Here is a 140161-nt window from a genome sequence, read left to right on the forward strand (position 1 = left end):
CAAGGGCTTAAAGAGTGGTCAAGCACATTTGAGTGTGATATTTCACCACAAATCCTGGACCCAATTGGCCTACAGCCTGTAATAGATAGTTTCCTACACTTATAGTTTCATTGATTCTCTATAACTCCAAACACTGTTCATTGCTTCATAAAAAAAGGAAAAAGGAAGAGGTGAAACTAAAGGACTGGACACCCTCGGCACATCTCAGTTTAATGCATTATTTTGGCTATGCCTCTTTGGGACGACCCCTTTTTAAAATCATAGCACTAATTCATTCTTAGGTTGAGTGAAAGGCTAACAATATTGGCATATCATTAGTAAATTAAATCATTCAAATCACTGACAAAAAGACTGCTCCATAAAGTCTCTCAGTATTATTGTGCTCAGATCCTCTGCTGAAGGATCCCATCTGCAGAGAAAATGACAAATGAATATCCTTTGTCACTCTTTCATTCTTTGTCATTGGAGTTTGAAAGCACGTTCTTGCCATTAAGAATGAAATTTCTGCAATGAATCCTTATTCACTGATTCCCATTCCACTCGTCCTTGGACACTACCACTCATTTTCTTTAATGTCATTTTATGTTCTTAGACACTTACAGCCTACCATTACAGATATTATGTGTCGTGGCCATAAAGTTATGTGCAGGCTATCAGATTTAAGATTTGTGACACTGGGACATCTTAATGAAACCACTTAACCTATGGGCCACGACTACTTGTGCTATTGTACAGAAGTTAGTGAACATGGTGGACCCAAGGGATATCAGTACTGGTTAGAACATAGCATTAGCATAGCATAAGTGTTACAGTGATCTCAGTTTTATACAAAAAGAAAATTATGTATATACATATATTGACATGGGTTGTTTCTTTTATATAGAAGGTATATGGTAAACTCAAGGATATTTTATGTACATTGTAACATGAATAATTTTTGGGGGAAATGATTGACAGCACATGCAAAATGAGTGTCTAGCACCCAATGACACACTAAAGATCTTAGGTTAGTGTGTGTACCTATGTTCAGTGCTTGTAATGATAAAGTTTGGAGTGCTAATGATCATTCATGTGTAGTCAACTACATAGAAAGCTGCAGGGAAAGTGGGAGACATTATCTAAGTGTAAGTCAATGATCTAAGTATATGTAAAGATGTATTTCGATGTGAAAACATAGCCGTCACATATTTTATCTGATATAGAGATCCATTGAACAGTTTAGCATCTAAATGCCTTTGATAACATTTCACAGCAAAGACATTAGAGTTCCATTTCAATTTCTTTGATAACATACAGTGGTCATGTGACACACACAAACCACTAGAGGGATCCAGGTTCACTGAAGGTTTACCACCATTTTGTGAGTGGTGTTCAGAATGTTTCCGATAATTGCATGCCTCCATACATGTTCCCTGACCTTGCAATAGAGGTCTGATCTTCAGTTGGTAACAGAGGAAGTATATTTTAATCTTTTCAGATTCTGCATTCTTGGACTGTAACTTGCATGGTATTAATTCATACCTGAATTTCTTAAACACAACTAACCTCCAGGTAGATCACTAAAAAAATCTATCATAGAGATGCCTTTATTTTGTATTTTCACTGTATCAGACTGTACTGTATTTGCTTATCTTGTGTATCCTGGGCTCTGTCAGTGAAAATGACTTTCTAGATTATACACCATGATGAATGTAATATCGAGAGTATCAGAGTTGTTGTACATATTCAGTGTTATATTAAGACACTTATTTTAGAGGCTGCTGCATTCAATACTGTACTTTTAATGGCTGCCCAAGTGTCTGCGTAAACTGAGCCTTTTCTGGACAGCCTCCTGAAACTGGTAATGTGCCCATTGAACGATCTCTATTAACGCCTCTGCTACTGTTTTTAAGTTCTTTTGCACTTCAGTGTGACCGGTTTATAGTTCATTGCATTTGTCCAACAATCAAAACCAACTGCAGTTTTGTATCTGACATTCGAAAAAAGCACAGTTGAAATGCACACAGTTAAGTGTTCTTTCTCTTTTTCAAGGCAGATTATCTTTTTCATCAGTGCTGTATTACATTGTTTAATCGGAAGGCCTGGCATCTAGACTACTGGACCATCTAGACTACTGGAAGTGTAAATGTCTTTGTATATACATGAGTTGAAAATGCATCGTCTTTTGCTTTATTTGCACTGATCAAGAAAACAGCCAACAAAAAAAATACTATATGTAACAGCAAGTTACAGTATGTAGGCATTTTTACTTCGGTAATCACATTTTTATGGCGTTGCAGTATTTTCTACTTGCTACTGGGTTTGATTCTGAAACTCATTTGTATGTTTTGTGCAATTGAAATGAACGGTGGGCAGATGCTGAATTGGGACTTACTGTTCAGGTAAATAAAGTAAAAGAAACTGCCTGTTACGAAATAAGGACTGGTCATTTGAATCCACACACTTGTGATCCACACACTGTTCGTTCCTGTTTATGAGGACATTTAAATCCATCTCTTCTCTGTACTATCCAGGGTCCTGACAGGACAAATTCCTGCAAATGATTGTTATTTCTCGCCTCACAGCCAGAAGGTCATAGGTTCGATTCCCGCATGGGGTGCTGTTGGCTCTGGGGGGCAGGTCCTCCCAGACCTTCAGTGCTCAGGTGGGCTATCTCCCGGGCCTTTCTGTGTAGAGTTTGCATGTTCTCCCCGTGTTCACAAGAGGTTTCCTCCTCTAAGAACCCCAGCAGAAAAAACATGCAAAATAACAGAACACATGTCCATCCCTGACCAAAGATGGACAGTTCACTTCACCTGGTCCCCGGGCGCTACAAGCTGCCCACTGCTCCTTGGGGGTTCTTGAGGAAGATCTGTCTAGGATGGGAAAAAGCAGAAAATAAATTCACCGCGACTTCAGGACTGACTACGTGTGTGGGTGTGTCCTGTGTCGCCTCCATATATGCACGTGTGTGTTCCGGGGTGTCGTGTGCACCATTAAAAACCTGACAATGGTCTTAATTAATGAATTAATTAATTCATTCATTAATTCATTAATATTTCTGTGGGCCATTGAACCCACATCATTTTTGTGCTCTCCGATTACATCCAGTAGAGGGCAGCACCTAATACTAAAATAATAGCGGTTCAGGGCATTGATGCAGACACTCTTACATTGTCTCGCTCTTCCTCTCTCTCTCAGATTCTCTATGTAATTCAATTCTATTTTGTCTGATTAATATAGGTGAAGTGAAACAGAGTGGCCACCTTGATTGCATAATACAGACTGATGAAATATTTTATGAGCAAAGCTAATAAAGAACATGTTTCATAATGGTTTAAAATGGGTCATCAGGGAACATAGGATTTAAAGTCATTATCCAGTGATTGTGGAAGGAGTTCCTGAAATCTAATATTTAACTCCATTGTATGAAAGGACCACATTATTCCTCTGGTATCTTAGTTCTTTATATCTGTCTTTCTTTTGCTAAATAACCCCTTGATAAGATTGGACTGAGGGCTTGTAATATGATATATCAGAGATACGATAATTAGTATTATCAAAGACTTCCAGCCAACTGCCGTACTGAGTTGAGCAAAGTAGCACATGGTATGAATAATTGAAAAGCAAAAAAAAAAAAAAGCACAAAACATTTTGGCCTATTTCTTTTCATCCACTAAAATATTAATGACCACGAGATAAGAAGAATAGTGAGTGCCTGGGCTGCCTGCGGTAGCCAGCCAGAAAAACACAACCTGTTCCAACAGAGGCCTCTGCCCAGGTCCCCTGGATCCAACTCTCCAGGCACCACACCGAGGAGCGTGCCTTCTTCCAGGTCAGTGATGATTGGGTGAAGAGGGGAACATATGACATGGAGAGACAATAACCTGGAAGACTGAGGGAAAGTTAGAGGGGCTGATACACAAAGAAGATTATTGATGCAGTGGTTTGCTGAGGACGTCAATCACATGGAGGTCAGGAATGGACATTTAAATGTTTACATCCTAGTGACCTTAAAAGGGGAAAGCCTTTATGGGCGTATAAGGTTTTAAACAGATTATTCTGTACATATGTCAGTGAATTTAACCAAATTGCATCTTAAGTCTCAAACACTGACTTTCAAGAAGGTGCCAAAAAAGCTGAGGCCTGATAGAAAGAGGGAGAAATTGGGCCGGACTAGTTGCAACACTCCCAGGAGTTTTATTGACCCAATATTGGGAAACACCAGAAATGATTGCAGAGAGACAAAGGGAACAAAGATGTGTGTGTGTGTGTGTGTGTGTGTGTGTGTGTGTGTGTGTGTGTGTGTGTGTGTGTGTGTGTGTGTGTGTGTGTGTGTGTGTGTGTGTGTGTGTGTGTGTGTGTGTGTGTGTTTGTGTGTGTGTTCCTTCACCTAAAGGAACTACTTGGTCCTCTCTTACATCATGCTGTCAGAACAGCCTTAAAAAATTAGTAACAGTCCAAGTGCAAATGCCCATATTTATTCTGTATTCGAAAGACAAGGGATATAATTAAACCAGACCTTACCTTCCTAAAGTAGATTGAGCAAAACTTAACTGAATCAAAAAGTTGTATTAGTCAGATGGTGAATGTCAGAAACAGAGAACAATAGTAAAAGATGAATTCAGTGAACATCACAACTTCAGACAACATCACGTCCTTGTACAGCTGACAGTGACAGTAAAACTGAATACCATGTCCCCTCATACAAAACACTTGACACATTCAGCATATCAGACTATGTGAACTAAACTGTGGATACTGTTGCATTGCATTGAAAGAAAATGCATTCAATGACCTCTTCCACTGACCACTGACCACCAGCAAATTTTGCAGACATTTAGATACTTTGTTCAAAACAGTTCACTAAGATTTAAATAACTATAAATAGAAGTAATGCCATATTTTGATAGACAAATTAAACTATACACTAGAAATAAGGCAGATTATTCAGATTTTGGTAGAAAATGTATTTCGTTTTTTGTTTAGTTTTGTTTGTTTGACTTCCTTATGACCAACTATACAAAAGTGCTAATACAGTATTTGCATTGAAATGTGCATGGATGTAAACTAAAATATAGATGCAGTTGTCGCTGATTTTTGAAGAGTTTTTTCCACTATTACTGCTGTATATGTAACTCATGGGCTATCAATGAGACAAAGTAACCCAAAATTGCAATTGTAAATGTACTTTTACCCAAAGTGACTTCCAATTGCATCTTTTATTGCCCAGGAATTAAACCCGAATCAGCTGCTTGTTAGGCAGGAACACTAACTGATGCTATTTACCATACTCAATAGTGGTGTCTACAGCAATGGAAAAGGCAAACCAACAAAGTTTGTTCTTGGCATTATGGTGGCTGTTTATTTTTGATTAGTGGGGCGTTGGGCATTGTAGAGGTGGATTAGATATGCTGAGAAAATGTTTTCCAAAAGACTTACTGTTAAGTCAAGCGAGAATATTGTAGTAAACGTGAAGATCATACAAATTTGGAAGACACCATGCATCAGCATTAGGGCTACTGGAGACATCTAACGGTAGCATGTTGTGTTGTTTCACTTACTGAACTGAAAAGCATCTACACACTTTGTCCTACTATACCACAGAAATTGCAGCATGAAACATACAGCAGCATTTCAGATTTAAATTGTCTGGTATTACAGCATATACTATTTTTTTCTTTTTCTTTTTGCAATGAAACACTAAATTAGGCAAAAATACAGGATACTGCAACACATATATGCATTTTTTAGTGCTTCAAAGTTTTGGATTCTTTTTAGTTAATTGTATTTTGAGTGCCACAGTAGTCTTGCTGGGTGACACTAGTGTGCTATAGTTCTGGCTGCATGAGTCACTTTTGGGTGAAGCATGAAGTGCATTTTGCATGAAATCAAAAATATCTGATGTGCGCCGCTTGCACGTTTGTCAAGCACATTGTGTGAAGAGTTAGGAGTTGACATTGTGTTGAGACAAGTGTGGAAATTATTGTAAAAACCTGTAACACAATTAGGCACATCTATAAACTAAGACATAATCCACAAATGGGAAACAGCCAACCTGAGAAAACGAGCAAATTAAACAAAAACACACACGAGGGATTGACTGTGGGTGTATCACAATTCATGCATTGAAACTCTGAAACAATGATATCCATTTACTATTCCTCTAACAATAGTATTCTGCACAAGTGGAAAATTGTTATTGACCCTAGACTTCAACCAATTAGAGTTGTCAAAATAAGTGGTAACTATACTGTAATGTCATCGGTGAAATCCAAAAAGGGTGACTGACAGGGATGTGCGGTCATAGGAGGCAGGGGAGGCAGAGCCAAAATTGGCTGAGGTTTGTAAAAGACCATAAGGATTGAACCAAAGCGGACTGGAGGGTCTCCTAGTTCGTTTTCTCTGATGAGTCCAATTTCACAGTAGGTGCAAGACTCTGTGGCTTGTAGGCCTCTCCAGGTCTCCGTCTAACCATCAGACGACCATGTGTTGGGCAAAGCTGAAAATTGGACTCATCAGAGAAGACGAACTAGGAGACCCTCCAGTCCGCTTTGGTTCAATCCTTATGGTCTTTTACAAACCTCAGCCAGGCAAAGTACAACGTTGTCCCGGAAGAAAAACATGCTTCCTTTTGCTCTGACAATGTTCCCCAACTCTGAGAAGTGTTTTCTCCAGCAGGGCAATGCTCCATGCCACACAGCCAGGCCAGTAAAGGTGTGGATGGAGTATCACCAGATCAGGACCCTGTCATGGCCAGCCCAATTTCGAGACCTGAATCCCATAAAAAAAACTCTGAAATGTGATCAAGAGGAAGATGGATGGTCACAAGCCATGAAAAGAAGCCGAGCTGCTTGAATTCTTGCGCCAGGAGTAGCATAAAGTCACCCAACGGCAATGTGAAAGACTGGTGGAGAGCATGCCAAGACACATGAAAGTTGTGATTATAAATCAAGGTTATTCCACCAAATATTGATTTCTGAACTCTTCCTAAGTTAAAGCATTAGTATTGTGTAGTTTAAAAATGAATATGAGCTTGTTTTCTTTGCATTATTCGAGATCTGAAGACACTGCATCTTTTTTGCTATTTTGACCAATTGTCATTTTTCTGCAAATAAATGATCTAAATGACAATATTTTTATTTGAAATTTGGTAGGAATGTTGCCAGTAGGTTATAGAATAAAACTAAAATGTACATTTTACTTTAACACATACCAATAAATAGTAAAACCAGAGAAACTGATAATTTTGAAGTGGTCTCTTAATTTTTTCCGCAGCTGTATATATATGTATGTATGTATACATATATATTTATTATAAAATAAATATTCATATTTCTCTACTAATCTGTGGTATGGGTGTAATTTCTGCATGATTCCGATCATTTTGAGCATTATTATTATCAAAATCGCTGAATTTGCGCATTTCCGGTTCTTGAAAACAGGGACGTGCCGTGGACTGAGGCATATGATTTGGTGTCTATGGGCAGCTGAGGCAGTGCCTCAGTAAGGATTGCGCAATCACTCCAAACTGGGGTTTACGCATGCGTGCGAAAGCGTAGAACCTTTGAGTTGAGCTCAAAACGCATTGAAAAATATTGTTACTGAGGCAGGCAGTACCACTGCCTCAGGAAGGGAGGCGAGCGAGAGCGCAATTGTCGGGTATATGTTGGTTTTAAAGTTGGTTTTCTTCTAGGCTTCTACTTGACGGCGAAAATGGAAGGTTGTATTGCTAAGCTGAAGCAGTTCTCAAAATTGGACTTGCAGTCCAAACATGAAATGATATATAATGGGAGATCAATGGCGGAGCTAAAATGTTTGCTTCAAACGAAGGGATCGAAGGTATTGACATTTGCATTGGAGTGTGTCACGTTTCCCAACGGGCCATATTCATGCATAACACAAACCTCGCTAAAGGCTGCTAGGTGCAGGAGAGCCGTGAATGGATTACGAGCTCCAACAAAAGTGCACCAACTTTAAATTATACCGGTCAGTAGAACATTTTGGTATTGTGTGCTATGTCTTTAGTGTTTAACTGTTTGCTCGTTAATACGTTGTGTAAATATATGTAAGTGTTTTTTTTCTCAACTGCAAATTCAACTGTCCGGGTTGCAGTGTTGGGCAAGCTACTTGATATTTGTAGTAAGCTAAGCTATCAGCTACTCTACAATAAATTCAGCTTCACTAAACAGAAGCTACCACTCAAAAAAAAGTAGCAAGCTAAGTTACATAAACCTGTCAAAAGTAGTTTGATACATTAGAAGCTACTTTCAGTTAAACAAACTGCATGCCAAGTCAATGCAATTTTTGTGATCACACAACTGTCAGTCAGATAAAAACAGTTGAATGGATGAAATTCGTGTGTTCGTATGTTTGTGTTGGATGTCATTGACGTTGACAGGAACTTTTTCTTTGGATCACAAAGAAGGCATCTGAAAACATATATAGTTTCACTCGTCTCGTATGAAGTGACATACTTTTGAAGGTATGTCTGTTGAGTCAGGTATTCAGATGAAAACAAATGAGTGCAGAAGACCTTGCCTACCTTCATCTTTCGTCTATTTCTTGCATTTTCGCAATTCGACTCCCTGAGCAGACAGCACGGACTCAGCTGTATCTAAATATCAACAGCATTCTAGTTATCGAGTTGTCTAGAATCTGCATGCAAACTACCCATTTAAAATTAGGGGAGAATTCATTTTAAATGTATGAGCAGCGTCTGGTGTACTTGAAATGACGATATCTATCTATCTATTTTCACTCGTCTCGACTAAAGTGGCGTACTGCTTAATTTTTGTGTTTGATGGCTGCAAGGAAGCCTGTTATGAATGAACATCAGAAAGGTCCAGGATAAATTAGCTTTCGAGGACGCTACTGCGGTACTTGATCAATAAAAGAGCTTAGCTACTGAAAAGTTACTTGGTTTTGTAAATAGCGACGTTACTGCCAAGCTACTGCCAAATGTAGTTAAGCTAGTAGCATCGCTACAAGTAGTGACGCAACTGCCCATCACTGCCGAGTTGTGTAAAAGGTAATTTAAATTAGCATCCCACCACCGTAGTTATATTTTCCCTAGACAAAATGAAATGAGCCATATCATTGGTGGGAGGGCTACATACGCTACCTTGTAACTATTAATATCTTATTTGACACGGTGTAAAAGTTCAATTACCACACCCAGAGGAGGTTAAACTAAAAGTTAAAGAGGTTAAACTAAAGGCCCAATTAGTCATACCATCCTTGGAAACATATACGGTAGGGTGGGAATCTCTTGGCACCTCACAATTCGATTCGATTCCGATTCAGAGTTCAACGATTCGATTTTAAATCGATTATCGATTATCGATTTTGAATCGATTTTGTAATTTAAAAAAATATATATGTTTTTTACACATCCATTTTATGTTGAAATGCAAGCTGCATCGATTATTGGATTGTTTATAGAAAGTCAAAATTGTGACAAGAAAAAGCTTTTTCTCTAATAAAGCAAATAGAGAAGGTAATTCATCTGTTGATTTTCTTTAATTATCAAACACAAAGTAGGAAGTGATTTTAGACTCTGAGTTGCAAACTCAAATGATTTAATAGTCGAAATGCATCGATAATCGTTTTATCGGTTTCGAATTGATAATCGATAATCAATCGATAATTGCATTTCAACATAAAATGGATGTGTAAAAAAAACGATTATCAATTATCAATTCTAAACCGATAAAACGATTATCAATCCATTTCGACTTTTAAAACATTCGAGTTTGCTACTCAGAGTAATCCGTGTATCATTCGTTCATTTGTTTTTCCGATTTAGACGAGAATTGAAAAAATGAAAACAACGTTTGATTTCTTGTTTTTCCCTTTTTAAAACCAAAACCAGAAATCGGATTACGGTTCGTTTTCTCGTTTTTTCCATTCTGCACCCCCAAACGGAAAATGGAAAATGAAACATTCGAATAACAAATCCTGGCCGTATTGGTTGTCATATTTCAAAATATTTCTAAGTCCAAACTGGTTAACCCTGGGAACAGGTGTCCGAGAATAGTACACCATCAGCGGACTGGCCCTGAGCAGCTACACCCCTGGTTCCATCCTCCAGAGGGACCAGGATGAGAGCAACAGGTGTCCGAGAATAGTACACCATCAGCGGACTGGCCCTGAGCAGCTACACCCCTGGTTCCATCCTCCACAGGCACCAGGATGTGAATATAATGTGTCCGAGGACAGTGCACCTTTAGCGGACTCGCTACGAGGTGTGTGACCCTTGTTATCATCATCCAGAGGCACCAGGATGTGAACATAATGTGTCCGAGGACAGTGCACCATCAACGGACTCGCTACGAGGTGTGTGGCCCTTGTTATCATCATCCAGAGGCACCAGGATGTGAACATAATGTGTCCGAGGACAGTGCACCATCAACGGACTCTCTACGAGCTTCTAGGCCCTTGTTTTCAACCTCCACAGGCACCGGGATGTCAAAAATATGTGTCCGAGAAAGATGCACCATCAACGGACTCTCTACGAGCTTCTAGGCCCACCCAGGTCGGACGACCGATTCACCGGGGCGCGGGGATCCCACAAAAAAGCAGCGTGGATTTGTTATTCGAATGTTTCATTTTCCATTTTCCGTTTGGGGGTGCAGAATGGAAAAAACGAGAAAACGAACCGTAATCCGATTTCTGGTTTTGGTTTTGAAAAGGGAAAAACGAGAAATCAAACGTTGTTTTCATTTTTTCAATTCTCGTCTAAATCGGAAAAACAAATGAACGAATGATACACGGATTCAGAGTCTTTGCTACACTTCCTACTTTGTGTTTGATAATTAAAGAAAATCAACAGATGAATTACCTTCTCTATTTTGAATTAGAGAAAAAGCTTTTCCTTGTCACAATTTTGACTTTCTATGAACAATACAATAATCGATGCAGCTTGCATTTCAACATAAAATGGATGTGTAAAAAAACAAATTTAATTACAAAATCGATTATGAACTTTTCTGAATCGAGAGAGAATCGTTTTTAGAGAGAATCGAGAAAAATCGAATAATCGATTTTTTCCCCCACCCCTAATACACGGGTTGAAACACACCACGCAAGAGTTGTGAATCCCAGAATCATCTGTTTATTAGAGAAAAACCTACACACTAAAAAGAAAATGATCAAGTATGTTTGCCAAGGAAGAGGCAGGAACATTTTTATTACCATAAGTTTCTTGAAAATCAGGGTCCAAACAGACAGCACTGATACCACTACTGGAAAACACTATATGGATGAGAATGAGAATGAGAATGTATTATGCAATCTATTTAGCTCATGGTCAGTGTTAAAGACAGGCCAGAGGGTCTCATAGTTGCGACAAGTCGGTAGTAATGGTTACCTCACCTACATTAACAGTAGTCAATTGAGAGTTGGACGTTGGATATGTAGCTAATATGAAAATCCCTACAGGATTCTGGCTCTGGGGGTGTTATTATAACACCCACACACCACCTTCAGGGCCTTTCTTTTATCTTCCGTGACAGGACAACCACAATTTTCATAATGGTATAATTGCTGTGGTGAGGAACTCAACATTAAGGTGGTCATTAAATTAAATGGTGTGCCTTTATGATTAACACATGCTGTTTATGAGGTAACACCATACTGTTGAGGAGTTGTCTGTGAGAATATTGAATATTACTACATTTGTTGTGTATTGCTGTCAGGTAAACAGCTGTGGACAAATAGCACCATATTTGGGGCCTGATTTACTAACAGGATTGCGCCCATTTCTGGCGTAAAATAGCGGTCGTAAACATTAACGGTATTTACTAAGGGGGCGCATTTGAGTAGAGTCGCATATTAACGCTTTGAGGGTGTGTACCTGCAAACAGGTGGGATGGTTCCGAAACGTGGGTGGTAACGCGCTATTTAATGGGAGGACTGCGCCTAATGATGTATTGCGTCGTATATACTAAACTGCCTGGTGAGCGCACATCTCTGATTTGCAGGCTAATTCTCCGCCTGGTCTTAACCAGGAAGCGCATTTCCACTGAGGGCCTGATTTACTAATATGCGAGCGCTGCTTAATCTGCGTTCGCGAATTAACGCACGGTGTTTTTGCGCATTTTCCGTGGTATTTATCAAACCAGATCGCGCTGGGCAAACTGTGTTTACTCCGCCCTGTAAAGGGCCTGATTTACTAACATTGCGACCGCTGCTTAAACTGCGTTCGCACATTAACGCAGGTGTTTTTGCGCATTTTCCGTGGTATTTATTTAGGAAGAGAAAATGAAGCTTCAAGTGGAGATAGATATATTGGTTCACGTTCGCTCAATCACTGAACCTGATTCAATGTGTGCGCTGCTATATTGTTGTTCTGCCCGCCATCACCTACAGCGAGATGTTTAAAAGAACACGATTATAAAGAATATGCTATTGGTGGCATTAATGCATACACTGTCTATTATAACAATATAGATGTGTACATGGCGAGATTAATCATTTCTACAGGGGACATGGGTTCACTACAATATATATGGACGTGCAATCAATGGTTCATATTACGTTCGGAAAGTTTGCGATTTCAAATAAAGTCCTGTTTGATGTCTCTAATTTCAGCTGTGGCATTGGGGAAATGTATTGACCAGTGCCCGTAGCAATGCGTCGAGCACCTGTGAGAATATTTGGCTGAGTGAAGGCTGAGACCTTCTTAACCAGTTATTGAAGTATTGCGTGGCTTTTAACCTGTACCGTCTAATGATTTGTGGTTCATTTAACTGAAAATGTGTTATACGAGTTGAAAAAAATATTTCTGTGCGCTGTCTCTGTCTTCTTTCTTCGCCTTGCTGTTATCACTGCTGCTGTATCAACGTTTTCAGACACAATTGAAATGCGCTTCCTGTTTAACGACGTGCTTTTATGAGGCGGAGAATTAGCGCGCAAATCGGAGACTTGCGCTTGCCAGGCAGTTTAGTAAATTCCACGCAATACATCATTAGGCGCACTCCTCCCATTAAATAGCGTTTTACGGCCACGTTTCGTGCCATCCTACTTTTTGGCAGGTACACACCCCCAAAGCGTTAATATGCGACTCTACTCAAATGCGCCCCCTTAGTAAATACCGTTTTATGTTTACGACCGCTATTTTACTAGCCTGACGATGTCATACTCATAATTCTAGTCAGAATATGAGTCTGAGACCGGACCACTGGGCTGTGATTATGGGGCGTGTTTCAACGAACCAGGAAAGAAAATTCCTCTTCGCTGAATTGGATACCTAGAACCAATCAGAGCAACGTAGTATTATTACCATCTGATAGATTAAACTTTTACCTGATCCCGTAGGAAGGACGGCAAAAACATCTTTTCAATCGACAAATGCCTTGATCGCGTTTCTCTGTTCCTCTTTCAAAATGAATGCGCTGTCAATATCTGTTGAGACGTTACTTAATTAGCACTCAAGGCTAGAAGCTACCATTAGTTCTAATGTTCTTTTTGTCTACGCTGTTAGCATAACCTTTCAATAATGGTCTAGAGTGCATAAGTTAAGACCTACAATCCTAGGCAACATTGGTGTTGCGTATACACAACTAACCGAGTCAATGTAGACATAAAAAAAGTCGTGTAGATACCTTAAATCAGGGGTCTTCAACAGGGGGTCCGCGACCCCCAGGGGGTCCGCGGAGGTACTGCAGGGGGGTCGCGAAATCTTTGGTTGATAAGACAAATTATTTTTAATATTTAAAAAAAAAAAAAAAAAAAAAAAAAAAAAAAAAAAATTCAACCATTTTTTTACCCCACAAATTTAAATGTCTTCCGAATCAGAATTGTATTTATGCCCTTTAAGTTTACATTAACATGAATCCAACATATTGTAGTGAACGTATAAATTGATCGAGAAGACGTTATCTTTCAGTCAAATCGACACATTCAGCTACCCACAGGAGCTCTCTCAAGCTGGGCACCGGTTCACTCACAGCACCTTTCATGCAAATACGACAGCACAGGCACTAGCCAATCAGATCGCGTTTCTGCCCAAGTCTAAAGAGCTTGAAGATCAAAAATAAAAGATGGCGGACCAAACGCCATAGCTGGTCTTGTTTGTACCTATAAATTGTTAGTTTGACATTTTTTTGCTTAGATTTTTTAAAAATAAATAAAGAGAAATAGACACTGTACAAGGTCAAAAAACGTTAATTGTAACTGAAAAATAAGTCTGAGAGGATTTGCGAGGTGTATGAGCCCCCTACCTAATGTTAGGATGCTACTACCTACAATCTTAACAACTTGCTAGCGGTGTGATTGACAGGTCAACAAACCAATCTCACTATAACATCTATGTTGTCAACACAACTCCATGCGCCAGACTCCTCCTCGTTCATCCGTTGGATCGTGTCAGTCAGGAGTTATTGAAAAGAAGATACATCTCACTAATGTGGGAGGATGTGTACCATTGACAGATGCTTGAGGATTCACTGTCCCTTTTTTATGTATGATGAAATAAAAACATATATCTGTGAATTATTTTAATAAGTTGTTATTAATTGATAGCTCAGAGTTGTTTGCAAGATGTATGTTTATAAATGGCAGTGGCATGGCCACCCTGTACCTTTCATGTGGTTAAATGTTAAATTAAATTAAACGTTAAAAAATGTTAAATTAAATTCAATGTTAAAAAATGTTAGGTTAAATTCAATGTTAAAAAATAAAAATGTTAATGAATATGTTAACCTTTGTATTATTTGAATAGCTTAGTATTGAATAAACAATAACAGGGTAGCCATGTTTATTTGGCACTAGGCCCAGTATTACAAACAAAATGTTATGCAATTTATATAGTAGGGGGTCCCTGCTCATCTCGCCATCAGTTTGGGGGTCCCTGGCCTGAAAAACGTTGAAGACCCCTGCCTTAAATCATATCAAATATGTCCCACTAAGCTCCCGAGACGGCGCCATCTTTGTTCGATGTATACCGGTAATCTATCTATGTCTGTCCATCAACGTATAAAGCCCGCCCTTACAATTTGAATGGTCAGATCCCTTTTCGGGGCCGTTTAAACCCTCCCAACTAGCTCGACTCCAGACTGAATCTCCCGGACCAAAAATTTTGTGGGCGGAGTTCAGGCTGGTATCCAGGCTACTATTTTACGCCAGAAATGGGCGCAATCCTGTTAGTAAATCAGGCCCTGAGTCTGAAAACGTTGATATGGCAGCAGCAAGGCGACGACAGAGACAGAGACAGCGAACAGAAATATTTTTTTCAACTCGTATAATTCATATTCATATATATGAAATTAAACTTCCGAACGTAATTGGAGAAATTGATCGCACCCACATGCAAACAGTCCCACCTTCAATCCACGAACACGTTTACCAAAACAGAAAGCACACATATTCAATGAATGTCCAGGTCATATGTGATGCCAACATGACCATTACTTACGTGGTAGTGGTCTGTCCATGACAGTTTTATCTTCCGGAATAGTGCCATCTATCCATGATTGAGCAACGGTGATTTTGGCTACTTGGTAAATGTATTTGTTTCAGTGGGGATATATTGTAGTGAACCCATGTCCCTTGTAGAACGTATTAATCTCGCCATGTACGCATCTATATTGTTATAATAGACAGTTTATGCATTAATGCCACCAATAGCATATTATTTATAATCGTGTTCTTTTAAACATCTCGCTGTAGGTGATGGCGGGCAAAACAACAATATAACCCATTGAATCAGGTTCAGTGATTGAGCGAACGTGAACCAATATATCTATCTCGTATATCTATTCGCTGAACCTTAGTTTTTTCTTCCTCGAATCTCCATGGTGGCAGTAACTTGCTGGCAAGTTCTCCATTCTTTTTACGGTGCGCTAAATAATGATTGCCCAGCGCGTATCTGACTTGATAAATATCACGGAAAATGAGGGGAAACACCGTGCGTTAATGTGCGCCTGGCAAAGGCGCAGATTAAGATGCGTTCGCAAATCAATGTTAGTAAATCAGGGTCTTTAAAGGGTGGAGTAAGCACAGTTTGCCCAGCGCAGATCTGGCTTGATAAATACCACGGAAAATGCGCAAAAACACCGTGCGTTAATTTGCGAACGCAGATTAAGCAGCGCTCGCATATTAGTAAATCAGGCCCTTGGTGTCCACTTCCATGACATTTAATGTATTTATTTTTCTGAAACATTTTGTTCATCAGTTTCATTTGTGTGTCCATTTCATCAGCACTCAAAAAACACCCTTAACACAAAATGGAGAAAGGAAAATGTTTCCAACAATTCCACCATGACAATGGTACATTTAGTTACAGAGAAAGGTATAGATAAATATCCCTAGGGGTAGGATGCCCCTGGACTTCCTACAGATGATATCTGGGCCAAGGCCCTGATGTCTTCACATCCTTGCAATGCCCTGGTTGCAAGAAATCAAATGGAAAGCGTATCCTTTATCTAAAGTTTAGACGAAGAAGAATAACGAGGAGTGAGACCAGTTTAATCAGAAAGCAGTCATTACTGTGAGTGAATGTTTCACAAAAGCGGCATATGATAAGCTGTCTATACACAAAATGTGGAACTCAAGTCAATGCCATAAATGGATACCACTGACACAGACAAGAAGGAGTGTGGCAATAGAACATGAAACCCTGGCTTGAGATCCACCAGAATTAATTGTGGACCTCAGAATGTAAACAATGTATCAATACTTTTATCAAGGCTTTTGGCTTCAGATGTAATCATCTATGTCACACCACTACTATGTTTCTTATTGTATATTAAAACAGCACATTTGCACTCAGATGAAAAACAGTGAGCTGCCCCTCCCCCCTTCTCTTATTGGATCTTTCTCTCTCTTTCTGTGCTTCTCTGTCTTTCTCCCCATCTCTCTGTCAGCCTGTTCTAACTCAGGAAGGAGGCAGAGCCCTTTCTACTATCAGTACACACCCATGAGGTCATTAGCACTATCGAGACATTCTTTAAGAGAGCCCAGGCCGACGACCAGCTTGAGTCTTTTTTTTCCAGAGAGCACAACAATGAGGTCTGCTCCATTTCTACTCAGGGAGAAGGGTGTGTATTCAAGTTCTCGCAAACAAAACAGGTGCTATCAATGGCATGCACTCTCTGGGGACAGTTCAAACAATACAGCTGACTTCTGAGGTTTCACTTGTCCTTAAAGCCGTACTCTGTGGAGTTCCAAAAGAGGGAATTTAGACATTGGTCATGACAATCAGTTTAAGGTGTAAATGATATGCACATGGTAAAGAAATTTCCTTATATCATACTAATGTGAACACATTTATATATAATTTCTAATGGCATATTAGTGTATATGTTTCTTCCCAAGGTGTCAAATATTTGTTTGCAATTTAAATATGCTGGTTAGCAATATGTGTATTGGCTTATACACATTCAGTATATGTCTAACGTAGTTTAAATTGACTGTATTATTCCTACAGGTATATACAGTACATACAGTATATAATATCATATTCCACTTACTGGCATCTTACTGGAAATACTGAAAAGAGTATAGAAAAGAAAATGGCAATGAAATACACACCAGTAAAACACATAACACCTTTGTGATTGCAGTTTACCATCAACACAAATCTTAAAAATGGTTTTAACATGTTTTCAAACATGTTTCCTGCTTGTACACCAGTTTGAGGACAAGATTATTTTAATGACATTCTTATGCACTGCATCATCTCTCTCAGATGTGCCCCTAAGAATTGTTCTAGCTGTTGGACACTGTTTCCATGATGAGGAAGATGGATACAGTAGATTACATGAGATGTAAACATTTACTAAATACTCACAGACTGTTGTTAGGAATTCCCCTGTCAGAGTTAGGTAACATGCATGAAATATCACGGACTAACAAGACAAACTATCATGGGAGCCTTAACTAACCAACAGATGTCTGAGGATGTTTCAAGCCTGTCTTCTAACAAAGAAAATCAAAGAAAAGTGATGTTATGCTGTTGAGTCCATGCCTAAAGTACATTTGTTAGTCAGTTAGCCCTCAGTTGTTTTACATTTTTTTTTGTCCGTATAATCTTTTATAGAGACAGATGGATATCTGGGTCCCTTTAAAATATGAGAACATTTTGTGGCCTTGTTTCAGAAGATTATATGTTTAGTGTTGGATAGTGCTTCTGAGTGATCTTACACAGAAGTTATTTTCTTCCCTAAAGGTAATCATTTTATTTGCATACTTCATACTTCACTGACATACTTCATATTGTCAATACCTCCCTGCTATCTGGAACATTCCCTGGTTGCCTCAAACATGCCATTGTTACACCATTACTAAAAAAAACTACGCTCGACCCCTTGGCTTTTGAGAGTTATAGGCCTATCTCTAACTTGCCTTTCTTAGGCAAAATTCTAGAGAGGGTTGTTTATAGGCAACTTTGCACCTTTCTGTCTCAAAATTCCATATTTGATGCCTTTCAATCTGGGTTTAGGGTAAAACATAGCACAGAGACTGCTCTAGTCAGAGTTGTAAATGACCTTCGAATTGCGACTGACAATCAAAAAATATCGATTCTCATTCTCCTCGATTTAAGTGCTGCATTTGATACAATTGATCATGCTATTCTTCTTCAACGTCTTCAGCACAGAGTTGGCCTCCAGGGTACAGCTATTGATTGGATCTCATCCTATTTAAATGGGAGATCCTTTTCTGTTTCTATAAATAGCCTGTCTTCTGATGTAAGGCCCATCTTATATGGGGTTCCTCAGGGGTCAATTCTTGGTCCTTTGCTTTTTAATTTGTATATGTTACCACTTGGATCTATCATTCGGCAACACAACATCTCCTACCATTCATATGCTGATGATACCCAACTTTACTTATCCATCTCCTCTGATGACCCCAGTCCGGTAAATTACCTCACTCGTTGTATCTCCGACATTAAAAATTGGATGGCCCAAAATGTTCTACGGCTAAATGATGCCAAGACAGAGATTCTGGTTGTAGGCCCTAAGGCCCTGAGAAATCAATTTTAACCTCCCTCTGGGCAAAACCATGTGAGAATGTAAAAAATTTAGGAGTGACTCTTGATGCAGATCTTAATTTTCAAAAGCATATATCTAACATTACTAAGACAGCCTTTTACCACCTTAGAAATATTTCTAAAGTCCGTGGCTTCCTGTCTTTACAGGATTCTGAAAAATTAACTCATGCATTCATCTCAAGTCGGTTAGATTACTGAAACGCACTCTATGCTGGTCTAACAAAACAGATGTTAAATAAACTTCAACTTATCCAAAATGCAGCTGCTAGAATAGTCACTAGAACTTCAAAATTCAATCATATCACCCCTGTTCTTAAATCACTTCACTGGCTCCCTGTACAACAAAGAATTGAGTTTAAAATACTCCTTCTTGTGTATAAATCACTAAACGGTCTTGCCCCACCCTATATTTCCGATCTGATTTCTCTTTATGATCCATCGCGTTGCCTAAGATCCTCCGATAAATGTCTTCTCACGACCCCAAGAATTAACACCAATGCTGCACACAGTGCCTTTAGCTACTGTGCCCCAACCCTCTGGAATAGCCTACCTTTGGAGTTAAGGTCATCTCACTCAGTCCTCTCTTTCAAAAACTTTTCTACAGCCTATTCATGACTATAGGTTTTTTTTTTTTTTTTTTTAGTTTTTAACACTTCTTTTATTGTTTTTTTTATCTTATTGTTTTTTTATATTTTTTATTTTCTTTTATTTCATGTATATACATACATATATATATTTTGCTAAGTGTATTTGTTTGTGTGTTTATTTTAGATAATTGAATGTTTTCTCTGCACAAAGCACATTGTGTCTATGTATACCATATGAAATGTGCTATATAAATAAACTTGAACTTGAACTTGAACTTGCAGGAACTAGGGCACAGAATCATACAGCAAACAACTGATATTGTTTATCATAAAATAGACAATTGGAAATCCCCAATGGGATACACTGCGATCTACAATAGTTAAACATTTTCCAATCCTCACCACTGTATCCCTTCATTAGTATCTTGTGCTAAGAATTCACAAAATGTTAGACCTATTAACTAGTTTGTAAAGTTTCAGTTTAACCAATGACCGGGTGTCATGGGTTGAGATGGCATTAACTACATTTCAGCTTAGCACTTAAAAAGTAAAATTTAACGTCATAATAATGTTTTGTTAAAATATAGGCAAATGCAACTGTTAATTGCTGCCAAGTATATCCAAAAACCAATAAGACATTGCGGTATAAATCCAGGACATACTATGACTAAGGCCCTTCAGCAGCCTCCTTGAATTCTACAGGAAGTATTTGACATTGATTGGGCCCTGGTTTGACAGGGAAGATGCTGGATACATGTGACATTAAAGCATGAACTTTTCTGCCATACTTAGTTCATTTTCAGTGAAACAACAAATGTGTTTGTTGAGACTCAAATGACTTTGAGCAATGAAGCAAAGAGTTAACTGGTATGTCAGTGGAATCTCCAAATTTAGATTGAATGTTTTGCTGAAAGAGGTCAAAGGAACTCTTCTGAACCGAACATGTTAATGATTTGACAATGATGTGACATGGTTCAGTATCTGTCATGTTCACTTAACTAGTTAAGAAACATTTACTGACAAATCAGAGACCAGTGCTTTAGTGCATATCTGTACCTCCCAGTCCTTTGTATGTGAAATCTACAATAGCTATCACACACACACACATCGGAGGGACTGGACCTCACCTGAAGTGACCCACTTTAACCAAGAAAGAACAATGAGACTGTGGAGACCCAGAAGAGGCTTGGAAAACAGAGAGGCAGTGTGTTGCACATGGCAGTCGTACGCCGGCTGAAAGATGAGTTTTGTTCCTTTTTTGGGTGTTGTTGCTCTTTCCTCCCTCTCTCAGTTCCTGTCATTACTCACTAGGATGTTTGCCCTGGCACCAGAGGGACGACAGCCCCTGGGCAATGCCCATGAAGACGTCTCGTCACTCTTCCCCAAGGGCTGGTACCACTGCCCATCGTCCACTGCCCCGATCCAGGAGACACACATGATGCATGACTCTGAAAACACAGTAGCCCGATGAGCCCAGCTTCTGCAAATGACTCCACAACATCTGAATTTCACCCACAGACCGTCCATTTCATGGTTTGTTTTAAAGAATCTCAATACAAGACTGGCAGAAGCAGGGTGAGGCAGAATTTCAATTCTTTCCACGCGTCATGACGCAATGATAATAGCTGTGTATTTATGGCTACAAAGGTGACTCATTTGGTCATTTTTACACAACACTGATAACAAGATAAGGGCATTTCAGGGCAAAGACAATAAAAGATGGCAGGGACTACATCTCATGTTCAAAGGAACAAGGTATGGAAAAACTGCTCGTTGGAAAAAAAGATAAAAGGAATGGAGGATTGAAAGTGTTGCAAGAGAGGAAAGTGTAAGACATCTGCTCTGAAAAAGAATTTCACAACAAAAGTCAGAGAGGAAGGAAAATGTGCCCCCAAACTAACCCACTGAGTTCAAATGGTTAAGCAGAAGGGAACACACCACAGAAAAAGCAGAAAGGGGGAAGAGACAAAAAAAAGACAGAAGAGCCACCCACATGGTAAAAGATGAGAGCCGTGACCAAGAAAGAAAAGAGCTTGAGAAGAACAAGTAATGGAGTCCTGTAACACATGCCAAACTCTGGACACATCCTAGAGGGAATTGCTTTCGAATATTCACCTGTTTCTAAAATTAGCAACACAGACTTTCATGCTGTTTCCCTGTTCTTATAGTAGAGAGGTGGGACAGAGTGTGAGTAATAGACATGTGACTGGGCTCCCGGGCTCTGGCAGGCGGGCTGAAGGTCTGCGTCAGTGGGTGGGTGTTTCCTGGAGATTGCTGAACCATGCCTTTTCGAAACAAGGAAGGTGGAACAGCTATTAGGTCACCACAGGATTCCCCCTAAGCTTTGGTTTCAGTTAAGTGATAAATTAATGGGTTTAGGTTCCCACTGATAGCCGGTTTGCATAGGACTGTCTGTGTGTGTGTGTGTGTGTGTGTGTGAGAGAGAGCGAGAGAGAGAGAGAGAGAGAGAGAGTGTGTGTGTGTGTGTGTGTGTGTGTGTGTGTGGGGGGGGGGGGGTTCTACAGTTTATTTTTTGTAGGACTGGAAAGAAGAAATCATAAATAAAAACAGACAAATACACATGCACACAACACACACTTAATTGGCCTGTCATGAAATGTCTTTACCAGCTTTTAACAAGCTCTCCAGTTGGTAATTCTACAAAATAATAACGTCCTTTTAAATTAGGTTATTTTGACCTTCACTCACGGAAAATTTAAATCGGGTTCTATCTCTCGCTTTCTCTCTATCCAAGTGTGTAGCCTATACCTGGCCGACGTCACCAGCCTATTGCATTGACAACCCTGGCAGCGCGTTGAGTTGACTAGCCTACTTCCTCAAATACGCTGCACATTCCCGAGTACAACAGACGTAACTAGGCACTGGAAAGCAAGAGGTAGAGATACACGAACCGAACCACTGGTGTGAACGGAGGTGAGTTCATAGTTGAGTTACTTTTATGTGTCTAGCATGGTCTTAAACCCGCTCGAATACGACCAGACAAACTTCGTGAACAGAAGTGATACTGGAATTTCAATTCAACTTTCAACCGAACCGAACAGCTTACCTGAAGAGAGAACCGTCAGGTTTCAATTATCTCTTGGCTCATTTAACTACTAGGAGTCTTTTGAAGGTTATCATCTCTTAGTTGCAGCTACTGTATTTTTGTTAGACTGCAAGTTCCTCTAAATACCTTAGCATAGCAGTTCCCTCGACTTTTGTATTAATATAATTACTGTGCGCTTTGTCGGTAGCAGTAGGGGTAGCGTTCCGTCAAGTTTTGATGATCCAAGTTGCAAGGGTAAAGGAAGGTTTAAGCAACGTATTGCTTGTCTGGGCGGAAGACTTAAACTACGGAGAACACGAATGTTTCTATCTTCTCATTTTCTAAGCAGGGGATACAGTCTTTGTGACGTTACGTAAGCCATGTTTTGTGGAACATGGCAATACAAGGATGCTAGTTAGTCAACAGTTTTGTGAAGTTTTCAGACCTATGAGGACTTATATTGAAGGCTTTCGAACAATTCGATTTCGGTGTAGCGAAAGGGAACCGTAGACAGTGCTTACAAATTCAACTAAGAGCCCGTCTCCCGCGGGTTTTCTTTTGGACAGAAAGTGCTTAAATGTGTCACATGATGAAGGCTACAACGTTCTTGTACAGAACAATTGCCATTCCTTACTCGTGTGCATACGCTCTTCACTAACCTACCCAACGATGGGTTCACTTTTGGGGGCATTTTGTGAGACAATTGATCTGACATTTCGCCTACACTAGGCTACACCATTGTCCACAGCCTACATTTAATCATTGTAGTGAAACTCATTTGAAGATGAAAGAACACATTTCGTGCGAACTGTGTTGACAAAATAGTTACATGCATTAAGGCCATTCACTGATGCTGCCAGTTTATTAGCGTGGTACGACAGAACATATTGATTTATCTAATTACTTTCATTTGAATTGCCATGTACAAGCATTTTAGCAAACAATTGCCTAAAGCCTGACTGTTTTAAGACCTTGCCAAACACGTTTTTCTGCTGTCATACTGAAATTGGAACTCGATAACGTCAATAGGTAGGCCTAAGCATGCATAATAAGAACTATGAACAAGACAGGTGCTTTTGAATAACTTTAAACACCAACCTTGTGTTTACTTTAGCCTATAGCCTACGTTGACGTTTTGGGGAAGTGGAATTTATCTGCCATGTTCTAAAGATGCCTTACTACATATTTTTGATGGATGAAAACTAATATTTATTTTTGCTCAGACTAATGCCATATAGGCTACCATATTCACAGGCATTATCTCAAATATATTTAAATGTTACCATGTTCCCCAGGGCATTTTAAACTAGTGTTTATTTTGTGATAATGCCACAATGTTCTTACTGAACATTGGGTTGTATAAAATTGTGGCGTGTCCTTTTCGCTGATGAAAGAGTCTATCCTCATTTGGGTAGTATAAAAATTATCCTAGCCTTGTTCTCTTGTCCATTGAAGAGCAAAGACAACAATTTGCCAACTTTTTGAAAAAGTCTTTTACCATTTGCCATTGTTTACCACTTGCATTTAAATATCACAAAGTTCAAACTGTGAGGTCACCTATCTTTTCTTAATGTTCATAGTTGGGAATTGGTCTTCAACCAATATTTGTCTAGGCTCACAGTTCAAGGCTTTGCAGTCAGGGGCAAGCAGTCAAGTGTGAAATCATGTCACATTGAGGAGCCATGCTTTTGACACTGTAAGAACAACAAACAGGTGTGTGTGTGTGTGTGTGTGTGTGTGTGTGTGTTTTGTTATTGAAGTGCTTGCCTGCATCTTCATGAAGCATGGATTAATGATTTTAATATTTGTAAGCTGTTGAATGGTTTGTAAATCATAATATGTTTACACCCTCGGTCTGCTGTAAAAAGTTGTGTAAACTGATCACTGAACATGACATGTCACTCCTTCACTCTGATGACTTCATGTCTTAGAGCCTGACTCTCCATTCTCTATATTTGGAAAAGATCAGAATAGTGTGAGTCATGGTCTGGCTTGGCCAACCACATAACTACTTCTTAACTTTGTGTGTGCATACAACCTCTCTCTTTCTCTCTGTTTCTTCCTCTTGTTGGCGTGCTCTTGCTCTCCGTCCTTCTCTCTCTGTGTCTTACACTCTCTATCTTTCTGCTGCCTTTCCTCTCCATCTCTCCTTCCATCCAATCTATGTCTGCTGTCTGCCATGTCCCTCTTTTTGTTTCCCTTCCCTGAAACACACAGACATCCACAAATACACCAACATCTCTCGGAACATCCCATACCCCTCTCGCTGTTATGGTGTACATTGCAGTTGGGTATAATTAATGAGTCTGCCTCTCTCTCGCTGACAGTACTAGCTGTTTAGGCATTCACACTCAACATGTTAAAGTATGTTCCCCCTGAAAGGCGCGCTGAGGTAAATGTTCTCGGCCCACAACAAGTTCGCCCATTCAATTATTCATGTCCCCAGTGACAGGGCAGCAAGATGGGTGGCATGGGAGCCTTTCACAGAGCCCGTCTCTCTCTCTGTCCTCACATTTCTTAAGTGTGCAAGTGACACATGGACACCAGGAGCTATGGACAGGGTTTTTCAGCAAGCTAATCTTATTGGTCACACGCAAGCACACACATAATTATACGCTAGGACACCTGCAGTTCCCAGGCCAGGCCAGACATTGCGCTGTGTGTGGGAGGGCAACAGCAGCTTCGGACAGCTCCTGTTGATAAAGCCCTTTGTGAACTGTGAGTGAAGCAGAAATGGACACCAGCCTTAATGCACTGTCCACAGGGGCATGCTCAGTTTCACCTCCAGGGATGCATGCCAGCAAATGCAAACACATTCAGATTGTCACACACACACACACACACACACACACAGGCAGTGTGACACACTAAGCAATAAGCAGATACAAGGACAATTTCTGCTCCTGCCCAAAGCAGAGAAACAGGATTGGGAGGTTTTAGCATCTGCAGCAGCAGCATCTTTGAATGCTTAACAGGTCATGCCCTTCTATGCTATGAGAAAACCTTTTAAAGAGGAATGAAGATTTCCATGATGATTTGACTGTATGTGTGTGTGTGTGTGTGTGTCTTTGAAAAGAGAGAGATGACTGGAGGGGTGGAGGTTGAGTGAAGAGGGAAAAGGGTGTCAATGAGTGGGCCCCAGCTCTGTGCCCAGGGCAGGGTAAAGTCAGATCAATGGCAGGCTGGAATGAACGTCACATGGAAACCACTCTCTCCTGACCTTGGAAACAGTGGTGTCTGCTTTTTAGTCTCCACCACTCTCTCTCTCTCTCTCTCTCTCTCTCAAACATATATTCTCCCTCTGTCCTGTCTTTTATTTTTCTCCCCATCCATGTTTCCCTTTCTTTCTTCCACAACTTTTCACCTATAGTCCTTGGGAAATGGAGTGTTGAAAGGAGTCGACTGCGTGAGCTCTTCGGTTTGTGTACAGTCTCTGTGTCCCTTCATGTGTGGACTGAGTTTTGGCAGTTTCCCTCCTCTGCTACTACTTGTAGTGTGTGTGAGTGGTTGTGTGTGTGTGTGTGTGTGTGTGCTGTGTAAGTGTGGTCGCTGGCTGGCTGGTTGTTAAAAGGTGAGGCATTAACCTCAGTTGGTGGTGAGGAATGAAAGCTTTCAGTAGTGCGGTGCAATCCCCTCAGAGGCTCATTAAACAGACCTCTGCTCAGCCAGTGGAGACTCCCTCCCTCACCCTCAAGGTTATTACTGTTTAATTAACACGCCTTTCCACTGTGTGTGTGTGTGTGTGTATGTGTGTGTGTGAGTGAGAGACCACATTCAGGGGCGTCTTGACTTCATTAGCCAAGACGATCTTTTCTCCAAAGACACACATACACACTTTCAGTTTGACAACACAACGGCAGAGTTGACCAACAACAGACTACCAAACTTGCTGTAACTGAGTGACAGACCCTAACCTTATTTTCTCTACTGGTCATTTTTTATTTTCTTTATGGTCTCTCCTTTGCGTGGTATGCTCTGCCTGAGTTCAATGAGTAATGACACGTTGACCCTTAACTCATACCCGTTGGTCAGCGACTGTCATGATGCAACAGGAGAAGTTTCCGTGGCTTGTAGCACTTACATGTAAATATCATGGCTCAGACAGTCGGTGCGGTTAATTGCACCCTATCACGCCCTGTATCTTTGGGTGCAGACACCTCTGCAGTCAAACCCCTTGCTGAAACCGACTAAGGAGAAATGGCCGCCCATCAGTGGTGTGTGTGTGATTTAGCATGAGGTAGAAGGGTACGCACACAGAGACACATGCTCACGCACACACAAACACACACATGCTCACACACACAAACAGCGCTTGTTCCTCTCGTTATTGTGCTGCGGAGTGTGTTTACATAGCTGTAATTGCTGTGACTGAGGGACAGGCTGTGAGCTGTAGAAGCCTCCGTTGTTCTCCAGGAGCTGTGGAGGGTGGCTGCCCCACTCTCTCTCTGGCCCTGCTCGGGTTACATACACACACACACACACACACACACACACACACGCACACACATACACATACACACACATACATATACACACACATACACACACAGTTTCTCATGCTCACACACTGGCCCTTTGAATGAACACCTAACCTTCTCTCATGACAAAGCTCACATAGGGAAACGTATTCCCAGGCCTTCTGACTGAAAAACGAAATTTCATGCATTTCAGTGATTGCTAAACGCTGCATTCAGGAATTACAGTTCCAAACAATTATTGCTTATATGGAAAAGTAGGACATTCTTGGTCTTATGGCCAACTGAATGTGTACTGTATTGTAGCTTCATCCATACAAGCGAGAAGTATGCAGTAGTACACCTTCACACACACACACACATACTGTATATATAAACACACAAACTGAAAGAGAAGCAATAACAGTCTTGGTTCACTGACAGGCCCTGCAAAACCATTGCTCATTTCACAGAGCAGCTTATTAAAGTTTAGCCCTGGCAGCATGTTATATATGTTTGCTTGTGAGGGTACGTGCGTGTGTGTGTGTGTGTGTGTTTGTCTTAGTGCGTGTCTTTGTGCGTGTGTTGGCCTTGTATGTGGGCACACAAGCCACAAATCTGTCTATTTACCCATACCCTGTTAAGCTCTGAATTATGAAACGCCTAAACATAGTGCACATTATAGCTGACCAGACCTGTGCAACACCTGAAAGACTTGTTAGACGTGTGTCGGCAGAAACACACTTACCAAAAACACTCTGGATGTTAAGTGCCATCTTGAAACAGCTTGCTTGCTTCTGTAAAACAACACTTTACAGATTGACCTCTTAACCTCCGATGACTGTTGCTTTGGAGGAACCCTCTTAGTTCTCATCTGTAAAGGACCCTTTGGTGGGTCAAAGAATCAACCAAACACTTTCTGTAAGACTGAGCACTTCCCGTTCCTTGATTGGTAAAGGGACAACTGTGATGTAACCCTGCATTGGTAAGGAACAGTAAAGCATAGGTCCCCCTACTCTGCCTGCAGCAGGTTTTGAACTTTGGTGTGCTTATCTGTGTGTTGTCTTTGACCCTCCTGTCATTGTCACCTTAATGAGGAGTGCCTACAGGGGCTGACCAACTGGCTGGGCCTGTTGGGGCAGGCCGGGGTGCTTCTCAGAAGTGACGTGTAACTGCAGGCTGCTAAATTGGTGTACTATAGTGTCATAACAAAAGACTTAACAAGGGAGCAGGTTTCCAGAACACTGCCTCGCTGGCTGCATGCTTCGCATTCTTGGTGTCCGTGGTGACAGCTCACAGGAGCCTTCTTTTCAGATATTACATTAGCATTGATCTTTTCTTCCCAGAACTTTTGTTTTCTTTTGCCTCAGAATGGGAAAAAAATATTAAAAAAATGCTGAGTAACAGGTTTTCATGATGAATTCATGCTCTTTTGACTTCATGGAAGTTTTTCAGCTAAAATAGTAAGTAAGGACAAGTTGTTCGAACTGGCTGTCTTCTTTCCATTGTCACAGCATTATCCACACTGGTCTGAGATTTGTCACAGTCATATGGCTCCATGTAATTAATTGTCTTATTTTGTGGCACTTTAATGGAGACACAGAGTTCATCCAGACATATAAATTTGCCCACTGTATTCCTGAACCCACCTCCCTCTTTCCCATTCCCTTTTTTCTTATTTTCTTTCTCTCCATCCCCTCCCTAGTCGCATGTGCTCATTTTTTCCACTCTCTCAAGGGAAACAATTTTTTTTCTATAATAATATACCCCTCTCTCTCTTTCTCTCTCTTTCTGTGTGTGAGTGAGTGTGTGGTTCTGTGTTAGCCCTTCTGGCCATGCAGAAATCTGTCTGCATGTGCTTTCATTTGTGTATGAAAGTGTCGACTTATATATTTTGATTGCTTGTTCAGTAGTCTCATTCTGCCGTTCATCTGGTTTTTGAAAGTTGCTGCAAGGTTTAGCATCCCCCCCTCGCTACTGAAAGACTCAAAGTGGATCTTTTACTTCCAACGCTCATAATCTCTCCTATCAGACCACACTCCTGCCCTCAGACCTCCTGGGGAAGCCTGAGCCAGCAGACTCTGCCCCGCGTCGCCCCCCCAGCCTTTCCTGAGCAGCCAGTCACCCACCGAGAGCTCCACTCTGTCCCAGGCTGCATGGCCCACATTTCAGCACGTCTAATCGGTAGTGTTCTGTCACATAGCGAGATAAAGCATTGCAGATGAATTAGAGATGAAACCGTTAACCCCGCCAGTGATAGAATGTTCTGTCACTTATGCAGCAAACAGTGGGCTTACACAATTATGTGTGTGTGTGTGTGGTGTGTGTGTGTGTGTGTGTGGTGTGTGTGTGTGTGTGTGTGTGTGTGTGTGTGTGTGGTGACGAGAAACAAGGGGATTAGGTTGCTCAGCACTTATGAGGCACATTGTATTAAATGAATAGTCTCACACACACACACACACACACACACACACACACACACACACACACACTAAAGTTTTTTTGTGATGTAAAATCCGCAAGTCACGAGATATGAAATGTGCAGCTTATCCCACTGCTTATTACGACATGCAGTCCATGTTGAAGGTAATTATGACACAATGCCCTTCTTGCAGTCACAGGTTTCTGTGTGTGTGTGTGCGTGTGCGTGTGCGTGTGTGTGTGCGACCTATAGTGACTCGGCTAGAACCTAAACTCAAGACTAAACTGGTACCGTGGGTGACGCTAAAACTGTGACATGGCAGTCCCCCCCCCCCCCACAGGTTTTATTTCTCCTTCTTGCTGTATTGGGATTATGTTTAGCACCTCTGTCGCTACCTGGGCTGTAGCTGAAGCAATGTGAAGTGCGTAAGATGTTGGTCTGAGTATTGAGTAGAAGAGTAGAGAGGCGCGGCAAGGTTCTGCTTTCCTCAAAAGGAAGTCACAACCACAGGAAAAGGCTATGCTTGACATTGTAATGCCTGCAGATAAAGGAAATTGTATGTCTTGTGTTTATCTGTGTGTGTGTGTGTGTGTGTGTGTGTGTGTGTGTGTGTGGGTCATGTAGGTCACTTTTAGTGGAGACGGCACTGTGGGTATCGGCTCAAACTCCTTGACCTGCGTGGTTTCTTACATTTTTTTTTCTCTTCATTGTTTCTGTTTTCTTTTTTTCTTGCTCTTTTTCTTCATTCCTTGGCCCTTGGCCTCCCTGAGTTGCAAAGGCTGACTTTGTCCCTGGCCAGAGTGCTGGTGGTGGGGCCTGGTGCGTAGCAGATGTGTCCATGTGAAAATCACCCTGAGAGAGCCAGAGTCAGGCCCCTTCTGGCAGGGGCCACGGTGTCAGCTGCAGCACGGCCCAGCCACAGCCATCACTGCTGCAGTGAAGTCATTCCATCTGTCTCGTGTCTCTCTCACTGGCCCTCTGCATTAGTCTGGCTCTAACTAGTCTGGTTTAGACTCTCTGGATCTCTCATTCAAAAAGTGCTACATTGGCATGGTAATCAGGGAACGTCTTTTGCTTAAGCAGTCATACTAATAAGAAACGAAAATGTCTAAAAAACAACAATATACATTGTGTGAGTGGACACACATACTCAATATGTGTGTTTTTGTGTACACCTCTAATTCTCTCTCGCTCTCTTTCTTTGTTTTTTCTCTCCCTCTCTCTCTGAATCTCTTGTTTCTGGCTCCCTATGTGAATGTGAGCCCATTGATTTTTGTCTGCTGTGTACCCTGACATATGTGCACAGGTTCTCAGACCCCTCGTCGCAAAGGCATGTATTGTGATAACGCTAGTTTCTTCTGTGAGTCTGGAACCATTTTGTGTCCAACAGTGGGTTGCAAATTACTTTCTTCCTCTTTCTAACTTCCTGTATCTCGCCCCCCTTTCCTGTAGGTGACAGCTCACGATGGCGCCGTTCTTGCGGATTGCCTTCAATGCGTTTGACCTGGGTGCCTTGCCCCAGATGACCGAGGCTCCTTTCTGTGCCATCAAGATGAAAGAGTCTCTCACAACAGGTTTGTGTGTGTGTGTGTGTGTGTGTGTGTGTGTGTGTGTGTGTGTGTGTGTGTGTGTGTGTGTGTGTGTGTGTGTGTGTGTGTGTGTGTGTGTGTGTGTGTGTGTGTGTGTGTGTGTGTGTGTGTGTGTGTGTGTGTGTGTGTGTGAAGAGGGAGAGAACAGTGGAAGAAGTGTGTGTGTGTCAAGGTCTATGTGGGGAAGAGAGAGAGAGCACAAGAGAGGAAACGTGTGTGTGTGTGTGTGTGTGTGTGTGATCACCCTGATTTTAATCATGTGCCGTTTTAGAGGTAAATTTGAAGAACAAAAACCCACACTGGAAAAAAATCCCATGACTGTGTGTGTTGTAGCTGCTTTGTAAAATGGAATAATTCACTACTGTCCTCACTGTTGTGTCACTGTGTGTGTGTGTGTGTGTGTGTGTGTGTGTGTGTGTGTGTGTGTGTGTGTCTCTGTGTGTGTGTGTTTTTTGAGCTATCCATTAAACCAAATCAATCAGTCGCTCTCACATTTCCATGCGTGTGCTGTTCTCGATCCTCTCTGTCTGCCCCTCTGTCCTCCTCTCTGCGCCACCATCACTCCATCTCTCTATCTCTTTCTATCACTCCATCTCTATCTTTCACTCCATCTCTCTATCTTGCTTTTCTCTGCCACAGTTCTCTCTCTGTCAACTTATATATTCTGCCAATGTAAACACTCTTTTTGATCATTTAATGTGTCCTGACAACAGTGCTGCCAAAATCTCACTCACTCTCTCTCTTTTTCTTTCTTGCAACTTCTTTGTCCAGAGAGGGGCATTACTCTGGTGCAGAGGAAGCCCACTATGTACCCTGCATGGAAGGCCAGTTTTGACGCCCACATCTATGAGGGGCGCGTGCTGCAAGTGGTCCTGATGAAGACGGCCGAGGAGGCCCTGTCCGAGGCCACGGTGGGGGTGTCCGTCCTGGCCGAGCGCTGCAAGAAGGGCAACGGACGATCTGAGTTCTGGGTGGACATGCAGCCATCGGGCAAGGTCCTGATGGCTGTACAGTTCTTCGTGGAGGACCAAGATTCTAAATGCCAAGACATAGGTGAGTGGAACACACTTTCGTGCACATGAACCTTCCAAAGCAGTTTTGTGTAAGCTCAGGTTTAGCCTTGCCAAAACCCTGGTTTCTGTTTCAGTATGAGCACTGCTTGTGAAATACAGGGATGGCTTGATCTAACCACTCCGTTTAGTACAGACCTTGTTATGTCAAGTCCAGTACATAGATAATTAGTATGATATCGGTGTAGTAAAATCCTAATTGCGCCATTGCATAACAGAAAAAAAACTGAGTTGTGAGAGCAGTTGGAGAACTGGGTGCCTGCTTAGCAGAGGGCATGTGGTGACCTCTACTGGTAGGAGCATGCAATTGATATGCATAATACAAAGGAACCGCAGTTAACACAACTAAAGCATTCTCATTTGGCAAACGTGTACATTTAGGAAGCACAATTTGCATTTACAAAATCAACATGTTCTCTGTATGTGTTGTGAAAAGGACAGAAAAGCTTAACCGAAGAGTACATCTGCAGGAAGCAGGGCGGGAGCAGTGTTTGAGCAGTGAGCTGTTGTTCTGAGAGGCCTGGCTAGCATTTAGAATGTATGTGGCTCTGGGGGTGAGGTTGTACCCCCTGTGAGTGCCAGGCTGGCAGGCAGGCCAGCGGGTGGAATGGTGGCCTGGGCAGCAGACGTGGCGTACAGGCAGTGGCAGTGGCAGCGCCCCCAGTCTGGGTTGGCACAGGAAGGGAGAGGGCCAGTCTGCCACACCCCACTCTCATAGATTTCCTGAAAAGCGTCCCAGGCTGGGTTATTTATAGCACGCCTCAATCGCTCTTTCCTCCCTCCCCCCCCTCTCTCTCTCTGTCCCTCTCTCTCTCTCTGTCCCTCTCTCTCTCTCTCTGTCCCTCTCTCTCTCTCTCTGTCCCTCTCTCTCTCTCTCTGTCCCTCTCTCTCGCTCTGTCCCTCTCTCTCTCTGTCCCTCTCTCTCTGTCACTTGGCTACAGAACCACAGGGTCAGAGGGTTCCTGCTGAAAATGCACAGTGCTATCCAGGCCGGAAGCTTTACATACATAGGAAGGTCTGTGTATAATATCAAGCAATTCTCTAGCTTTAACATTGAGATGCCTTCAAAGATGCTGCAACAGAGCGTAGAGTAAAATCTTCAAGCTAATTCAAGCACCCCGAATACTATGATATACCCAAGCCACATCCTTGGAAGTCCATATTCTTCAAGTAATGGTATCAGATTTTAAGCCTAGTAAATTTGAAGGACATCTTTTGGTGACAAAACTTTTGGGAGTAGACAGCTTATATTTTGGACTATACCTATTAAGAAGTGTATGTACAACCTTGACCTGAGACGGTCGAGTGGGAGCCATTGGTACACTTCACATGGAATTACTCTATTGCATTATTACCAGGCGTGTCATTTTTGCTGTATGTTGCTCTGAAATGTTACTGTGGGTGTGTTATTAAAGTTGCAGACCACAATGATCTTATACTGCTTGATAACTCCTGCACCATGTTACGTTAATGTGTGTATCTGTGATTTCAGATGTATATAAGTGTATTTGTGTTTGGATTCATTGAGCAAGCAGGTTTGTGTGTAGTTTCACTGACAAGTCGACTGCTGCCCATACATAGTTCATTTAAGCCCACAAAGAGCCACAGCGGGCAAGAAAAAGAACTGGATAAACATTTAGACACAGAAATATTAATATCATGTTCAAACACCATTTACAACTGAATACAAACACCATTTACAACATCACAACTAAATACAAACACAATTTACAACTTCACAACTAAATACAAGGCATACAAATGTAAGGATAAAGATATTAAAATGTGTTTGTAGTTAATTTAACTTTTAATGAGATAACAGTAATAGATTCAGCTATGTGGCGAATGTCTAATACCAAGCTAACTTCACCTCGGTGGTCAATCAATCACACACCTGATACTAAAGGAGTGGGAGATTAAGCAGTGGCAGTGGTTGAAACAGACTGCGCCTAATCTTGCACCACCATCTGGAAGCCAGAAGTGAAAATAAGTTGCAATTTAACATCAAGGCTTATTTTCTGCAATTTTATGTGCAGTCTATGCAGTAAATAAGAAAATATGGAGCGCTGCGTAAAAATTGAGTAAATTACTGATTTTGCATTGAAGTCGCAAATCGCAGAAAAACAAATAACTTGAGTGACTGTCTAGGAGGCTCATTGCAATGTATTTGTGGAGTGGCACCAAATTGTGAATAATGCCACCTGTTGGAGCAGTCAATTCAGTCAGCTTCTCATTACTTACAAAAATGTTTGCTCATCCTGCTTGCGACTGTGTGCCGGAAATGTAATCATTCAAGATAACACACGGAAAATATCTTATTTCACTTCATTATTGTTTATTCTCTCACCAATGCGTGGTCATGTTACGCACAGCTATGTGTTACGTCTAGTTTCTGTTCTTTTATCTCATGTCTAGTTTCTGACCTCTCACCCAGTCGTCGCCCCCCCCCTCCCCGCCACAATGTGTAGTTGGCGAACCCAGTGGACCCCTGTTCTTTTGTGTTTGTGCTGGGTGGTCAATAAGAATGAGACAAACCCCCCAGCCCTGAACTAAGACTTGTGCAGTGTGGATCCTCAGTGCCCTCATGCTATACTGATCACCTGTGGCTAGCCACCACCACAAATACACACACACACTCAAACACTCAATCACACACAAACACACACACACTCAAACACACACAGACAAACACACACACACACACACACACACACACACACACACACACACACACACACTCTCTCTCTCTCACACACGCACACACGCACACACACACACACACAGACACACACACATTCATACTCACTGACAAGCATACAGTAGCTTGTTGCCTTAGACATGCTGTACAGTTCCACGGAGCATGCCTTATGGATTGTGTTGATGCCTTGGATGTTATCACCGAATTACTAAGTCTCACCCTCTAGAAATATCCTCATTCCTTCTTAATGTTCATTTAATTGCAATATTCTCCGGTTGACGTGTAACTAGATTTAATGCCAGAGATTTTATATTAGCCTTGCCAGTCATGAACATAACTAAGTAGAAGAATTTAACAAAAGCACAACAGTTTGACTGAAATGTTTCCATGATCCATCACCATGTCAGCTTCCAAACCGCTCTGTCCCATTTGTGTGTGTGTCCCCCACCCCAGACTCCAAGCTGCCAGTGACGGAAAGGGAGGATGAGGTGGATGGGGCGATGACCCTGAACAGACGGCGTGGAGCCATTAAGCAGGCCAAGGTCCACTTCATCAAGAACCATGAGTTCACGGCCACCTTCTTCAAACAGCCCACCTTCTGCTCTGTGTGTCGGGAGTTTGTCTGGTGAGCCCCCTGTCTCCTGCCACCTCTGGCCTTTCTCTTGGACAGCAGTAGCTAGATTTGGGGGGTTGAGATTGCTCTCTTTGGAGACCACTATCAATGTAATTGTGACTCCCACTGGTGTATGCGCCTATGGAAATATTCAATTTAATTCAATTTAATTTGATTTATATAGCGCCAATAAACATCGAAATTGTCTCTAAGCGCTTTACAGAAATACAATCAGTATTAACGATTATAAAGATATTGTTTGTAGGAAAGGTTAGTCTGTTCAAGGGCTACAAGAGCCTTAGTCAGTAGTCTCTGTCAATATATAGAGGGGTGTAAACCCCTAAATATTTTTTCAGGTTCTGGTTCATTTAATGTATACTTGTGCAACAGAGAGAGAATAAGACTGTTCTCTTATGGATGTGTGAAGATTGATTTAGATTTTCCACTGCCCTTCCTTGTCATCTCAGTCCATGTTTTGCTTCTGTCTTTATTGACGGTTGTAGTCTGTTATAACCAAGAACCTCTCTAATATTTTGTCTTTTTTTTTTTTTTACAGGGGACTCAATAAACAAGGATACAAGTGCAGACGTAAGTGCCAGTCTCAGTAAACAGACCCCTTGAATCCATTCTAAGCAACACTTGGAAATGCTGGCGGTGATTATCCTGTAATTCAAAAAATTGCTCTCATCTGTCCTGACTGTCTCGAGTGCTTTAATTTTTCAGAATGCAATGCAGCCATCCACAAGAAATGCATCGATAAAATCATCGGCCGATGCACGGGAACGGCAGCCAACAGCCGTGACACAATGGTAAGCGTAACCTCACAATCTCAGCTATTAGCTTTGCATGTGTTTTTTAGCATCACATTGGACACGTATCAGAAACCCCCCATTGGTTAAACACAGTTAAGCCCACAAGCATGTATGTGAATGCCCAATTGCCTGTCCCTCTCTTGATCAATGTAGAAACTGGTCTTTCTGTTATGGAAAACTCCCAGAGTGAAGGTGATTGCGTCAGAGCCACAGAGATCACGCCCTTTAAAAGGAGGATTAAAAGATATCCCCACTCTGCCTTGAAAGGATGAGATCATTTCAGCACTTTAAGCACCACAAACAGTGTGAAGTTCCAAGGGGCAAGTAGTGCAGGCAGACAGCAAAACTCACCAGTCAGTCAGTCAGTTCAGTAGGTCCTATATCGCAGTATTGTTTCAACAGAGCAAGATGGCAGCAACAGAAAAAAACCTCACTCTCTAGTGATTGTTCTGTGTTGTAGTCAGAGCTGGGAAAGGAGCATTGTGTCCTCATCCCTCTCTCTTTGCTGGATGGGGTCAATCTGCTCGTGTGTATCAAAGACCAACTTCTTCACAGTTGTCTCTGAGGTGCTGATCCAGACGTCTGTGAGGGTCAGGGTGCAGTGCTAGGGGGGAGAGAGAGAGAGAGGGAGAGGGAGAGGAGACATACTTCACACTCACAGTTCTCCAGGAGGAGCCCCACACCCCAGGCTCCCAGGTTTGCAGGCCCACATGAGGAAGCTCAGGGCAGGGGTGCGCTGCTGGCAAAGGCCAGCCCTGAAGCTGGAGCCCATGGTTATGGTGAGCAATGATGTTTGCTGTGTGTGTCCGCAGTTCCAGAAGGAGCGCTTCAAGATTGACATGCCACACCGCTTCAAGATGCATAACTACATGAGCCCCACGTTTTGTGACCACTGTGGCAGCCTGCTCTGGGGGATGGTCAGGCAAGGCCTTAAATGTGAAGGTAGGGTTGTTCAACAGTCTCGCCTTTTTGTAGTTTTCGTTCTTTTTTATTCTTCCTTCCACTGTGTGTATTCTTTACTATTTATTATTTTGTTGTGTGTGTTCTTCATTCTAAGATTGTGGGATGAACGTCCATCGCAAGTGCCAGGGCAAAGTAGCCAACCTCTGTGGCATCAACCAAAAACTGCTGGCTGAGGCACTCACACAAGTTAGCCTGGTGAGCAACAAAAACACACTAACAAAGTAGCATTAAAAACGGTGCACACATCATTAAACACTCTTTTGGGAGATGTAATACTGCTTGTTATGGCATACATGAAATTATTTATTTTCTAGAAATCATCCACAAGGCGGTCTGACCCGTCTGTGGTAGATATAGGAATCTACCAGGACATTCCCAAAGGCCCTGCAGCAGACCCTAGTGGTGAGAATACTGTCTTTGGTCTGTCATTTACCTACATGTTCACAAACGGATATCGTCTGGTGGAAAATAGGCCATCACAAACAGTTATGAAGAACATATTTGAGATTGTTATATGGGCCAAAAAAATATGTTCTTTGACATTGTTTTTATTTTCTCAGCTGCTTCGTTTGGCACCACTCCTGCCGCCACACCGGGATCAGCCATCATCCACCAGAACCGTATCACCATAAACAACTTTGTGTTCCACAAAGTGCTGGGAAAAGGTAGCTTTGGCAAGGTGAGTCAATAGGCTGTGGTAAGCAACACATCCCACCTGAAGGCCAGGATTCCCTTTCTGCAGCCACTAAATGCCTCATTGTCCGATGTGCCCATGTAGGTGATGTTGGCTGAACTGAAAGGCCACGGCGAGTACTTCGCAGTCAAAGCCCTAAAGAAGGATGTGGTCTTGATGGATGATGATGTTGAATGCACTATGGTGGAGAAGAGGGTTCTTGCACTCGCCTGGGATAACCCCTTCCTCACACATCTCTACTCCACCTTCCATACCAAGGTGAGAACATTTACCACGTTACCACGGCGACTTCACGCAAAGAAGATGGTGCCTCTTTTGGAACAGTATGACTGAGTTGTGATGAGCCAACACCCCCAGGATTGACTAATGGCAACATCCATTTAAGGGACCAAAAACCATAAACTATACACTACAGGCCAGAGTAGAGTCCACAAAATGTATCCTAGCAAATCCTTGCATCATATATTTACTATTGTGAGCAAAGAGGGTTAATGAGTCAATCTTTTTGTCTGTTAATTCTTGCCTACTTGCCTTTTGTCTACTGATTCTTGTTTTCTGAATGATTTCTGATCCTCTTAGGATGCCATAAGCTTTATTAAAGTAATCAAGACAGGCAAGTCATGCAGCACATCACTGCAGTTGGACCTATAGTTAAATTAGGCTATTGTTTTTCATACATCCTAGTGTTCTGATTCATAGTTGAAATGTTTTGTAGCCACACAAATCTCACAAATTAACATCTTTGTTTTTCTAGTTTTACACAGCGTATCTTCAGTGCACTTCATTACACAGCAGCCAATAGAGAGTAGATGTATGATTAGGCATAATGACTGAGTAATAAGAATTTTGGTAGATGAAATATGGTCAGAGTATAAGAGGTATTAATGAGAAGTATATTCAAAAAGAGTGTGTGTGTGTCTGCTTGCCAACAGGAACACTTATTCTTTGTAATGGAGTACCTGAATGGTGGAGACCTCATGTTTCACATACAGGATAAAGGGCGCTTTGACCTGTACAGAGCTACGTGAGTACTCTCATATATACTGTCATCACACACACCCTTAAGCAATTTCCCTCTGCTGCTGCCATCTCTAGCCTGGAAATGTATTTTCCTCACATTACTCTTCCCTTTCACCTTACTGCATGCCTTACTCCAACAGACACCTGCCACTTCTGGCCATCTCTAAGCAGCATTCTGCAAAAAAAGGCTTTCAGAAGGAGGAGTTTTGTGAAGGGCTCTAAAGCTCTATGCCTCCATCTCAAAATAGATTCCCTAGCTGTTCGAAATGTAGTTATTCCAGAATCACTGAAAGCCTGCAGTATTTGTCTGGTGATCTGTAATTCTATTTTTAAATGCAGCCTTCCTTCCCTCACACACATACAGGTTCTATTCTGCAGAGATCATCTGTGGACTGCAGTTCCTCCACTCCAGAGGAATAATTTACAGGTTGGCCATCTTATTCCCACTTGCTGACATACCCATGTAGAAGGAGCGTGGCAGACTTTTATGTTGAAAATCAAAGATGGAACACAGTGCTGATTAAAAAGCAGATCTGTGAGCTGTCAGAAGCCCGCCTTTGTATGTGTGACACACAGGAAGCGTGCACCACCATCTATAAACCCACAGAAGTGCAAAATGCAGCTTCCTGCATTGGATACCACATAAGAGGGGAAAAGCCTGGTCACAGGCTGCTAGCTAGTCAGAGGTTTTGCTAAACACTGCTGTTTGTGTAGAGCAGTCTGAATGTTCAGTGGCTCATACTGTATGGCTGTCAATCCACATAGCTACTTCAGGGGCTGGACATGCAGTGCCATTGTTGAAAAGAAACAAAGAGTGACTTTATTATTGCTGTGATGAAAACAACTTTTCATTTTTACCATCCCTTCATTTTTTACCACCAGAGATCTGAAGTTAGATAATGTAATGTTGGACAAAGAGGGGCATGTCAAAATTGCAGACTTTGGCATGTGCAAGGAGAACATGATCGGAGATAACCGTGCCACTACATTCTGTGGCACACCAGACTACATTGCGCCTGAGGTACATAAAGCATGCCATCAATTGTTGTGTGAGAAAGCAGCAGTTTGCCTGTCTGGTTTCCATGTTTGTTTTTTCATTTTCACACAAATTTCACTAAATGAATGTTTAAAGTACTATAACAAAAACACCCTTACAGGAGGTCCCTTTGTCAAATGAGTTACTTTGATTACCTCCTATGAATAATGTAGCTGAAGCAATTAAAAGGCTGTCATCACTGTTGCGTAATAAGATCACATGTCTGTCATTAATGGCCTGCACCTCTGCTGCCTGACAGATCCTGCTGGGCCAGAGGTACTCCTTCTCAGTGGACTGGTGGTCATTCGGCGTGCTACTGTATGAGATGCTGATTGGTCAGTCGCCCTTCCAAGGTGATGACGAGGATGAGCTCTTTGAATCAATCCGCATGGATGTGCCACACTATCCTCGGTGGATCACTAAAGAAGCTAAAGACTTACTGGAAAAGGTAAACTTTATTTGCTTAAATGAATGAATGTTTGGTAAACAAAATGTTTATGAAAATAGTCTTCCACTTCTTTCGGAAGGCTTTCTTTTCAAGAAAAAGGGTTGTAATTGTGGCAAATCTTATTATTGTTTGTTAACAAATGGTGTTTGAGGTGTTTAAGTATAAACTGTGAATGGAACATTTTACTTATCTGCTTCTTGGTACAAAGCTTTATCTTATCTATGTGGTCATTTTAGAACAACCAGCTTCTCAGTGTGTCCTTCTCTGTCAGAGAGGCATTTTAAGTATGTGACTTAATGATGTATAGCAGACCATATAGCCATGCTTGAAGGAATAATAAGAAGGTGATGCAGTATTTAGTGTACTGTGTATATATACACATTTGTCTTTACTCCTAGTCCCTCTGCAGAATGTGGTAGTTATTGATTGATCGTCTAGATAGCGGGGTAGTACAACAGTTCCCAATCTACTAGTGCATTGACTGGCTAATGGGTGAAATCAGCAATATTCTTTGATTCCCAAGCTTCCATTGAGCAAAGTGCAACTTTTTAAATGAATACTGTGAGGGTTTAAGAAGATGTATATTTGGAGACAGAGAAAATTGTTGTACTCTAAATATGGTTTCTTTCACTAAGTAAATCACCCACAAGAGTTCTTGTGACATTTCAAGTCAGTGCCTTATCTGACCCTCTTGACTTGTCTCCCAGCTGTTTGAGCGTGATCCAACCCGTCGGCTCGGCATTGTGGGAAACATTCGGGGTCATTCCTTTTTCAAGACCATCAACTGGCCGGCCCTTGAGAAGAGAGAAGTGTCCCCACCATTCAAGCCTAAAGTGGTATGAGCATTTTACTTTTCATTTCAACGTGTGGCTCGTTTTATTTTGCATTTTCAGAAATCCCCAGAGAGTTTGCCACTGAATAATAATAAGTGGAAGTGCATATTCTGGTTTATTTGTTAAAGCAGTTTTATTTTACACATGATGGACCTAATCATTCAACATTTTGTGAATGTTGTCATCCAATTTAATAAAACATTTTGCTAGGCTAATATGATTTTCACTCAGAGTGATTCTTAATAGTTCACTTACTGTTTAGAGGCTTTTTTCATGTCTGAGTCACTGCTTTGTCAGCTGTGTCTTATCATTGACACCATTATTCTGGGACTGATCCACCCATTCCCACACCATTTTGTGTGCAGCAGACCAGTCACCTCTCCATGTTAAGGTCTATCTTACCGTATCTCTTCCCCCTAACTGACACCTCTCCTCCTGCCATCACCAGAAATCCCCCAGCGACTGCAGCAACTTCGACCGGGAGTTCCTGAGTGAGAAGCCCAAACTGTCCCACTGCGACAAAAACCTCATTGACTCCATGGATCAGACAGCCTTCGCAGGCTTCTCCTTTATCAACCCCAAGTTGGAGCACATTCTGGATAAGTGAGGAGGACATGTGGACTTTGACCGCTCCCATCCCAGTCAATCGCTGTGCAATAGAAGAAGGGGGAGGGGTGCGTGATTTTTTAGCAAAGGGTTGGGATAAAGGCAGTGTTACATTTGAAGTACTCCAAAGGATTGAATCAGCAAATGGTATGTTCCTCTTGTGATCAAAACTTTAATTTGTGGGAATATCTGAAGTACGGTGTTATGGTAATATTCAGTGCATTCAGCACATTCAGTGACATGCTCATTTGATATAACACACACACACACACACACACACACACACACACACACACACACACACACACACACACACATTCATACACCCACAAAACACTCTTACACATACAAACAATTCCTTCATTGACTGAGAAGCACTGACATAAGACTTTAGAAAAGGGACCGTCTCTCATATTTATCTTTTAACTCCAAATTGGTGTTTAGTTTCTCATCCTTGGATGTCTGAGGATACACTTCGGCCTTACCTCTTTTAAATTACCTTTGTATACCTCCTGAATCTACGAGAAATGTTCTAGAGAACAAATTAACACAAATGAGCTTTTAAAACTCTGAACTGTGCAACGTTTTATGGAGTAATTGAAGTTCACACCAGTCCTATTGTGGTACCCCATACAAATTGGGACTAGGTGTTGCACTAATGCTTTCGCAATAAGGTCCCCTTTGTGTGGCCATACCAGCACATATCTTTGAGTGCTACATGTAGTCAGACTCCACATAACTGAATGGTATTACTGAAATGGTACCTATGGGTGTAATGGGATGTTCTCCTCTGGATAAAATAGTAAACATATATGTATGTAATTTTACTTGAATGTTGGCATTTTAACAAAAAAGATTTTGTATATAAAAATATATGTATATTGCTCAATCCTCATTATTGGGAGGCTATAAGGATCTTCTTTTTTACTGTCATCAAATCTCATGTCCCAGGACAAATAAAGGCATTTAACTCTCGAAACCATCGTGGCTGTGTTGAATACACCCAATTCATGCCACATTTCTATCTGATTCACTATAGGAAATTAGCCATGAGCTTGCCATCTAGCGACCAGTGAGAACATTGCATGTATAGAATAATTTGTTCGGATATCCTCTGCTCGCTGCTCCTTGGCCAAGCGCGCGGTGGGTGAAGGTACAAGTTTTTCCCTAACGAAGGCGTGCTGAAGCGTGGTCAACACCGAGTCCGCCTGTATGAGGCACTTCAACCTTATACAGAACTCTTCAAATGTCAAAAATAGTACACTTTAATGCTTAGGCCTTTGTTAAATATTTTTTCCAAAATCTGCATTGACCGAAACACATGTCACTAGCTTATGTGTTTGTTTTTAGCCATTGTGTGTGGTTAAGGACTACAATTATTTGGTTTAATTGACTGGAAACATGCTTACATACACTGAAAATGTGAACAACAACAACAACAACAAAAAATCCCAGTGGTTGCCGTCGATTAACATTCAGCACACAAAGTAATGACAAACGCAGTGGTAAAGCCTACCACCTCCCTTAAAAGAAACGAGTCAAAAATATGAGGCTCTAATTTAAGACGCGGGCTAGGCTATTGTATAGAATATTCCAGACACCACATTTGTCTTTGTTGCAATAGCTTCGTCGTTTAAGTAAATGGCTTAAAACAACTCCGCCTTTCAGTTGATGCAAAATGGGTCTAGGTGTAGCCTGTGAAAATCCTCGGCGTGTCAAACTCTCAGGTCTACAACACGACCTTTTTTAATGTATGATGGTTAAGGCTACGATTGCGTCCGTTGGTCACGATCTCGAGGAGTTCACAATAAACTCCTAACTGACGGGGGTAGCCTATTCCATTGGTGGTCATTGTTTAAAAAACATACACATTAAGTGCATATTCTATGGCACATAGAACGCAACCTAGCTATGCCTGAAATTAAATACATGTGACCCAGTTGAACTGAGTCGAAGGTAATAAGGAATGCGTTGAAAAATTATGCCGCCACAACATCCAGGACTACAGCCTGTACATTCAAGTAACCCACATTTCTTTCGTCTAGTTTCACTGACATACATGAATGATTTCGTCGACTGTTATAGGCAACGGAAAGATGCTCTCTACGTTTGATGTTTCAGGGAAACATAAGGGTAAAATAACTGATCAGACTTGGCGAGGCTTCCCTCACTGCGGCGCAATTCTGCCCAGACTAGTAGTTGTAGCGTAATAGATAAAGCATTTATGGCAGTCATAGGCTAATAATGGCATCGGACAAAGGGAGAAAGGAAACATAGTTTGATGTCCCAGCCGATTAACTGAATTTTTTTTTCTCTCGTTTTGCAAGTCCAGCATCTAACTTATTTATACTGCGTTAAAAAAGAGAAGTATATGACTAAGCAGGTTCGTTCAGACAGGTTCGTTCAACGATTAGAGTTGGATTTAATTGGCAGCCTTAAAATATCTAAAAATAGACGACAACCTAATCAGTTTCAATGTTATATGAACAGTTTGTTTGGCCGTTTTGATCATTTTGCAAATTCTTTCTGTTGTAAGACAATTGTTTTACATATAGAATTCCTTATTTTCCATTGACGTGACAAGTCCTTTTTTTATTCGCTGAAAGCCGACAATATCTGCTACCCGGGTTTAGAACGTGGATGTGAAGCTAGGCGGCAGAACATGCGCAGTGGCAGTTTGTGCCATATTGGAATGAGGTCGTGGACGGCTAGGCGGAAAAAGACACTGCATCAAAAACCGACTTGAAAAACTCCTTAGTGGTAAGACACGCATTTTGTTACCAAATATTTACATGTTACATTATATGTACTTACGGTATAAGACATTAGCAAACCATTTAGTGCTGTCTGCATCTTTTTTCCCGTCTCCAAAAAAGATGACTTGGGCTCGGTTGAGTGCAAGCGCCCTTATTGCTTGCTAGCTATATTGCTCAAGCTATGACGTTTCCGTAACTTGACTTGGTTACAGGCGTTTTTAGCATGTGCCGATTCAGCCGCACTTGAGTCAGGCTGTCCAGCTATGTTGCATTTTAATAAACAATGTAAATTACTAAATTGTTTTTGAATAATCGATATGTTCCTCTCTCCTGTATGTTCCGGCATGAAAGTTGGATAATCGGCGCGAATGTCTGAAATGCATTGGCTTAATCTTGCTAGCGTGTAGCCGAACATACATTGCGTTTTTACCGGATTGAATCCACCTACAACCTTGTCTTTATAAAATACTCATAACTGCCTTACCAGCATCCTCGACATGTGCATCTCCACATTTTGTCATTGCAGTGATGTTAGGATGTAACGTTATTGTATAACGCCAAGTCCTTCAGACGAGTCCGAAGTTGTTTTTATTTCAGTTTCAGTGAAGGGTCTGATCAAAGTTCTAATAAACGTTAACTTACTGTCTTTATTTCGACTATCATTGTCAAAGGATCACGATAATACACACTATGTGCCAACTCCCTAAGTTACATAACTTGTATTGGGCTATCTTGGTGTTAGTCAGCAATGTTTCTTCCATTGTACACGAGCAATAAATAAATGGCAGCTAGTCTCTTGACATTGCAGTGGTTCATTTTAAATGGATTGGGCACGCAAAAATAGTATAAAGAGTATCTACCACACTTGAAATAGTTCAAATGTGTTGGCATATTGGAGACAGGAGCTTAAAAAAAGAGTGTGTGTCAAGAGTGGAAAGCAGAGAAACCTTGATAGTTTAAAAGAGTGGTCCTGTATGCTTACTTTATCCAATCCGTTTGTGTAACCTACAATTTAAAAAAAGAAAATGCTTTTTTGTAGTTATCAGTTTGCAAGCATAATGACATGCTGAAACTTTATAGCGGTTCAGTTTTAGTAATTGTTCTGCGCATATTAGTGTTGATGTAGGCAACTCCGAAGTCCCCAAACTTGCTTGCGTGTAAACTCTACGGTAGCATTCCCATTTCAGATCGGGAACCACGTTTGACGGTAGTGTAATGTTTTGACACTTCACTTTCAGAGGGCTAATACAGTATGTCTAAAGTAATATGATAGCGTGAGGTCACACACACTGCATCTTGTCTAAATGTGTAGGTCCGCATGGAGGTCTAAAGAAAATGGATGATATTAACTCTCCGGGAACTTAATGTCAGTGGTAGAACATCAGGCATGCTTTTGGTGTATGGCTCAGTGGCTCTCAGAGTGAGGGTCGGGCCCCCCAGGGGTCGTACTTACAGCAAGGGGGACGCGGGTGGAGGGAACAATTTTTTTTGTTGTGGAAAAAAAAACAACGAAAAACAAGCAACTATAGGTTACATTTTGTATGTCAGTGTTCTGCCAGTATAGTATCCTATAGCTAATCTATTTGGTGATGTGTTTATAGCCAATACATATTTATATATATGATATGTGTTTATAGCTATAGGCTATAAACACATCACCAAATAGATTAGCTATATTGGATGTATATATATGTGTGCGTGTGTGTGTGTGTATATATATATGTATAATATGGCCAGGGCCCATATGTAAGAAGGGATAGCTAGCCTAATTGTTAATACAACGAACATGCACCTGTGAGAAGTTAAAAATGCATACATGTTTTTAACAAGAGCTATGATCAAATAAAGTAATGTGATTTGATTAAATTAAATTCAAATGTAGAATCAGTGTTTAAGAAAAGTTATGCAACAGTTGATGGGCATCTGTTTTGTAGTCCAAGCTAAATTGTGGGTAATATGTGAGTGTCTCAGTCTTTGCATGATGGTGGTGCTGGGGGAGGGGGGGTGGGTACAGGGGTACATTTGTCAAAAGGGGACTGCCATGAGAAGTTTGGGAGTCACTGGTTGAGCTGGCGCTTTGAATGAAAGAGCAGACGAAAGATTTATGGTGGTTTGCATAAGTGGACAGGTGTTTGTGTGGGTAGTTGTCTGTGTTGGTGGTGGTGGTGGGGGGGGGTGGTGGTGTGTTGTATCTGTTAAGTGAAGATGATTACCTGTTTTGTTCATTGTAACCACGTTTCTGCCCAGTAAATGGAACTGGAATCTCTTTATGACTTGAGAAATTAATTCCATCAATGATATCAATGCCATTTTTGCCATATATATTCAGACCTAAGATATATGAATGAAAACTTGTGATGTTGCCCTGATGTGGCCAAGTATGTTTATTTAAAATTAACAGCGAAATAGCAATGTGATGGACAGGTCCCTATTTAACTGGCCATACTGATCTTTTCATTGTCTTTCCTATTGGAAACAAGATTGACCTCCAGCACAATGTGCCTCTCGATGCTGGCTGTCCCTCCTGATCCCAACATAGCTGTAGGGTTTTTTTGGGAGGGGGGAGTTGGGGGCTGTGGGCTCCAAAGGGATTGAATGAGCTGATCCCAGCCCAGCTCCAGGGTCGCGGACACCAAGGGGCTGTCACAGACCAGCCATCCCACTCCGGTCTCTGTTGTAATAGAGACGTCAAAGCTCAACAAAGACTGTTTGACAGCCCAACTGTCTGAATAGATCATCATTGAAGCTAGCACATCTCTGCTAAGAATTCTTTAAAAAAAAAAAAAAAAAACATGACAGATCGCACATCTGTAGATGACTCACATTGTCCTTTGCCACACATAGACACACACGGAACAAGCATTTTCTCGAATAGAAGCTCACATGTAGAATTTGACTGGATGCTTTTTTTTTAACCTCTTGTGAAAAATATGTAGGATGAAGTGGATGGTGCTCAAGGCAATCCAGCTAATTGTTTGTTAATGTGAAATCAGATCATCTGAATTTATCCCGGCTAATATCATTGTGGTAGTTGAGGTGTAGGCTATGCTGATTTTATTTTTTTTATTTTTTTTTTATTCAAGGGTTATAGGGACCCTTTTAGAGTTGTCAAATCAGATATCTTGCATATAGAGTAGGCAGGAGTTGCATGTGGAATTCATATGTACGGTTTCAAGATGGCATCAAGCAGATTCATTCTTTTATTTATTTATTTTTTAACCAGCAAACCCTCTGTTGTCACAATTACATTTGTAAACTGGCAAAGCCTTGTTTAAAGAACCTCCCCTCTTCTCTATGCTCCCTCCAACACACACACACACACACACACACACACACACACACACACACACACATTCAAATAAGGCAAGGGCCCACCCCTTTCTCAGAACAACGCTGAATATCCCCCTCTGTACACAGCCTTTTTGTTCTTTTTAGTCTGCTAATACGTGCAGTGTTTGACATTAAGTTGTAGGGCTTGGATATTTCTTAACAGGCATATTTGTGTAAGGATATTCATTGTTCTTGTTTTTTAACCTGATGCATCACCAAGGCTATTCAATGTGTCTGTGTTTTTAGAAATCTTCAACATTGACTTTACTTCTTAGAAAGTCTCTGTTCAAATTACATTTTTTACCACACTAATCTGTTTTCTTTTGTTTCGCTCTCTCTTTTCCCCCCTCTCTGTACAGCAGCTGTTAGACGGTCTATAGGGGGAGCCAACATGAGCCATGAACCACTGGAGTCAGGTGAGTTTAGCACTGCAACATCTTTCATTGTGCTGTCAGAATACGTGTGCAAAAGCACTGCTGATGGAGCAGGACATTATTGGGGGTCTGAGCTTTGTAATCACTCTGAAGTAGGTGTAAGTGTTGCGCTGTGATGGAGCGTCAGGAGATCCCTCATGATTTCTGCAAAGAATTAAAAAAAACATAATTTCCTGTGCTCTCTCACAGATGGTGACTCTGGTCAGGATCTGTCTGACTTCAACTGGGACGAATACTTGGAGGAGAATGGCACCCTGTCAGTCCCTCATCATGCTTTCAAGCATGTGAGTAAATCAGTAGCACTGTATAAAATGAATGGGCTGTATGTGAACAAGAAATCCCATTTTTTATTATCGTGAGCTTTAAAGAATAGAAATAGAAAATATAAGTATTTTGTTTATTTGTAGATTGTAGTTGAGGTTGTTTTGATATTTCCTTTGTTTGACGTTTTTCTAAGAATTTAATCTAAGCTCAAGATTTGAGGGAAAGAAGTCCTGCAAGCTGTCTTTGATTTACTTGAAAGGACATTCTTTTCATTTTGTCCAGAACCTTTTAATAATCAGAGCAAAACCTTTTACCTGCATGCATCTTTGTGTGGGTCTCCTAAGCTATTCTCAGAAATTGCGTCTATTCATAGATAATTATGCCCATTGTCGTACATGCTCTTGTGAGCTCCTCCATCTCTACTACATGCACCCCCACCCTCGACATTTCCCTCCACTCTAGTGATGTGTTGGGAGAAACAACTTTTCTAAGCTGTTGCTGAGGCAGTAGAACATGTCTATAACAAGCGTACTGCCACTGCAGTGATGCTGCCCTCAATACAGGGTTTTGCTCTAAGCTGTTTTATATCTCCTGACTAACCATAGCCTTCTTTCACTATTGCAAAATAAGAGTGAGAAGTAATTTTTTTTACATGGATTTTTAGTATACCATTGAATAATGACTGAATACATAAGCTTAAGCAACACAAATATTTTTTATTTTTGATCAAGTCCAACAGACCAGTGCAATTTTTGCCATTAAGTGTAGCAATACCATATTTAGAAATGTAGTACATTTCAGAAATTCAGGTAGCCTATAGATAGGTAGACCTTCTGTAAACTATAATACTTTGGGTTTTTTAAGTAAAACACAATACTTTCAAGTACATTCAGAACATTGGAAACCCTGACTGTTAGAAAACATCTCTGGTGGAGTGTGGGTTGTGTGTGGGTTGTACCCGGAGTCAGGCTTGACGTCCACTCTAGCTGCTATCTGTTTTACATTGCGGTGTTACTCGATGTTTGTTTGTAGTTTATTTAGCAGGGACAAAGCAGTGCACATTATTACAAACATGACATGGCAAGGCCATGACACAACTTGCAGATGTGAATACATAAAAGGTTTGTAGCTAGATAGCTAATTTGCAACCTCAGTCCCTGATCAGGCTACCTATTCTAATACAATATATAAGTCACCTAAAATATACAATTACACAATTAAACAATATATAGGCCTACAGTATACAATTATACAAATATATGCTCTCTCAAAACATACTTTCTATAACATTAAAACCTTGTGCAGAAAGAAGAAACAATATGATGAGTGTGATCTATATATGCTGTGTGTGCATGTATGTGTGTTATCTATTGTGTGTTGTCATGATTACATTTTTGGTGTTTCAGTTGTCTGTTAAATGTTTTAAACTCAGTTTGTGTTTTTATTATAGTTGGTAAATTGTTCCACATTTGAGTTCCAATAACTGAGAAACTCGACTGGCCAAAAGAAGTTTTGCGCACCTCTGCTATGCAGTTGCCGTTCACTGCTCCTCTGGTGGCCACCCTTCTGGTACTTATTTTTGTTACAAAAGGACATAATACAGCAGGAACAAGATTATTTGCACATTTAAAAATTAGTTTAAGAGAAGAGAACTTCATAAAATTCTCAAAGCTCAAGAGATTATATTTCTTTACTATGAGGCAGTGGTGCCACCTTATTGGTTTCTGATCAAGTATCTTGAGTGCCTGTTTGTATAATGATAAAATAGGTTTAATTGATGTCTGGGAGGCTTGGCTCCATACAGCGATGCAGTAAGACAAGTGAGACAGTATCAAGGCATGTTAAAACAGTAAGGCTGCCTTAACAGGTATATGGTGCCTTGTCATTCTAAAACAGTTCAAATTTGTTCGGAGCGTTGTAGTGAGTTTCTTAATGTGTTTATTAAACTTAAGCTGTGACTCTATGATGATTCCTAAGAATTTAAATTCATTGACTTGGTCAAATATGTCCTGGTCAATTTTGATAGAACAGGAGGCCTTTCCTCTTATAGAAAAACACATAGATACTGTCTTTTTAATGTTAAGAGTGAGATGGTTGTCTTTGAGCCAACGGGATACATCTTCCATCTCCTTAGTTAATATGTCCGCTGCTGCACTTGATGTTCTGGCTGACGCATAAATCACTGTATCATCGGCGTACATTTGGCAGTTGGATGACCGACAGCAGGTAGGCAGGTCATTTATGTAGAGACTGCTGCGGTGATATGCGAATTCCTTGTTGCATAGCTTTCACTGAACCATGTTCTTATCGACGCCTCCATCCGTTCGTTTTTTGTAACAAAATGTCCCATCCACTGGGCCAACCAACGCGGTCTCATCAGCTTCTTTGTTCATGTTCACTGTGCCACTGTGGTTTGTTGTTCAACTTGTTTGAACCGAATTTATGCGCGGTAGTTGGTGCGCCAGTATAATCGGTCCGTCTGAAACTCCTCCAGTGAGAAACGTTCCGCGGTGCAAAAATAGATACGATTAAAATAAATCCATTTTTTTAACGCGGTCATTTTTGTGTAATTAATTAATCTTAATTAACGCGTTAAAGTCTCGGCCCTAGTTATTTTGTTAATCAAGGGCCATGTAATCATCTGATGAACTCAATCATGAAAATATAATGCTGCAAGGCAGGAGAAGTATTCAACATTTTTCTGTGCTAAACTTCCGCCTCACTGGGTTACACAATGACAATCATTGCTATAGTTACCATTCAGTGTGCTTTTCTTTTTACTGAACTTAAGTATATTTCAAACATGAAAAGCATGATTTTTACCCTCATGCTACATTCCATGTACGACATGGGTACATTGCTGCTTGGAATGGGAATGTCTGCATCTCAAGTCTTTTTCTATTCTTTGTCTATGAGCTCAGTTATTTCTAACAAAAGTAGTAATATACCAAAAACATTTAGGGTTCCCCGGGGTCGGACTGTTAACTAGTACTCTTAACAAAACATCTGACCCTCTTCCTGTCCCCCTGTCCCGCAGGTGGACCAGGGTCTTCAGACAGGCCTTGCCCCAGGCATGAAGCTGGAGGTAAGTGTGCGCGGAGAGGCAGACGGGGTGTACTGGGTGGCCACCATCATCACCACCTGCGGACAGCTGCTGCTCCTGCGCTACGAGGGTTACCAGGAGGACCGACGCGCCGACTTCTGGTGCGACATCATGACGGCCAACCTCCACCCACTAGGATGGAGTCGACAGCAGGAGCACCCAATGAAACCCCCAGAGGGTAAGTGCAGAACGGGCAATTGTTTTTCCAATGAATACCCAGAGAGTGTGGGCATTTTGGCCTTCTTTGTTCTCTTTTATACATCTCAGGCTCACTGAAATGATGCACATATTTTATGACTAATATATGTCTTTGAGGCATACTTGCATAACAACTCTATTTATTAACTATGGAAATACATGGTTTTGTTGGCATTTACATAAACAAATTAATCTGACTTGCCTACAATGTCCTGGAAAAGCACAAAAAAAAATATTCAGTTCCTGTGTTATGTCCTCACATCGATGTGACTTCACTGTAGTGTATATGTGTTTTTTTTCTCTACCAAGAACTTGTTTGAAAAAAAGAATGCGTTAAAGGTAGTAAATCATGAGTGCCCTATTTTTACAAATTGGCAGGTTCAAATTCTTCTTCAACCATTGGGTATCTGAGAAGTATCTGCCCTTTGGGGTTTCTGTTTTGAATGCTAATTGTTTCTGCTTTGCATAAACTGTAAAATATCAAAATATGTTCAAGTCATTGCTGCAGAAGTATTCTTCTGTATGATTATGTGTTGTTCATGAACATGCATTCAGATATTTTAACCTCTGAAACATTTTAGAGTGTTATCACAAGTTATTTTAGATTGGAATAACTCATTTGAAACACTTATTGAAACTTTCAGATTAATCACACATTTTCAACACAAGTGTTTTTGTTCTAATATATATTTTAAAAGGAATGTGTCCAAAAACTGAGCTTGCTAGGGGGTCTCGGTGGCACCACCCCCTTGAAAACAAAATGTATTTCCCTGATTGACATGTATGTAATAGGTTAAGTGCATGAAACCTCCTGTGATATGACCCTACATGTTTAGTGAATGTAGTTTCATCAATGTACAACATTAGACATTCTGTTTATACACGAGCATCCAAACAGTATACCCACTGCAACATGTTAACATAGATGTAAAAGTGAGGACAAAAAAGTAATTTATCTTTGGCATTTTTGTGTAAGAAGTGTGGCACTGGGCAATGGTGCTTAGGGCTGAACGATTTGGGAAAATAATCTAATTGCGATTTTTCCCCAAAATATTGCGATTCCATATGCGATTTTTAAAAATGTTATCCTCTTTTTTTCTCCAACAAAACGTACTGAATGATTTAAATGACACAATATTAGATACATTTAGTGTGAAATATTCTTTTCCCACATTTTACATTTGTATTTAACTGCTCATAACTGCCACTGTGCATTTAACTGTGCATGTTATTTAAACAAAGTCAAGTATAAACACAAGGCATGTACTTTTTAAATTGGCCTTATGCAGTAATTGTATTTCAGGGTTAGGGTTAGGATAAGCAGTTTTACCTTAAAATAACAGCTTTGAAAATTGGGGCGCTACAATGACTTTTAATATGGAGAATCGCCTCTGTGCCATTGCCATACCAGAGTCCGTAGGCAAATGACTGCGTTATGTAGGTGTGCCTGAAGCCGCCTGTTTTTTACTGTCTGCCGAACTAGTAAGTAGCTTATTTGCCGTCTTGTGTTGCACTTGCTTGATGTTTGACTGTGTTAGGACAGTTGTTGACTAACTAGTTGGTCATAGTGTCAAAGTAAGCACATTTCAAGAGATGTCGCTAGTTTGAGCCGCTAGCATCTCGTTAGTGATTAGCAAGTGATCCGTTATGCTGCTTTAATCACTGTGTGCAAAATTTTCCATCTTAAAAATAAAAAATTGCGTCTCATCATATTGCAATTAAACCACAAATGCAATTAATCGTTCAGCCCTAATGGTGCTGTAGTGGAAGTGTCAAAAAGATTTGATTTATTGAAAAAATAGCAAGCGGTGCCTCACCTTGTAAACCGTCCATGTCCTTCTGAGATGTTTTCTGTTCTTCCTTACTGAACAATTGCCCGTTTAAATATCAAAATATAGTGTCACACATGTGATCACCATTTCTGGGACAAAATCTTTTTGATCAGGGCTGACTCAAAATATTATGTCTGGACTCACAAATAGTCATCTGTGTTATTGTTCTGTACTGATCTGGGGAAAGTTGCATTTCATTTTCTTAATTTTGTTCAAGTTTAGACTTCAGTCACACCATATGAGCTTTTTCTTGTTTGGTTAAAAATTGTGTAAAAGTGAGTGATTTACATGGATGTTCAGTGTGTTCACATAAAGCAGCAGATTCTGACCAATATATTTTTAAAACGTTTTTTGAGTAATAATTACATTTAGCCTACTCATAAAACATTTTGATGCTCTGGACCATAAAGGCATGTCCTGTCAGCCACCCATATGTGGCTTTTAAAAACGTTTGAAGTGCAGAAATGGGCTAACAGTAGTTTTAAAACCATGTCGGTCCACAGTTGCATAAATCTGTCAAGTCAGTGAGGAACGTAAACACGGGGTCAATTGCAAATGTTACCTGCCTTCTCTAGGATAATCCTGCAATAAAAATTAAAATATATCGGGGTACCTCATTTTAGCTTGCATTTCAACCATATTACACAAACCCGAGTTGAAAGTTTGATTCACAGGCACCATAATGGACGACCTATGATGACTGGGGATGAATGTCATTGAGCTACAAGCAGTCTGCTAATAGATTCTGTAGTTACCTTATCACACTTTGGTGGATTAAGCTCCCTCCCTGGTTTGTTGAGTAAAGATGTAAAGAACTAATTCATTCAAACTAAAAAGTTATCTCATGGTCATTGTTGCTTAAGATTTCCCTTTACTCAACCAATTGAAGCCTACATTGTTTTGTGTATTTCTTTGATTAATCTCATCAGATGGTCCTCTTAAACCTTTCAGTTTGATTGTACTATTTTGGTTGGATATCGCAGGCGTGGTTGATCTGATCTTTGAACCTTTGTTGTTGGTAGGTGTGCGGGAGAAGCACCCTGACTGGGAGGCCCTGCTGGAGAAAGCCCTCTCCGACAGCTGCACTGCTGCCCCGGCCCACCTGCTCGAAGGGGTAAGTCATCCACACACTTCCTTTTCACGCTGGTCTTTAAATACTTGTTGGACAGTTGTTCAGTGGAACCTGACTGGTTCAGGCTCACAGTTTAGAATGTGTGAATATGTCTTTACTATTTGGATTAACATCTTGGTTGCGTGTTGATATATTGGACTGAGACTGGGCTATTGGACTGTGCCTGGGCTATTGGACTGTGCCTGGGCTATTGGACTGTGACTGGGCTATTGGACTGAGACTGGGCTATTGGACTGAGACTGGGCTATTGGACTGTGACTGGGCTATTGGACTGTGACTGGGCTATTGGACTGTGACTGGGCTATTGGACTGGACTGCCAGTATAGTTCACTAGTGAGAATTTTGAAGTTGTAATACGAAGTAGATAAAGTAAAAAATGATTAAAGATAAACATTTCAATAAAAGCTTTAAATTCAGCACCACTCTGAGTAGTCTTTCCGCAATATCACACTTAATATGTTACCCATGCGCCTCTCATCTCTCATCTATGTCTGTCCTTCGGTCCTCTATCCTCGTTGCATTCCATCCTCGTTCCCTGTTGTTATCAAAGGAAGGGGCTAGGAAGGAAAAAGACCACATTCACATAACCTTTATTGCAGTATATTGTTATTATTTTTTAAGTGTATTATTAGTTATTGTTATTAGTGCGTTATTGTGTGTAATTTATCAATTTAACCTAATCGTTGATTATGTGTACATGGAAAAACAAGTTATATATAGTGTTCACTACTATCTACGATTTCGGCTGTATGGGTTGGTTTTGGCATATCTCCGCCAACCACGGATAGGGGCACGCTATTGTTCCTTGTCAGTTATTTAACATGTGGATTGACACTATGAGTTTACACATTCTTCAGCATTAGGGCACAGTAGAGCAAGACCTGAGCCCACATTGACGGTAGTCTGTCACCACTAACATATTAATTAGCCTCTCTGTAATAAAGCTCCAAGATGTAAAAAGGTGTATATGGCAAATTACAATGTATACACAAAAATCACTGTAAGTGAGTTAGGTCTGTGGTTTGGTCAGAATCTGGTAATACAATATTGATCATGATACAGGGGTTACAATTCAATATATAGTGATATATTGCAGTACTGTAAGCAAGGTGATATATATTTTTACTACATTTAGGAAAATTGTCATAGTATAAAACACACACAGCTGAGTTTAAAAAATATAACTTTTTTTATGCAATCTGCATTTGCATTTATCACAGTGTCTGTAACATCCAACATCAAGGCACTAGATGTTGTGCAAATCTGAGTAAAGTGTCAACACTTTGTCTGAGAATTGATGCAGTATCACAAAACATAATATCGCAATATCATCTTACACCCCTAAAGTGAGTTGGGCTGATTTTTTGCAAGCCTGGTTCTAATGTAATTATAAGTTTGTTTCTTTTCATTTTCCATCAACGTAGGCCCAGCACGTGCTGAACCCCCTGGACCTCCTGGCCAGCGGCACCAGCCTGGAGCTGCAGGACAGCAGGGACTCCGCAGTGGCCTGGGCCGTCCTCATCGAGGACAACGTCGGGGGCCGGCTGCGCCTGCGCTACCACGGCACCGAGGCTCTCCCCGATTCGGACGCCACCCTCTGGCTCTTCTACATGAACCCCCTGCTCCATCTGCCCGGCTGGGCCAGGGAGAACGGCTGCACGCTCAGACCCCCGGCTGGTGAGTGCTCACACCACATTGGACTATGGACCCTGGCCCTTTCCCAAGATGGTATGATTAACTGGGTCAATATTGAGTGGGTTAAACTGGGTTAAACTTTGTGTGTGTGTGTTTGTGTTTTCAGCACTGCTCCCTCTGCGTACTGAGGAGGAGTGGAATGAGGTCAGACAAACAATCAACTCTCTGCCCCAAGACTCCACTATCATGGAGGAGTTCCATAAGGTTAGCATAGGCTAACATCTTGCCTTTCTTAAAGCTTCTCGAATGCTCCCAGTCCCCCTGATGGGTTTTTTATTGTCTGTGCACCTCATGGATGAGATTGTCTTTTTGACTGTCCTATGTGATTGTTTATAATATACTGTGCAGTTGTGTAGATTACCTCCTTCAGTTGTGTTAATAACAGGGCCTAGTAGTACTTCAAAGAAGCACAGATGTTTGTAGAACATTACAGCTGTAGTATTACCTCCTTGTGAGTGTTCTGATCATGTTTGGCTTTAGTTCCTTTTGCCACTGCTCAGTCACAGATGTTCAACAGATGTTTTGCCATCGTCTTAAGTGGCTTCCATTTGTTTTGCTACCAGCCAAAGCTATGAAACCTTACCTATTTTAACCTCATCATCAGATAAAGTTAGTCTACAGCAGTCCTTGCCGAACTTTATATGGCAGGCCCCCCTTTGATAACGAAAGAATATGCCCCTCCCCACCCACCACAGTGCAAAGGCTGAGACGCACATATTGGGCTACCTGTAATTGAACTTTGAATTGAAGGAAAAAAAACAGATGCCATTTCGTTAATCAGTTAAATTATTTTGTCAGTTAAAAATTTGTATTTTATTTGATCAAATATAATAATTGTTTAAATCATTTAAACACTTCTCACTGGGTGATCAATGTGTACTATGTTCATTTAGGCAAATGTCTGTTGTATTAATAATCAGAAATCCCTTCCTCTAACATAAAGGCTAAATGGTAGGCTCTGACAATATTATAAAGGTACAAAGTGGGCTATAACCTCATCGTCAAATAGGTTATTTATGGGCTACTATGCTTTGAAAAACAATGTGGAATTTGATTGTTCAGGTTTCTCATGCGTTTTGTTTCAAACATCTCTACCCCCCAATCCACCCCTGGTGGTGCGCTCCACACTTAAGGAACTGGTGTACAGCCAACCTATAAATGTATATGAATGAATTAGCACAGCATTGAATGTAGAGTAGCCTACAAATGCTGATTGCTCGACAGTATTTTATATTGTCTGGGAATGAAAAATACAGTGCTATTTTAGTTTGAGGTGAAGCCTTTTTGTCTTTGTACAAGATGTGTACAGCAAATAATGATACTAAGGTCAGAATGGTCTCTGTAACCATCAGGAATTTGAAATTTGTGTAACAGTAGCAGTGATCTCAAGCAAAACTAGAACAATGAAAAGTAGTGTGGTGGCTAACTGAGGCTGTTGGTTGTACCTGAAAATTGTCAATCTTTTCTGGTGTTTTAATTTTTTTACCTTTTTTTCTTCTCCTCCTTAATTTATCTTTGTTTTTCCGTGACCAAGGCCATAATGTTATTGTGTGTGTGTTTGTGTGTGTGTGTGTGTGTGTGCGCCTGCGTGCTTGTTTTGTCTCTGTATGAAGGACCGACCGGCTATCAACACTCACGGTTTCACTGAGGGAATTAAACTTGAGGCTGTAGACCCAGCGGCTCCATTCACCATCAGCCCAGCTACAGTCTCCAAGGTAACCTCACTTTCCCACCGCCACCACCACCATATGACCATTGAGCTCATCTTCTCCTTTCCTTACTGACACCGCTATATAATTCATGTAGCACTGTAAGCTCTGCCCCTATACCACCACCCAAACTAGACTAGAGCAAAGCCATGTCTGCCACTCTATAGCAGGTCAGCTTGTACCTTTTTAAGGTTTTATTTTCAATTCTGCACATCTGTGCAAATGTAAACTTAACCTGGTAGGTCAGGTGATTTCAGGAAGGCCCCCCTCCCCAAAACAAACACTGGAAACGTCTTCAAACTTATACACCTTCTTGTCAGAACACAACTTTAGTAGTGCAGATTGGGAACCATGTGAAGTTACTCATTGCCTGTGCCCTGTCCATCCCCAGGTGTTCGGTGAGCAGTACTTCCTAGTAGAGATGGATGACCTGCGGGAGGACGCCAAGAGTCGTGTGTTCCTTTGCCACCGGGACAGCCCGGGCATCTTCCCCACCCAGTGGAGTCTGAAGAACGGTGTGAGGCTGAGCCCCCCTCCTGGTGTGTGGCCTCGCATCACTCTCAGCCTCCATCACACTGCTCTCATATAAACTCTACACACATGTAAACTTCTCACACACACACACACACACACACACACACACACACATGGTAGCTCCAAGGTCTTCTTTCCCAGAGAGACTATTTGCTGATTAAATGTTATGTAGTCTGGATTGCACTTTGAATGGCACTTTAATAAATGTGGATTCAGTAATATTTTAGTCTTTTGTTAGCGTGTTTTCAAAAACATCTTAACTGGACAATGATGTAGTAACAGTGATGAAGTGTATAATATGGCTCATGAATTAAGCCATCTGGAGATTGCCTATTTAGACCTCTGTGTGGGCCATGCAGATGGAGTCATGATGTTTTATTTGCTCGGCCTCCAGGTTTTCAGGGGCAGGACTTTGACTGGGCGGATTATCTGAAGCAGCATGAGGCAGAGGCTGCTCCTCAACAGTGTTTCCCACCTGTGAGTCACTCACCCACACACACACACACACATGCACACCAGAGGTTCCGCTAGAGAAAAATGTTGCCGGCAGAGTTTTCATTTGCCGGACATTTTAATGATAAGCCGGCCAAATATCTATTTATCTAGCTTCTAAATTAGCCTATTGAAGAAAAACTGAAACGCTGATGCACACATGCAGATCAGAATCAGAATCAGAATCAGAATCATGTTTATTGGCCAAGTACATTTTCATATACAAGGAATTTGTTGTGGTGTTTAGTTGCTCTCAATGTACTTTAACTGAAAATGTGCAATATATCACAACAGTTTAGGATCAAATAAATAAATATAATGTAATATAAATATAATAATAAATATAATACATTGTCAAGTGTTCATTAAGGTGACGGCAAGGGGTTCATTAAGGTGTCTGGTGGTTTTGGTGTGCAGGGATCTGTAGCACCTGCCAGAGGGGAGGAGCTGAAACAGATTATGTCCAGAGTGTGAGGGGTCTGCAATAATTTTCCCTGCCCGTTTCCTGGCTCTGGTGGTGTACAGGTCCTGGATGGTGGGCAGGTCGGCACCAATGATCATTTCTGCTGATCTGACTGTCCGTTGTAGTCTGTTCCTGTCCAGTTAAGTGGCCGATCCAAACCAGACAGTGATAGATGAGCAGAGAACAGACTCAATGACTGCAGTGTAAAACTGGATCAGCAGCTCCTGAGGCAGGTTGTACTTCCTGAGCTGGCGCAGGAAGAACATCCGCTGCTGGGCCTTTTTGGTGACTGATCTAATGTTTGGCTCCCAATTCAGGTTCTGGGAGATTGTGGAACCCAGAAACCTGAAGGATTCCACGACAGACACAGTGCAGTTCAGTATGGTGAGGGGGGGCAGTGATGGGGGGCTCCTCCTGAAGTCCACTATCATCTCAACAGTTTTTAGCGCGTTCAACTCCAGGTTGTAGCGACTGCACCACAGGGCGAGCTGTTCAACTTCCCTCCGGTATGCAGACTCATCTCCATCTCGGATGAGGCCGATGATTGTAGTGTCGTCTGCAAATTTCAGGAGCTGAACAGACGGGTCTCCTGAGGTGCAGTCATTTGTGTACAGGGAAAAGAGCAGCGGGGAGAGCACACATCCCTGGGGAGCACCAGTGCTGACTGACCTGGTGCTGGATGTTATTTCTCCCAGCCTTACCTGCTGCTTCCTGTCTGTCAGGAAGTTCGTTATCCACTGACAGGTGGAGGCGGGCACAGTGAGCTGGGTGAGTTTGGTGAGGAGGGCTTCCGGCATGATGGTGTTGAACGCCGAGCTGAAGTCCACAAACAGCATCCTAGCATACGTCCCTGGGGAGTCGAGGTGTTGTAGGATGTAGTGCAGTCCCATGTTTACTGCATCTACAACTGACCTATTAGCCCGGTAGGCGAACTGGAGAGGGTCCAGCAGGGGGCCTGTGATGACCTTCAGGTGGGACAACACCAGTCTCTCAAAGGACTTCATGACCACAGACGTCAGAGCGACCGGCCTGTAGTCATTCAGGCCAGTGATGGAGGGATTCTTGGGAACCGGAATGATGGTGGAGCGTTTGAAGCAGGATGGGACTACACTCAGCTCCAGAGATCTGTTGAAGATCCGTGTGAAGATGGGGGCCAGCTGATCAGCGCAGTCTTTCAGACAGGAGGGTGACACACCGTCTGGGCCTGGAGCCTTCCTGATCTTCTGTTTCTGAAAGAGCTGACACACATCTTCTTCACTGACCGTCAGTGCCAGGGTGGAGTTAGGAGGGAGGGGGGAGGTGATGGCAGGGGGTGCAGTTAGTTGTATAAAGTCTGAGTTAGAGCGGGGTGTGGATGTAGGGTGATCAAACCTGCAGTAAAACTCATTCAGATCGTCAGTCAAAGCAGGCCTGTAGCTCCAGTTTTGACTCGTTGGTCCATTTTCTCACTGTCTTGACTACAGGCTTTGCAGATTTTAATTTCTGCCTGTAGGTTGGGAGCAGATGGACCAGGCAGTGATCAGAGAGTCCCAAAGCTGCACGGTGAACAGAGTGATATGTGTCCTTTAAAACTGTGTAGCAGTGGTCCAGTGTGTTTTTGTCTCTGGTCGGGCACTTAATCTGCTGCCTATATTTTGGCAGTTCGTTGCTGAGGTTTGCTTTGTTAAAATCCCAAAGGATAATGACAAGGGAGTCTGGATATTTTCTCTCCATGGTGATTATCTGGTCAGCCAGGTGCTGTAGCGCCTCGCTAACGCAGGCCTGAGGTGGAATGTAGACACCGACCAAAATGAAGGAGGAAAACTCACGCGGTGAATAAAACGGTCTGCAGTTGATGGAAATAGTCTCTAGGTGTGGAGTGCATATTATCCTTAATACTGTGACATCTGTACACCAACCTTCGTTAATGTAGAAGCAGATTCCGCCTCCCCTAATTTTCCCCGTTAATTGTTTTACACGGTCTGCACGGTGGAGTTGGAAGCCCGGCAGGTGTAGAATGCTGTCAGGGGTGGACTCACCAAGCCAGGTTTCAGTAAAACACAGGGCAGCAGAACGTGAAAAATCCTTATTAATCCTATTTAAGAGCAGCAGTTCATCCATTTTGTTGGGCAGAGAGCGGACATTCGCCAGATGTAACGATGGAAGCGGTGTACGGAACCCCCGCTCTCGCAGTTTAACCAGCGCTCCAGCGCGCTTCCCTTGCCTGCGTCTCATCCAAACTCCACAGGGTGCTGCTGCTCCTCCGACCAGAATCTCTGGAAAGGATTCCGGATGTATAAAGACAGGTGAAAAAGTTCGTGGACTGGACCGTCGGATATTCAATCGGTCTTCCCTGGTGAAAGTGATAGAAGACGGAGTAATGAAAACCGCATTTGTTGTCATCTCCATGGCAACACCCGAAACCGGCACCACTGCAGCCATTGACAGTGCTCCTCCGACCAAAACAATCTTTTAAAACAAAGTTTGTAAGTGTGTGAACACCGGAAAAATGTTTGTAAAGTGGACTAGCGAGCATACAGTAGTTCTTCCCTGGTTAAAGTGTCAGGAACGGGAAAACTGAAGACACAATTTAAACAAAGCAGAAAAATTACAAGAGAGCGATACACCGAGGCTGTCATCCGAGGCGCCGTCTATGACGTAATAATAATAACCGATGGTTATTCATACACCTTTTACATCATCAGAGTTCCCATGAAAGACCTTTGTGTATTTGTTTTGTGATGTTTATTCCTGACTTCTGCTATCTGTCCCCTCAGGAGCAATCTGATCAGTGTTTCAAGGAGTCAATGATGCTGGAGGCAGTCAATCCCCTCTGTCCTGAAAATATCCATGTGGCAACTGTCACCAGGGTCAAAGGTCAACATATATGGATCCGACTGGAAGGTGAGAGTGAATTTTGCATCCTTTTTCCCCCATCATTTTGCAACCATCTTTCTCCTCCCCCATCTTCCAGACACCACAGTGTGATCACACAAATATGACTCTCTGATGGTGAACCATTGTTTGTGTGCTTGTCGTGTCTTTGCTGGTCCAGGGCTCAAGCAGCCAGTCCCAGAGGTGATCGCCCACGTTGACTCCATGGACCTTTTCCCAGTCAGCTGGTGTGAAACGAATGGTTCCCCACTGCAGTTCCCACGCAAGCCTCGGGGTTAGTGCGCTCACACACCTGCACATGCATGCATATATACATACACTACTGTTCAAACGTTTGGGGTCACTTAGAAATGTCCTTATTTTTCAAAGAAAAGCACTGTTTTTGTCAATGAAGATAACATTAAATTAATCAGAAATACACTCTATACATTGTAAATGTGGTAAATGACTATTCTAGCTGTAAACGTCTGGCTTTTAATGAAATATCTACATAGGTGTATAGAGGCCCATTTCCAGCAACTATCACTCCAGTTTTCTAATGGTACATTGTGTTTGCTAATCGCCTTAGAAAACTAATGGATTATTAGAAAACCCTTAAAAAACCCTTATGCAATTATGTTAGCACAGCTGAAAACAGTTTTGCTGTTGAGAGACGCTATAAGACTGGCCTTCCTGTGAGCTAGATGAGTATATGGAGCATCACATTTGTGGGTTTCGATTATACTCTCAAAATGGCCAGAAAAAGTGAAATAGAAATGAAGGCCAAACCATGTGAGAAATTGCAAAGAAACTGAACATTTCCTACAACGGTGTGTATAAATCCCTTCTTCAGAGAACAGCACAAAAGGAGTAACCAGCACTAACCAGAGTAGAAAGAGAAGTGGGAGGCCCCGGTGCACAACTAAGCAAGAAGACAAGTATATTAGAGTCTCTAGTTTGAGAAATAGACACCTCACAGGTCCTCAACTGGCAGCTTCTTTAAATGGTACCCACAAAACGCCTGTGTCAAAGTATGAAGTGAAGAGGCGACTCTGAGATGCTGGCCCTCTAGGCAAGGTGGCAAAGAAAAATCCATATCTGAGACTGGACAATACAAATAATAGATTGATATGGGCAAGAGAACACAGACATTGGACAGAGGAAGATTGGGGGAAAAGTGTCAGACAAATCAAAGTTTGAGGGGTTTGGATCACACAGAAGAACATTTGTGAGCCGCAGAACAGGTGAAAAGATGCTGGAATAGTGCCTGTCAAGCATGGTGGAGGTAATGTGATGGTCTGGGGCTGCTTTGGTGGTGAAAAAGTGTGAGATTTGTACAAAGTAAAAGGGATTTTAAATAAGGAAGGCTATCACACCATTTTGCAACACCATGCCATACCCCAGGGGTGGCGAACCCGCAGCTCGCGAGCCGCATGCGGCTCTTTGCCGGCTGACGTGCGGCTCGGCTCCAGCTCGAGTGCTCACTCACTTTTCTCTTGGTATACAGAATTTTCATATTGTAAAACAAATATCTAAAATGCATATTTTGCACGCAATATATTTAGAAATACAGACAAAAAGCTGCCCGATTTGAATGGGGTTTTTATTCATGTATATTTTGTCATCACGCGATCTTGAGAGATGTCTTCCAAGTAACGTTAATGTTCCAAACATGAAACATTCTAATGTGTGCACCCAGTCTCAGAGAGTTACTAGCCAGACTAGCAGTAGCTACTGATAGAATGCCATGGATCCAGCAAAGCGTAAAGCTAAACGAAAATATGAAGATACGTTCTTGCCTGAATGGGAGGAATTATTTGCGGAGCGAAATGGAAAACCCCTCTGCTTAATATGCCAGACGTCACTGTCGCATTTTAAAGCCTCAAACTTGGAGCGCCGTGTCTCCACACACAATGCTAACATAGCCCAGGAGTTCCTAAAGGCACAGAGATGGGCAGGCACAAGGTACATACTTTGAAACGTCAGTCAGAGAAACAGACTCGGTTTTTTTGGAAATTTACTCTGAAGTAGGCCTACTCTGAAACGGTCACGTTGGCATCGTATCAGGTGTCATGGAATATTGCTCGAGCAAAAAAGTAATATAGTGAGGGAGAGTTTGAAAATTGAACAGTGGATATCTGACATTAACTATAATTAGCACCTATCTCAACAGATGTCTTCAATATGTTGAGTGCCCATCAAGCCAAACCAACTTGTGGGAGGTGCTTCAGGAAGAATGGGGTGACATTTCTACAGATTACCTCAACAAATTAACAGCTAGAATGCCAGAGGTCTGCAATGCTGCAATTGCTGGAAATGGAGCATTCTTTGACAAAAGCAAAATTTATATTTTAAATAAAAATCATTATTTCTAACCTTGTCAATGTCTTGACTATATTTTCTATTCATTTTGCAACTCATTTGATAACTAAAAGTGCGAGTTTTCATGGAAAAAATGAAATTGTCTGGCTGACCCCAAACTTTTGAACAGTAGTGTACATACATTAACACACACATTCATACACACACAAAGTTTTAATATACCTCTTGCATACCCAGGGGAATGAGTCAGTCACTCTTATGGTGGATATTATTCACCGTAAGTCTATACATTAAGAATTATAAGCAGGCTTCAGAGAGGACATTCTATAAACTAAAATGTCAATGATGAAGGTTTTATCAATACAATCCTTATCTTTTTTTTCAGTGGCGAAGCAGAAGAAAATTGCTGTGGTGCAGCCTGAGAAACAGTATGTTGTTACATGAGGAATTTGTGTGTGTTTGTGGGTGTATGTGTGTGTGCACTGCATCTTAGTATTTTAGAAATGTTACTTAAGTGTTTTCTCACATCTTCGGTTTTCTTTTTTAATGAGCGCATGCTCTCAGGACTGTATGAATTTGGATGTTGGACTGTAGGATCAGGAATAATTCAGTAGGACAGTGTATATGAGGTTATCAGTGCGTGTGCGCGAGCGTATGTGACTGTGTGTGCTTTGTATTTATGATGTATGGAAATCCTCATGTCTGATTCTGAGTCTGCTCTCCTCCTAGAGTCCCACCCAAAGACTGTCCTCCTGACGCCCTCAAGCAGCAGGTGAACATCCAGGCAGACACTGGTGAGTGGCATCCAATTTTCAGAAGTAAATGGTAAGTAGTGCCACAACATTCAGCTCTTGTTCAGGCTTGATGTTTTGAGGTATGGGTTAACTGTGTCTGTGTGCTTTCTTCTGTGTGCCTAGTTGGACAAGCCAATGGGAAGTACATTTGTCCAAAGATCTACTTCAACCACCGCTGCTTCTCTGGGCCGTACCTCAACAAGGGTCGCATCGCTGAGCTGCCCCAGTGTGTGGGGCCAGGGAACTGCGTTCTGGTGCTGAAGGAGGTGAGTGCTCCAAGCCTGCCAGGGGCATTGACTGATGGAGCTGAGTTTGACTGATGGAATTGATGAAACGTCTAATTGGTTAATAGTAAGGGTTTAAATACTTTTTTTTTTTTTCTTTTATGCGTCTGCTTTAATTTTTGCTCCCAACCTGCCCCTGTTTTCTTCCCCACCCCCCACAATCCCTCCACAGGTGTTGACTCTCCTGATAAACTCAGGCTACAAGCCGAGCCGTGTGCTGAGAGAGCTGCAGCTGGACCAGGAGGGCCGCTGGAACGGCCACGGCGAGACGCTAAAGGCCAAGTAAGATCCGTCTCAATTGTTTAAGAGTCCGAGACCTCCTCTTCTGTGCTCGTCAGCCATTCTCCTCTGTGCAAGTGTCAGCACATCCTGATAATGCAGTTCTTCCACTGTCTGCACTGACTATTAATTCTTCTCCCTGAAAAGAGCTACAATAACCAAACTGGACAAACAAAATGAAATATCTAAACAACAACAAAAAGTTTGTCAGTCAGTCTTTGCAGAGTTTCATGGACAGGAGTGTGGATGCTCTTCATGCAGCGTTGACTCTGGCTTGCAGGTATAAGGGCAAGACTTACAGAGCCACAGTGGAGATCGTCCGCACCGCTGAACGGGTGGCAGAGTTCTGCAGGAAGACCTGCATCAAGCTGGAGTGCTGCCCCAACCTGTTCGGCCCACGGATGGTTCTGGAACGCTGCTCTGAGAACTGCTCTGTGCTCACCAAGACCAAATACAGTATGTTGCTATTTTTGGGGGAGACGGGGTCAGGTTTATGGTTATTTTAATTATTTAACCGTTCTTTCTTGTCCTTCTATGAATTGCATACTTACAAACTTCAGCAGCTTTATCTGTCACTCTTTTTGTAGCTATGGTAATTTAAAACTATGTCAAGGTCATTTGTTTGTTAGCCAGGGAGCATACATACTGCTAAAATGTATGGTTGCACTGTACTGTGGGTCATTTGTGGTAAGACTGGTAAATGAAGAAATGTAATTTTAACATTTAAAACTGTTTTAACAAACAGTGCTTGAAATACCCCATGTCTATTTCAGCATATTACTATGGTAAGAAGAAGAGCAGGCGTGTAGGGAGACCCCCGGGAGGACACTCCAACCTAGAGGGAGGTGGGAAGAAGCTGGGCAGGAGGAGGAAGAGGAGGAAACAGCTGTTTGTTCACAAGAAGAGGCGGACGGCCTCCGTCGACAACACCCCTGCTGGTTCACCACAGGTACTGCTGCCCATGGTAGCTGAACTGCCAGTCATTGCACAGGTCGCTTGTACCTAGAAGTTTTTACGAAACAAAAATCCTGCAACCTCCTTATTCACTGGAAACATAGTATACTGAGCACCCTGGGTGCATTAACATAGGTACATATGGTAATGTATTTATGCTGTTTTAACTGTGTCTGTTTAGTTTTGACACTGTTTCTATTTGCTGTCACTACACAGGGCAGTGGTGATGAAGAGGATCTGGACGAGGATGATTCCCTGAGCGAGGACTCCGGGTCGGAAAATCAGTATGATCTGCAAGATGACTCAGAGTATTCCGAGAAGAAGTCCCAGCCGCCGACACCCTCTCCTTCCCCTCCCGAGACGCCGCGTCCCACTCGCAGGCGGCGAAAAGCCCGCTCTCCCTCCTACTCCGACGACGAGAACCGCCCTCCCTCGCCAAAGGTAAGTCACCTCCTGTCGTGTGAGCCGTGTGTAGGGGGAAGCCGTCAACTTTCTGGGTGTAGAGACTGGATTTGATCAGTAACGAGCACCATTTTTGGGGTTCTCTGATGTTATGGACATCATATAAAACTGACTAAATATTTATGTGAATAATATTGGATTTACAGTTTAAAAAAAGAGAAAAGTGTCCATATAAAGTGACTTAAGTTGCTGCCTTGCTGAGCGATGGACCTAAAGTGTCATTCTCTTTGTTTGGTTTGATTGCAGTGGTAATTTTTATATTCACACCTGCCAATGAAAAAAAATAAAAACAGAAGTTCAGTTTACACAGGAATTTCAGTGGCAGTGTGGAAACGGGGTTAAAGTTCGAGCATCTGGGCTGCTTCACTGAAAGTGTCTGATGACTCTCAACAGAGCCCCCGCAGCGAGCCACCCCAGAAGTTGTGCTTGGACAGCAGCCCTCTGGAGTGGAGCGTGACCGACGTGGCGCGCTTCATCAGGACGACGGACTGCGCTCCACTGGCACGCATCTTCCTGGACCAGGTACTTCAGTCAACCATAGCCATCTTCATGAGGTTTTATGGGTAAAGTTTAAACAGTACTCCGGTAGCAGCCCATAGGTTGAGTATGAAGTATGAGCGGCATGACATTAACGGTTTCTGGCTAATTTGACCATGAAGAACAAAACTAGGGTGCTGTCATTTACTGCAGGGGTTCCCAACCTTTTCGACTCCCCAGGCCCAACTTTTCGTATTAGTAACAGGTCGGGGCCCAACTGACACTCGCTTATTTTAGCAAATCTATATTCCATTAGGCTAATTGAATTTATAATCCATTAATTTGAATTAATAAGCGATTGTTATTTGTCACAAAAAGCTACATCAGCACCTGCTACAGGTGGAAGCCTAGAATTTAATAAAACTAACTAACTCTAGATATTGCATACAAATTGTATTGTGCACCAGAAAACAACATAAAACAACACAGAGAACTTAGTTGCAGTAGGCCTAGGCCTATTTGTGCACAGCAAACGAGCAAGGAAATAAAACCAGAATAGACCCAAAAGATGCACTCAAAACAAGTGAAGAAACATGCAAACAAGACCACTCAGCTAGGCCTAATTAAAATAGGTGATGCTTCAGACATGCTTGTTTGCATCCTTTAATGGACCTGGTTCTGTACGTGAGTGCTGGATGTCGCATTTCCAAATGTCGATTCAGATTTGAAGGTTTGAGCGCCTCATTAGACAGCTTTAAAACGCACTCGACACACTGTGCCCTGGGCTTAACCGCCATTCACAAAACCAAATCGAATCAGGGTTGTATTTACGCTAAATTTTAGTAGTTTTCGGTAGTATGACATGCTGTCATTCTTATAAAATAATCACTAATCACCTCAGACACTGTGTATTTTAGACACTGTTGTTTAATGGTATTTTGTTCGTGCTCTCTCGCTGTCATACAAGGAATGTATGTGAGACACAATGGTGTACCTCGACGGTAAATCGTAAGAATTGTCCTGTGAAACAATTTAGGGACAACTCAGTCAGCCGACCATCTTCAACTATGTTGCTGGGCCGACAGTCACCAGCAACCCAAACTGCTACAGCGTTGGTAACCCTTTCACGAACTGGTCTAGTTATTTTCCTTGAGAAGTCATGGAGTGTGGGTTGGCGACCATCTAACCTGGGACTGCTTTTTGTCGGGTGCTTTGCATTAAGGTGATAACTTAAAGACTAGCTGCTTCTGTGATGGCTTAATTAAGCTTGATAAAATGCTACATACAGTCATGGACAAAAATATTGGCACCGTCATGCTTAAAAGTGACCAGGTGCGAAAAAGAGCCCGGGGTAATGTTGACTTTCGAACGACTCTTGAGTGACAGTTGCTATGCCAACGCTAGCACTACGTCACCCGGGCTCTTTTTGGAAGCCACAGCCTGGCGCTGCATTAAATTCCTCATAACGCGATTTACTTCAGGGCATCTCACATTGTACTTCGCTACCTGAGACCAGCTTGCTTGTATTTGACCTGCAATTAAACAACCATGTGCTTGATGTTTGACTGTGGTAGGAAAGTTGTTGACTCGCTAGTTTGTTATAGTATCAAAGGGAGCACATTTCATCAGCTAGCATTTTGTTAACTATAAGCTATACATCTGTTGTTGTGCTTAAATTAAGAAAGTCCTTAATGTGTTGTGATTTTTAGACATATGATATCTGACAGCACCCACAATTACATTTTAACAAAACAGGGCATTGTTTGCACAACATTTTACTTAAGAACAACGGGGGATTGCTAACAGCTTACGACATGCTAGCTGCTTACTTACAGGATACCAGCAGGCAGGTGTAGCTAAAACGTTTTAGTTGCTTAATATTGTGCCTAAACGGACACTGTATTCCATGGGCCAGACAACATATTGGTACCATCTGAGGGGGCAAAACTTTACCTATGCTAAGTTGTTTGTAGGACTGATACAAGTCTATTTATATATGATAACCCTTGCACAAAAGCAGCTTTTCATATTTTTGAGCTATATAACCGTTTTCACTGATCAGCGCTTTAGCTAAATTTCCCCAAATCACACATGTGCTTATATCATCTTAACAGTAATATCATTTTGGTCATTATCTCAATTATCAAATATCAAAACATAAAATGAACTGCATATTACAATAACAGATAGATATAGCTAACATCTGACCGGTTAACACCCACAGACATTTACTAGGAACACCCGTGGGCGTTAACCGGTCAGTTGCTAGCTAGAATCTAGAAGTTTGTTTGTAGAAGTCTCTGAATAATGTAAGCAACAGCTGGAAATGTTCTCAGACATCTGAAAAAAGCCACGCAACCTAGGACAAGCCAAGAAATCAGTTCTAAAGGCTGATAGAAATTTGTTTGGCCACATCATCCTAGTAGCTGAGAGCTGACAGATTCACATGAGTGATGTCTTGGCTCTTCCCCTGGGCCCTTTGCCATGGGCCCTCACCAATGGGGATGGATCTTTGCGCAAGACCAATCGAGGTGCTCTGGCGAGAGAGCTGGAGAAAAGCATTGCCCCTGTAGTCGTTATCCCAGAACCATCAACAACCATCATCGATGGGATGAGCTTAGTGTAGCAGATGAAACGGGATGACAAGACTTTCACACAGCTGGCAGAATCAGCCCTAGCCAAGGTCCTCCATGATTGAGCCAAGAGCCAACGCATTGATGTTGTAAATGATGTCTATAAGGACACATCCATAAAGATGTGGAAAGAGCCAACAGAGGTACAGACCTAGGCATTCAGTTCAAGAACATAACACCGGGTCACAACATCCAACAATGGAGGAAACTGCTCTGTAGTTCCTCCAACAGAGCAAGTCTAATCAAATTCTTGGTCGATGAATGGAAGGGACCCAAACACAGAGAAAAACTCCAGAGCAAGTCATGTGTCACATGTGATGAACTATTGGAGGAGGTAACAGAGCTCAGATCTTCCCAGGAAGAAGCTGACACTCGCATGCTGTTACTTGCTCTCCATGCAGCAGAGTCTGGCTGCAAAGCAGTTGTCATCACTGCTGATGACACAGATGTGTTGGTCCTATGCTTAGGATTCAACAAGAACATTCCCTGTCCTATCTATCAGAAATGTGGAACCCAAAATAGAACCAGGTTCTTGGACATAACGAAGCTAGTTCAATCGCTAGGAAGTGGTGTCTCTGATGCCTTGCTTGGCATGCATGCCTTCACTAGTTATGACACCGTCAGTGCCTTTGCAGGCCGTGGCAAGATAGGTGCCTTGAAGCTTCTGAAGTCTGACAAGGCCTAGCAAGAGGCCTATAGTGAGCTTGGACGTTCTTAGGATGTGTGTGTTTTTTTTTTTACTTTTTTGAAGAGATCACATGCCGTGTATATGTGCATTCTACCCGCACAACAGATGTGAACACTCTTCCTCACCAACTCTTCTGTGATAGACGTGGCGAAGCAGAGTCCAATGACTCCCACCGTGGATTGCCTCTTCATGCATGCAATAAGTGCCAACTATCAGGCTGCAATATGGAGGCGGTCTCTAACACCCAACCCTCCGTGCCAGATCCCAAGGAAAGTGGGTGGACCACAGACGATGATGGGAAGTTGGTGATTGAGTGGACATGTCTCACCAATGGCCAGATATGTGCTAACTGCAAACCTGTTGAGATCAACCCAGTGAGAAAGAACCCACTGTCCAGTTAACAGACTCAGATAATGGTAATGGTGACTGAGTCCTAGGTTGAGGGTGTGGACCTCATATTTCACAATATTTACAGTTCTAATTCTAGTTTCCCTAACAGACAATGGGCCTCATTCTCGACAGCAGTTGGAAAGACTTCCAGAAGGATTTCAGAAGGAACTCCACTTCGGTGGGTTTAGGAAAACATTTGCCATTCTCCATAGTTTTTTCTTCTGTGCTTTCTTCTGAACTTCAGACGACTTTCAGAACGCGAAATAGCAGTCGTAACTCTGCCGGAATCTTCTCAAATGCGATTCCACGGGCCATCTTGTGGTTATTTGAGGAATCACATTTAAAAAATGTGTCTGTGTTAAAAGGCTTAACGGCTGAATTTGTGAGAAATCGTTGGTGATTGCGTTCACATCAACTCTATAGACATCCTAGGATTAAAAATAATAATACATAATAATCCTAATAATAATAATAAATATGTCATTATTTGTATCATTAACAATTACGTTTCACATTTATAGTCATGATTCTACGAGGTAGTATTTATTGTTACACTTGGTCTCTATTGCTTGTAGCTTGACTGTTCCCTCCCTTGTACGTCACTTTGGACAAAGGTGTCTGCTAAATGACTGAATGTGAATGTAAACGTACACGAACACTGCAAATGTAAGTGAATAAATAAATAAACACTAAACCCAATCTCTAAGAAATTTGACATGCACTTACTGCATTTTATACTCCTACTCGTGACCAGTCTTCGCACTTATGGTGGCTATTTTTCGATTTATACCAAAAAAAAGTGACTTCTTAAATGTGTTTTACGGACTTCGGAAGTTCAACGTAAGAAAAGATCTCCACCTTATTAATGAACACCTGTTACGAGTTGCTTTCATGTGGATTTGGGAAAATCCGACAGCACACTTGGTTAATGGCTGCGTGCCCTAATAAGGAGCTGGCGGGGCGTGTATGTATGCAAATCCACTTTCACGAGAACGCGCATCAATTTAAGAAACTAATCGGAAGGAACACAGCTGAGAAGACTTCAGCTGCTTATGAACACATTTTCAAGCGTGAGGGAATGCAGCGGAAGCGTTTCTCTTACGTTGTTTTTGCGAAGTCGTGTAAGAAACATTTCTGAAGAATTACAGAAAAAGATCGAGAATGAGGCCCAATGTTAAATAGCCCTTCTATTCAAACTATCAGTATTGTTGTTACAAAGAACATGCCAATTGATGTTAAGTGAGCATGTTCAAGTGTTACATGTGTTCAAGTGTAGCATCATCTGGACATATGCACTGTCAGACCACTAATTAAACAGTTTACATGTAATGTACGTTTTGAAGGACTGGTAATACGAGAAATAAAACAAAACTATTTTAAATGCCACAACATTGTTTTCCTGTATCATGTGTAGTTTTATCATAATTATTGTGGCCTAGGTTCATTAAATACAAACTGAGGGACTAGTATTTAGTTCAATTTAACTTTAATATTGTATTTGAAGAGAGAACCACAAAAATATTATTATTTGAAACTGCAAATTTCGCAAAAGTAGACTATATATCCTTATAAAATTGACAATGTGAACTGTTCAAGTACATAGGAGGCCATTACAAGTATTTATTGGTGGGTTTATTTCAATGGAGATGAGAATAGTATAATGGAACAGTTATACATGATGACCGGAGCATTCCTCTTTCCAGTTAGCCTGATATGGGTCTCTCTGTTCAAGAGGTGAAAACCCTTTTAGAGTGGCAGCTTTTTAGTGGTTATCACATCAAAACATAATCTAGGGATGTGTAACATTTGAAAAAATAGCAACTAGACTTTGCCCACCCAGATGGTACCGATATGTGAAATTTCTGGTCCAGGCCCATGGACTAATGTACCCCGACACTTTTTGGCTATCAGTCAGAGAGTCTCAAGAGTTGTTCAAGCCATCACCTACTTTTTAGTCGCTTAATATTGTTCGCACAAAAAGAGGAATTGCTAATCGCAATAGAGATGCTAGCGGCGAAACCTGTTGATATGTGCTTACTTACAGGAGACCGGCAGCCAATATTAAGCGGCTAAAAAGTACCTGATGGCTTTCGAACAACTGTTGATACTCTCTGACTGATGAAGTGTCTGTTAAGGCACAATATTAAGCGACTAAAAAGTAGCTGATGGCTTTAGAACAACTCTTTGAGACTCTCTGACTAGCCAAATAGCCAAAAAGTGCCCGGGCTATGTGGCGTCCGGGTTACGTAATGCTATCGTTGGTATAGCAACTGTCACTCGAGTCGTTCGAAACTCAACATTACTTCACCTGGGCTCTTTTTCGCACCCGGTCACTTTTAAGCATGACCGCACTTCTGACAGATAATGTACAACTTCTTCCAGAAAATTGTTGCAATAACAAATTTTTTGGTATTCACATGTTGATTTCAATTTTCTGCATTGAAACAACTCAAAAAAGCAGACAAGAAAAGCCAAATCTGGCATGATTCCACACAAATCTCCAAAAGTGGACCGGACAAAATTATTGGCACCTTTTCAAAATTGTAAGAAATAATTGTAATTTAGGCATTTAATGACTCCCCTATGGCAAAGTTGACTCAACCTTTGTGTTGTGGGTCTGTGTATACCACACTGAGCATGGACAAAAGAAAGAAGAGTAAATCATTGTCTGGGGGTTTGAGAACCAAAATTGTAGAAAACATGGATAATCTCAAGGGTACAAGTCCATTGTCGGAGATCTTAATGTCCCTGTGTCCACTGTGCGCAGTGTCATCAAGAAGTTTACAGCCGACAGCATTTACACTAACCTCCCTGGATGTGGAAGGAAGAGAAAAAGCCCAAATTAATATTGTTCTCAACTAAAAATCAGTTCTTCTTGGAAAATTTGTGTGAAAAAAATAAAAATAAACATCTTCGCGGCTAAGTGGATGGTGCTCCGCGGCCAACCAATGGGTTGGGAAACCCTGATTTACTGTAACCCGAGCAAACATCGAGATTTTGCCACGCACCTTTTAGGGCGCGTCCAGCGCATCTGTATCTCAGCTCCTGAAGGTCATAGACACTTGAATTTGGTCTGAAATTTACCTGAATATGCATGTTAATATATGCACTAAGGAGGTTTCTAAGCTCTAAAGCCTTTACTTTTCGAGATATTCAAGATTTAAAGCTTATTGTGCCCCATGCGAATATCCCCCCCGAAAAAATCTTGAATATCTTGAAAGTTAAAGGTTTTAGAGCCTAGAAACCTTCAAAGTGCATATATATTCCGGTAATTTTGAGACCAAATTCAAGTGTCTACGACCGTCAGAAGCTGAGATACGGACGAGCATGCATGCTAAAAGGGCGTGGCAAAATCTCAATGTTCGCTCGGGTGACGGTAAAGCACCCTGGGTTTAGTCCTCAGGGTCAAATTAGACAAAAACCGTTGAGAAAAGTTGTGCTGCTCATAATGCATACTCAACTTGAGCCTGCTAGGGGAGTACTTTTTGCACCCCATGCAAATAAAAAAAATAAAAAATTCTTGAATATCTCAATGTAATGGAGCTTAGAAACCTTCTTAGTGCATATATAAACATGCGTATTCCGGTCATTTTTAGACCAAATTCAAGTGTCCATGACTGGACGCGCCATAAAAGAGCGCGGCCAAATCTCGATGTTCGCTCGGGTTACAGTAAATGACAGCACCCTACTTTTGTTCCTCATGGTCAAATTAGCCAGAAACCGTTGAAAAATGTCATGCCGCATTGGGTTATACTGTACTATATATAAGTGTAAAACACATTTTCAAAGACGAAGAAATAGGGTAAAAGTATAAGTATTGCAGCCTTGACTGAATTCAGCGTGTGAAACTAAAATTTCATTCAGACTATGTAATCATGATCCGACTTCTTGGAGCTACACATTCTGTTACTTTTGTGATTTTACCTTTTTGAAGTTTTAAGAAATTGTTTCCTTTGCTTTGCTCATCAAAGGTAAAAAAAATAAAAAAAATAAATAGCTTTTAAAAAAGTGACTTGTCCTTCAAATGACTGTATTGACAATATTATAGCCTACTGTAGTACTGGCATCATGAATGTGAGACCTAGTTGCATCTCCGGTTTTGATCCACTCATTTTTTTTTTTTTTTTTTTTCATGTTTTGCAGGAGATTGATGGGCAGGCCTTGCTTTTACTCAACCTGCCCACTGTTCAGGAGTGTATGGACCTGAAGTTGGGCCCAGCTATCAAACTGTGTCACCACATTGAACGAGTCAAGCTGGCATTCTACCAGCAGTTTGCCAGCTGAAAGCTTGCTACTCCCAGACAGAGGCTCCTCCTGGGCCTGCTACGCAATTATCCATTGTGTATATCCCTCTCCCAGCCCCAAGAAGAAAAACCGCACACAGTGCTGCACAAACAAATTGGTTGATTGCATGGGGCTCAAAGGGATTGTTGGCTCCATATGCATTCTCCCTTGATAATTGACAGGTTACTCAGAGGGTTACAGGAGTATTGTCTGCCTGCTTGTTCTTTTTTTGCTTTTGATGACTGGAGGCAGACACCTAGATGGAAAATCAGGTCCATAAAGGGTCTCTGAAGGTTCAGGACATTTTGCTTCTCATGAAGTTTACCAACTGTAGAGCGGATGACAATGCAAGTATCCAAGCACAAAGACCAATAAAATGTACTGTATGTGGTATGCAAGGTGTATATAGTGAAAGGTGAGTGTGTATATATTGTAAATATCAGATGTTCCTTCATAGGAATGTTGTGTTCGAATCATTTTTTTTTCCCCCTACAAAAGTCAATGTGTTATGTACAAACAGAACATCACTGTTCATTTTGTTTGTCATTGGCTTAACGCCTTTGTGCTCTAGCAAAGAAATCAGTATTTCATACAGTCTTTTTTGTTTGTTTGTTTTTCCTGTAATATTGATGTTAAAGACTGTATGTACGTTTTGTATTTTATTTCGGGCAGAAGTAAAATTGCAAAAGGTGGAGAGGAAGTCCTATATGTCTCAGATGGATGAATGTTCTCATATAGTGTGCAGAACTTATCTTCCATTTGCGTTCATTTTTCTTCCCCATGTTTTTTCTTTAAGCATCTATAGACGATGTGTGTTTTTTTTTCTTGTTTTTTTTTGTAGATGTTTTGTAATCAACCCCTGCTGCATTGTTCATTTTTGTTCATCCTGGGTCAAATCTGAAATTATATTAATTTTGAATATATGTGTCTGTGGAATACAATTGTTATTTAAAAGAAAAGGTGAAATAAAAACCTAATTTCATTCTTTTTTGCGTTGTTATACATAAAAAGATAGATGTTTAAGTGTCTGGACAAATATAGAACCTCTCATCCTACATTTCCCATAATGCAAAAATAACACGCTTCCCTAAGTAAAACGTCATTGGTAGGAAGCAGCTGGAAATACCACAGAAGCACTCCTGCTTGGTTGTGTAGCTTGAAAGCAAAGACTAGGAGAAAGATTAACAATTTTTTGTAGAACGTTTTCTCTTATTGTAGAGGTGTTTATTATTCAAACTCCACACCGAAGGACATTTTTTCCCCCACAAAACTGAGGACCAGCCTTGCCCTGTGCCATAACATTTCTTGCGTCTGCCTGCAGCCTCATTTGGTGGTATTTTGAATGTTTATTGGTCTTTTTATCTCACGACACATATTTTCGTGCAGAACTGATAACTCTCTTGGTGTATGATAGTTGTTTGGCATGTTAAAGTAGTCATTATAAAGCAAGCGGTTACTTAACTGCTGTTGATATCGTGTACCATCGTTGTCTAGATAGCTATGCTAGTCTAGTTAGCTGGCTAGTGTCTAAGGTGACGATAGCGAGTAGCAGCAACTATTCCAGTCTGGAGATGTCTTACTGATTTTATTTCTAGCATTACATCCTACTTTTGTTAATTATCAGACGTGTTTTTTCTCATGACACATCTGAAATAAACGGAACGAGGTTGGCCACCTTCTACAATAGTTCGAGTAGGTGAAATGACATCTTGTCAGCTAGCTACTGTTAGCCACGTCGCTTGTGCGGTTACTGTGAGCTAGCTAGCTTTCTTCTTACCGTGAATGACTGTTAACGTCACGTCGATAGAATTGATTCTTACTCATAACAATATGATCTTTGAACGACCTGGGATTCTCACTGTTCGTCTATCAATGGGAGTGTTTCCCGGATAGTCAAAGAGGATGGGCTCATTGTCAGAAGAAGAAAAAAAGCCTCATGACTTCCCGATAACATCAATTGATATTAACCCATATCGATGACCATCATACACGACAAGCAACACATCGTGGAAGAAGGGGACCACGGTTCGAGTGGAATTGACATTCGAGAACAGAGTTGCTCGTAATCACAAAGGTTCCTAACCTATTCACCTGTGCAATTTGAAAATGGCAGAGAGTGGTGTTAGTCTACTGTCCAGACCTGGGGATGGTCTAGCCCCTGGATTCTTATCTGGTCCCTCGCCACCTAACTCAACTGTGTCCTCGAGCCCCACTCCTCCGTCCAACCGAGGATGTGAGAATGGTGACCTGATGAACACCTTTGGGATATTCCTCCAGGGTCTTTTAGCGGTTGTGGCATTCAGCACGTTGATGTGTAAGTATGGGTGATGCTTTGCCAATAGCTTGCACAATTAGTCCTCTGCATTAGGTCGTAGTGGTCTGGGTCAAAGATCTGTCGTCATTGTCAGGCCAATCTGTAAGTAAATAAGTCGTTAACCTTGTTACATTGAAGTGGTGTCTTGAATGACATGAACCAGTTATCTGGAATTGTGACAGATTTAAGGGTTAAGGTCAGAACTTGATGAATAGCAACACCATGAATATTTCTATGTGCATGAACCTGCTTTGAATGGCGTGAGTGCAACAGAGATCAGAAATGCTGTTTTGTAATTCTGCCTGTCACCGTTGACGGTTTACCCATCACCCATCATTCACATCCAAATTTAACAACACCAAACTGACATCATACTTACTACAGGGCAACTTATTAAGCCTATGCTGATTGTTCATTGAGTACTACCAGAAGTCAAGTACATGCTGACCAACGGCGTTAAGGGTAGGGAATCTCACACCCAGCCCCAGATATCTGAGGTCTTTGTAGGAGAGGGGAGGGCAGTGGGAGTTGCATGAAAACAGCTATTGTGGAAAACAGCGAGAGCTTTATGAGCACTAGCTGTTATGTCACATTTGGAGGGCACCAAAGAGGCCAACGGCTGAAGATTCATTTGAATACAGAGCTTCTGTTACTGTGTGCCACTCCTTTCCACTCTCCTGGGAAGCGTTTCAGACTCTGCCAAACTAATATTGATGCTTACTGTTGGTTTACATGGCTTTAGGACAGCGTAGAGTCTGTGTAACATAAGATTAAACGAACTTCTTTCTGTTGTATGCACAAGCCCCTAAGCAAACCAGATAAATACATTTTGGGAGGGCAAAAGTCATCAGCGTTCAGTGCAGGAACAGCAAGATACTGTAACATGATCTGGGCTTTCTTGCATTGATCTGTGCCTGCACAGTCTAGGCTGATGTTGCTGTGTAAGCACAGTCAAGTGTTTGTTGCCCTTCAGCCTGTTCAAAAAGTGCTCTTAGTGGCTTTGCAGCTGAGCTGTGATTGTATTTTTTATTTTTAGCTGTCTCAGTTCTACTTACATTCTGGTTTCTACTTCCCCTTTAGTCAGGGCTGTGATCATTCTGCTTAGTTTCCCTCTGCGATTTTTGCGTGATGTAGCAGCTGGCGTGTGTTTGCCAGAGGCAAGGGTGGGTAGCCCATTCCAAGTACGTGGTTTAGTGACTAACTCAGAAAAGTTAACTCTGAGTAGGCGTAATGGTAAAACTTTTAATAGAAGAGCCCTATGGCTTCATCCTCTTAGCAAAACAAAGCTATGGACTAGTTCCAAATCCATGGGCTTTTTATTACACTGAGTTTACTTCTCTGGGGTAGTCACTAAACTGCACTTAGAACATCCCCCCTGATGATCGTCATGAAGCCAATCTCTGAGGTTGTGCTGTTGATTCTGTGATGTCGATCAAATCCCGTCCTTCATGGGGTTAACTACTTTCTGTGTTTCTCCTCCACAGTGAAACGGTTCAGGGAGCCCAAGCATGAGAGAAGGCCCTGGAAAATCTGGTGAGACATTGTCCCCTTCATGCCCTCTATTATTTTTGCCCATAACAATAGCAGTGAGTTGTGAAGGCTAGGCAGCAATTTTCTCTTGTGCTTGCTATGTGGTCCTCAGCTGGTGTGCTTGTCAAGCCATTGCCAGGAAGTTGTTGTTTATCTTCCTCTCGACCCCTCAGGTTCTTGGACACGTCCAAACAGGCCATTGGGATGCTGTTCATCCATTTTGCCAACGTCTACTTATCTGACCTTACCGAGGAGGACCCATGTTCTCTGTAAGCCTTCATGTCACACTATCTAGTTCTCTCATCTGTGATTGGGATGTTCTGTCAGTTGGAGAGTTTGCCATGTGGTTGTAACGCATGGTTTTCTCTGTCCAGATACCTCATCAACTTCCTGTTGGACGCCTCCCTGGGCATGCTGTTCATCTACGCAGGTGTGCGAGCAATCAGCGCCATTGTGGAGTGGCGGCAGTGGGACCGCTTGCGCTTCGGAGAATATGGTGAGACACACGCAGACATACGCAGACATACACACTCTCACACACATACACAAAGATGGGGTGGGGCAGCAGGCAGCAGTTTTCGTAATGACTATGACATGGTACTGAAATATGTAGCTCTATGCTATATGACTCTTTAGGAGTCAAAGAATGTCAAGCACTTTCCCAGCATTGTCATCTTCTGTTGACGTCCTCTACTGCATATATAAACAAATAATGTTGGGCACATACTTCAAGGAAGTATAATTAACATTATCATGGGAGAACTTGAAGCATTGCGGTGGCATGCGTAACTGATGTTTGCCAGGTGACCAGAAGGTGGCAGTGGTGATTTGGGGGAAAGTTAACCCTTAGTCCCCACCTCACATCCCTCTGCTTTCCCTGGGATGAAACTATTGCTTTTCTAATGAAATGGACATGGATGTAGCCTTTAAAACACAATCTTTCATAATCTATCTTATTGTAGCAGGGGGCTATGAAAGAGTCTTCTGAAGTGATTAATTATAAAGGCATTATTATTGCAGTTCAGTACTGAACCTGTGTTATTCTAACCATTTTGTCTTATGTGTAGCATTTGTGTCTGTGTGCATCAATACATAGGTGAGCCAATCCAGTGCAGTGCCTGGGCAGGTCAGTGTGCCCTGTACATCCTCATCATGATGTTTGAGAAGGTCCTCATCATGCTGGTACTGCTCATGCCTCAGTGGAAGAAGGTCAGTAAGGGCTTATTGGTAGAGGTAAAATCGGGGTCACTGTAGGGGTTATACAGCTTTTAAAAGATGTTTATATGTTAAATGATGTCTGTTGATAGTTTATGTCCCAATCACTGGTCTTCTTACTGACTGTGGTGATCGATTGTTTTTGGTTTTAATTATGAGAGTTTGTGTGTAAAGTGTTGTGTCTGTGTGTATGTGTGTGTTATTACAGCTAGCTCCCCTGAATCCTATAACCAATCCTGAGTTGGAGTTGGCCATCGTTATGCTCATCGTCCCGTTCTTCGTCAATGTAAGTCCCCGAATCCATCGCTGTGTTCTAACCACCTCTCGCTGCTCCATAAGCCAGACTAGTGGAACAAAGGTTGGCTGATGTGTCATCAGTGCTCTGGTGTAACTGTTGAGTGTTGGCTTCTATCTCACAGTTCATGTTATCGTATATGTTTGGGGTAAAAATGCTATGTAATGATTCACTGTTGAAAGTCATTGGAATAGTCTGACCGTCCAAACTATTGACTGTATGGTAAAGCTGTAAATTACGGGGCAGATATCTTTAGATTTTCTGCGTCCAGACATCTTTTCATCCTGGATGCATTGCCATTATAAATTCTGTGCAGTGTTAAGGAAAGGTTAACAGACCAATCAGCTGTGTTTCCAGCTGTGGTGGACCCGTCCCGCTCCTTTGACTTTAGGCAACGTGACCTAGTGGTTGTTTGCCATAATTTAAGCCTTTTGAAGTTGAAACCTGGTGAGGAATCCTCATTATGTTGTGATTGCATTATGTACGTGTCGCTTCTGAACAGTGATGTAACAGTGATTAACCACTGAGAAAAATAGGGCACAGCATGCACTGGTTATCTGAACATAAACAATACATGTAAGGACTTTGGAGCTAATGTAAAAATACAGATGGGAACTGTGTGTGTGTGTGTGTGTGTGTGTGTGTGTGTGTGTGTGTGTGTGTGTGTGTGTACCTGCCTGTATGCTTAGGCCCTGATGTTCTGGGTGGTGGATAACTTCCTGATGAAGAAAGGCCGGACAAAAGCCAAGCTAGAGGAGAGGGAAGGAGGAGAGGAGTCACGCGGCACCACCAAGGTGCGCTACAGACGGGCCCTCTCCCACGACGACTCTGAGTCAGAGGTGAGCAGCACAGAGCCGGGTATAGCTCACATCTGGGCTCTACAGCCTTGGCATATACTACCTTCCAAATGAAGACAGGCAAAACCTTTAAAACTGTCAGGTCTCGGATCTTAAGAAGCCTCGTTAAAAGCTGGAGGCTGGAGTCGGTCTTCATCCACATCCCCAGCCAGTTACCAGCGTTGACATCCACCCCTGGCAGGAGAGATCAGTGCAGATAATTTTGTCCAGCCTGTTCACAGAAGTTAATAAACGGATAAATGAGTCACTTGGTGTTGTGACCAGAGCATGCAGATTTACAGGCTTGTAAAGCAGTCGGGCCTGAAGACATGCTGTTCAGCCCCAGAGAGCCCAACAGCCAGAGCAGCCAGCGCTTGTAGTCAGCCGCTCCGGTCCCAGCCAGCCAGACGGCCCAGCCCAGCCCAACCCAGACCAGCCAGAGAAGTTCTAATTAACAAACAAAGCCACTGTTGTGAATCCCACACCAATGCTTGTTCTGGAACTGTGAGTGTAATCAAAGGCGGCGTCTTTGAATGATGGCTATTTGACAGGCTGTTTTTGTTTCTTTCTAGAGGCCCCGCTCTACTTTGTTTGTCCACCTGTCTGACATCCTTCCCCCTCTGGAATGCACAACTTATGGACTGTTTAAGGCAGTTGTTTAAGGAAACCACTTTGCCTACAGAGCTTGCTTTGGGTGTAACACCGATTTTTGAAGATCATACTCCATGCTCAGCACCGCCCTCTGTTTCTCTCTCTCTCTCTCTCTCTCTCTCTCTCTCTCTCTCTCTCTCACTATAAACGTCTCTCACACAGATCCTGTTTTCAGCTGACGATGAGATGGATGACTCGGACGGAGATGATGATGTGAGACGCCTCACTGGCCACAAGACGGTGAAGAAAAAGAAACATCGCATGGGCATCCCGGTCTGACCTCAGGGCAGCTACCCAGTCTAACGTGGTCTGATCCAGCCTTTCATGCCGGCGAACCTGTCCATACCTCACACAGCCGTCTCATCAGTCTCTATGAAAAGAAAGCCTAGCAACAGAGCTTTACGCTTTGCTGAACTGGGTGTCACAGGTCTTTCCCTAGGCTGCTTAAGGATTGCCTTCTTGCTTCATGACGTCTCCACAGAACCAGCGCTGGAAGCCAGAGTTGATCAGAGGTCAATAGGAGATGCACCAGACCTATCCACGATCAAACAGATTTGTTTTCCTCCCCCATAGGCACGGTCCTGTGCTCTGTTTCAGGACCCTTTGAGATGCGATGACCTGCTGTGTTTAGCACCCAGTCTGCTTCTGATCTATGCCTGATCTCTGGTGTGTCTTCTTAAATCCCCATCACTGCTTCTCTGCTGTGCTCAACATATCTATCCAGCACACCAACTTCAATATGTTATGACCTGGCCCGGCTCTGGCTGAGGCAGGAGCTTATTGGGTATATACGTGAGAGAGATCACCTGTGTTTCCAGCCTTCAAACAAACTGTTACTTAGTGGGGCTTGACACTGTATCTGCCCTGTATTCTCCAAAAGATATTTATGCATTTACCCGTACAGTGATTGTATTGGTTGCTCAGTTTAGAGGCCCTCTTTAATTGTTGCTAAATATGTGTCCTCTGTAACCCCTTTCTAGACTGCAGTGGCCTTGCGTTACCTCTCGAGGGCAGTTGTCAGGTCATTGGTTGGGGCGGGGGTGTTACTCTGGAAATCAGATGTATCTAATGTATCATGGATTTGAAACGGATTTTGAGGTAATTGACTAACTGTTCTAACCCGAGAGTAGTATCGTTAGTTAGGCCTATCTCCTCTTGAAGCAAAGCAGGACTGCGTGAGTGGCATATGGAGAAGTAGGGCTTGCGTAAGGAAATGGCATTCTTGGAGGGATAAACTTGCCTTTTGGGATCATCTGTGCTGTGACGTGGGGTGGGGGTCTTGTCAGACTGTTCTCTTTCCATGTCTGTGTTTTTAACTGCATCTACCTCCCCATGTCCATCTTCCGTGTCATTGCCTGTGTAACACTACAAACATGGGACTCACCCTTAAGTGTATCGATGTGTGGTTGTCAGTAATGTGGACTTTTTTTTTCGGCTTGTTTTTGTTGTTTATTTTGATGCTCTTCCAGCCTGCTGGCCCCGCTCATTCCTAGATTGGAGATTTGGGGAAAGCACAAGACCTTGTCCCCTTGCACAGCTCCTTTCATCACTGTGGCTTTTACCTTGATGTAATATTTTACTGAGGTTGTTTTGGCTGGTTTGTGTCCTGTTCTGTAATGCCAGTGTGTTGAATCAGACAATGTGCCTGTATTGATTTGCCCACTCCAAATGGCAGCCAGAGTTTGACAAGCAGAGTCTGCACTTCAATGAGAATTGGTGTCCAGATTTCCACCAGCAGTTGAAGCATCAGTTTTGGGATCCGCACTGCGATAGCAGCACATGTCCATTCTGCAGCTGTGCCCTTAAGTCTGGATCACACAAGGAGAGACTAAGCTCGGTTTAAAGCGCCGGGGCTCCGCCCATATCCTGTGTGGTGGTTCTGTCCTGTTAGGCCAACTCTACTCTGACTGAGCGACAGGTGCTCTGCTACTGGTGGGAGGGGAAGGTTATGGTGGTCCAACATTTTCTAGGGGTCTTTATCTTTCAACCATGGCCTCTTTGTCCATGTGTCATATGTTGATGGACCAAGAATTGATATTTAGACAGAGGGTGGGGATATGCTAATGTACCTTTCCTGACATGGTCAGGATTTGGACCAGTCACTCATTTCTTGAGAGGAAACTTTATGGTGGTGGTGGTGGTTGTGGTGGTGGTGATGATGATGATGATATTGATGATGATGACGACAACAACAAGATCATTTTAACTGTTGGACACTGGACTCTGCTCGGTGATGGACAAACTTGGATGTTACTACAATGAACTTGTCTGCCCATCCAAAAAGGTTTTAACAGTGACAGTGTCAATAGAAAGAGTGGGATTTTAGTGATTACAGTTCACTAGTTAACTCAAATTACTGACAAATTATGAACTGACTGATGCTTTTTTTTTTCAAATAAACTTTGTAAGAGATGTGTTTTGTTGAGGTTGTTGTTTTTAAGGTGCCATCTGTAGGATATATTGCATTGCCTTTCTGCAGCATTGGCTTCTATTGTGTACACTAATATGCACTTGAAATTGAAATGTTGCACTGCACTTAGTTACTCTGGAAAAGGAGCTGTTCCCTGACCGGGAATCGAACCCGGGCCGCGGGCATTCCCATTAACACACTCACACACACACTCATCTCAGAGGCTTACCAACTCATTATCTATTAGTAAGTCTCTACTCACCACCACCCCTGCCCACACACACACGCTCTCCCATTTGTCCTGTGTAACGTCACATCTTTGACGGATAGTGTTACTCAGTCTGTGTTGGAAGACGACATAAGCCGAATATACAGCACTACTTAAAGGTGAATATTTTTTTGCGTATTCATAATTAAGAGATCCCACACACATACATAAGAGGAACACTTAATTTGTCATGCTGTCAGTTACCTCATCATTACCAATTCAGGATTACCTCTTGGCAGCAGAAGCTACCTACTATACCTTTACAATTCAATTAATTATTACTTTTCTATATATCTATTAATATTTATTTAATTAAAGCCAGCTTTGGGAGGGATTGGTAAGGGGTGTTCTGTATTTTCTTCTCTCAGCTGTTCTTAACGGGGGGAGGGGTTACGCAAAAAATGTGGGAACACCCACTTCAGCTGCACTGCCTGGTGCATCAGACCTAATAATACCCTCTGACAACAGACAGATAGTGGGGGGCAACAGAGAAAAGATAGGGTCTGTGTCATAGAGCACTGCTGGGGGTGATATATATTGAGCTGGTGGTCAGAGAGGAGCAAACTAAAACCCAGGCAATAGCAGACTTTTTGAGATTTCACTCCAGTCGTCACAAACATGTCTCAGGTATGGATCTTTTTGTCACATTTGGACGAATCCTTGTTGAAACACTATTGTATTTTTAGTACTTCAGTGAACTTAATGGTTTATCTAATGGTTTGAATAACAAAGCAATAGTTACAGAAGTCAACTTGTGATGTGGGCCACAAACCTTGTTTGGCCTGTCTTGGTTTCTCCTCAGCCAGGTGAAGTGAGGAGGAAAAAACGGCCAGTGATGAAGGAAGAGGACCTCAAAGGGGCCCGCAGCAAGCTGGGACTTAAAGGGGAGGTGAAGAGCAAGACCTATGAGGTCATGGCAGAATGCGGTGAGTCTCATAAAACAATTTTTTCCACTCCATGAGCCAACGGTCACAGTGACTTCTGCAGGTAGAACTGGATTTGGTTATGGAACACAAACAAGATCAGAAGAATTTTGCTAATCATTTCAATAAAGGTAAAGATACTGAGGCTGAAGTTTAAGTTAAGTTGTTAGAGAAGTTTTGTCAGTTTCCATTCTGCTCAGAGCATGTTGGCTGTGAGGCAGGACTGAGGGGGTTGCGAGACCCACTCAGAGCGACTCCCCTGATCCCTCATGTTCTGTGGAGAGTTCTGTGCCAGTAGGATTTGTGATAGCAGTATTGAAAGGCAGCTCAAGTATCAGTGGCAGTAGCCATTATAGCTTTTGTGTGTGTGTGTGTGTGTGTAATTAATTGTCTGACTGATTCCCCAGAGCGCATGGGTAAGGTGGCTCCTTCGGTGTTCGGCGGGTTAGGCACTGGAGCAGAGACGGCCATTGAGAAGCCCAAGCCCCCAGCAACCAGTGTCTTCGGCAAATAGATCCTGCTGCTGGTACGGCACCCAAGGAAAGCAAAGACAGTGGCTTGAACCTAAATCTATTTGTGTACAAATGCTTATCATATGAGTACTCCATTCTAGCACAATACAGCCATTTAACAATTGAATCAGACACTAAAATTGTGACTAATGGCAGTTTCATGTCTTAGCTTATGTATGCTGAAATGTAGTGTGTTTTGATAAACACGTTTTTTTTTTATTGACATTTACGGAATTGTAACATTTGACAACAATTTTGAGTGTTAAAGTGTTCACATTATGGTCTTACTTCAATATTTTTCTACATTAAAATTAATGCATAACTAGTTGCTGTAGATAATGCTTGATTCCTATAAAATGCAATAATTAATTATTGAATTAAATAATTAATAATATAGTACTTTAGAGTACTCAGAATAATTTAGTATTGTTTGGTGTGGATTGACACATATCGGTGGCAGTGATGTAAAAACATGCCTCAAACAGTGGTACATTCCTGCAGCCAGTGAAATGTGTGGAAATAACTTAACTGGCAGGGTTCCACTAGCTAAACACAGAAGCTCAAAACTTCAGCTGTTAAACTTCCACTCTGTCTAAGAATAGAAAAAATGATTGTCAAAAGTAATCACTGCGCAAATGTACACTTGTTATCAGCAGTGCAGTAGCACTCTTTGAGAAAAGACCGGTATTGAAAACTGTTGTACTAAGAGTTTGCAGTGCACGGTACTACAGACACTGGAGGTTTACCTTCCAGGAATGGCATAGATTGTAGTTCAAGAAATGTAACTACATTTTCCTTGTTTAGACATGAATAACTTTTATTCAATTAAGGAACATGCCAAACAAACTGGTATCAATATTTTAAAAATACTTGTGTTCTGTCATCTTCAGCAATCCTAAAAGAGGCTGGACAGCACATAGTCTTCATGGCTCCCATTGATGAGTCCAGTTCCATTGTTGTGTATAAACCAGCAGGGTATGTTCACTCCATTCTTCACGTCCTTCCGGAAGTCTCTTTTCCAGCCTCTGAGGAAACAGTTATTTAGGAAATGCAGACACACAGCAGCTACTGTTTCAATTTCCCTGAAATGAAAGAGAAGATATATGTTTACCTAGTCACATTCAGCTCATGTCCTTTAACAATCATTGTGGCATCAGGTTTTTCAGGGTCTTCTCCTGGGTGTAGGTTGCTCACCTCAAACTGTACACCATGATAAAACTGATCTGTAGGGTTATATATAATCAACAAATGCAATAGAATACATGATGGTGTCATACAGCAAAACTATTTTCAAAGGTAAACCTATATACGTGTTTTTCAGACTCGCACTGCATTACACAATATTTATTTAAATTATTTGTACAACTTTATAGCGATGGGCAATTAACTGACAATTTAGCGAAACCATGATTTCTGACCTCTTACCGACCAAAATTAATATAGTTTTGCACGTCAGGTTATGATTTTTTCCCCTGTCATATTATAAAGAACACATGTTGTCAATTAAGGCATCGTAGACAGTGCCACATACAATCTAAAGATCTGACAGTCCATAGAAGTTAAAACGCTGTCGCTCACTTTAATTTGGTGTACATTCTGACTTGTTGATATGGCAATTGTCCTCTAGCTAGTCAATGTTGTTTGTATCCTGGGTAGCCAACACATTTTTTTATATTTGCTGCAATACCGCTATACAACCAGAATAAACTTGAGAGATTCTGAGTGTTTTCCCCCGTCTGCTGGGGTGCTGCTGCTATCTTACCCAGCAGGCCGTGGACACTGGGGGAGAGCAGGTGGCTGTCTATGGTGTAGAAACCCAAGTAGTCCTGGTGGTATGGGTGCTTCTTCCACACCTTATGCAAAATGATGACAAACTTCACAGAGTCCTTCAGAGTGACGGTTAGACTCTGGTCTTTGGTGATCTGCAGGTCCATGCTGTGGGTTCAAGGTTTCAGATCAAATTAACTCTAATTTGGGTTCAGAGTTGCAGAAATAGCCATGAATACTTACATTTACACAACACTTATTTTGTAAAATATTCTGTGTAAAAAGCCACCATCTCCCAAAAACGTGGTGTGACTGCCCGGTCCCTCTCTACTTATGTCTCTTGACTGACCACAATTTAAAAGGTCTTGTCTCTATGTTGAAAGTAAAACCTTATTGTTACGAATGTGTCTGTTTGATGTTGCCAAAAGACCATTTTATTTCATACACTTTTTTTTGGTGGCAATGACCTGGGAGCCAAGCTGCCTTGCAAACTGAAACTTTTGATACTCACTTCTCAGCTTTAGCGAAGGCTGATTCAGACCAGAGGAAGTTGACCTTTCTCTTGTTCAAGATCACAGAGATTCCGTCTGTGGTCACCATCAGCTTTATGCCTAGTGTCTGATGAACAATCCCAAAACGGCCAAAGTATGTGTTCACCTTGCTCCCAGGAACAACTTTCTTATCCCCGATGGTTTGGCCATTCACCACAATACCTATGAGTATCAAACCAAATACCTGCCTTTAGGGCTTTGCGGGTCCCCTTGTTAGTTCCTTTATCATTGAAAGTGCCTTTTCACTATGGTGATAGAATAGTTTCAAACAAAGAAATGTCACGCGATTCACAAATGTATTTCCTGACTCACATAAACATTTATAAACTGCTCATCATTCATGAAAATTCCTTCATTTATCTGGGTTTTTTTGACACTTTCACGACTGGGCTTGATTCACAAATTAAATTATCTATTGATTATTAACACTAGATACAAGACAACTATTTTGTTGATCGCTGATCTGTGAATCGCGTAACATTTATATGTGAATCAGTAAATATATTTGTGAATCGTGTGTTGTTCATTTGTGAATTTTGAAACTATCTATCTGACTCCATAGGTTTGCGCGATATGTTGAGTTAAATCCATTTGTTTTAAATGATTTAATTATGGAATTAATATATGTAGTTTCTATTCAAAGTTGTCCTTACCCAACACGGGATCTCTTACTAGGTTGAAAATGGTGCCTATTTAGTCATCAATGTTAAAACACAGTGCATCATTCATCTGTGGCAACTCAATGATGAAATGAGGATCTCCATCAACTGCAAAAAACACAGATTCTAAACCTGATTGTTCAAATCCTTGATTGTGATTGGCTAAAAGCCGTTGTAAAATCCAGCATTACCTTACAATTTGACCTGATTACATTCCATATTACTGCGCAGCGAATGGCAAGGCATTCACATAGCGCATTTTATACCCAGTGTTCCATCTGGCTGTTGCGTTGCTTCAAGGGTTGCGTGGCAACGATTTATTTAGGAACTATAATTTTTAGTGGCGGAAGAATGACGGTTTATCATTAAACTATTGTTTCTTAAATTGAATTGTCTTTATTTATGAAACCATATCAAATATGTGTAGTAACAGGTTTAGAAAAGCAATAAGCCCCGCGAGTCCGTGCTTTGCGCTGATTTTAGAACAGGTAAGGGGGTTTAACGGCACTCCGCTTCGCGTCGTGCCTAACAACTCCCCTTATGGCCGGTTCACACTACACGATTGTTGAACGTTCCCTCACGATTTAACATGTCACACTATGCGATCACAGAGCCACGACTTCGGGCTTCGTCTTGGTCGGAAGACTGGCCACACTACAAGATCACGAATCTTGTATCCAGTTGCCTAGGTAGCAGCTAGCTACTTTTGATAGGCTACGTAAACTTTTGAGGTAGGCTATCAAACGTCAATTTCCGGCTAAGACTGGAAATAGACTACTTTAAAACCAACATTTTGTAACCTACATTTACAATGATAACAGTTTAACAGGCTAGACATTCGTTATATACGGGCCAAAGTGAGGTTTATGCTAGGTTTACGCTATGTCAACAATGGATACGTCATTGCGATTCCCCAAAAAATTCTGACATGCCAGACTTTTCGTCGTGGGGTTTTCGAACGTCGCAGACGAATACATCGCAGGTCGCAAGTATGTCACACTACAAGACCTCGCCTCGACTTTTCAAAATCGGGCCCGATCCTGCAAATTTGTCGGCAACTAATGGCCGGTTCACACTACACGATTTCAGCCGGATTTTGCCCCGATTTCTTAGTCGCCGACAAATTTGCAGGATCGGGCCCGATTTTGAAAAGTCTGCGACGAGGCGAGGTCTTGTAGTGTGACATACTTGCGACCTGCGATGTATTCGTCTGAGACGTTCGAAAACCCCACGACGAAGTTGCGTGCGCACTCAACGCGGGGGGTCTCGTCTTCCTTGGCCTTAAAAGGAATCTCAGTGGAAGATATTTGCAAAGCGGCAAGCTGGAGTTCTCGCCACACTTTCATTAGATTCTATATGTAAGATGTGGCCGAGCCCAGTTTCCTACAAAGTGTTCTACAGGCAGGCGATCCCTGAATCCCCAGAGCCGAAGAATGACTAAATGATATATGTGTTCATCAGCTCCTACTTGGTAGAATGCAATGAACAGAGCCCTAAACGATAATGGTTTAGTTGAATATACATTCATCTGCCTTTGTTTTTCAAGATGTAAAAAATGTATTTAGCACAGGGGTCCCCAACCTTTTTTGCATCACCTGTTGCGATAAACCCGTATTTTAAGTATGACTCCTGGTAACGTTCAACAATCGTGTAGTGTGAACCGGCCATAAGAAATCGGGGCAAAATCCGGCTGAAATCGTGTAGTGTGAACCGGCCATTACCTGTTCTAAAATCAGCGCAAAGCACGGCCTCTTGGGGCTTATTGCTTAATTTTATACCAACATCTGACACATTTTCAATCACAGTTGCCTAAAATGTTCACAATATAGACCTACATATTTATTCAATCGTGCCATATTTTTTCTGTTTTTATTCACTGGAGGCTGACATAGAATCTGGTATTTCGGCACCTGTCTGGAGCCCTGTTTTTTCACCCTAGATTTCTTTAGATAACTTGTTGATGCCATAAAACCCTTCAAAAGACATTCAAAGACTTACCGTAATAAGTTGGTTGATATGTATATGCAGGAGGTTGATAACGGGATGCCCTAAAGAAATCTTTAAAAACCGTATTGGATTTACGATCCATCTCATCCAATACTACACATTTGAGCTTATTTGAAGGGCTTCATTGTGCAAATTCATGTAGCTTGGTTTCCTACCTTGAGTATCAGGACTTTCCCTCTGTGCTGTTTAGCAATACAAAATGTATTTGGTTAGATTACTTCATGTTATTCCCCATACAAATAATATAGTACTGTATATCTCCATGATGAAGACTGCATCAAACAAGGAGGTTATGACATATAGCATGTTTGTACCTTCAGTGAGTTTGTCTGCAATGAGTACATCATCTGGATTCTCCTCATTCTCTGGTTTGGTGACCACCATGGATGTGAGGGGAGTGACAAAGTTGTACCTGAGGGAAAGATCCAGAGCCTCTGCAGTAGCATTGGCCCTTTCTTCAGGTGAGCCTTTATCTCTGAAAGTGTAAAATAGGGTGTCTCAACATAAAGAGTCTCAACATATTCCTACAGGCTAGTAATGCTTAATACGTAGCAGCTTCACAACCCGCTTGTTCAAGTAGCTCAGTAAGATGACATTTTAATTTATAATTTAAGTGTGTGAAACAAAACAAACATAAATGAAATTGTCTGGCACCTGACATATCCTTTACCTAAACCCTTAGGGGTCTCTGATTCCCCGTGGGGAATATTGAGGTTTTTGTAAGGGTACGTACCTTCTTTTCCAGAGAAGGATGGCCTTCTCCCGTCTCCTCTACATCAAGTAACTCACAAAGACCTAGCATGTTTTTTACCCCTTCTGGCTTAACTTTGATTGAAATTCATGAAATTCTAGCAACATACATGAAAATCCTGTTATCAAAGTATAGAGTCGCAAAAGTGATGCCGTGTCAGTAAGTAAGTAAGTAATCTTCCAGTCTCCCAGAGGTTGAAAACAAAAAACCCTACTAGCTCTGGGCTGAGCAGGCCTGAGAGAATTATTCCCAACATCCCAACTGCATAAATATTTGTCCAGAGGAACGTCTGCTGCAGCGACTCCATTCACAGCCATACCACTGGTCCCATTTCCAGTGTGTGTTTGTGTGTGTGGGGGGGGGGGGGGGGGTTGGGGTATTCATGGAATTGTGATTGGCATCCACTAACACCCTACCAAATATTTTATGGTTATTTAAACAGACAGCAACAAGTGATTTGTGAAGCTAGCAATGACACACTGCTATAATATTAACATAACCAAGAAATGTGAATGTATCTTCATTGGAATTTACGATTATTCCCTTCAGCTGAAGGACATGTTTTTTTTTTTGGGGGGGGGGGGGGGGGCTTCAGAATCAGTATTGGAGAGAGAGAGATATTTACTGACAGAGATATTAAACTCATTTACTGACTTCTTTTCCAAGAGTTGCTCAATGGTGAGGTATGCCCACAGACGTTCTGTGAAGTCCCCAAAGATATACTCCTGCTCTGGGAATATAACATCCCACTCCTCGGCAGTTGCCTGGCCCTGTACTATATAGTCATCCACCTATGAAAGAAGGTATGATTAAGTAGTTATAGAGAGCAGTTAATACACCACTACAAAGACAAATGTGTCACTCACTGAATGTAATCAGATTGTCAAATTTCATTATGCTCTTATCAATCTAAAATTTACTTTTAGGTACGCTAGTAGCATCTAGACCAGACAAAAATTTAATATTCATGAAGTTATGTCATGTGAGAAGAAGAGCAATACCTCACCCCATATGCCGAGATTTCTAAGGGAAAGCTGTTCATGTCATTTGTCATCAGTTGTCCAGCCACCACAATCTCAGTGCCATTGAAGAGCTGCTTAAAGTTGCTGGTGGTCAAAGAGTTTACTGCATTTTCAGGGTATTTGAAGTTCACATTAGACAGAAGGGGAGTTGCCACCTCATCATAAAATCCCTAGGAGAGGAAGGAATTACTTCAGGATGACCCAAATGTGGCTGAATAAACATGAATCAAACTTATTTCAGTCATTACCATTGTCTTGCAGGATAAGAAAGAAGTGACTGTTTTGTGTTTATTTTAATTAAAATGTCCAGCTTCCTGAGTGCTTTTTCAAGAGACTACTGATGGCATGTAATGAAGATCTCTTTAAGAGTTTCTCTGAAGTTCACCTGCTACTGCACTACAGAATCTGATGCCTCATAGATTCTGCGGGCTACTCCATCGTTCTGTGTTGCCATGGTTTCCAAAAAGCCATAGTCCAGGTCATAGCCAAAGCCAAGGCAATAGAGGGTGAAATTCCCATCAATGGCATCTAGGACATTCTTTCTGATCGCATCTCGATTAGTCAGTCCTGTTCTCAGAGGAAATACGTGTGTGGTTATGGAAATCGTCTTGGTTACTTACGTAACCGCTGTTCCTTTCGCAGGGACCAGATATAACAAATGGGACTTGACCAAGGGTCACAGGACCAAACGAAGAATTATTCACTCACACCGAAAGGAGGAGAACCGGAGAATCGCATCCTGAGCCCGCCCCCTCATGAACCCATAAATCCGGGCCCGCGATGACGTGACTTCCTCGGAGGAAAAACTGAGCGTCTTAACACCACCCAAGAGACACTGTAACGTAACGCTTGTTATATCTGGTCCCTGCTTAAGGAACAGAGGTTACGTAAGTAACCAAGACGTTCCTTATCGCAGGATACTGCGATGTAACAAATGGGACCGTATCCAATCAATACAGTGGCTGCCATCACACACCAACTTTATTATGCCTTGCCCTCATAGAGGTTCATACAGCAGCTGGTGGCTTTATAGGACCTTCAATGTGCACATATGCTAAAGCAGTGGTCCCCAAACACCGGGCCGCGGCCCGGTTACGGTCCGTGAGGCATTTGTTACAGGGCCGCACAGAAATAATAAATAATTCATATCAATTCCGCTGTATTAATTATAAGCGTCTGAAAGGTGTTTTATTTTGAAAAACGCGCTGATTTTCCCGGACATCACATTCGCCTGTGCCTCTTGTCACGTCAAGACACTTGTCAAGTTCAAGTGATACATCACTCAAAAAATAAGCCTGCAAACAAGCGAAAATTAGTTTAAAAAAAACAAACATCTTTGGAGAGCTTCTTTGCAAAGATGAAAAGGCCAACTAAGGAGCCTACGACCTTCAAAAGAGAAAGCTTCTTTTAACAGACAATACCAGGAGTCATACTTAAAATACGGGTTTATCGCAACAGGTGATTCTCACGCACCAAGACCGCTCTGTTTAATATGTGGCGACAAGCTAGCAAACGAGCCAATGAAGCCTTTAAAACTGCTTCGGCACATGGAGACCAAGCACTGATTCAGATTTATGTGATTCAGTTGTATTTTTCATGCACTTAACGTTCGTTATACAATAGTGTTGGCCGCAAATTAACTCCACCTAACGTTAATGTTAGCTTTTGTGTATGAGCAGACCGGGCTTCATTCTATGAAACTCGTGCTTGCAATTGACGGGTGCAATTGATTGATTCACATCAATATGAATTGATGACATGACTAATAAGACGTGTAAAATGACACCTTGAAGCCGGACCGTGAAAAAAATGCCTACATTAAACCGGTCCGTGGTGCAAAAAAGGTTGGGGACCCCTGTGCTAAAGGGATCACCCATCAATGCATTTTTTACATCTTGAAAAACAAAGGCAGATGAATGTATATTCAACTAAACCATTATCGTTTAGGGCTCTGTTCATTGCATTCTACCAAGTAGGAGCTGATGAACACATATATCATTTAGTCATTCTTCGGCTCTGGGGATTCAGGGATCGCCTGCCTGTAGAACACTTTGTAGGAAACTGGGCTCGGCCACATCTAACATATAGAATCTAATGAAAGTGTGGCGAGAACTCCAGCTTGCCGCTTTGCAAATATCTTCCACTGAGATTCCTTTTAAGGCCAAGGAAGACGAGACCCCCCGCGTTGAGTGCGCACGCAACTTCGCCGGGGGATCTAGACACAAACTTGTGTATGACAACACGATAGCCTCTACTATCCAGCGGGAGAGGCTCAGTTCAGACAGAGATCTGCCTTCTGCTTGCGCCCCGAAGCACAAAAACAGCTGATCTGATTGTCGGAAAGCCCACTGGGCCAAGTTTTTTCAAACGCTCCTCCTCTGCTGACACAAACAGATGAGGTGAGAATACTGCCAACTCAATCACCTGATTACAGAACAAGGTTGCTCCCACTTAGGTGTGTACGCAGCATTAGGTCGCATAACCACCTTGTCACCAGCAATCGAGAACTGAAGGCACGATGGGCTGACGGACAGGGCTTGCATGTCACCAATGCACTTTGCTGTCACCAGTGCCAACAGCAGCGCAGTCTTTAATGAGACAAATGTTATGTCTGCCGTCTCCAGGGGCTCGAATGGGGGCCCTGTGAGAGCACGTAACACAATAAGCAGATCCCCTGATGGCACCAGGTGCCTGTCAGGCACCCTGAGACGCCTCACTCTAGCCATAAAGCGTGACGCTAACGGATGGCTGCCCGGGGATTTACCATTAATACCTGCATGGCAGGCAGAGATGGCTTTATTCGCACTGGGGACAGACTGACCTTCATTGAGGTAGAGTCTAGCTCCATGCCTAGGGATGGAGCGTTTTGACGAGGATGCAAAGCGCACTTTTCCCTGTTTATTACAAAGCCGAGTTGATGCAAGTGTGCCACCAATTGATGGCAGTCTTGCACCACCGCTGACATTTGAAGAAATTGGTACGCTATCCCCCGAATGCAAACCTCAGAAATCTTTGATGTCTGGGATGAATCGGTACGTGGAAATACGCATCTTTTAGATTCATTGACACAAAATCGTTTGGCTGTATGAACTGAACGCACTTGCCTGGAGTCAGCATTCTGAACTTCAACGTCTTTAGTGCTTTGTTCAGTATACGTAGATCTAGTATTGGCCGAAAACTTCCATCCTTTTTGGGGATGAGGAAGTATCTGCTGTAGAGCCCGGTGTTTGCCTCCTTGGGAGGGAGCACTGATATAGCCTCATTTTTGAGCAGTGAGTCTATTTCCTTCAGTAGGAAATGTGCTTGCTCCTGAGGCACCACTGATTGGACCACCCCTCTGAACCTCGGAGGGGGGCGAGCACTGCAGCGTGTAACCCACTGTGATTACCCATGGCGACGCAGCGCATGCGCGCCAACTCTTTGCGCAGCTTGCTAAGCTGGGCTTGAAGTTGAATAGGTCGGGACGTAGCCTGCTCATTGCCAATTCTAAACCTAGATCTGTACCCACTCCGCCTAGGGAGGGGGACGAGATCTGGGGTTGCCCCCTCATGTTTTGAATAAAAAATTGGGTGTGCAAGTGCAGTGGGTGCGCTGCGGGGGGAGTCACACAAGCATGCCTTATGTCTGAGCCTAAAGAGGCAGTGGTCATTACGTTTGAATGCGGTGCTTGCGGGAACACTTTCACTGTGACTGACATGAATTTTGCATGAGGGCAATGAGTGGTTTTCCTCGGTGGCCAGGGATCCACCTCTCTCCCCTGTGTGGTCAGCGACCGTCTCGGCTCAGGTAGCAGGGTGTTTGTTGTGGCCCTTGCCACGACGAGTAGCGTGCTGTCATCAAGTGTGGGTAGCTCCCTGTGTTGTACGCGTAGCTGGCTGTGGCTGCGCTGGCGGATGCGTGGCAGGGCAGAATGGGTGCCTATTCCAGCCCCGACACTCCTGTACTTTGGCCGGAGGGGTGGGCGAGGGGAACCCACTCTGCTTTTGTCCGGTGATCAGGGTTTGCTGTCCCGATGAGGACTATGGGTCGGAACTACCCGAACAAGGCAACCAGGACTAGAATACCTCCTTGTTTTTCTGCTGCTCCTCAAATTTAGCAGCCATAGTTCCAACCGCCTCACCGAACGCACCCTGGACGCAGACTGGTATGTCAAGAAGGGGCGTCTTCTCTCTGTCGATGAGCTTAGCTAGGGTTAGCCACAGAGACCGGTGTGTTGCCACAGACGGTCCCATGACCCTCCCCAGGGCCTGGGAGGTGCAGCAGGTGAGACGTAGTGAGAGATCCGTCGCCCAACGGAGCTCTACTACAGTCTCATGGCTGCTGCCCAGCAATGCAGCCAGCTCCGTCAGGAGCTTTGCCTGATAGCGCTGTAGGAGTGCTGCAGTGTTCGTTGAACAGGCAGTCTGCCCAGCTGCTAAATAGGCTTTCTCAGCCAGAGGCGCCTGATGCCTGGCCACTCGCGTGGGCAGGAGGGGTCTCTGGCCGAGGCACGTCGCGCCGGGTAGCCCACCACAGCATCCTCGGCCGGAGGGAAGGAGAGGTAGCCACTCTCCTTAGCCTGGTCCAGGTGCATGTATGATGCAAAGCCCGGCACGAGGCACGTCCCGCGGTGCCGCATCCAGGTCCATGTGTGCCTCCTCCTCGTCTGAGACATGCTCGTCTGAGTAGTCGAGCAGGCTCTCGGATTCCAGCCTCGGGGTCTGGAGCGACCAGGAGGGCGGCCAAAGGGGAAGGAGACAGGCTGTCAGGAGCGGCTGCGGCCAAAAGGTCACTGAACTACCTGGGGCTGGAGGGACGCCCAGCCCGACAGGGGAATCCTCCCCGGTTGGTGCTGGCGTTGCCTTCCTCGCGTCTGCGCGCACCCAGAACGCCAGACGCTTGGTGGCCCGCGCTAGCATCATGCTTGCATGTCGCATACCGGGTCGTCACCACTCAGTGCCCAGACAGGGTATGCAGCGGCGGTCGCCCTTCTCGCGAGCATGACCCAGTTGGGGTATGCTTGCTAGGACATCTTTATCTGAAATACAGAGATAGATTAGTCAAGAGCACATTATCACAACTAACGTTAGCAAAGAAGCTAGCAGGCTAGTGAGACCGGCGAGCTTAACCAGCATAAGATAGTGAACTCGACTTTCTGTACTGTAAGTCGAACTCGTAGCACTCTTGAGGTAGTGAAGGTTAAGGAACCTAAACTCACCAGCTCGTATCGAGAAAAACGAATAAAGACAAGAAACAAGTTCGAACAAACAAAACCATTGGAATAATGCTTGAGGAGATCCGCTCCTTGAGCGAAGATTTTCAAAGAGGAAGTCAGGTCATCGCGGGCCCAGATGGTTTGGTCTTGTGACCCTTGGTCATGTCCCATTTGTTATATCGCCTGCGATAAGGAACCATATCAATCGTTCCTATCACTGGTCAACTTTGCTCATGTGGCATATACTATATTGGTTCATCTTCTGGAAAAGAAACATACCTGCAGGGTATGCATACCTGTGGGATTGCCAGCTGTCAGAAGGATGACCATATTCACACTCTTCTCTGGGAGTAGGTTATTTTGCATGTCAGTCTTAATCATCTTAACTGCTGTGAGGACTGCATCATTTATATTGGTCACTTCATGGAGAAAGCAATTAAATGAAAGGCAATTACAAATTTATTTTCAGATTTTTTCATTACATAATAACCCTACTCTCTACAACTTGCCTTCTTGCGAAAAGAAGGCAGTGACGGAACATTCACTCTGGCTTGACCAGATTCAAAAGGTTCTATGCATTTGGGTGGAATTTCTTATTGTTTGTGGCAATGGTGTGTGACATTTTTGGTCAATAGACATGGCCGATTGCTCAGGGTAATTGTTGACTCACATAAGTTTTTTTCTCTGACGCGATTCATTTCTGTATCTCTCCATTTATGCATCCGGGTGAATTTAGTAGTCTAATAATTAATGCTACTTGTGTGTTGTTATGGTGTGATGATGTGGCAGTAGAGTGACCAGGTTACCAATTTTGCATTGTGCTGTACAGCATTTTGACCCTTTATATCGCATATGGATGGGATTTTCATTGATCATTTCGTTTTGAATGTTCAGAAGTAAGATCATGTCACATTGGATGCATTCTTCCACCGTTTATGCCATTGGATAGTTTCTATTTCTATTCTATTTAATAGTGCTATGTCAAAAGCAGCAACCTTCACCCCAACCTTCTGACAAAATGTAAAAAAAAACATTTATTTCAATGGGGAAGGTAGTGCTGATTCAACAAGTGCTGTGACTATAGCAGCCTATAGCCTATAGCAGCTGAGAAGTTATTTGATTGAAATTGGTTTAAAAATATTATCTTTCCTCAAGATCTTCTATTAGAAATTCAGAATCTAGGATTGTAGAAAACCCAGTCCGCAAATACAATCAATTAGCCTGTTTTCTAGAAAGAAATGCACAAGACTCACTTCCACTTGCATAGATGTTTCTCACAAATTTCTTTGCTGCCGTCATATTTCCCTCTGTGGCCTTAGTCAAAGTTGGCCTCCAGGTTTCAATTATGCTATCAAATAGAACCAGTCCAAAGTGGTCATCCTCATGCAGGTCACTCAAGATTGTCAGCAACTCCTCTCGTGTCTGGGAAGGTAAAATGACAAAATTGTTTAAACAAATGAGATATGTTGACTTCTTCAACTCTGATTGAAAAATGAACCATCCCTCAATAACAGACAGTTCAAGTTATTTTTCTCTCACCTGTACAATTTTCCGTCCGTGCATTGAACCGCTGACGTCTATCACAAACACAACATTCTTAGGCACTCTTGTTAATCCCACAGGTGCAAATTAGTGGACAAAGTAGCCATTAGCTATCTGTAATTAGTCAGAAAAGGCAGATTTCATGTAGAGTACAACTTCTCACGTGGCTGTGATAATTGATTCAGAACTATTGAACATATCTAGTTTATTTTCTTACCTGAATGTCCCCAATGCTTTCAGCACGATTCACATCATACTTCATGATGAAGTCCCCATCGATCAGCGTACCGTCACAGTCAGGGCATTTCCTCTGCTGGTCCAGTGTTGGACTGAAGGAAACATGATTGAACATGAACAAGATTGGAAGCAGAACAACTTTAGCAATGTGTCCTGATTTGAATGTCCACCATGGAGATTAAATAGAAATATTCAACGAACACCATGGTCATTTTTATTATCACAATAAGGTAAAGATCTCTCTATTATCTTGTGTTTGGCCCACCTTTTTGTCAGTGACAGTTTTCTCCACCAGGGGAAGTAGGTCATTGGTGATAAATGTCCCATAGGCATCCAAGAAGGCAATTCCTTGAGGCTCGTAGATGTCTGCCACAATCTAACAATATGACCCGTGTTATAATGTTATATCAGCCTTTTCTTACAAATAACGATCATGGTTAGATGTTTACACAATGGCAATGAGATTGCTACTACCTCAACATTCTGGACCAGTTGTTTTGGTTTGACGCGGGTCATAATCTCGTAGTTTCCCAGGCGACGCTTTAGCAACTCCTCATATGTCAGTGTGAATGTGACTGGACTTAAGGCTGCAATGCTCACTGAAACTGAAAATGTCTCCATCTTTCTGCCTGATGCCCTAGTATAAGACACACACACACCAAAATATTGTCAAATAGTTGTAAGCCAGAGACAGAAGCATACACCCAACTCCACAGCCAAGCCAGCTTACTTGACAAGTCCAGCAGTCTGTCCTGATGACACAGCCTTGTCATACTGTTTCTTGGCCTTCTCCTTCACCGCACTCACATATGTCTTCCCCTCAATTTCCCTAAAGGAAAAATAGACACACATAAATATCAGAAATAAAGACAATATTGATACAATATTGCAATAGATAGGGCTTTATTACTTGATTCAATTGTAAATCTGAGTATCTTGTTCTGTAATGTGGAATTGAATTTAAAAAAAGTGTAAGATATTTATGAAAGAATGTATTTATTTCATTTAGTATGCATTGATAAGAGTATCCCACAGTATTGTGACAAATAAGGAATATTTTGATGGCGCACACTACTACAGAAGATGAAAGGAAAGGGATGATGAGATAACTGACATGCTGAAGTTGGTGATGAAAGCCGTCTTTGGTAGGTCCACCTCAAAGAATATTTCCTTAGAGGAGTTGCCCTTGTTCAGAGCTTTGGTAGTCATGACTGTATGAGCAAACCGAGATGCCACCTTGCAGTCCAACTTCACGCTCTGAATTTCAACCTGTTTCAAACCGCAAGTTTCTGTTAATAAAAATGCCTACTGTATGTGTGTGTGTTCCGATATCCGAGATTAATTGCATTAACTCATAACACAGGTTTGCCAATTACAGCAATGTCAAAATTTCCCTTTAAAAGTAAAGATTAAACAATATCTCTTACCTCTACATCGCTTATACTCCGCTTCTGTAAAAGAAAAAACCCATGATGTAGCACATGTAGTTCACTTTCATTAATTTTATAATACAGATTTGGTCTTACTGCTTAAAAGGTAGTTGGCTTATTTTGAAGACTTGCACAAAACAAAAAAATATACCCCAGCATGGATACACACATTTCTTTCCAAATTAACATACAAAACGAGACATCAAAAAGTAGTTACAAAAATGATTAAATAGATTTACACCCGTTTTCACAACATTGCATAGTTAACTTATTAGTACCTCAATGTGTTTGGCAGTATCACGTGTCATCTGAAAGAGAGAAGAAAGAAGAGATATCCTCACCCATTGCAATGATGATGAGGTTAAATATCAGGGTTGTAGCTGAGAAATCACAGGTTAGGGAAGGGGTTGGGGGTGGGAGAGACCCTCGGGATTACAAACCCAGGATAGGATTAGTAAAGAAACTGGCATACCCTGTTCACCTCAGGCATGCAAACAGAACAACAAGTAACATGGCCACTTCATCAGTATCAATGACATAGCAAAATGTGATATGTAGGAAGAGGAAAAGGTAGAAGAATAGGTTGCCCAGCATAGTATATGAGAAGTATGTTGCAACTGGTGCCGGATCTTGATGCATTATTCCTAACTATAGGATACACTAGAGAGGAATGTTTTTAGTTTAGAGTTAAAGAGGGAAAGGGTATTGACTTCCCAGAAGGAGAGAGATCTCGTCGGCTAAATAAAGCCCCTGCTGAGTTGACATCCAGGCCTTACAGAACAAAATGTTTCCAGTCCATTCTGCTAGACCCCCTTTTGATCGTGAGACCGGGTGCCTTGGTGGGACTGACACAAGGCAGGTTGTGCACATAATGTGGTATATCTGTGTAGGTGTAGGTACTCACTTGTGCATCAGTGTCAGTAGAGATAACCAAAGCGCAATAAGTACTGACAAACGCACCTACACAGACCCAGACCAGCAGAACAGTCCTGACTGCAGACATGATTCAGGCTGAGCTCAACCCTCACTGACTGCACTACTTCTAGACCGACTGAGAGGAGTAAAGGTCAGTAACACAAAGCTCATTTACCCTGCAGTTTGTCCATACGCCACGCATGGGTTTAAAGTAAACAAACTACTGGTGAAGTAAAACATTGAGTGCCTGTCAACTAATCATTAGATTAAAAGTCCAGCAGATGGAAATCTGTCAAATGAGAAAAATAGTAGGCAAGCATTTTATCCCTTAGGACATAACCTCACTGATTTCAACACAGTCAATGAAAGGTTAACTAGCTAACAGTCTGACAAACCTTTTCTAAAAACAATGTTTCAATGTTAAATTTGTGACACAGAAAGATTAACCACCACCCATTAGTCACTACGTTCACAATGTTTAAAACAGAAATTCAAATCTATTAACTCCCGAAACAGTTCCATATTTTAAATAGAAAAGCACATTTGGAGGTGTTTATTTCTTCTACGTACATTGCATACATCAGGCAAAGATTATTTTTACACCAACTGCCTAGACACTATAACCTTTGTACTGTACCTTCTGTTTTGTGTCGAGTTGACAATCAGTTAATGCTTTATAGGCTAATACATGATTGAAATCACACCAGCTTTGTGTGTAATTCGGAGATTAGGACTGGGTTTCATCTGTAAAAGATCTAGGCTACCTTAAAAAGTACCATCTAAACCCACTAAAGCCTGTCGTCCATGAGGACCATATCAAATCTTCAGGAACAAGGGACATAATCTAAGTTATGAATTACATAAATTAGAATTTTGAGATATTTACTTTATGTCTACAGCATCCTTATGGGAATACTTATTGGCAACATAGGTAAAATGGCATTTAATGAAAGAAATGCAGCATTCCTCCAAACAGAGGACTTAAGGCCTTTTTACAGTACTACGATTCTATCCGATTTGGTCGTAGAGGGACACTTTGGCACGCCTTGGCTGCCACGCCTTGGTAACACCTTCACCCAGGTGTTGACGCCCATCCGAGCCGTCGGAGAGCTGGTCGGAGACAAACGCTTTTTTCTAACTTTTCTTAAAGAGTCGGAGAGAGTCGGATACCCCCTTGGCTGTGATTGGCCAGCTTACGGCATCATTTCCAAACAACATCATTTCCGGAATCACACATGTCAGGACCTCACATTACCTGTTTTCTGTCAAAATGTTTTAGTACGACTTTGGTAAACTGCAAAGCTGCACAGCATGCTGCATTACGGCTACCGTATTTTATACCTCGAAAAGTACATTTCTCCCGACCACTTTTGGTCTCTTGGCTGGTGGCTCGGTGTTGAAAGTGCCTTCTCCAACCAGCTTCAACTGACATCTAACGTAATTTGCTAGTACGGAGTAATGCTGTCAGCATTACTTTGCATCTATTAAATAGGAAATGTATTTCATGTATGTGTAGAACCTATTTAGAATGACTGACTTTACATAAAACGGCAGTGAAAGACATTTGAGTCAAACATTACTTTTGCCTCAATGAGGGTGGCGTGTGAGAGCATAATCAGCACGATAACGTTGTACTTATTAGCAGCGAGGCTACATTAGCAGCACACTTTTGAGAGTTATTGTGAATTCGCTAACGCTTGATTTAGCGGAAAATCTAGTAAACGTACGGTACCATCTGTCTCCTGTTCTGTTGTTGTTGTAGTTGTCGCTCAAATCACTACAAGGCCGTCCTCTGCTTATAACTCAAACTAGTCCAGCTCCACCATCAACCATTGTCTGTTAGTTGCCATCATTCGCTGTTGTGAGGATTCCTGGGAGGAAGTATTTATACAATAAACGACTACCACACACACAACGATTTCTCTAAGAACGTCTTCTTGAAAATTGGGCATTAAAGGTGTCCAGGCAGAGGATCATAAGTGAGTGTGCTCCTGTATGTGTTTTTCATCATATTCATGGTTGAAAAGGCAGTCTCACAACTGTATGTTGAGGTATCAGAATCAGAATCATGTTTATTGGCATGTATGCATTCTCTTGTTGTGTTTCTGATATAACTATAACACTGCATGTGGATTGGTATGAAGATTGCAGTGGGTTTATTTTTCTGCCCCTTACTTCATAGTTCTACGGGTATTTCTGTTCGAAGTGTGCATGCTTTGTTTTATAGTGACGTTTCACGCTAACATTTTTGACAAGGGCAACCGTTTCGTTGCAGATTAAACACATCGGTTTTGTCCTGCCCACAAGCAGCACAAATGCATAGCCAGTCAGTCCACTCTGTCTTAAATTCGAGATTTTTGGAATCAACTTTTCGTGTGTGTGGTGTGAGAGCCTGGCAGAGGATCATTAGTAAGTGTGCTCCTGTATGTGTTTTTCAACATATTCATGGTTGAAATCGCAGTCCCACAACTGTATGTTGAGGTATGCATGTTCTTGCTGTGTGTCTGATATAACTATAACACTGCATGTTGATTGGTATGATGAAAACCGTGGGTTTATTTTTCTGGCCCTGTCCTCAGAGTTTGGGGGGTAATTTTGTTCGAAGTGTGCATGCTTTGTTTCATAGTGACACATTCACGTTACCACTTTTTGACAAGGGCAACCGTCTCGTGGCCAATGAGTGCATTGTCATAGCGTTGTAGTTATACAAAGGTTACCCAGCGATCATTGCAAATATGAATGTGACAAAAATACCAAAGAAAATAAGAACGTATTCATTTTATTGGATCGTTTTATAATAGTTTCTGTATTGTATGTAAGATAAGCATATCGTTTTGTTATAAATCGCTACTATGTTTTTCACAAAAAAATGACCACCACGATGGAGATACATTTGCCTTCTCAAGTGAATATATAGCATTAGACATGCTAATGTTGACTGAGCTACATGTCTCCAAGGCCCATGTGACGACACCTGCCCGACAGGTCCTGAAGCAGCGTCAGTGACAGTTTGGAGGAAAAACAATCAATGACTTCCAATAAAGAGGTAATGGGGTAGCTTCGGTCTCAACAAACAGTCGTTACCCCACCCAGCGGTCCGGCGTTGAATAGGCTTTAGGACGCATAGCCGTCGGAGTAGTATGTAAGCCCGTTCAAATTTTTCTGAATCAACCGCCTGCCCCCGCCCGCCCATTTTTTTTTCGAGGACGGAGAGGGATGCAGAAGTATATCGAGGCCTTTATTAAGCAAGATATATTTATGTGGGGGATTAAGGGTACAGTAGAACACCTTTTTCATTCTGAATAAAATACAATTTGTATGGATGTCAATGCTGATGAGAACTCCAAGCTCGATGTTGTAATTGTATTCTTGTAGTGTTAGTTACTGCTGTTACTAAAGTCTTCCTATGAATGAGCACAAAACCTGATGCAAGATAAATTTACCATTAAATTATATATAAGTTGTAAAGTAATTATTAAATAGGAGAGACATTGTGTAAGGCATTGCAGCACATGAGAGATCATTTACTTTTTATTTTATACATAAATATACTACATGCCCCTTTTCATCTTTTCATCTTACAGTAAATACTATGCACTTCATTCACATATTCAGTCAGATTCAGAACATTGCCTTCAATAGACAAATGATTGTGTTTCATGTTTCATGTATTTTGGATGTGAGTGCTAGGCCATTAATACATAGATGATTTTTACAGAGCTAGATCAGGCTGGACACCACATAGTCTTCAGGGCTTCCGTCGATGAGTCCAGTTCCATTGTTGTGTATAAACCAGCAGGGTACGTTCACTCCGTTCTTCACGTCCTTCCGGAAGTCTCTCTGCCAGCCTCTGAGGAAAACCGGATTACATATTTTAAGCTTCCGCTTGGATGTTTGTTCTATATTTCTGCACATCTAGGGGATTCACTGCATGGGATAACAGTCTGAAATGTACATCTGTGAGTCAGAACTTAAAAATCCATATTGTGAAGCTGCAAATCAACAGCATGGAATTGAAAGGAATATGGGCTGTAGGTTTACACTTGAATATAATCCAGGTATGGTTAACAAATATATACGTAAATTAGATTGGTAAGTAAGGTTTAGGTTGAAGTTAGTTTACCTTGTCACGGTTAGTTTCTTCCCCTTAACGAACATTGAAGCATCAGGTTTGTCTTGGTCCTTCCCTGGGTAGGTGTCACTCACCTCAAATTGCACACCATGATAAAACTGGCCTGGTGGGTTTTGCAAAAGTCAAAATAAAGTAAAATATAAATATAAATATGACCAACAATCAAGTAAACATCCACAACCGCATGAACATACTGGTACAAGACTAATGCTTCAAAACTAAGATGTGGGCAGTTGAACTTCAACGACAACACCACTGAATATTTCCAAATGCAAAACTTTAGGGGGAGCAAAAAAGCAATAAATATTCATACAAACAGAGAAAATGAACATGTTAGTGTCATCCATTACAGATTACACTGCTGTAATACAGAGAAAATTAACATGTTAATGTTATCCATTACAGAATACACTGCTGTAATACAGAGAAAATGAACACGCCAGTGTCATCCATTACAGATCACACTGCTGTAATACAGAGAAAATGAACATGTTAATGTTATCCATTACAAGTTACACTGCTGTAATGGAGGGGTTATGGGGGGTCGGTGGTTAGCAAGCCTTCGACCGAGGTTGATTCCTGGCCATTATTTGATTCCTGCCCACTAAAAGTGCCTGATAAATACCAGGGGCCGTATTCACAAAGCCTTTTATCTTACCACTAGGAGTGCTCCTAACTTGCGCTAAAACCTTTTACGTAGGAGTAATTTCTTAAAAGTGATTCACAACGGCTCTGAGACCTACTCATACTAAGGATAATACCAACTCCTAAGCTTAAGATAAAAACTCCGTTGCTATGGATGACGTTGATTCTCATGCACGAGTTTAGAAGGGGTGAGGACGGTGATTGGTTGTTGACAGGCTCTCTCATTAAAAACTCATTCGTGACGTCCCTCTAACAATCCCACTATATCAACTGAAAATAAGAGAATAACCTAGGCTTCAAATTAAGTCATATTAAATAGTTATGGACAGTGCAGTTAGCAGAATGCACACGCATGATGACAAGTTTGTGCATCCAACGGGAATGACACTTTGCACGATAAGATAATTAGAAAGCGATCAATATATAATATGGCAATTGCATGTAATCAAGGCAGTAATAATTAAAGCACCCAGCAAACTGTTAGGCTATTATATTTCCAGCCCTTGACCACTTCAAATATCAGCACATACGGCCCTTCAAGCCCTCCAATCTTAATTGATCAAAGCGAAACGAACGTGAACCGTAGCCTAGGCGAAAGCCTACTGGTCCCAGGACCAATAGCCACTGTCACCCCAGCGGCATCCAGCTGGTAAGTTCTCAAAAACCTGCGACCGCTCTCCGTTGAAATGCACGAGTCATCGGTACATCCAGGCCACGGTGGACGAATTATTGTAATGTGTGTCCCGTCACTGGACATTTCTGCGATCGCCATGGAATTTACTTTGATATTGTGTAATAGGCGATTGTCCAAAAGCAACTGGATAAACTGTTGGATGATGTGGGGTCTACAGTGCGTTGATAGTTTGATGAATTAAACGGCTGACTGATGATTCCCAGTGTCGTCATTTGCGTTTTCCGCGAAGCCAAATAAGGCTATCTTTATGTTTCCAAACATTTCACTTCGGGACACATCGTTGTTTAAAGGCGTCATTGCATCCCGCGCTAATTCTACGACAATATTAATACCTTCACGGTTTAAGCAATGTCTTTTATCAATTCCAAGTCGGCTGCAGCCATCTTACGATTTTTTGTGAATAGGTCTTAGTGATTTAGGAGTCCTCATGAGAAGTTTTAAGCTGTCCTAGACTTAGGTGCTACTTTTAGGGATAAAATATTTTGTGAAAAGTAAAAAAAATTAGGAGTCCTACATTTAAGACTGACACGCCCATTATTTTTAGGAGTTTCTCCTAAATTCGCCACTTATGAGCTACTTTTAGCCCTAAGATTCTTTGTGAATACGGCCCCAGACCTCTACCTTTCACCTTTAGATGGGAAGAGTGAGTATGAGGGTGACCTTACCGCTGTTTTTAACAAACAATGAAATACATGGCATTGACATTACATACAGTATTAACATGAATAACCCCCATTTTCATTTCAAACAGACTAGGGTAGAATAAATGGAAAAGTGCCGTTGACCATGTATGGTGGGCAGTGATAAGGGTATTTCATATAAAAATATGAATTTAGATAGTTATTATATGCCCTACAAAATAGACTCTAGGGTGCAGTTCATTTCTTACCCAGCAGGCCGTGGACACTGGGGGAGAGCAGGTGGCCGTCTATGGTGTAGAAACCCAAGTAGTCCTGGTGGTATGGGTGCTTCTTCCACACCTTATGCAAAATGATGACAAACTTCACAGAGTCCTTCAGAGTGACAGTCAGACTGTGATCTTTCGTAACCTGTAGGTCCATGCTGTGGGGCAGGTGAGGTCCAGTAACATTAATATGCTGTGTATTGCAAGAATATTTTTTAATTGTCTCCCTGCCTAATGATGTCTCAATCTGTGCTTGTGACCATCCCAATCGTGGCACAATACATTTACAATTAGATCCAAATGCAACCAACAACAACACAGCCAAGCTTACTTTCCCACTAGCAATATCAGCTTGTCTTAACATCATGGGGATAATTCTTAGCCAAATTTGACCACTGTTAGCACAGTAAAGTCAACAGTGTCTTGCAATACTGGCTGGGAAACTATAGTCTGATATTGAAGCTAACCAATGCTTTGAGGGAAACACACTTTTGGTACTCACTTTGCCCCTTTAACAGAAGCTGTGAGGGACCACTGTAGCTTGAGCATCCTGCTGTCCTGGGTCACAGATATCTCCTTGGTGCTCACCACCAGTCTGATGCCTAAGTTCTGGTGAACGATACCGAAACGACCAAAGTATGTGTTCACTTTGCTCCCAGTGTCAACCTTCTTGTCCCCGATGGTTTCGCCATTCACCACAATACCTGTGTATCAGCAGGATGTCATGTAAGGTAATGTAAAAAGTAATTTAGTTATATACATAAAAGCGTGAATTTATCATCTCAGTACACCTCAAACACAGTGTCACATTCTGTGATTTATCTGTCTCTTATGCACACGCACGCATGCATGCACGCCACACGCACACACACGCGCACACATATAGAAATATATGTATAAAGTATATTCTTACCAAGCTCAGGATCTCTCACGAGGGTTAGGACAGTGCCTGGTTCGTCATCAATGTTAAAACACAGTGCATCATTTTTCTCTGGCAACTCAATGATGAAATGAGGGTCTCCATCCACAAGAGGAAAAGATCTAGCATCTTCTATAAAGACCATAAACATCAGCAATCACAAGATTGACATAATACAACAATTATACATTTGCATTCTGAAGCATTTATGCATGTTACAATATAATGTCTCTATAATCTCATGATAGCAAGAATTACAAATATACACAGGCATTCATACAATTACAGTGCAGGCACAACAATTGCATCTTTCGAGGTGATTACTATGAATTGTTTATAATTTGTTAAAAGAATACTGGAACAAGAACAAAAATTCAACATGCGCCATATAGAGCGACATTTCTCCAAATAAAGTGAATATCGTAGAGAAATGTATTTCCAAGAAAAAACAACAGTCGTGTTAGTATTGCAGTGTTTACTCTATCCATTGTGGGATGAGATCCTTTGTGCGAAACATGAGAAGGTTATAAACCTGCACTCACCAAAATAGGCAGGCGGTCCTCGGGGGGCCGAAGCTAGTCTGTAGTTGGCATACTGAGCTGGAGGATGGAAGCCTGATACAACATGACAGACCAATCAGCATTGTACTGAGCAATCATATCGTATCAGATTAGATTCTGTGTTTCAGTTACATCAACGCTGCTGATTCTTACCTTGAGCCTGAGGGCCAGTTCTCTGTTCTGTAAGGTGACACAAATGGCACTTGGTTTGAGAGTTGACATTAGGCACATGACATTTTCCTTAATATGTTTAAAGTAAGTTAGATCGCTAAATTATATTCTTCATACTTTTGGAAAGCTTAATATGGGTGGGTATAGACTAAATTACTAGTTACTACTACTACTTACTAGTTAACTTCCTCTATGTATTTTTTCATTTAAGGTTTTGATGACCTTTTCTGCAACACGATAATGACATCTTTGATATTAAGGCACCAGATTGCCTGTACAAAATAAGGCTACAATTACGATGTCATGGTGAACACAAGTTTGTGGAAATGTCTTTGCTGTTGGTGAGTTCATTGAATTTCCTGGAGTTATACATTTGTAACAGGATTCTGACACTCTCCCGTTTTAGCACAATCAAGTTCATACCCTCAGTGAGTTTGTCTGCAATGAGTACATCATCTGGATTCTCCTCATTCTCTGGTTTGGTGACCACCATGGATGTGAGGGGAGTGACAAAGTTGTACCTGAGGGAAAGATCCAGAGCCTCTGCAGTAGCATTGGCCCTTTCTTCAGGTGAGCCTTTATCTCTGAAAGTGTAACATCAACGATATAAGGTCAATGGAAAATAGACCTCTTACATCTACTAGCAGTTAGACTACTATATAAATGGTATAATTTAGTCTCCTAAGGCTGTATCTAACAAACTGTAGCAGAAGAGCAAACAACACTGACTTCCTATCCAGGAGCTGTTCGATAGTGAGGTAGGCCCACAGGCGCTCTGTGAACTCCCCAAAGATGTACTCTTGTTCTGAGAACATGATGTCCCACTCTTGGACAGAGCTCTGGCCCTGGATCACATACTCGTCCACCTGAAGAAAGACATACAGGTTGGTCTGAGTGACACGCGCTACTGTTCGGTCTGGGTGTTGCAGAAGACCTCACCTCCAGAAAAGCTCCCTTTGCTATTTATCAACTAGCTGTCCTGCTTGAGGCACGAACCACTCCCACCAAACTGCACTGCACCATGGAAACTGTGTTGTGTTGTGAATGATTTTTGGATTAAATAGAGTTGGTGAATATGTAAACGTTTCTTTGGCATTTCTTGACAGAAATACATTTTCTCATCCTCCCATGTCCTAGTTTGCTTTCCCGGTCTGCTTCATAGGCCTGAAATTGTGTAATCACAGGGTGTGCGTATATACACCAAACATTACTTTAGAGTGACATCCACACAAAACCACTAGAGCTTCTCACCCCATGACCCGAGACTTCTATGAGGAAGTTTTGCATGTCATTTTCAATCAGTTGTCCAGCCACAACAATCTCAGAGCCATTGAAGAGCTGCTTAAAGTTGCTGTTGGTCAGAGAGTGCACCGCGTCTTCAGGGTATCTGAAGAGCACATCAGAGAGAAGGGGACTGGCCACCTCCTCATAAAATCCCTAGGGAGAACGTATTAGGTTAATTGAAGATTAAAAGGTGGTGACATTATCATAGCTTAATGTAGATTATTTTTTAAATTGCATTATGTTGCTGAGTAGTCATTTTGAACATGTAATGCATTGTCCAAATAAGAATTCCTTCCGTATTTATTTAATGGGATGAGATGAGCGTATATTTTTAGGTAATAAAGAGCTCTTGGATTATTTGAGTGGTGATGTTCACCTGCAGCTGCACTACAGCATCTGATGCCTCATAGATTCTGCGGGCCAGTCCATCGTTCTGCTTTGCCATGGAATCCAAAAAGCCATAGTCCAGGTCATAGCCAAAGCCAAGGCAGAACAGGGTCACATTCCCGTCAATGGAAGCTCGGACGTTCTCGTGGATTATCTCTGTGTCCGTCTCTCCTACTCATGGAAAGAAATCTATGTACACGAATACTATACTACTATAAGAGGTTCTTACTTATCAGAAAAGTTCTTGGCTTTTCATCTAATTTGTATGTATTTCAAATACCCCTTTTTAAGAATATTTTTACATTTTAGAATACCAGTCTGTACATCTTTCAGTTCATACCAGAAGTGGGTTGTCCATCTGTAAGTAGGATGACCATAGATACACTATTCTCTGGCAGCAGGTTCTGTTGTTTGTCTGTCATAAGCATCTCCACTGCCTTGAGAACTGCATCATTGATGTTTGTACCTTTGGGAGGAGGAGGCATATAAAGCAGTTGGACGTTAATGATAACATGCATCTTTACTAATTTCGGACTTATCCATAATCTTTATACATAAACAGTACATAAAATAATTTTAAAGTAGTTTGTACAAATGGATTTTCATGCAAATAAAATGTGTGGGCTCTGTTCCATGAACACATGGGATCAACTCACTGCCTCTGTCCTCAATAGTTTTGACAAATTCCTTTGCTGTTGCAACATAGTCTTCCGTAGCCTTGGTCAGAGATGGCCTCCATGGTTGAATTTCATCATCAAACAGAACCAGTCCAAAGTAGTCATCTTCATTCAGGTCACTCAGGATGGTCAACAACGCCTCTTTTGTCTGAGGAAATGCAATGAATGGGAAATAACTCCAAAAAATAAGACCTGGATGTTTTGAAGCAGTTACCTCGAGGACATTCAGTTGAAGTTCCATCTGTTCTTACCTGTTCCATTTTATGCCCACTCATGGATCCACTGATGTCTATCACAAAGACAACATTCTTGGGCACTCGGGGCAAGTCCGTAGGTGCAAAATAATGCACAAAGTAGCCATTAACTATCTGTAATAGGAAATAATCCATGTGATTAGGCCGGTTTAAAACATGTTCTCGTGTGACTATCCTGGTTCTTAGAATTTATGAATTCAACCAATACAGAGGCTGATGAAAATGACAAGAATGAAGGATTTCAACATTTATCTTACCTGAATGTCCCCAATGCTATCATCACGGTTTACATCATACTTTATGAAGAAGTCCCCATCGATCAGCGTACCGTCACAGTCAGGGCATTTCCTCTGCTGGTCCAGTGTTGGACTGAAGGAAACATGCGCCTGAGGGGGTTGGAGAAGATTGGGAAGAAATCCTAGTGAGTTTTGGATTTTCTGTGCAAATGCTACAGACGGAAACCTTCATCATGCTCCATCATGGTATCAGCTCATCGTCGGGATAAAAAGCAATCCTTTTGATAGCAAAAAGTAACTCTAGTCAAATGAAACTGCAGGTAAAGTGTGGCTATTTCTCTCATACCATAATAATATATGGTGAACTGAGATAACATAATTTTATTCATAATGAATGTGTGTGTTGTTGAATACAATTTTCATGATGTCTCTCTCTGGTGTCTGGTGTGACCCACCGTTTTGTCACTGACAGTTTTCTCCACCAGGGTAAATAGCTCATTGGTGATAAACGACGCATTGGCATCCAGGAAGGCAATTCCTTGAGGCTCGTAGATGTCTGCCACAATCTAAACATGTGACACAACAGTTGTTTTTATATATTTATGAATTAATCCACGGCATCATAATCATACTTTACTTTGAAAGGGTAATTCAAGATAATTTCCTAATAATCTTAAACTCACCTCAAAATTCTGTACCAACTGTTTGGGTTTGACCCGGGTCGTTATCTCATAGTTGCCCAACCGACGCTTCAGCAACTCCTCATATGTCAGTGTGAATGTGACATTACTGTAGGCTGCAATGTTCACTGAAACTGAGAATTTCTCCATCTTTCTGCCTGATGCTCTGGTGTGTTACAAGACAAATACATAAAACATATCAAAGTATTGACCAGAATGAGTGAAGAATACACCTAACACTTCAGAACTCCACATCCAAAACAGCTCACTTGATGAGTCCAGCAGTCTGTCCTGATGACACAGCCTTGTCATACTGCTTCTTGGCCTTCTCCTTCTCCTTTATCTCACCCACATATGTCTCTCCGTCTATCTCCCTGCAATTCAGAGGCATCACCAGTCAATAAACAGATGCTGAAAAGAACATGTTTTCAAATCAACAAATGAGAGGATTAGGACACCAACTGTTCTTCCCAGTGTGGACTCTTGATAAATTGATTGTTGCATCCAATTTTTGTGTTATACATTGTACATCGTACATTCTAGAATGGACCATGAAGGGATGACTAACATGCTGAAGTTGGTGATGAAAGCCGTCTTTGGTAGCTCCACCTCAAAGAATATTTCCTTCGATGAGTTGCCCTTGTTCAGAGCTTTGGTAGTCATGACTGTATGAGCAAAACGGGACGCAACCTTGCAGTCGACCCTCACACTCTGCACTTCAATCTGTCCCAGAAAAAATACAGGGTGTGAGTGTATGAAGTTTTGGTAAATAACTGATCATGAAGATCATATAATTACCATATCAACGTCATAAGACAGTAGACAGTAAAAATGACATAAACTATTCCAGGGTAAAAAAGCCCATGAGTCACACAAACCTCACCAACATCTGGGTGTGTGAACAGCTTTGAGAACATGCAGTGTGTTGCTCAATGAGTTGAAATAATAATGGAGGTCCAACCAAGGGACATCGAAAGTGCGAAATGGTTAATCAATCGAAATAAACTGACAATCACTTAAATTATTTGAGAACATATAATATAATAATAATAAAGAAATTCACAATCTGAGACTGCACTGATACCTCAATTGCACCTTTCACTGTCAAACATGTTTGTTTCTCTAGAGATGAATACGATCTCTTACCTCTACATCACTGACACTGCGTTTCTGTTAAAAGAAATCCGAAATGTCATTCCATGTGGTACAGTGGTTTTTCATCACATATTCACAGTATCTGAGAGTGCCAGAGAGGTTCCGAAACACAACTGACAACATGCAAGATGCTTCTGTGATGTTAGAATCTCTGACATTTAGCAGTTTTAGCAACTTTGTGAAGTGAACCATCATACCTCGATATGTCTTGTCCTGTCAGGATTGTCCTGAAAGAGAACAAACCATCAATACCTCTTTTTCAAGTGACTAAGCCCATAGGAGAGAAATGTATTAGTTAGCAGAGTGTAGGCAACTTACCTGAGCCACGGCCTCCCTAGAGATAACCAAAGCGCCATAACTACTGACAAACACACCTACACAGACCCAGAGAAGCAGCACAGTCCTGACTGCAGACATGATTCAGGCTGAGCTCAAACCTCACTGACTGCACTACTTCAGAGCAATCTGTTTGGGCGGGCCTGTGCCCCTTCACAGAGAGAGAGAGAGAGAGAGAGAGAGAGAGAGAGAGAGAGAGAGAGAGAGAGAGAGAGAGAGAGTAAGAGATCACCAACACTGGCTTCTTTGTACAGTGACCAGAAAATCTAACCTACACTAGGTATGTGTCTGTGTGTACTCATATGTGTATTTGAACTGGCCATAAACTCACATTATTTTCAGTGCTTTGCACTACAATTTTCCACAAGGCTCTCAGTATTTTTGAAACAACATTGTAACATAAACAGGCCATTTCTAATGTCTGCCCCTTACTCGATGGATTTTAGTTTAACACACTGCTGTGAGTTGCTCAGAATTATTGTAGTCTTTGAAGATGTTCAGTAGCTGTTTTTGTCACAACATATCCAGACTACAAATAAAACCATGTATTTCAACAGTACTCTCAATACTGACAGAAGAGATTAATCTTTTTTTTTTTTTTTAAACTGAGGTAACTTCATCTAGTAGTCGAGTGCTGAGATGTCTGGTCAGCACAGAACACCTTCTGTTATGACATGCTATGGAACTACAGCAGTCATGCCAAAATGCAGTGACATTCCTCTATCAGACCTTCAGTGTATGCATTTTCTTGAATGTGATGAAAAATACCACAAAGTAAATAGGGGGTATAATAAGTTTCACTTTTCTCGCATATTTGTGAACCGCCACACATAGTCTTTTCTAATTCAGCATAGCATACAGTAATATAAATAACGGGTCATATTCCAGTTTAGGAACATGACTCAGCTATACTCAATCATGAGGTAAGAACAGCCGCAGCTTTGTTGTGCCACCCACCCTTCTCACCCATTTCCCATAACGTCTTCAGCAAAGCTGAAAAGGCCTCAGTACGGCACAGCCCCCCGCCCCATGAGTCTGCTCCCCAACCCGTCACTTCACTTCAGTTCACAGAAGCTGTTCTGTTGAGTTCATATACTGATACTACACCTTGCCTCCCACGTGAGAACACATGCCCTTTTTTACTGACTTATAACTAATCTATGCTGTGGCTACTGCTTATGTAACTGTCCGAATGACTAATTTATCTCAATTATTTGTATTCATTCGTCTGTGGCCGAAAATTGTTTTTTTTTTCTGAGATAGTAGTATAAGCAGAGGAGAGCTGGAGGATTAGAGGCTGGAGAGAGACCAGGAGCACACAGGTCCTGTGAAGGAGGGAGGATATCAATGAGTCTGTGTGCTGGACCAGAGGACCACGTCCAGCAGACCTGATCTAACCGTCGGCTGGCAGAGCCTCGGGGTGGGGGATTGTGTGTGTTTGTGCATGTGGGCATGTGTGTGTACGTGTGTGTAGGTGGTTGTGTGTGTGGGAGGTGGGGTGTTTTGTTTGCCATTTTATATTTATTCAGTCCTCCCACTTTAACAAGGCTGAAGTCAACCCTCTCAGATATGATGTCAGTGCAAGGGAAGGCACATTAGACCAGTAAAGGCAACAGCCCACTTTTAGCCAGGCTGAATCACCAGCCTTTTAATGGTCATACTCTCATTTTAATCATTGACTAACTACACACACATTTCCTTTTCAGTACTTGCTGATCTGAAGTCAACCTCATATGAATGATAGAAAGCTTGAGCTGGTACATGGGCTTGTAGAAATGGCATACCATAAACCAAGCCATGCCAAGAATAGTTAAGCTACTGGATGACACAAATGTAATCCGTTATCGCAAATACAGAGAGAAAAGACGGCAAATTAGACACACTTTATGCACCACTTCTATTAGGTGATATACATTTACATTTGTAAATATAAATATTATTCCATTTCAGTCTTGTTAACAGCATATCTTATGTGCCAGTCTGCCTGCCTTTGTAAGACCATTATCTCTCAGCATGTGGCAAAACACATGTATGTGAGGCTTCTAGGATCTACATACATTGAACATAAACCCTCTGTCTTGAACATAACAAAGGTTTTTGTCCCATTTTGTCTTTCCCAGGAGGGCTTATTGTCACCACGCCCATGCGGTTGAGTGAACACTGCAAAGGTCTCCTCTACCATCCGTAACACTCCCATCCAGTAAGTGATTTAGGCAGCATTGAGCCTTCAAACCAAAGTGCATCCCCAGCCAGCCCTCGGGTGTGGCCCCTGTCTGTGTCACTAAACCCATTGGGACAGGGCTGCAGCCAAAGCAGCAGACTATGTGTGAAACCGGACAGCTGTGACATGCTGTATGGATACCCTCTCAACCTCCCCATCCCTCCCTTAAACTTAAAACCAAATATTATGTATATGATGGCCAAGTCAGAGAGTATGTTTGATGCAATGAGGCTATGTAGCCTAAACAAATCATCTCACAAATACTTTACACCTGCTCATATATACGTAACACACACACAGACACACTCATACAAAGTAGGTATTGCAGCTGCGTTTAGGCATGCAATGACTGTTAAATGTTTAAAGATGAGACACAGGAGTTATTACTGTAATAATTTGGAGGAGTCATAACAGTATCAATGCAACAGGTCACAGAAAAGCATATGAGATGAGGAAATATATATTGATTGATATGTCAGGAAATTTAAATCAAACCTCCACTCCTTGCCAAAACTAAGATGTTTTGGCAAGCAGACCCATCACTCTTATATTGTGGAATGTCAGATATGATATAGTATAGTATTAACTGGTTTACATTACATTGTTGTTTTGTTCAAGTGTACAGGCAAATCTCTGTTGGAACAATTTTGTTCATGATCATGCTTTTTAAGGCTATTTAATCATACCATTTAAATATATTTGACATACAGTAAACTCTCTCTATCTCTCTCTCTCTTTTTTGTAGGATTCCTCCCACTTGCAAAGCATCACATTTGTTTTACATGTATGCCTTTGGATGGACCCATACTGTACATAATACACGTGAGCCTGTGTGCATTTGTTCGCATGAGTGTGTGTGCATGTGTGCGTGCGATTATTACAGTGTGTTTTGTCTCTCCAGTCCTAATCAGATGCCTGTAACGTGTTTCCTTATGGGTTGAGGGCAAGAGCGCTGACCCAAGTCATGTCGGAAGTTCAGGAGTTGAGCTGGATTTTCTTAGAGGGAGTTGGGAGATCTGGGGGTTGGGGAGTTTCTAAGCCGTGTTAATTCAGACCACATGCGCTCCTGAGTGACTGAAGGTGTGGATGGAACAAACCATATTAAACCCATTTTAAAATAGATGAGCTTATACATGTTGTGAAATATATTTAAAGTCATGTAATCAAGCATTTAACATGTGTATTTTGCAGTTTTGAAATGTGTCTCTGATATGCACGATATTTGTTTCAATATATATAATTAAATATATTTAAATGTTACAGTAATATATCCTAGTTTATATCTGTAATTCACTGGGAGCCTGTAGCTAGTAAAAAGCCCAACATGAGGGGAAAAAAACTCCCGCTGTCACTTGTAACATGAAGTGCAACTTATCTCCTTAACGTGTCTTGGTTGTTGATGCACGATATTGGTCAATACTGTAGACCAAGAGAACCTAACGATATTTTTGAGGCTGTTAGTATCCCCTCTACCTCAATTTGTGATATGGGTCGGTGTTCGATTTGTTACGACTAGTTTGCCTTATTCCATGGAATGGAATTTTACGTGAGTGTTTTTATTTACCACAAGATGGCAGCAGAAGCTAATTCACAATCAAGCAATAGGTGCGTGAGCGTGGTGAGCGTGCGCACGAGGCCCAGATGTTAACAAGCTTCCAGACCTCTAAACAGTATGTATATGTATTTTATAGTTTGTGTTGACGTGTCCATTGACTACATTGTGTCTGTGGATTTCGGGTGGTTAAACAAAATGTTATGTGTATAATCTTGACCATGACCATGGTCAATCCTCGTTGTCCCTCCGTCAGTCCTTCGTTGTCGACGTTGTCCCTCGATTCAGACGCTTACAATCATATTATTTATTCAATTTAATGTCTTTGTGCGGAATACCCGAAAGGGTCGGGACATATTACCCTACTGCTAAAATAGGGTCCTTCTGCGTTCCATCTCAACATTTAAGTATTCCTTCAGGGTAGGCTACTTAGCAGCAAAGACCCTTGGCGGGAAGGGTTTGTAACTATGGTTTCTAAATGTAAATGTTACCAATTTCTATTTCACAAAAATGTGTCCCCACTTGACTTAACTGTGTCAGGCTACGTGCGATAAAAGCATTTACACCTTTGGGATAAGCCGCCCACTGTCTGATGAGTTATTTATTATTGGAAAAAATAAATTAACACAACATTTATCACAAATTTAAGTTCCAAAATATTTATTTTGTTATTTTATACGCGGTCAGTTTCATAGGAGGAAGAAAGTCCTCGTGCCCCTTAATGGGTAGGTAACGTAAAGGCAAGTAGGACCCTGGCCTACGGAACAGCCTCAACGTAACACAACATTCTGCCCTTCAAGGCGGACTGTCCTGTTTCTCGGACGGGATGGGAAAAATATTGTTGTATGCCCTTATAACCTACTCTCCCGCAATTCATAGAACATTGCCAAGGAACACTTAAACTTTTCGTAGCGACCATAAAAAGCAAATGGGAAAAGTAACTTTCTAACCATGATTTTTTTCAGGCACAGTACCATTTCAACAGTTTTTGTTACAAAACTATAGGATACTCAACACATTTAATAGATTTAGGATAAGCACCGCGTAAAGACATGTATTTTAAATTGATGTCTTAACATGCCTATTCTGTAGATCTTTCGGGTATTATTTATAATTATATACAATTTACAATTTTTTCAGAACAAAAAACATCAGGCCATATTCTTTTTATTGTTCAAGAAGCATTTCAACTGCAAAAGGCTAATTTAGTTTTTTTTTTTTTCAATTAAGATTTATGTTGTAATTTCATGTATGACCCTAACATTGGAATATGTTTTCCAGGTAATTTGCACAATTTCTGTTTTCTTAGCTAAATTTATCAATTAAATTCAAATTTCACTGACTTTATTAACATGCAGTTCAGACTGACTGCTTGGTTTGGAAGGTAGAAACAGGCCCAGGCTTTATTTAAATCATACACAAGGGGAAAGCCAGAAGCCATTGACAGAGCACATCACGACAAGCCCATTGAAATTGAATCCATTGGTAAGGAGTGTAGGAGACAGACAGGCCTGAAGACGAGCAGTCACAGAGATCCATGTGCATTAGTGTGACTACTGATCAGTATGCTTTGATCACTCTGCTGTGTGTGTGTGTGTGTGTGTGTGTGTGTGTGTGTGTGTGTGTGTGTGTGTGTGTGTGTGTGTGTGTGTGTGTGCGTGTGTGTGTGTGTGTGTGTGTGTGTATGTATGTGTGTCTGTTTGTGTGTGTGTGTGTGTGAACATGTATGTATATCAGTGTATGTATGAGCACGCAGCTCTGTGAGTAAAGATGGCAAGTGTCATGTTAGGCCCTTATCCTTGTGGTCCAAGGACCCCTTCTTCTACCCTGTTCCCCCGACCCCCCCTCTCCTCACCTCTCTGTCAGCCTCCAGCCTCTCTTCACTCCCTCGCCGTGTTTTACCTTTTGTCCCTGTTTGAATTTTTGGCATTGCTGGCGCCGCTGGTGCGTGATGTGGGAGACTGAGCGCCCATTGTGCACACGCATGTGTGTGGGAGCGGTGGTATGCGGGCCCCCTCAGAGGCGTGCGGCACAGCCCGGCGCGGCGGGGGACACGCGTGTGGCCGCTGACGCCAGCAGGCCTGCCTGTCTGCCTCACGCCGCCGCTGTTTGGACACACCTGACTGCCACTGCGGCGAGCGCCCACATGGCTGCTGTCGCCACGCGCTTTATCTGACCCAGTTAAGCCGCCACGCAGCCCACGCCCAAGCTCTCTCAGTCTCTTTATTTCTCTCCCTCTTTTCTCTCATTTATTTACATCTTTATGTATTTCTTCTGTTCTCAATATTTCTCTGTCTTATCTTTTGCCAAACAACTTCCTCACTTTTATCTCTTTCTTCCTCCTTTTTTTTTACAAACTGAATACCATTCTTATATTTGTATATACCTATGTAGTCAGTGTTCTTTCTACCTCTCTTTTTCTTCTCTATACCCTTCTCTCTTTCTCTCTATCCTATGCCTGTCTTTTTTCATGCGGTGCTGTTCCTCTGTGAGAATGAGTGCAGGGTTGATTGCGCTGAATGAGACGTGCCCTCAGCTGAGGCCCTCCTCCGTGCTGGCAGAGTGTACAGTAGTGTGCTGGGCTCGACACAGAGAACAAACCCACCCTCAGGGGGTCAGTCTGCTTTAGAAAGCAGCTCTGTATTGACCCCTGTGAGAAAAGGTCACCCTCTTAACTCCTAATCAAGGAGGACAAGGAAGTTGTTTCTTAGGTTCCCTATTCCACACACGCACATGCATGCATGCACACACACACACAGAAACACTTATCATTTTTCATTTTTGTATGTGTGTGTGTGTTGTGTTCTGATGATAAGATGCTGTACATATTTCAAACTTATTTATGTTGGTGTCGTGTTTGTTTGTTTTCACATGCTGAATGTCTTGTGCCCTCACCGTCATGCTTCTGTTAAATCACAATTACATCTGGGCACAGTGGAGGGAGAGTGAGAAAGAGAAAAAAGAGAGAGAGAGAGAGACGGAATGGTGCCCCATGTTTATCAGAACCATGGAGCTGAATTCCAGATGGAGTGATAAGGAAAAAACAAGCAAACAAAAACTCAAAAATAGAAAGTATGAAAGTAAAAGAGAAGGCAGACAAGCAGACGACAGGAGTGCTGCACATGTGTGTGTGTGTGCGTGTGCGTGTGTGTGTGTGTGTGTGTGTGTGTGTGTGTGTGTGTGTGTGTGTGTGTGTGTGTGTGTGTGTGTGTGTGTGTGTGCATATGTGTGTGTGCGTGTTTGTGTGTGGGTGTATGACTACCAAGGATCGTTACGCTTCACTCAAAAAGTGAAGATTTGCCATTTCTTAAATGTTTGTTTATCTGCATGATGACTTGGAAGTTTTTTTTTCCAGAAAGACTTGCGCGTAGCACAGAGAATTTGAACAGCAGACAGTTGGCGCTCGCTTTAAAAAGCACTGACTGCTCTTCATCACCAAGAGCCCTGTCACACAGGCAGACTGTCTAGTCTTACAGGAAAACATGTGAGTTACCTTCAGCCCTAAACCAACATAAGCCCTCATCTCAACCAGAGAAAATATGTGGCCCTGAAGATGTGAAACGTTGATTCTGAGGCGTTCAGCCGCCTCCATCTGCTTCCATTTTTTCCTGGCGTTATGTTGACCTCCGAGTGACCCCACAGAGACCTAATCATATTCTGCCTCTCCTCAATATAGTGACTACAGTTTGTAAACGGGAGAGAAGAAAAAATGGATGCATGTTGTCTGTGTTTAATGATATGACAACTATGTGTACAGAATAAGGATCTTGGAGAGGGATTTCTTGATAGGTACCTGCTTGTCAGAGTTTCTTTCTGTTAGTGTTCTAAGATGTGTCTGAAGTCAAAGGACTGAGCTAAACTAATTGTGAGGGAGGTGCAAAGGAACCTTAGTGAGTATTTCTTGTTTGGTAAACTATGTCTTCTTGCATCTGTTCACAGTCTGCCTGTGAAAGCATGTCTTGAGGGCATCCCTTGTGTCATGAAAGCTTTGAATGTTTTTAGTGTGCCAGTTCTCATTTTGGCCAGAGGCACCATGAGAGCAGGCCAACCAGACCAGAGGACACCACTGTTTGTTTGTTTTTGGAAAGGAATGGAGGTTGAGTGTCTCCCTCTAAAGTACCCGACCGCGCCCCCCACCCCCAACTCCCACCTTCACTCCCCAGAACACAGTGAATGAACCCCCTCTGACCCTTCTCTCACCCAGGAATCCTGGGGAAAACAATCAGACAGCAACAGCTTGGAGTCTGACCCAAAATCACAACCAGACCGTTCATGAGGCAGGGCTGCCGTCATCCGGGCCAAGCCACCCAGGGAGCCTCACACTCTCCCCACCCCCATATGCCCAGAGTCAGAACTCAGCAACCTGCCCTGAGGGGGATGCCTCTTCTTGTGTGTCTGTCTGAGAGGGCAGTCACATCACAGCGGGTGCCATGACCAGCAACGCTTATTTTCAGTCAGATCCCCAGGTCTGTCTCTGGCTTAGTGTTGATCTTGGTGTGGAGGTGACTGAGGGTTTGGAATGGTGCCAGAGCCTGGCCAGTGTGTGAACTGGTCCTGCACTTCTCGTCCACATAGGGACGTTTTGCCGTTATGTGTTCAGGCAGAAGGCACTGTTTATTCCCCTATACACACACACACACACACACACACACACACACACACACACACACACACACACACAACCCCTTCTGTTAGATGTCAGGTGTGTGCACGGCGCACAAGAGGAGCTGAGAATAAAGTGTGACTGTCACTTTCTGTTACCCCTCTCTTCATCCTTCTATCAACTACTTTTCCTGCTAACATGTCCGTCCCCCCCCCCCCCCCCCCCCCTCTTTCTACCCACAGCCCTCTTTTCGACCCTTGCCTCATCTCCCAGAAGCCCCTGGGCCCAGCAGGCTGGCACCAGACAGTTATTCAAGCCCCCGGGCATCAGAACAACTGCAGGTCACGGGGCGCAGAGGGAGGGGATGGTTTAAATGAGAGTTCTTCATGATTAAATGTTACTGCACTTCATTCCGTTTAGTTATTCATATGACTGCCACACACACTGAACGATCAAGCAAACAATTGAAACTTTGAAACAACACTGTGCAAACACTTTGCTTAGTAATTCATGAAAGGTTTTTCAAGACATTTGTTTTTTAATATTTAATTATGTTATGGTCAAAGAAGTATGCCATGTATTGAAAACCGTCTCATTTAATGAAATATTTAAAACCACAGAAACTAATTCTCACAGCCCTTTTCAAGAAGGATTTGTCTTTTACTTGTGTGCCTTTCTGTTCTTTAAAAAAGCTAAACATTAAGATGATATTTTCTGTAATTTAATTAGTTTCATTATTATTTATTTCAATCCCAACCTGAAATGAAAGAGAAGTTAGAAGTAGAAAAAAGTCTCTGATTGGATTAAAATTTCTCCCTTTTTTGTAAACATTCCGACCTGTTCCACACACACATATGCACAGCTGCTTAAAAGGAGTGTGTTCACAGGCAGAATAGAAAAAGATGAAGAGACGCACGTGTCTCTGAAGCGGCCCTTTGAGTTTTTGTTCACCGCATGGGGTTTTATTTTCCTGTGTATTTTTTTCTCTGTTTTAAATCCCGGGCGTGTGTTTGTCTTCACTCTGCCTTTAGTGATTAGGGAGTAGTGTTTTGGAACATGCCATGAATTTCTATGTGTACCTCCTTACGCACACACACAATTACAAATCCTAGTGTGTATGTTTATGTAATTTGTGTGTGTGTGTGTGTGTGTGTGTGTGTGTGTATGTATGTGTAATTATATATCTTTCTCTTCGAAAATTTAAAAATGACCCTGAGGCTACGTGTTTGCATAGTTTGGCAGGGTGACCAGCATGTAAATCCTCGATGTGTGTGCGCTATAATTTTAAACTAAATGTTAAAAATGTTGTCGCAGTCATCTCTTCGCTTACCGTGTTCTTATCACATCAGCGGAGTCCCGTCACGCTGTTACGGGGTCGTCACGGCACGTGAAATGCTGGCATGTGCCTTCGTGAGTGCTCTATATTCCGCACGCACACAGCCGTGACCAAGCGATACAGACATGGCCATCCAGCAGCCTACAGGCCTCAGTGGCACGTGAATCAGTGTCTTAATGGCTTCTAAACCCTCTCTCTCACCTCAGATGGCGCTGTAGCTTAACACACTTGACTCTAACATGCTGAGAATGATTTTCAAATGTTGTGACTTTAGGGTTGCTTGTGTGCTGAATGGAACCCGGGCCTTTTGTTCGTGAGCTCGCAGCTCGTTGATACGGACGGATGGGACATTGTCTCCTTCGCCCCTGCAGATTAAACACATCGCCGTGGGTTTCGGCCCACCAACCGCTCACTCACTTACAGGTAAAGGGTTATAGCCACAGCTGTGTGTGGCGGCCATTCATTCTGCATGGTTTGCCCACATCAGTCACACGAAGGGCCAGTCCCGGATGTTTGCTGTGTTGTTTTTTCGTGACAAATGTACCGTCAGGCCTCAAACCGAGCACTGGCGTGGGACCTGTCAGTAAAACTGTACAGGCCTGAGATGGACTGTATCGGCCGAGGCATCAATGGAAATCTGAGTGGTGCCATTAGCCAGGGAGTAACAGTAGCAGAGTGAAGGGGATGAGACAGAGAGAGAGAAGCACACTGAGCAGATTGTTCAAAAACAGACTGACGGCCCTTTTAGCCCTTATCTCTCCAAGCTACTCTTACAGAAAGCCAAGGAGAGCCAGGGACGGGAGGAGGAGAGGGGGAGGGAGAACGGCTCTCAATCTTTCTTTCTTTCTCCCTCCCCTATTTTACCTTTCTCTGATTTCTTCTGTCTCCCTGTCTCACCCCATTTCATTTCTCCTGTTTTCTTTTGTCCATTTCTCTCAATCCCTCCACTCCCTGGCTCTCTGTCCTCCTCTGTCTTTTTTTTTCTCTGTCGTTGTCGCTATCACTGAAGCTCACCATCGTATTTCTCCTCCAATCAGCATCCCTCTGTTATGGTTCTGTATCTCGCATCTCTCTTCACCCCTAAATGGATCCATCTTTCTGAAAAAAAAATAAAAAATACTGTCGCCCCTGAATTCCCACTCCGGTCTAGTGGATGTTTCCATTGTGCGCCCTAAAATAATGCCGTAAGTATCTCCCTCATTGGCCTCCCTTACTTGTGTTGTAAATAGAGCGAGGGGAGCGAACTACTGACATTTTGGCCCGGCCCAAGTATCATCTCGTTGCATGTCGTTTTCCTCTCCCTCGTTCAGCGGGGATGTCAGCAGTCATTGACCAACATTATTGGGTAACAAAGGCTAGTCTTTCAGACTCATTCAGGCGTAAAGCCATTCCCATAGCCAGACAAGTTGACGCAAACAGTAGCTACTGTATGTGGTCATGGCTGCAGTATATCTCTTAGCTGGAGAAGAGCTCTACAATAAAGGATCGTGATGCTATGCTCTGGCACGTCGTTTTCACATTTTTATTTCTCCTTCTTTCAATATTACATGTGCTTATGCACGGTGTACACGTGATTGGGGTGCATTGCGTCGAGCCGTCACTTTGCTCTCATCCCGAGAGTGTCGGAGTGAAAGGGATGGATAATTAGATATCAAAGGCGAGGAGCATGGGTGTGGTGAGAAGTGCTGGCCCCTTCTGATGGTGAAGCACTTATTAATGAGATAGGCCTTATCTCTTCTCCTTGGAGGAACTCTGCCTTTGATCGGCCCCACTTTGGACTTAATACATTTTTGATTGATAGGCCGAGATGACAGAGGAAAGAGCCATACACGCGCGCAGGAAGACCGGAGCAGAAGCAGTCGGGCTGATGGGGGGGGGGCGGAGGGGGAAGTGCTGGGGGTTGCAGGGGAAGAGACGGAGATGTAGTCGTAACGATGCCCTTCACGTGATAAAGTAACACCCAGACAAGCGCACCACACTGCATTAATTCAACCTGGCACAGTCACAAATACATGTGCACTAACACTCACACACACTTGAGAAAGCACATATAAATGCACTCCCTCATACATACACACACACCACTCGCACGTACACACATATAGACACACTCATAGCGTAGTTCATATATCAACGCCTCGTTGGCTCATTCACACCCTCTGCGGCGAATGTCTACCTCAGACCCACAGGAACACAGAGAAATGAGTGGCGGAGATGGGGGATTGGGCTGGGTGTGTGTGGGGAGAGGGGGGAGCGAGTGCGGAGTGATAAGACTTGTGTTGCAGATGAGTTATGGCCCACACAAGAGGATGTGGCTGATGGCTGCCCAGGAGCCTGCCGCTGGTAGTTAGCTTTATCAAAGCAGGGGGAGGAGAGAGGGAGGGCGCAGGACCAGATAACACGCCGGCTCTCAATAACACCTTGCACCTCAGGCCGTCGCACGAGACGCCGGAGGAAACGCATGCTCTTCCCTGTACCCCTCCATCCCTGGGGGGGGGGGGAGTGGCAGGGATTAAAGGGGGTGTTACAGGCAACGGGCATCTGCGACTGAGCTGCACCATTACTGCCCAGCGCCCCCTCACCATGCGTCTCTGTCACTGCGCAGGCAGAGGGAGGAGGGGGGCACAGAGGCTAAATTAAAAAAGCCATAACTGCTCCTCTGTCAAGAGCTCGTCACTGCCGTTCATCAAAAACGCATACAGACAGAGCCGGAGAAGGGGGAGGAGGAGGAGGAGGAGAAGGGGGAGGTGTAGGACTCGTCAGGAGGGGGAGATCAGTCAAGGTGACAGGCACATTTCAGAAGCCCAAATCAATCACATTAATCAAGGAGGGGGGCGGTGGGGCGCAGAGCAGCCCGTTACGAAAGATGTGGGAGTGGAGAGCAGCAGGACCCCTGCAGTATGGATAAGGAAGTGCAGCGTGATATGGCGAAAACACAGACGTGCAGGGAAAGGAAGAAAGTCAATGGAGAGTCAAAATAGGTTTTGTCATTTATGAGGGAGAAGGAGAGAAAGAGGATGTATTTCTTTGTCATTTAATGGTCTCTGCTTCTCCTGTACATTTACACTTTTTTTTCTAGAAGACGCTTTCCCAAGCAACCAACAGTACAGGTAGGCATGCAATTGGACTATTTGTGAATCAAACCCATGATCTTGGCGTTGTTAACAAGTTTCTCTTTCTTTTATAAGAGCCAGCATTGTCAGTTTCCAAAGAGTGCAAAGTTATAACAGCTTTCAAAGGCCTTGGCATAAGGGTACATGTGGGAACTTTGGCAGTGCTTAGTCAGTTATTAGAGGAACAAGGAGGAAAAAAACAGCTAATACCCCACAGTACAAGAAGAACCCAGAACTCTGTGCACGGCGGAGATGGAGATCACTAAAGAATCAGTGGAAGCGTTGCAGTGCGGAGCGGAGCAGTTCTGTGGTGCGTAGGGGGCAGGGGCAGGGGCAGGAGATGAGATGGCTGCAGCAGCAGCAGAGCAGAGGCACAGAGCAGGAGGGCCTGGTTTGAATGTCCATTGTGCTGAGAGGTGGAGGAGGATGGGAGGGAGCCGCTGCACAGATAAGAGGCTGAAAAAGGGAAACGGCAGAGAAGAGGAGGAGGAAAAAAAGTGATTAAAAAAGAGCAATCAGAGGCCAGAGACTGATAAACGAGTGATTCCTTAATTACAGCCGCTCAAACTTGTGGGAATATGGGCTGGCTGAAATGCAGAACTCTCTCACATCCTCGCTAGTTTTCTCGCTCTCACACTCACTCACTTTCCGTCTCTCTCTTAAACTCAATTTCTTCTGTTAGTTTTCAAATGAGAAAAAACGTACAGTATGTCTCTTGACACACACGTGAACAATCCATCGAGCACGCAAGCACTGATACAGACTTAGACCCTTAGTCATGTGTCCGTACCCTTCCGAAAGAAGGAAGTCACGGATAAGAGTTCCGAGCGGCTATTCTTCTGCGGCAGGCTGAGGGAACATTTCTTTTTTTTTTTCGTCTCAGAAAAGAGAAAGTGGAAGAGAAAGTAGCGGCCCAAAAGTAGCGAGACGGACAGAACATGTCCCATAAACAATGGGGTGACAGCACACCCATCACTCAGACAGGCCTGCCGGCTGCTTCCCCGATAAAGCGGGGAGGCATCCCAGCAGCCCCTGCTGTATCAGAGCCATCCATCATCCATCTCCACGGCACCTAACACCCCATTTCTCCTGCACCCCCCTCCCCCACGCCGACTCCTCAGCTCCCCAAGTCTGCATGCATCGAGCATGTCCCCATTACTTCCCCACAGTCCTCCTTAGCCCCTACTCTCAACACCCCCTCTTACCTGCACCAATCTCCACTGTTGCCCTCTGCTCATCTCTCACGCTTCCATCTCCCTGCATCTCCCATCTCCACACAGTCTCTCATACACCTCGCTCACAGTCAAACCGCTATCTTCCCGGCTCCAAATCTCAATCTGATCACACCGGCAGAGAGGAAAGCGAGAGAGAATGAGAGCGATGGGCTTCAGACTGGAGAACTGCCCAGAGGTGAAAAAAAATGGCAGAGCTGTAGTTTATTGGAATGCCAGGTTGGTCCCAGTAATCACTCCACTCTGTCAACACCTTCAGATATTCTGTGGTGAAGCTGTGCATGACTTGGAAGGCAGGACCAGCATTTTCCTCACTGCTAACTTCAGCTACCGTCACTAACTTTTCCTTCTCCAATGCCAAAAGTGTCATTTGCACAGGTGCATCCAACCACGGGTTCTCCCTGGCCGGAATATTACCAGGGAAAACTTTTTTGAAAGAAAAGGCAAATGACCCTTCAGGGCCTCCATTGTTCGGCCGTCACATCAGGTTTTGTTTGTGTCCCTCCTCCCGCCTCATTCTTCCTGGTAAACCGTGAGTGGAGGAATCAAATTATGCAAATGGCCGCTGGCACCCTGGCAAAACCCGACAATGCGCCTGCCACAACCCTTCCACCAGCACACACACACACACACACATGCCCCACACATGCAAGACCCTCCTCAACCCCCTTTGTCTTTGACCGGGCGTGGTTTTGTTTCTGTTGTGTACCCTGCAGTCCCACTGACCCTGCACCCGTCAGCCCAGTTTGGGCTGGGCCTCACAAGTCCCAGAGACGGGGCGAAGACTAAACCCCTGACAGAGCCTCCACAATAACCTGTCAGCCGTCCCAGCCAATGACACCCATTTTATCTGGCTCTGGGAGACGGATGGGGAGCCCAGCATATAGAGGGAAAGTGTAAATATATATTGAAGGGGGGGTGGAGAGGATGGGGGAGGCAGGGTAGGCTTGAGAAGGTGAGGTGGGGTGTGGGGGGGTTTGGTTGGGGGAGGGGAGGGGAGGGGGAGTCTGTCAAGCTCTTTATTCATGCTGTCTCGACCACTTCCCTCCTTTCAGCACTCGCACATATCTCTGAAATATTGCCGTTTTCTCCTTATTATTCCCTCTTTTCCTCCTGAAAAGGAATGCCCGCGCACGCTGACAGGCCAAGGTTAAGGGGAGAGCGCTTGAAAGCTCCTGAGCACAAAGCTGCAGAAGAATGCCGAACGGCGGGGACTTGGAAGTGAAGTTGTGGAAATTGCTGGGGCTATAATTTGCGTTATCTGTAGAGGCAGCGGTGTATGAGGGGAGGAAGCAGAAGTAGTGGTCGTGGTGGTCGGTAGGAGCAGTGATTAAAGAGGTGTGTTTTTGGTGAAAGCGGTGCTAATGGTTGTGATTTCAGTAAATTCACCAGGGGGAAATGTAACATTTTTTTTGAAGAGGGTAGCATTACACAGCTCTCCCTCTGCTCTTTTCTCTTTGCCCTCAAACTTGTTTCTTCTTTGGGAATACCTGTGTGGGGGGTGGGGGTGGGGTGTGTGTATGTGTGTGAGAGAAAGAGAAAGGGAGTGTGTGTGTGTGTCTTTGTGTGACTGTGTGTGTGACGGTCTCACTCTGTGTCTCTGCCGCAGGAGAGAATTGGACTCGTTATGCATGTTTAGTAACAGGATAGCCTATTGAGAGAGACTTGCTGCTAATTTGTCATGGCCATGTTTCCCCTAAGTGAATAAGACCTGGTTCACCACACACCCACCAAAGACACAGATGAGAGAGAGGTAGAGTAGGGGAGAGAGAGAGAGAGAGAGAGAGAGAGAGAGAGAGAGAGAGAGAGAGAGAGAGATGTCAGTCAATAGGCAGGAAACACCAGGAAGCCAGAGGAAGCTTGGTAAATTGCTGTACTGTTTCTAGAGTTTGACTCCCACTTTTCCCTAAACACAAATGAATCTAAGTGAGAAGTCCAGCATTAGCCTACAGAAAACCACCATAGTGCCAAATACTGTGTGGGAACTGCCAGAAAACACGTTAAGCAACATATTTAAATTTCATTAGTTTAGTTTAGCTTTAGTTATACACTTCTGCGACATGTTCAATGTGATGACAGAATGTGATGTTGTTTATTAATTCAATGATAATTCAAAACCCTGGGCCAGCCTTGAACCCCTCAAAGGGTGTTAAAACAGCTCATGACCGTTTGGCACACACAGACATTTGTTCTCATGTCCTCAAGGTACTTATTCTCACACTCACAGAAAAAGAGGAATGGATGACATGGCACAATGGGACTCCATGTCTGCGGTGGCACCCCTGTGTTTCCTGCTATGCCGTACAGAATGACTTGGGAGAGTGGGTTGTGGGGGTGGGGAGCTTAACTGTGGGAACCCCTGCCGGCCCTCCATTAACCTCTGCACCCTTGGCCGCCTGTAATTAGTCCAGACACAACACTTTCTTCGTATCCGGCACAGGTCTGGGGTTCACTCAGGGGTTGGGGTAACACCCCACCACCACCACCACCATCCCCAGAAACAAGTTTCCACAAAATGCCTGTCTAAAACCTGCATGTCAGCAGCTCAGGGAGAGGTCTGGCAGGCATGTGCTGGGCACAAGTGCTGTGTCAGTTTTATGATGTTTTTCTGAGAGAGATCTGTTGCATTGAGAGGATGAGTCCCACTGCTGAGATCTTCAGTGCAGCACACAGGAGCAGATTGGTCCATCTATAATCAATTGAACTAATTCATTCGATCATCAATTAATCAAACAGCTCATTCTTTTAATTCCGAGGAGGAATTTGTGAAGAATGCAGAGTAATGAAAGTCAATGCATACAAACCTTTTAAAGGCCAGACCAGTCGGCTGGTGTGGAAACCAGTTCATCTGTATTCTCACAGTAAGGGATTTCCAGCTACAGGGCAAAAGAGACAGCATCAATAAAACTCCAATGGAATATTGTCATCAATTTCTACTTAATATTTTAGGTATATGAGCTGCCAGTCCAGTTCGGTGTTGACGTGCATCTATGAAAGTTCCCAAGACCCTTCATGAGGTGATATAACGCTTCATCAAGGCTTCCGCCACCACTACGCAGCCAGATGACCCTTTAAACTTGGCGCAGGCAGATGAGTAAGTGCTCTCTAGTGGTCTAAGATGACCTCCGATGTCAGACGCACACGCGGTCGCGTGTGCTTTCACACGACCTGACACAGACTTCTCTGTGCACCCTCGTTAAGGACAGCCATGACGTCGTGTCTTAGAAGTGCAGGACAAGGCCTGTGAAGTTGGCCGGCTCTATCCGTCATGAATGTGACAGGCAAGGGTGAGAGAGAGAGAGAGAGAGAGAGGCAGTGAGAGAGGAGGGGATTGTATGGAGGATGCAGGCACGCATACATCTCCCACATCATTATTAACCCGATGAGTCAGCAGCTGTGGGGAGGGTGGCCCCGCCGGCCACGGGTAATTACGGAGTTCAAACGGCTCCGGGGTGTTGAGTGTCCATGACAGGCTGACTGCGGGTCTCCCTGATCAAACATGACACGGGCATGGCGTGGGGGGCAGGCGCGGGGCAGGCGCGGGTGACGGAGTTGGGGGGAAGTTGGGATTCCACCGGGGGGTGGGGGAGGAGGCAGGTTTCAGCTCCACAGTATTCACATGCATGGCAGGTCATGTGAAAAAAAGAACAACCTCCCAAACTGCCATGAAATGATGATGACGGCTACATGACCTGGAAGTGGTTATGTCAAGGGGTCAGGGAGTGGAAAGGGAAGGGGAGATTTGTTAGGACTCCCCCCATCATCACCGTAGCCCTCTCACTGTGCCCCACTGTGTATGTGTGATGTCTTTATAAGTGTGTCTGTGTGTGTGTGTGTGTGTGTGTGTTTGTGCACACACGTGAGCTAGGCCCTCATGGTTGAACATTCTCGTGTACTGTATGCATTTGCACCAAAAAGAGTCCTGCAGAGTGGCCGACCTGTATTTATGAATACGCACCCCATGGATATCCATAGTTTAACACAGAGTTGATCCCTATCGAGTAGACATATTTGAGAAAAGCTTGGCAAAAGAAAACTTTCCCCCGCAAAAAAAAAGTGCTTTGCGGAGCAAATCAAAACCACATCTCACCATATCTCCTGTATCAAACCTCACTTGTTTGTGATTCTAAACCTTAGGCAAACAGAGATAGGTGTCCTGCGGATGAACTGCAGGCCGGTGAATAGCGTTAGTGAAAGGAGGGGGCCGGGGCGAGGTTTTGGTGGTGGTGGTGGGGGGTTAGCAGGGTGAGGTCAGGTTGCATGTTAAACAAACAGCTGGCCCGTTTGAATGGCCAGCGCCAGAGGTTCGCTCAAGTTAAGTAAATTAGTGTAAATTTGCACAAGTAACCTAATTTGGAGAGAAAACAAATGCTGGAATTTTAATTGGGCACAATGGCACTGGAGTTGTGGGCCGGTATGGGGGAAATGAGGCGAGACCGATGGAGAGACTAATGGTTTGTGTAGGCTGCTGCTGCTGCCGCTGCTGTCGCGGGCATGGGCACCACAGGCAAGCCACGGAGAGACAGGGGAGAGAGTGAGTGAGTGGGTAGAGGAGAGAGACTGATGGAGAGAGAGAGAGAGAGAGAGAAAGAGAAAAAGGTTGAGTTAAGAGAGATGGAGAGAGAATGGATGAGGGAAACAGAGGGAGAGAGGGAGAGAGAACGGGAGGGAGCACAAGCTCTCGTCCAGTTAATCAAGCGTGAAGATAGAGGTTAGCAGATGTCAGGAAGGAATCTATTAGTGTTTTTATTGGGGTAAAAAAGAATCGAAATCCCTCGACATGTCTCTGAGAAGCGAAAGGTGAAATTGCCAGAACTCCAAGTGTTCGCCTGTGAGCAAAACTAGACCTGGGCGAGCACCAGAGAATGTCTTTGTTGAACTTGGCATTAGTGCACTCCATTTTCTCAAAATCAGATTTGTATTCACTGTGGAAACTATTATAATTAGGTGGAATTGAGTGGAGTATATACTACCCAGTGAAAGGTGTGAAGAAATACATACACTGGATGGAGATGGGTCTTTCTTTTGAGTTTGACCTCTAAATCTGGCTCTGGGAAGATACACATAGTCTTATATGGTGTGCTTGTTTTCATCCCAGTGTGTTTGGGGCGAGGGGTGGGAGTCTGTGTGTGCGTTGGTGTATATTTATGTGTATGTGTGTACACATACGTATACTTCTGCCGTGTGGGGGTTTGTACATGTATGTTCAAAATGTGTCATTACTGATGTTTGTGTGTGTGTGTGTGTTTATATATTGTCTATAAAAGGGGAGAGCATCAGACGTGTTTAAACAAACCTGCCATGTCTCGGTTGCCAAGCTCTCAGCGGGATCTGGGATATGATCGACAGCCTGGTGTGTGTCGACAGCCTGGTGTGTGTCTATGTCTGTGTCTGTGTCTGTGTGTGTGAGTGTGATAATGTGATTCTATGTGTGTGATGGTCTTGTATGTGTGTGTGTGGGGGTGTGTGTGCGTGCATACGTGCACGCGCTGATGTCACGCGCTGATGTGTTCATAGAGATGGGGTCAAAAGCTGGAGTTTTAATGTACATATGCAACCCCTTAAAAATGGCGTTTTATGAAAACAGTGGCCAGGCTCCAATCAGATAAGACTACAGAACGGGAGTGAGACTCCCTCGTGAGGAGGAGAGAGGGGGAGAGGAGGAAGAGGGAGAGGGAGGGAAAGGAGGAAGGGAGGAAGAGAGTTTAAAAAAAAAACAGTGAGGATGAGAGGGAAAATGAAAGAGAGAGGCAATGAAGCCCTCCATGATCAGGCCATCAGAGCGCGTGTATTTACTCCTCACAAGCCTTCATGTTTTAAGGAAAAACAGGAACCATTTTTTTACGGTGAGTGACAAGCTGAGATTCTATCAGACCCAATTAAGTAGGCCGTGCCCTCGATGCCAGTGGCATCCAAATGTCCAATGCTGTCTGTTGCCCTTATTTATTCAAACGTATTCATTCGCAAAAAAAGACTTTGATGAATTTTCAGCTTCATAGAAACTGCATGCCTATGTGCCCAAGCATATAAATGTGGGTTTCTGTTTGTGTGTGTGTATGTGTGTCTTTTGTTGTGTATAGGACGATGGTGTTTATGTTTGTGTGTGTGTGTGTGTGTGTGTGTGTGTGTGTGTGTATGTGTGTGTGTTGGTGTGTATAGGACGATGGTGTTTATGTTTGTGTGTGTGTGTGTGTGTGTGTGTGTGTGTGTGTGTATGTGTGTGTGTTGGTGTGTATAGGACGATGGTGTTTATGTTTGTGTGTGTGTGTGTGTGTGGGTGTGTGTGTGTGTGTGTGTGTGTGTGTGTTAGCATACATTGTCCGTGTTCCTCCGTATCTTGTCTAGTTGTCCTGGCTCAGCACCACTGTAGGAAGTTTCTCTGAATGCGGAGCAGCATCGTTACACAACACCATGCTGGAGCCCAACACCATATCTACCTCCCTCACCGAGTCAAATCTCCTGCTTTTCTATTGAGCTAAACATGCTCTTTTGTCCCCCCCCCCCCCATTTTAAACCTTCTCAGCTCTGCTCTCTCTCTCTCTCTCTCTCTCTCTCTCTCTTTCTCTCACACTATTATGATTTCTCCCTGTATTTTTCTATCCTTTTTTTTCTTAAGATTGAGGAAGCACCACAGTGTTGACTTCAAAATGTCTCTGCCCTAGATCAGCTAAATCTCTCATTCCGAAACACCCCCCACCAATTTCTGTCACTCCGGGAGACGAATGTGCGTCGCCGAGCTGCGTCCCCCCTTTCCCCGTGCCCACTGGCTGCCTGAAACTCAGTTCCTCTCCCTTTGAAGTGGCTGCGTGCAGAATGGAGATTCTTTGCATGGTAAATTCGCCTCGTCGCCCGCAGCGTATCCATTACACAAGTTTAAAGAATGCCAGGGAGTCGTTTGGGAAGGCCCCTTTTTTCTCACTTCACAACCAATTTCTCTGTGTTTTTGAACTTGGGCAGTCATGAGCCATGTAATCTGTAAATTGGGCCTCTTTTTTCCTCCCTGCGCGCTCGCTCCACGAACACTCTGCGTTTGATGTGCAATTATTTTGCTCATTACAAGTTAATTTTATTGTTATAGTTTGCAAATGTTTCCCGAGGTCATGATGTTAAAAGTTTCAGAAAATGTGCGAAAGAGAGAAATTAGCTGAGGTTTTCAGGAGATGGAGAAGCTCTGAGCTCTGTCTTGCTACTCTCTCGCTCTGACAGAAGAGTAGTACCTAATGGCCTCAACAGGGAATCAGGCGCTGGCATGGGTTGGGATTTAGAAAATGGAATAGACTATTAAACCTGTAAAAAGTTTATAAAAATGTAGATTTCTCCCAGTTTTGTCGCGCTCACTCTGTGGAGATCACAGGAGCCGAAGAGCCTTTGGGAAATTGGTAAGGCACTCCTCCTCCTCAGACGGACTCGGCAGACTGCATCCATCCTCTCTGCCTTCCCAAGGAGGGGGAATGCAACATGGCGGCCGTGCATAGCCACGGCCTGAGTTGCGTCTGTAATCCTCAGACAAATGAAAACAGAGCTGTTGTCATTTCCTTCCCCCCAGTGCTCACAGGCCCGGTCCCCTCGTGTGTCGGAGTGTAGTCGGAGAGTGGGAGGCCGGGCGGACCGTGAGGGGTATGGGGAAGAAGGGAAGAGGCTCTCCAGTTTCACATGGAACAGTTCAGCACACTAATGTTATCCAGGTCGGGCAAACAAAGACGACATTTGTGGTCCCCCCACAAAGGCCAATTTTAATGACGCGACTGAAATAAATACCAATTCCTCAGATCAATATGTAATAATATACATAACATTTAAGCCGATTTGAATTTTAGTGTCTCACTCCCAATTAAACCGGCCGTTATCATGCCCTCCTAAAATGATGAAATTGAGCTTGCGGCCTGATCCAGGCTCGAGATCCTTTTAGAGATAAGCTCTAATAGCGGCACTTATCATCAACGACTTATTATAATTTGCCAAAAAAAGTAGTTTAATCATCCAGTATACACTAAATGACGTTTCTCTTTAAGATCTGTGGCACAATAGTTCACAGTTGGCTTGAAAGTCTTTCTTAGGCCATTAATTAGCGAATTAATGGAGATTTAGCAGAGAACTGTTTAACGGCATAATAAAGACTAGATTGCTCCTCTCCTGGGTCGTGTGTTTAAATATTAATTTCTGCTGCCAGTTTGAGTTCTGCGCAGCGAGGATCAGTGCTTTGTCTGACATTACTTTTGCTTCAGTAGTGAAAGGGAGATGTGTCCAAGAATGCTTTGTCTTCTTCTCATATTGGACCAACTAGATTTGTGTCGTTCTTGTCGTCTACACAAACATGTACACTGGAACAGTATGCAAGCTTGGTTTGTTTTTGGAGGCCGTGTCTTTTCTTCTGTGGTGGAAATACCATTGTGTTCCATTTCTTTTTCTCTCTCTTTTTCTTGTTCTTCTTCTGGTGGCTCACTCTGTGTTTTAATACCATCAACGCTAAATAAACTTTGTAGACAATAATAGCTGCTGGCAAGGCGCCTACCAGAACAAAATATATAAAAAAGACACAACAGGTTCAAAGGCAATGCATCACCCGGCTCCTTTTTCTTCTTTTCTTCCATTATTCATCATTCTCTGTCTTTAAGTCCCCCGCCTCTCTCTCCCTCTCTTCCTTTGGTTTTTTGCAAAGCTCTTTGTCTGGTAAACGGCTACATCGTTTTGATACGGCCGCTTATTAGCAGCTCAGTTTAATTAAAAAAGGCCATTCATATGAAAATGGGAGTTTGATAGTGATTGCCGTCCCGTAGCAGCCTCTTCCAGCTTCTTTTAATTAGAAGCCGCGCTTGATTGACATCAAGCCTGCTGGCTGCCTCGCTGACAGCAGACATGTTCCACGCACACATGGATACGAACCCAATGTGCATATTCAGACACACACACACACACACACACACACACACACCTACACACAGTCACACACTGCACACATACACATACACACATGGACACACACTCTTACACAAACGCTTACACACATGAACACAAACACATACACACACACACACACAGTCTCACTCACTCACTCACTCACACACACCTTCCAGTAACACAAAGGTCATTAAAGCATAAACCTGCCCATGAAAGATCCCTGCGTTGCTCCTGACATTGCGGGGGTAATTACAGACAAGGCTGGGGCTGGGGCGAGGGAGAGGAGTGCTTGCCAAGGCTAATCAGCCCAGCCTTGTCAGTCACCACCCCTGAGCATTGTTTAAAGATGTAATGAATGCCGGGCCTTGGAGCCGGCACCCTTCTCCCCTCTGACTAGCAGAAACACCACCACGGCCAGCGACAAAGTGGCCGCAATGGCAGCAACCAGCACCGGCATCTACACACAGGGCTCTCTGGCAGTAATGAGGGCCATAAAAAAACATTGTCTTCTCTCCTCTCTCTGTCTTTCTCTATCACTCCCTCTCTCTCTCTCTCTCTCTCTCTCTTGCTGTCTCTCACCAGCACTCTGTCTATCCACTCTCCTTTCTCTCAGCAGCGAGGTCTTCATTGGCTTTCTGTGCACGCTCCCCCGATCTCCCCACCTTATTATTACACTGTCAGCGGCATGTGCGCGGCTGATAGATTTATAGCCTCACTGTTTACCACAGGAGAGGGGAATGATTTACTCACGGCATTTGGTTTTCGACTTGACCATCTTCCTCTTCCCTCTGCCTGTGTGGCTGCGATGACTTCATTTCATTGTTTATAGGTCCGTTTTACGCAGGCGCGCTGGGGGGCAGAGGGGAGGAGTGGGGTGATGCTCCTTAGTGAGGTGTGTGTCAGGTGAGGGAGGC

General features: G+C 42.6%; 5 protein-coding genes and 1 pseudogene across 10 annotated transcripts in view; 4 read left to right on the top strand and 2 right to left on the bottom strand.

The window, feature by feature from the left end:
- fgd5a (FYVE, RhoGEF and PH domain containing 5a) overlaps positions 1-2376 on the top strand; it is a 41428-nt gene extending 39052 nt beyond the window's left edge. For all 3 annotated transcript variants that reach the window (XM_080845829.1, XM_080845831.1, XM_080845830.1), the window contains exon 21: positions 1-2376. This exon is cut by the window's left edge and continues 524 nt beyond it. The gene's annotated coding sequence lies outside the window, so the exon portion shown is untranslated.
- Positions 2377-30950: 28574 nt separating this feature from the next.
- Positions 30951-42373, top strand: prkcdb (protein kinase C, delta b; the record flags this gene model as incomplete). The annotated part of the gene is made up of 16 exons (XM_080845464.1): positions 30951-31059; positions 31846-32127; positions 35296-35467; positions 36012-36043; positions 36179-36264; positions 37080-37209; positions 37325-37425; positions 37545-37632; positions 37791-37909; positions 38009-38182; positions 38857-38948; positions 39309-39371; positions 39827-39965; positions 40240-40428; positions 41136-41264; positions 41710-42373. The coding sequence occupies 16 exons, from the start codon at positions 30951-30953 to the stop codon at positions 41866-41868; spliced, it is 2064 nt and encodes a 687-aa protein (XP_080701590.1). The 3' UTR covers positions 41869-42373.
- Positions 42374-48344: 5971 nt separating this feature from the next.
- sfmbt1 (Scm like with four mbt domains 1) lies at positions 48345-76229 on the top strand (the record flags this gene model as incomplete). The annotated part of the gene is made up of 20 exons (XM_080845611.1): positions 48345-48369; positions 48577-48671; positions 51689-51932; positions 54807-54898; positions 56341-56593; positions 56718-56815; positions 58225-58326; positions 58712-58859; positions 59249-59331; positions 62566-62692; positions 62844-62957; positions 65370-65412; positions 65714-65778; positions 65902-66044; positions 66235-66344; positions 66622-66797; positions 67115-67290; positions 67512-67736; positions 68151-68279; positions 76089-76229. 20 exons carry the CDS (start codon positions 48345-48347, stop codon positions 76227-76229), a joined length of 2589 nt encoding a protein of 862 aa, XP_080701737.1.
- Positions 76230-77385: 1156 nt separating this feature from the next.
- On the top strand, positions 77386-87508 carry LOC308371533 (store-operated calcium entry regulator STIMATE-like). 3 transcript variants are annotated; one of them, XM_080846486.1, is made up of 10 exons: positions 77386-78543; positions 80028-80076; positions 80247-80342; positions 80448-80569; positions 81170-81282; positions 81497-81574; positions 82273-82422; positions 83233-83343; positions 86551-86674; positions 87079-87508. In XM_080846486.1, exons 1-10 carry the CDS (start codon positions 78336-78338, stop codon positions 87183-87185), a joined length of 1158 nt encoding a protein of 385 aa, XP_080702612.1. In that variant the 5' UTR covers positions 77386-78335; the 3' UTR covers positions 87186-87508. The 3 variants fall into 3 exon arrangements, with proteins under 3 accessions (XP_080702612.1, XP_080702610.1, XP_080702611.1); XM_080846484.1 differs by lacking the exons at positions 86551-86674; positions 87079-87508 and having other exon boundaries at positions 81170-81286; positions 81501-81574; positions 83233-85181; XM_080846485.1 differs by lacking the exons at positions 77386-78543; positions 80028-80076; positions 80247-80342; ... (3 more) ...; positions 82273-82422; positions 83233-83343 and adding an exon at positions 86238-86375.
- Positions 87509-87948: 440 nt separating this feature from the next.
- LOC308371090 (inter-alpha-trypsin inhibitor heavy chain H3-like) lies at positions 87949-103346 on the bottom strand (annotated as a pseudogene). The gene is made up of 20 exons: positions 103248-103346; positions 102622-102651; positions 102341-102364; positions 102028-102182; positions 101644-101742; positions 101388-101550; positions 101179-101289; positions 100894-101022; positions 100674-100790; positions 100388-100556; positions 99431-99553; positions 94326-94507; positions 93925-94110; positions 93573-93709; positions 92482-92642; positions 90155-90322; positions 89462-89663; positions 88946-89118; positions 88295-88406; positions 87949-88208 (listed from the first exon to the last, which is right to left on the bottom strand). The product of its transcript is annotated as an inter-alpha-trypsin inhibitor heavy chain H3-like (transcript).
- A 3632-nt stretch (positions 103347-106978) lies between these two features.
- On the bottom strand, positions 106979-116373 carry LOC308371284 (inter-alpha-trypsin inhibitor heavy chain H3-like; the record flags this gene model as incomplete). The annotated part of the gene is made up of 18 exons (XM_080846129.1): positions 106979-107108; positions 107382-107493; positions 109619-109791; positions 110136-110337; positions 110547-110674; positions 111655-111867; positions 112013-112149; positions 112535-112720; positions 112944-113125; positions 113295-113420; positions 113611-113779; positions 113883-113999; positions 114143-114271; positions 114577-114687; positions 114805-114967; positions 115071-115175; positions 115370-115524; positions 116275-116373. The coding sequence occupies 18 exons, from the start codon at positions 116371-116373 to the stop codon at positions 106979-106981; spliced, it is 2637 nt and encodes an 878-aa protein (XP_080702255.1).
- Positions 116374-140161: the final 23788 nt, after the last annotated feature.

Source organism: Sprattus sprattus (assembly GCF_963457725.1).
Source record: "Sprattus sprattus genome assembly, chromosome: 10".
In the NCBI taxonomy this organism is placed as follows: Eukaryota; Metazoa; Chordata; class Actinopteri; order Clupeiformes; family Clupeidae; genus Sprattus; species Sprattus sprattus.

Excerpts from the sequence above, each read along its gene's own strand:
- LOC308371533 (XM_080846486.1), top strand. The coding sequence starts at position 78,336 with ATGGCAGAGAGTGGTGTTAGTCTACTGTCCAGACCTGGGGATGGTCTA. Across the intron at positions 80,570-81,169 it reads CTTGCGCTTCGGAGAATATG|GTGAGCCAATCCAGTGCAGT; the intron begins GTGAGACACACG and ends ATCAATACATAG. Across the intron at positions 82,423-83,232 it reads ACGACGACTCTGAGTCAGAG|ATCCTGTTTTCAGCTGACGA; the intron begins GTGAGCAGCACA and ends TCTCTCACACAG.